Genomic DNA, 125,534 nt, shown 5'->3' with positions numbered 1-125,534 from the left:
ACTGAGGTTAGGGTAAGCTTTCCGGCCACATTTGAGGTGACGTATCCCGGCCCCCCCGTGGGCTAGATTCTTGATTCAAGTATCAGCAGATAGGGGGCTTCGAGCTGTAGGATTGACCAGAGTTTGGTAGATTTTTGTCCACTTTCAACAGAGTTATTTTCTTTCAAAGATTACTAAGGTTAGCTTAAGCATTCCGGCCGCCTTTGAGTCAACGTATCTCAGCCCCCGCTAGACTAGAAACTTGATTCAAGTGTCAGCGGATAGGGGGCATTGAGCTGTAGCATTGACCAGAGTTTGGTAGGTTTTGCACCACTTTCTACGGAGTTATTCCTTTTCAAATTTACTGAGGTTAGGGTAAGCTTTCCGGCCACATTTGAGGTGACGTATCTCGGCCCCCCCCGTGGGCTAGATTCTTGATTCTAGTGTCAGCAGATAGGGGGCATTGAGCTGTAGCATTGACCAGAGTTTGGTAGGTTTTGCACCACTTTCTGCGGAGTTATTCCTTTTCAAATTTACTGAGGGAGGGTAAGCTTTCCGGCCACATTTGAGGTGACGTATCTCGGCCCCCCCGTGGGCTAGATTCTTGATTCAAGTATCAGCAGATAGGGGCTTGAGCTGTAGGATCGACCAGAGTTTGGTAGATTTTTGTCCACTTTCAACAGAGTTATTTTCTTCCAAAGATTACTAAGGTTAGCTTAAGCATTCCGCCGCCTTTGAGTCAACGTATCTCAGCCCCCGCTAGACTAGAAACTTGATTCAAGTGTCAGCGGATAGGGGGCATTGAGCTGTAGCATTGACCAGAGTTTGGTAGGTTTTGCACCACTTTCTACGGAGTTATTCCTTTTCAAATTTACTGAGGTTAGGGTAAGCTTTTGGCCACATTTAAGGTGAAGTATCTCGGCCCCGTGGGCTAGATTCTTGATTCTAGTGTCAGCAGATAGGGGCATTGAGCTGTAGCATTGACCAGAGTTTGGTAGGTTTTGCACCACTTTCTGCGGTGTTATTCCTTTCAAATTTACTGAGGAGGGTAAGCTTTCCGGCCACATTTGAGGTGACGTATCTCAGCCCCCGGTGGGCTAGATACTTGATTCAGATAGATACTTGTATCAAGTATCTGGTAAAGATTACCAGAGTTTGGTAGATTTTTGTCAATTTTCAACAGAGTTATCAATTTTTAAAGATTATGGAGGAAGTTTATGTAGGTAAGTTTTTTTTGCCGCCTTTGAGGTGGCGTATCTTGGCCCCTTGGTGGGCTAGAGCATTGTCTCAAGTGTCAGCAGATAGGGGGCTTTGAGCTGTAGCATTGACCAGAGTTTGGTAGGTTTTGCACCACTTTCTACGGAGTTATTCCTTTTCAAATTTACTGAGGTTAGGGTAAGCTTTCCGGCCACATTTGAGGTGACGTATCCCGGCCCCCCCGTGGGCTAGATTCTTGATTCAAGTATCAGCAGATAGGGGGCTTCGAGCTGTAGGATCGACCAGAGTTTGGTAGATTTTTGTCCACTTTCAACAGAGTTATTTTCTTTCAAAGATTACTAAGGTTAGCTTAAGCATTCCGGCCGCCTTTGAGTCAACGTATCTCAGCCCCCGCTAGACTAGAAACTTGATTCAAGTGTCAGCGGATAGGGGGCATTGAGCTGTAGCATTGACCAGAGTTTGGTAGGTTTTGCACCACTTTCTACGGAGTTATTCCTTTTCAAATTTACTGAGGTTAGGGTAAGCTTTCCGGCCACATTTGAGGTGACGTATCTCGGCCCCCCCCGTGGGCTAGATTCTTGATTCTAGTGTCAGCAGATAGGGGGCATTGAGCTGTAGCATTGACCAGAGTTTGGTAGGTTTTGCACCACTTTCTGCGGAGTTATTCCTTTTCAAATTTACTGAGGGAGGGTAAGCTTTCCGGCCACATTTGAGGTGACGTATCTCGGCCCCCCCGTGGGCTAGATTCTTGATTCAAGTATCAGCAGATAGGGGGCTTCGAGCTGTAGGATCGACCAGAGTTTGGTAGATTTTTGTCCACTTTCAACAGAGTTATTTTCTTTCAAAGATTACTAAGGTTAGCTTAAGCATTCCGGCCGCCTTTGAGTCAACGTATCTCAGCCCCGCTAGACTAGAAACTTGATTCAAGTGTCAGCGGATAGGGGGCATTGAGCTGTAGCATTGACCAGAGTTTGGTAGGTTTTGCACCACTTTCTACGGAGTTATTCCATTTCAAATTAACTGAGGTTAGGTAAGCTTTCCGGCCACATTTGAGGTGACGTATCTCGGCCCCCGTGGGCTAGATTCATAATTCAAGTATCAGCAGATAGGGGCTTTGAGCTGTAGGATTGACCAGAGTTTGGTAGATTTTTGTCCACTTTCAACAGAGTTATTTTCTTTCAAAGATTACTAAGGTTAGCTTAAGCATTCCGGCCGCCTTTGAGTCAACGTATCTCAGCCCCCGCTAGACTAGAAACTTGATTCAAGTGTCAGCGGATAGGGGGCATTGAGCTGTAGCATTGACCAGAGTTTGGTAGGTTTTGCACCACTTTCTGCGGAGTTATTCCTTTTCAAATTTACTGAGGGAGGGTAAGCTTTCCGGCCACATTTGAGGTGACGTATCTCAGCCCCCGGTGGGCTAGATACTTGATTCAGATAGATACTTGTATCAAGTATCTGGTAAAGATTACCAGAGTTTGGTAGATTTTTGTCAATTTTCAACAGAGTTATCAATTTTTAAAGATTATGGAGGAAGTTTATGTAGGTAAGTTTTTTTGCCGCCTTTGAGGTGACGTATCTTGGCCCCTTGGTGGGCTAGAGCATTGTCTCAAGTGTCAGCAGATAGGGGGCTTTGAGCTGTAGGATTGACCAGCGTTTGGTAGATTTTTGTACACTTTCAACAGATTTATTTCCTTTCAAAGTTTACTAAGATTAGGTTAAGCATTCCGGCCGACTTTGAGGCGACGTATCTTGGCCCCCCCATGGGCTAGATACTTGATTCTAGTGTCAGCGGATAGGGGGGCTTCGAGCTGTTTGGTAGTTTGGTAGGTTTTGGTTTACTTTCAACATAGTTATACATTTTCAAAGTTTATGGAGGAAGTTTATGTAGGTACATCTTTTTGCCACTTTTCAGGCGACGTATCTCGGCCCCTCGTGGGCTAGATACTTGATTCAAGTGTCAGTGGACAGGGGGCTTCGAGCTGTAGGATCAACCCGAGTTTGGTAGGTTTTGTTCTACATTCAACAGAGTTATCAATTTTCAAAGTTTATGGAGGAAGTTTATGTAGGTACGTTTTTTGCCGCCTTTGAGGCGAAGTATCTCGGCCCCCCCCGTGGGCTAGATACTTGATTTAAGTGATAGGGGGCTTCGAGATGTAGGATCGACCAGAGTTTGGTAGGTTTCGCACCACTTACTACGGAGGTATTCCTTTTCAAATTTACTGAGGAAGGGTAAGTATTCAGGCTGCATTTGAGGCGACGTATTTTGGCCCACCGGTGGGCTAGATTCTTGATTCTAGTGTCAGCGGATAGGCGCCATCGAGCTGTAGCATCGACCAGAGTTTGGTAGATTTTTGTCCACTTTCCGTCTATTGATCATTGATCTGACTCACCCTAGCACGCCAACAATGCAGAAAACCTCAGAAGTCACTAACCTACTAGAAAAGTTATTTCAGACAATATTATAAGTTAACCAAGAATAATGTTTATTTTATTTTGCAAGAATAGTTCCCAAATTGGTATAGGCTATAAACATTAACACAACTGATCAGCAGTACATACACAAAACAAAACAAAATAAAACAAACATAAAACATCATTATACCTGGTCTTTAGAAAAGTACATAGTATGGTGTATGGGGACACACACCACACTACGGGACGATCTGGCTACAGAATCGCACCTTGTTGTGTTTTGACACTTTCCTTATATACTCAGACCAGACAAAGAAATCCCAAATTTAGTTGTAAAAACCTTTTGGTGTTTATGTTCCCGTGCTCCATGGTCACACCTGGCTAGAATACTTTCAGAGACCCAAAAGGAGGACACACCCCCTTTCCCACAGAACACAGTTCTACCAAGTTCTTAATCTTTTCCATAATATAAGTGATTACTGTGAAATTGAGACCAATCGCACTGAGACCTTTCAAATGAGACCAAACATGAAAGTGAAGAACAATAGGTTCACAAGACATATGACATATAATGCCTTATTCCTAATGAACTATAAGCCAAGTCTTTTTGGCAGAAGGAGGGGAAACAGGAAGAGTAGAGGTGAGGAGGGTGTCATAAAGCAACAGGGAGGGAATGTGTTGTTTAGTCTCTTTTTGAAGTCCTTTTGTTCCTTTAGATATCCCTTCTCAGATTAGTCTTATTGCATTACAGGTTTTGGATTCAGCTCCTTACATTATCACTGTTCAAAGTTTATAGAGGGAGTTTATAGAGGCAAGTTTTTCTGCCTCCTTTGAGGCAATGTATATCGTAATTATAGATCCAATCAAGCAGTCCAAGAAAAAAAAAACCAGGAATTACAAAAAATGAATAATTCCAGAGGGCAAGGCAAAATAACTCAAAAGCAGTGTACCAATACAAAACCTCCATGACATTAATAGAGACTAACACAGCTTCTATAGGCAGGAACCAAGTGATACAAATGGAAGCAGTTGTAATCAATTTTCTCACATGAGACAAAGCAATCTTGTCTGGGAAATGAAGTTCATAACATAATAAATGTAAATGAAGAAGAGTGCCTTTTAGTGGCTAAAAGGGGCACACTAGAGGGCACACCATGACAGATAAGCAGCTGTAAAGTATGCTATTTAAAAAATCCTTCTTGTTATGCAGACAGTGTTGTGGATTATTTTGAATGTTTTTATCAGCTCTCATTCTGCTCTCAGATTTGTTGTAATGAAAGAAACACCTTCAGGCCATACAAGATGTAATAGTTTGAGAAGATTTTCCTACTTCTAAACTATTCTTTTAAGCCAACTGATTTATGAATAGTTTTTTAATCACGCTTTTTTGCAAACCTCAAGTGTGGAAAAGCAATCTCTCATTGCATAATTTACTGCATGCTACATTGCAGAACTTTTGAGTAAACTAGCATTAAAATACATTTTAATATTCATAGTGAGATGTATAAAATAAATATATAAATATATAATAAATATTTACATGGTCAGAATGTACATTTGTCTAAATTTGTATATTTTAGTTTTAAATGGAATAATAGCTGATAATAATAATAATGATAGTTTTGTGTGTATAACATAGGTTTGAGATGTGATGAATGGGATGTAAGCAGTTTTGATGTTTGCATGTACAGTGCTGCATGAACATAAGTCACATGACAGAACAGCAGCAGGTGGCGGGATAGTCATCAGCTTTCACATTCAACTCATTTCCAAATACATAGTAAGCATAAGGCTTCTGTTTCCATGTGTAGCTCACTCTTGTTATGGTAATGAGCTCAATCGTCTGCCTCTGGAACCTGAGAAAATTGATTCAAAGAACAACATTCAGGATTCATCAGTATCAAGTGATAATGATGACAATGCAGCTGTCAATAAAATAGTTACCTGTAGTAATATGCGAGAGTCCTTGGTATATTTCACCTCATGGTCTTTTATTAAACGTTCAGAAGCTTGTGCAACAGAAACATCAGGGAAACCAATCAGTGGGTAAACCTGCAGTAAATATTCAACCATACTGCTCATATATCATCTTTAGCTTCTTAGTAAGTCTTTCTAACCTTCTTCTGCACTCATCTGTTCCTACCATAATCTGGGCATCTTTGAAGAGCTCCTTTCCTGAAACCTTCCTCAGCTTTTTTGGTCCAATCGAATCTTGCGCTACATAATCGTCCTTGTCAGTGCTCCTGAAATGGCCCAGATAGTAGCTCTTCAGAATGAGACAGTTGAGTTTGGTGGAGTGTACAGGGTTTTTATATAATATCAGTGAATATGATGGTAATACCAATTAACTTTGAGGTTGATAAAAAAAGAAGAGCTGTCCCCGTCCATCACAGATGACACACTTGTGAAAGCCGCTGCCGCTACATGAACTACATCTGAAAGTTACCAGACAAACGCTTAGGAAATATCAAAGCTGCCCTCTACTGGATGCATTTACAACTGTTTAAAGACTTCAGTTGTAAAACAGTAGTGAAGCACACCATGGCAGCTGGGCTGAATCTTGAGTCTGAATCAGATGTGATGAGATACAAAGTCAAATAAACAGAAAACACTTCTCTCTATTGAGAAGTCTTTGTTTGGCTGCACTCACAACAACCAGTCAAAAACAAAACAAAAATCAAAGATTCAAATAAATGAAAATAACTAGGATTAATAAAAAGGATTCATTCTCTTAGGAGTTATTTTAATACTTATTAATCATTGAAAAATCACAAATGGCTTTGAAAATGCCATTTTAGATCTTGACAGATTAGTTATATTAAGTGTTAAAAATCTATAAAGATAAATGGATGTGTTCCTTTCTCAAAAAACAGACTTACTTTTCATTTCCATTATAGTCACATTTTTTGCAGGGCGCCTTATCAGGACTTTGAGGAGAACCTTTACATCTAGAGCACACTTTCTGCATTAAGAAGGGCATAAAAGAGTAATTTCATATACAATAATGTAACCTCATTTAATCTTCTGGTCAAAACAAAATAAGATGTCACTTACACTTCCAGTCCCAGTACAGGAAGAACAGGAGTTGCACATTAGCTCTATACTCCTGACACCCAGAAAAACAAGCCTTGTGAATTATTTTTTCATGTCATTTTTTTCTACATTGTATAGAGCATAAGAAAAAAATGAAAAAATGATTAATTATTTTATTCTATGTCAAGGCATCTAGCTGCTGTGTGTCTTGCGCAGGTTCAGTGACGCAGGTAGTGATGATTCTCTCTGGCCAGGAAGTGTTTAGTGTACGTTACACGTTTTTGGCAATGGTATGATACGCTCTGAACCTCAGCCAAGGTGCTTCTAAAAAAAAGTACCAGGTACTATTTCCAGTGGAAAACCCCCCAAAAGTGAACCATGCCATATTCTTAGTTAAATATTGTTTCAAATTTTTAAATTTTTGTGGGAAATTAATCATCTAGATTAGTCGATTAGTCAATAATATGTATGCATGTTTACTTGTACATTCTGCTACACATGCTTAAAATGAATTATAATTTCAACAAGCTGTCAGCATCCCACTGCAATTGGTCTCCATGCCTCTAGAGGCCCCTGTGTTCCCCTCTGCCTTAGTTCTTCCTCGTGTGTCCTTGTTAGTGATATCTAGGTCACCTGTGCCTTGTTTTCCATAGGGTATTTAAGTTGTGATTTTTCTCCTTTGTTCTTCACTCTTTTTTTTTTTTTTTTTTTTTTTTTTTTTTGAGTCATTGCTATGAGTTCTTGTCTTGTATCACCTAGTCCTCTCAAGCTACCTCTAGTAAGGTGTGCGGGTGTTTTTCTTTGTGCAGCTAACTGGTTTTGTTTTCTCCCCTCGTGGAGTTTTTATTTTTCCGATTGTTTTTCTATTACTTCCTCTGTTAACTAAACCTGTCCGAGAAGAACTTTTTTTTTTGTGAAACAAGCTCAAAATAAAAATAAATTGCATCTCGCCCTGTAGGTATTAGAGGACTCCATGTTAGTTACGGCTCCCTCTCTGACCGGGGCAGAACTATAGCAGCACTTGCTGGAGACATACTTTTCAAAAGCTTGATGCGCTTGTCCCTCTGAGATGAAAGGAATGTTGTTGCTAAAAGAACAATATTGATATACTGCTTACATGGATGTTGAAGAATACATTATTTGGCCATGCAACAGGAGTCAGTTTGTGAAATCAACACGCTAATCATAATGACTGTACATTAATGTCCGTAAAAAAAGTAATTTAATTCAGCATGAATTTAACTCCACTGACACTATAGGAGAACTCAATTTGAACAACAGCGGCACTAAGATTGCAACATCAACAATGTTTTTGAACCCTTTTAAAAGACTTGCATTACAGCATTCTTCATGCCTTAAAAATGGATTGAATATAAGTCTACCTGTTTTCTAAAACAATCTGTATTGTATAAAGAGCTATATAAACGTGAATTGACAGAGAAAAAACACTGCCACTTTGGATAGCTGGAAACGTGTTCAGGCACAGGCATCGGCAAAGAGGACATTGGAGGAAGAAGAAACCCAACTGTTAGAAGAACGTTCACAAGACAACCTTGTTATAACTCCAGCAATGCGTCCAACATTCAAATACTAAAAACTAGAAGCTATAACACTGCAACCCTGAAAGATAGCACATCAGTTTCATACTCTAAATACTTTCTTGTATTTCTTTCCATTTCCATTTCCATGTGCTTGGATCCCTAGTAAAACCCTGCAATTCATAATTTTTTAAATAATAATATAGTTAATAATTTAATAAAACAATACTCTTAAAGAGACGTTGCATTGACATGGCCGTGAGTGAGAAGCAGGAGTCTTCCATTGCTGTTTTCTTGTTGTATCTGCTGGAGATAATGTCGACGCCAAAGGTCCTACAGTACACAATAGGTGTACTTGAAGCAGGGTTCGGTCAGCCAACACACCTAATATATTTTACACAGGACTGACTCACAAAAGGTTCACTTCAATGCTAGATTTTCACAAAGGTCGATTCTGAAAGATGCCAACGATTTGTGTGAAAATGTCATATTTTGTTTTCCAAATGGACTTTCTGAAAGAGCTTCTTGGCACTTTTTATCTGACGGTGGCGGTATGCTGGAGTGTGAACTCTTGAAGCTCCATCCTCTCCTAAAAAGGGTCCTGGAGCACCAACTCATTTCCATCACGAGTATAATTCAGCCCAACGACCCGTAATATAACTGCATATTTGGCAAGAATTCACGTTACACATATTTAGCTGACTTGATAGAATCAGAGAGAATGTGACCGCTATGATGACGTGAAAGGGAAGTGTTTCTAGATTGTATACCAGATATTAATAGATGAAAGCATATGGTTTAAACAAAACACAATCGATCTCTCAAAGTGCATTAAACAAATCTTACGTGCTATTTCAGTGAGCAAAAATCTGTGAGAAATACAGTGAGCCATGTCTAAAATAACTGATGAAAATTGTTATGTGTTGTTATGAGGTAAATTTTGCATTACATGTCCAACTCTATTACATGGGTGCTATGGGTTCCACTTCTGTAGTTCATAATATTTCAAATAAATATAAAACAACTTCAAGTGTTCAACGTACAATACAGTTCAATGCCAAATACACTAGTCAAGCTGTGAGCAGTAATAAAACCATTTGGTTTCAATGTCGGTCACCTAATGTTTTTCATGATTGGACTGTAGATGAATTACAGACGAAAACAAGATATTATGTAGGTGAGAATCAGCTTTTACGTGTTTAACATTAACATTGATCATCTCTGTTACATTCACAAGGAGAGCCAGGTCAGAGAGCCATTTCTTATCGGTATTAGTCGTTAGATGTTCTTGATGTAAAATGCATTGGTACGTTTCCTCCACATTCACTGACTTTCTAAAAAGTAGCAAGGCCAGATTTCCTCCCTACCATTGCCGGCGCTCTCTCAGTTGTAATACCAGCCATCTTTTCCCACTTTTTATTAAATTTTTTCTCTCAACAGCCAAAATGAGATCTTCTGCTTTAGTAGTATCGGAAAGGGTCTCAGTGCCAGCCAGCTCTTATGTCGCTTGAAAAGTTTCATTTACTCCACGCAATAATACCAACAGCTGTGTGGAATTATTGCGTTTGTTAAATTCTTGCAGTTAATTGTCGTCGTGGTTTGCAAAGCACGTGATGCTGCACCTTGAATTGCGCATATACAGGAAATTTTAATTTAAACATTACATTTTCAAGAGTTTATCTGTTTTGTAGTTCAACAAAAATGTTATACTTCTAACATTAGTATAAAATAGGTCACTTTTATTAGTGACGAAAGGAAAGATGGTCGTTTTATAAGGAAACTCACAGGGAGGTCTTTGTGACCACATAACCGCACACCACTGACATTTAAAAAAAAAAAAAAAAAAAAAAACATTTTCCATTAAAGTGTACCACATAAAAACAATCGCTGCCCAAATGTTTCTGAATGTTGAAGCTCTCACACGAGTGAATCGAATCTATAAGCAGCAATATAATCAAATTCATCCGTGAATTCAGCTAGAAACCACAAAACCCCAAATATAGAGTATTTGGGTACAATTACTCGCTATGAGGTCTGTCAATCTGGTAATAATTCTGTCCTTTTTATTGTTCTTTAAACTATCGAAATGTTTCATCAGTACACTGAAGTTATTTTGATGTGCTAAAATAACAGGAAGGGAAATGGGTGAAATATGTCTGCATAGGTCAGAGTGAGGCAAGAAGTGTTACTCACTATTAAGATTTGCAGTAAATACTAGGGGATCTAGGGGACATAGTTAGAAAAAATATGAGTCGAGATGTTCCTTCTTTTTTTTATTTTCCTCGCTCAGACTTGCTCTCCGATTGGTCCTGAATCACTTTTTAAGCTAAAAACTCCTATATATGTATATATAAAGGTTTAAGGTAATATAGGAGCTCTCTGAGAGGATTCTTAGAATCTTTAATAGGGGCCCAGGTCTCAGCTCACGCGCTCAAGTTTTTGAGTTAATCTGACTTGCATGCAGCAGATTAAATCTGGTGGAGAATTGTATGACCGAATTTCATTCACTTTCATTTTCCTGAGCATAACCGAAGCTCATTAGTTGACCATGAACTACTAATATTAAGTAAAGTTTTTGTGTGTTCTCTAAACTTCCAGTTTTTTTTATTCTTTCTTTTATTTCAGTGCATTGTTTTTGTTTATATAGGCCTTTAATTAATCTTCATCATTAGCAGTACACATAATGTGCACCCTCCCCCATACACACACTCACAGAGATTGTGCTTCCATGCTTTATGGGGACATTCCATAGACACACACACACACACCATTTGGAAGCTGGTTTAATGTATATGACCTACAAAAAACATTTATACATGAGGTGTTATTTGTAACTAGTAGTGGATTAGATTTATTAGTTTTAATTAGTAGTATATTTTGATTTTTTTTAAATGCTTATATTGCTCGCATTTTATAATCAATATATTATCAGGCACCTCCCAAAAAATTGGGATGATATGTATTTTTCCATCCAAAATATCCCAATCCAGTACACTCGCCCACAGCTTTCTTTCCGTCATCACCCCCCCCATCCCCACCCCCACCCCAAAAAAACTAATGCTAACAAAATACAAATAAAATTAAAAAATACAAAATAATTTGAAAAAGGTTTATTCACAGATTAATTTGACTAGTGAATCTATAAACAATAACAATACATGTTTTTAGATTAAAGATGGATTATACTACGTATTCTTCAGCAATTAGGTCTTCTGAAAAATGCATTAATCTGAGTAATAAGTTTAGTAATTCACAGTTGATAATGTTAGTCAGGTGGCATAAAATGTTACATATATGTATAAACAATGCCCTGTTCGGACAGGTGGCATTTTTATGGCATGACTCCAGGATGTGTCGGCAAAAGAGATTACATTTGTTCATCTTAACATAAAAAGCATTCATGTTACTGTACGTCAGGTCGGGTGTATTTGATGTTACATGACGGAACAGCAACAGGTGGCGGGATAGTCATCCGCGTTCACTTTGAACTCATTTCCATAGACATAATAACCATAAGGCTTTCCTTTCCACATGTAGTTCACTTTGGTTATGGGTATGAGCTCGATCGTCTGCCTCTGAAACAGATTTACAGAATGACAGATTCAAGATTCGGCGTGATGATTGTCTCTAGTTACAGACAGACTGGTAATGATATAGCAACAGCTGGGCATTACATAGTTTTAAAACGCACAAATTGTAATTATTCATGTAATAATTAATAAAAAATACAATATTAAAAAGCCTGAGGGCGTGCAAAGTCAGCAGTACCTGTTGTAATACGAGAGATGTTTGGGTGTATTTCATCTGATGGTCTCTCACTAAGCGCTCAGATGCTTGTGCAACAGAAACATCTGGAAAGCCCCTTACTGGATAGACCTACAGTATACATACAACCATCTGATGAAATTTCAAGTTTCTTTTTACCTCTTACCATAAGTACTGTCTGTTCTTACCATATATTGGGCATCTTTGAAGAGCTCCTTCCCTGAAACCTTCTCCAGATTTTGCATTCTCAGACCACTCGAGTCTTGCGCTATGAATTCATCCTTCTCAATGCTCCTAAAATAGTCCAGGATTAAGAGAGTATCGTAAATTCAAAAATGAATATAGACTTAATTTAATATTATTTCAAATGAACTATAAATGTCACTTTCTTGTGCAATGAATGATAATGTACGCATCTCCTTAACAAGCTGCAGGATTCAAACAGCGACTGAGGAGCTAATGTTGAGGCAATAGCCATGGGTTATGAATCTATATCATGTAGATCATACCATTTGATAATGAGGTTGATGAAGACGAGCAGCTGTCTCTTTCCATGGCAGGTGTCACACTGGCAGGAGCCGTGGCCACTACATGAACTACAGCTACAAGACAAATCAAAACTCAGAAAACACGCCCCCTGCAGGACTCCAACAGAATACAACAATACATCAAAACTCTAAATAATATTTAAATAAAATAAAAATAAAGGTAAGAAAAAATCTAAAATTAAAATCAAGTAAAATGGGTAATTTAGGATATTAAAAACAACATTTTAAAGAAATGTCTCATTATATTAGTGCTGTCAATCACAATTAATCATATCCAAAATATGTCTGTTTACATAATGTGTGTGAGTATTTATGTATATATAAATACACAAATACAGCAATAATATTATTATATATATATATATATATATATATATATATAATTATACACACACACACACGTATATGTATTTATATATACACATAATAAATACATTCACACACATACATTAGCTAAACAATACTTTAATTTTGAATGTGATTAACCGTTTGACAGCACTACATTATATACAACTACGAATGACTTACTTTTCACGTCCTCGCCCATTGCAGTGCATGCAGCGGTCATCAGATTGACGGTGACCAGAACCATTACACACCCAACAGACTTTCTACACATGGACAAAAACAGAGGACAAACAGTTTGTATATTAGGGTATTTAAGTCATATGATGAACTGAATGAAAACACATATGGCTTGTGTGCACATTTCCAATACAATTCAACTTGAATTCTTCTCCAGACAACACACAAAGAGATACTTTTGCTCAATACAACTGCCATGTTTTCCTCTGTGAAAAAAGTTTTGAGAAATGCCAAGTATGCAGCCCGATCGGACTGGGCAAAATTTACTTACGTTTCCAGATCCAGCACATGTGGTACAGGGGTTTCTTCCCAATCCCAGACACAAGTGACAGTTCTAGTGTACAAACAGAATATAACGCTCTAAAATATTATCCATACATCCATTATCCAACATAACCATTACTGCTATTTTTACTAGCAGGAGGAAGCCAAAAAGCATTTGTAATTTATTACGATTAAAATTAAACACTTTTCGTAGCAGCCTCAGTTCCAGACAGATTTCTTTGTCCCATTCATTTTTTCCTTTTTTAGATTTTTAAGAGTCATTGTGAAAGAGTTATAAGCCTTGACAACAAACCGATCAGCTACAAAGTAAAATCCACAACATAAATTCAAACTTCGATTTGATGCAAAACTATTTAGGTTATTCTTCAACATTCTGCATTAAAATATAATTTAAAAAATAAATGTTGAAACTAATTTAATAAACAATGCTTTAAGGAAAGTATAAAGCATCTGTCTTTTTTTGTGACTGATTGAAATTCATTACTATATTGAGAAAATGAGTGGAACTTTTGCCTCTAGAATTAATGCTCTTTATAATAGTGCTACAAACTAAAGAAAGTTAATAAGTTAATAAGTTATTGCGATCTTTTGTACGATTAAATATAATTAATGTGTTAGCTTCATGCAGAAACGCTAAAATAATAGCCACTTTTCCACCATCAAGCGAAACCGTTCTCAGGCTTTACTGTTTTACTCCATGCCAGTCTGCACCAGCAGATACAGATAAGGTTTTATTTTCCACTGTTGCTTTGGTAATGCTTGTTTACATACAGTGTGAGATGTAAACAGCAACAGTGTTACGGAGGATGATCAGATATTTCTATTTAATTCCATCAAATGGTGCACTTGATCCGCTACAGAGAGAAACTCGTAGCCAGACAACGATCGAGTGGCCAATTCTGAGTGGCGACGTCACTAGACACTTTTCAGGTTCGATTTTCAGGCTAAAAACGGTTTAGAATTGTGGTTTTCCAAACCCTGAGCAGAAATTGCTTCACTTTCTTAGAACCATTTGGCCCGATGCTGGAAAAGCTGGAAAAAAGGGACCAGCTCTTTCAGTTTTTTTGTGAATCATGTGGTTAAAGATCAAACCTTGACCGAAGAAGTATAGGGCACTTTAATGGTCTGCTTGTGCTCTTTAAAGAAGGCTGGCGGCTGAGCTGCAATCTGCCACGGACCAGGAGCGGGCTGAACACCAGCATCCACAGGCTGACCTGAAATTTTATAGTTTTACTGATTATCAGCCATAACAATAAACACTGCAAAATGTCCCTTCCTGGTATTTGGATCATCGTATAATATAGTGTAAACATTCTGGGTACCTGTGTAAGGCTCCTGACTCCATTCAGTAGATCTGGATTCTGTGAACGTCTCCAAACGATACTGAGGAGAATAAGTCACATCAAAAGAAACATTTAGTTCTATCGACCACAAATCATTGCATGTGATGCTTCTGGACACATCATCATTGATGTTGATCGGGGTCATCGGGTCTTTCAACAATCAGACACTCTCAGGCAACCCAGTCAGGGTTGAAAATGGGGACTATTGAAAACCCCATGGACCCTGTTTTAGTTTGAAAACTCCGGGGGGGTTTCACAATGTCTAGTCGCAGCGATGCTATGCCAACAGTTTCTAGAAACTTCAGCTGCCAGTCCTGTGCAGATGTTAGCATGCCAGAGGAGGTCCTGGCAGATGTTGTTATCTTCTCCCCAGCCCTAACAACTGCAATGGTTGCAGTGAACCCCGCAAGAGTTGGTATCTACTATGGCCTTCAGAACTTTGTCAACTTTGACATCAACGATAGCAGCCCTCAGGGCTCATGGACAGCTGCTGAGGATGTGATCCAGGGTCCTTCTCTTCAGGCGCAGAAGGCAAGCTGATGACTCTGCCTTCCCCCAGCAAAACAAATTGCACAGCCTAGAATAACTATTTTATTCTGTGGGGCTCGGTTTTCTAGAGCTTATTCAAGCTGCCACATCCTAACCACCCTGCTTCCTCAAGCAACGTTTTGAGCTCATCCTGAAGCTGTGAACTGGCTAAGAATACCACATTGGTCACTCCAGGCCTTATAATTCTGTATACATTATATGTCCAAAAAAACGAATTGCTGCTTTTCTACTCCACATATTGAAAGAAAATGATGGTCATAATGAGGATGATTTATTGTAGGCCTCACCCTGTAGGTATTAAAGGACTCCATATTGGTTATGACTCCCTCTTTGTCGGGGGCTGAACTATAACAGCACTTGCTGGAGACGTATGTTGCAAAAGATTCACGTGCTCGGTCCTCTGAGATGGATGGTATGCTGTTATCAAAGAGAAAAGATCAATACGTTAGTGACCTTTGAACATGTCTAACAGGATGTGTCGTGACACTATTTATTAGCAGAGTTTTACTAAGCTGACATACCCTAGCCAGGTCATAGTGCAGACTAATGAGCTAAAGTGGTGAATCAGCAGAATACTTTTTAGATAAAGCTTTCAAACCTTCTGATGCTAAAACTCCCAAAACATGATGATGATGATGATGATGATATGTTTGCCAAGTTAAACTAAAAAAATGTTTTGCATTATTATTTAAAAAAAAACGTTAAATTTATTTGCATAGTAAGTAATGTTATGTCGCAGTTTTTCAGTTAGATGTAAAAATACGCATTTTGGGGGGATTAAATTGATTGCTTCTAGAGCTGTGCAGTTCGGCCCCAAATTTTATTATTTGTCAGCATGACAATATTTCTAATACTGTCATACTGAAATTTACATATGCTAAATATTTGAATAAATGTTGTTTTTTTTATTACAATTACCAAATAAAAATATTAAAGAAAAAAAAACATTGTGACCTAAAAAAATTAACATTTGGGTTTGTTTTGATTAATCATGCTGCCCTAGTTTAAGAACCAACCCCCCCACCCCACCAAAGAGCATATCCAAACTGTGAGAAATGAAGATTGATGATTTGTATGATGATTTGCATATCATAGGCATGCGTTTAAGATTCAGTGCATGCATTGTGCGCTTCGCTCTTACTGCCAGTCTGGTGAGCTGGGGGCCTGTTCAGGCACAGGCATCGGCACAGATGGAGGTGGAGGTGGAAGATACCCACCTGTGAAATTAGAGACGTGTCAAAAACAAAAATTGGGATCCGTTAATGCATTTCTGTGCTCTGAACACTGAATTCCACTGGTGCATCAGATGCGTTTAAATCATTTAGTTTGCGCAAGATGCCGCTGTGCATTTTTTACACAAAACTTTTTATTTCTGCATCTACAAAATGATGAATAATGTTGAATAAAATGATGAATAAAGACTGTGGCTAAAACCTTAGTTTACTAAAGTGCCGTTCTCGGTTACAGTGACTCGATCACATATAGAATAAACGCATATTAACAAAAAACACTCACAAAACATTGAAAGCATGGGGAAAAATATGTTTTTAATAGACTTTCAAACTCAGACACTGAAGACAGATGTCTGTCTGACAGATAATGGCAACTTGTTTCATAGCTTAGGGCCATCAACAGCCTCTTTCAGCTATTTCAATCTAGCTCTGAGAATCAAAAGCAGATGCTTTGTCATTCTACGGCAGTTGTACAATTCTATGGTATTTTGTATGTGCAACTTGCACTAACATGCCACTAATTCAGAAACACTTAGAAGCAAGTACACCTCTGTGGTGACATTTCATAAATATAATCTTTCTGACACATTTGTAAGCACCACATGAGCCTCTCATTCTGAATGGTTCACTTTATCTTTTTTCACGTTTGACATAACTCGCATGCTTCTTACCGCCTCCGCCAGCTATGGTTCCTTCGTATCCGGGGACTGTATCGAACATGTTTGCGGGAGGAGCAGAAGGTCCATGGACACTTGTTGCAGGAGCGGCTGCCATGGCTGAATGAGATTCAGACTAACCGGTTAGGTAAGTTTTCCACTAGTTGGGCTCCAAGAAACATATAGTATCCGTTAAAAAAAAATCAGCTTCAACTAACACAAAGATGTCACTATGCATTCAAACATTTTTTTACATTTTATTATGCAGCTTCTAAAATATTGATTGCAATGATTGGTCAGTCACGGCACAGTTTCCTTAAAAATCCATACAGCCTATAAATACCCACTTATTATTAGCTCTCAGCTGCTTAGACAAGAAAATGTTATTCAACAAGCCTTAGTTAGGGACTTACTTTTTAGATCCTGAAGAACTGATTCTTGTTGTTGGTTAGACTCCTAAAGTCAGTGGTGAGCAGTGCCTACAGTTCTAATGCCTACAGCTTTAAGTCTAGTATATATGGTTTAGGAATGTTTATCCTACGGTATTGTCTGAGAGCTGCTGCTATTGGACGGCGCTGAATAGACGATGATTGGGCGTTTCTACAAAAAACTGGGTTAACTTGATCACAGTATTTTGAATTATAAAAACTATTACGTTTTTTTGGACACTTACCGCAGTACCTTTTGTATATTTCGGAGTACTGTTTGTTTTATAAATACCGTCTAGTATCGCTTTGTAGCCTACTTCAGACGACTTTTAATGTTATTTAATGACGTGCAAATTATGCACAAAACGATGCATCTATATTGTTTAGTATACAATTAATTTACCACGATTATATTTCTAACATATCGTTAAAACGCCATGAAGTGTTGTCCGGTAAAAAAAAAAAAAAACTCTAGAGGGGATACGTATGGCGCTTCTGTACTGAGCATGCGCACATCAATACATGCTGTACAACAATTCCCGGAGAGCTTATCTCCAAATCATACCTGTTTGGAAGTTTCTAGTGATCCTGAAGAGCTTGATTAGCTGGATCAAGTTGGAGCTAAACGCTACAGAGCTGCAGAAACCGATTTTGAGACAAATGCTGTACAACAATAACTACTATTTTATTATTATTATTATTATTAGTAGTAGTAGTAGTAGTTATTCCTGTAAGGGGCAGGTTTTGAAGTTAATAAAACACAATCTAAAATCATTGTTCATTTCCGCTCCGAGCTGTATCACTTCTGAGATTGCATACGTTTCAAAACAAAACCTTACCTGGTGCTGGTACACCATAAACCGGGTTCATGCTGCCATAGTTCGCTCCATAGCCGCTTCAGAGGAAGTTTAAAGAAGTCAGGTTGAGCATTTTCGAAAACACAATGTAAATATCGATTAAGTTTTTTTGTTTTTTAACTCCTACCTCACAGTCGGTCTCTCCATTTTGCAAACGCGGTCAAAAGTAAAAGTAAGTTCCCGAAAACGTTCGACAGCTTCCTATGCTGTAATCATCATGTGATTCCTGTTTCGCGATGTTATTTCCTTAATAAACGCGCAGGAGGTCAACAATAGGCCGTTGCACAGTCTAAACAGGCGTTCATTGTATATAAAAGGTAATATACCTCGTTGTAGTCGTAGGGCAAAGTACAGCTTCAGCATGTTTGTGTGGGTTTCATCCGGGACCGTGGCGCATATATATATATATATATATATATATATATATATATATATATATATATATATATATATATATATATATATATATGTATATGTATGTGTGTGTGTGTGTGTGTGTGTGTGTGTGTATGTGCAAAGTTAGCAAAACTCTCAATTCTTCAGCGAAATAACGCTTTTCTGGGGAATGCAAAAAAGCCCTTTTGGGCCTCCGTAGTTTCTGAAGCTGGTGAAAGAGAAACCGAGAGTGCAGTTCACTTTTGGCGAGGAGTCGCTACCGGGGCTAGTTGTCACACCTTTTTACATTAGTTCATCCGAAGCAAAACCAGTGAGATGCTGTATTTATTTATTTATATAGAAAGTTATGTCGGTATTCAGAAGCTCACATGTCTATCCTTAGACGTGAAGGTGAAAAATAGGACGTTTCTTTGGATTATTTCTCAGAATGACACAATGTAAATCTGTTTATCAACCTTTGCCTAGATTTAAACAAAAAATGTCAACTTTAAGTCATGAAATAACAATAAAAGCTAACAAATATAAAGGGGACGATTAGCAAGTCCCCGTATGGTAATGTTAGTTAATACAATAAGTAACAATGAGCAGTACATTTGTTATGTTATATACAGTATATGACATTTTTACTTGTGCGTTGAGCTAGAACAAAATTTGATCATACTGAATAGAGTTCGTATAGTATAGTTTTTAAAATAAAGCATAGGAATTAACCGAGATACAGTACTTAGCCCCCACCTCCCTTATAAAATGTTGTACGGTTGCCATACTAAAAGTACCTTGCTATTTAAACACCCAAATCAAAATATGGTTCTTTCAGTAGTTGTGGTACTTTATTGTTAGTGTGGTGTCTCTCCTGTGGTTCAGGCAGCCTGTATCTCAGTAGCAGGCCGCTTCAGTCCATCTGTCTCATCTGTGAGCAGCCAATGCACACACTTGCACTCCAACGGTGTTATTAGCCCTACCCACTATATTTAACTGGATGTATTATTAAGTCATACCCAGATTTTCATGACGTTACATTGAGGAGGGTGAAATGAGATCATCTGTGTTTCTCCAAAATCCTCCTATCTTTGAGTTAAGTTGCAGGATTTCCCACAGAGGATGAACCAAGAGCTCTTGCAGGATGCAGAGAGAGCGTTGAGGAGGAAGATAAGAGAGAAATAGACCCAAAGCAAGTCTAGGGCTGAAGATCTGTGGAGAGAGAGAAGGAAAGAGGAGCTATGTGGCACATTAGTTGTTCGCTAAACCCCAAAGTGCTCCCGGATGGGCTCCCTGCACGGACGACCATGAAGAAAGGACTGGCTGGAGGAGTCAAAGGGAAGAGGAAGATGTTCTCGTTTTCTTTACGATGCCGGTTTGGAGTGATCAGAGGACGGGTTAAAGGTAAGATATGAGAATGTGCGTAAGGTCTGAGTGTGGTGATGTTTGTACAGGTAAAGGGGGAATTGTGTGTGTAGGTGTGTGCACTTCATAACCAGGCTGCTGACGTTATTATATATATAAAAAAAACATATTTTATGTTTTTATTGCTTGTGTGGGTTTTAAAAAATGTAATGAAATATATGATGTCCTACATTAGCTGAAGCGACCTGCAATACAACATTCTGCCACTTGGGGGCTGTATTGTTTAAAATGACTTTTAATTATCTGCCGTCTTCTACAATAAACCCGCATTAGGTTGCAATCATCAGTTATTTAGAATTTTTGTAATCATTTCACACCGTATGGATATGAATTTATATAATTTAGCTTGAAAGCTTGCTATATTATTTTACGTCCTACGCGAAATTGCATTTTTTTTGAAGGATCACCGAACACTGGAGTGAAAATTGTATGGACTGTGATGCATGCATTGTTGAGGTTTGTTTCAGTTTTTTTTTTACACTATAGAGAAGAATATGCAGTACGCCCGTGTGTTGATGGGTGAGACAGGTGTTTGTCTCGGACACCATGCAGCTGTCAATACAAAAGTCTACTAGTGGTTGAGATGCTTCCACCAACCCCCAAAAATGAAATCTGAGAACAGATCCACATAAGCTTGCATTTGGTTTATCCCTATAAAGGCAAGGAAAATATATGGCTTATATTCCGTGCGTACTATTAAGCTCAGTTTTAACAACATATACATATCTGGTGCATCATTTTGTTTTCATTTTTGATACCCGTGATTTGACCACAGTGGTAATGAAACTATAACATCAGGATTTTTCCCACTAGATGCTTGGCTGGTATTTGATTATATTGTAACTATAATTTGCAAAGCAGAATTTTTATTCACCATTACTCCAGTCTTCAGTGTCACTATATATATATATAATATTTTTTATGGCTTTTTTCAGGGTTGCTTTTTTCAGGGTTCTTTAAATACATTTACCATGGTTTCATGTTGCGCAGGCTGTTTCACGCTAGATGCTCGGCTGCCAAATGAAGAGAAACGGGGCACGTGAGAGGGAGACAGACAGGGAGGAGGAAGTGTTTGTGCGTGAGGCACGTGGGGGCTAAGAGAGAAATGAGGGGTTTGGTTCTGTGTGTGTGTGTGTGTGTGTGTTTAATATTTGTGTCTATATTAGCTTGCCTGTAGGAAGATTCTCTCGGGCGCAGGGGTACAAGACTATGTGTGTGTGTGTGTGAGCCAACATGATTAATAGGCCAGTGCAGGAAGGAAGAGCACATGTGAACAGCGAGAAGCTGAAGAAGTGGCAGAAAGGAGGGAGGAGAGGAGAGAAGGAGCGAGCGTGCGTTCTGTCCGGGTCTGATCTCTGTGAAGCACTGGAGCGTTCGCATACATTCCCATACTGCAGCGCTGTCATCTCTGGATAAACTACCATCTGCTTCGGCTCACGCTGCAAACCCGGGACTGAATCCGTGCGAGCGGATCACATGTGTTTTACGGATGACTGACTGGAGACTAGTTGCATTCGTGGATCGGCAGGAGGAGGAGACCACATTATGCTGTGTGGAAAGAGCAAACTGGAGTGACACTGGAACGTCTCAGGAATAACCCGGCGGCAGCTATGCAACACTTTTTCAGTCGCTTATTCATGCATTACACTCTTACGGGCTCTCACGTGGACCTGCGGTAGAGATATATTTGATCTGCACATGTTTATGGAAAAGCTAGAATTCTATATGATTTGCCTGTATGGAGTGATCGTCGTCTGTGCAACAGGAGCAGCTCTACGTAAAAGTATCTGAGGTCGCTGGATGGATTCATCTGGTCTGCTTGTCTTCAGGACCATCATTTCATTGCTTTTCAAAGAGGATTCGTTCTCAAAGGAAGCCCGTCTGAAGTTCCACATGCGATGTGGCTTAATTGGATAGGTTTAGAGGGTCATTTCCAGGTGTGCGCTTTAACAAACGGTTTGGTCAATTTAGTCAGATCCTAAAATGATGTGTGGCAGAATGGAATCGTGATATTCCCATGATGCTGTGTGGTTTGAGGAGAGAGGGTCGTAACAACAGTGGTGAGTCATGTTGATCATTTCTCCACATTCGGTGCTTTCTTTTTCACTTCTTCTGTCATACACATTGGGGATGGAAAGATTTTTGTTTTTGTTTTTTTAAATCTGACAAAGGCTACATTTATTTGATCAAAAATACAGTAATAACAGTAATAGTAGTTTTTATTTTAATGTAAATGCGATTTATTCCTGGGATGTCAAAGCTGAATTTTCTGCATTATTATTTTAGTCTTCCTTCAGAAATCATCGTAATATGCTTGAATTACTGCTCAACAAAGTTCTTACTATTATCAGTGCTAAAAACAGGTTCCTGCTTCATATTTTTGTGGAAACTGATACCTTTTTTTTAGGATTCTTAGAATTTATTTGAAGTAGAAACCTTTTGTAACATCCTTATTGTCACCTTTGGTCAAAATAATGCATCTTTGGTGAAGTATCCGCAGTATCTATAGAATGTTTTCATATCTAGTATATCAAAATGATCGTTTTATAAACTTCTGCTGGTGGTATTTGGTATCAGATGCTATTTTTGATGGTACTATTTACCATGGATCTGAAAGATTATTATATTCACATACAATGGTGTTTAAATTATATTCCGAGACACTTATACTTTAAGTATTGATACCAAATACCATTATGTTTGGTAATTTTATGTTTGCGTACTGGTTCGAAATGCTTTTGTCTTGTACGGCTGAAGTTAATCGAATTCCTACAGTTAGGGTTCTGTTTCATATACAGCAAAAAAAATATATATTTCTGTTTGTCATACATTTTCTTTAAAACTAAGAATGTGTTGTACCTATTCGGACAGAGTAAAGAAGGCCCGCCCGTAACATTTGTCCTGGGCCGTGTGCTTTTCAGCTCCAGCCCTGTTAGTAAATGGAAAAGCCTGTAGAGAGCTGAGTGAGGAGTGACAACTGGGGCCACTGTGGCCTCTATAAATAAAAGCCCAGCTCTGAAAATAGACCCTGAGCTTCCATTTGCATTGTTAGAACATCATCCGTTTAACCTACATCAGGATTGGTGTCAACACAACCAGGGCCGTCGGAGTGCTTTGCTCCAAATTAGTTTCAGAGTTTTAATAGACTTAGAAAATGAGTTATCATGACCCATAATGACAGTTTGCTCTGCTGTGATTTCAGAGACGCTGGTCTGTGTGAGTGTGTGTTATGTAACACTTGCTTACTACTCATAGATGTGCGGTTTGTTGACTGTTAAAGCAGTGCAGTGATGTTTAACCTCTTAAACAAACAGTCTGAACGATGTTGGTTTGTTTGGCCTTTTGGCCTGAAGGCCAGCTGAACCGTCTTTATTGACTAAAAGGAGATTTATGGGAAGAACTACACAGGGATTTGTTGACTTTTTTTTGTTTAGTTGCACACAAATTTCCTCTACATCAAGTTCTTATTTTCAGTTTCGACACTGGTTAGTAATATTTATTTAAATAAAATGAATATTTTTATTTTGCATGGACAGTAAATGTGTATTTTTATTCAGCATCAGTGACAGTAAAGACGTATATAATGTTACTAAATATTTCTATTTTTAGTAAATGCTGTTCTTTTGAATTTTGGATTTATCAGAAAATACTGAAAATAGATGTATCGAGGTCTCCACAAAAATTCAAAGAAACACATCTGTTTTCAACACTGGTGCAACGCAAATGATTACTCAGCAGCAAATCAGCATGTCAGAAGTATTTCTTAAGGATCATGTGACACTGAAGATTGAAGTGATGATACTGAAAATCAGGTTTTCATTACAGGAATAAATTACGTATATTTGAATGTATAACAGTTTAAATTGTAATATTTTATAATACTGCTGTTGTATTGTGTTTTTAATGAATGCAGACGTTTTCTCAAAATATTGAGAAGTTTATAAACCTCAAACCTTTGAACGGATTGAATAATTAAAATTTCTAGGGTTAACAAACAATGAATTGAACAACTAAGGCTTGCAGGTTGTGTACGTTACTGGTTCAAGATCAGGATGGGTAACTGAAAGGATGTGAAGTTCAGAACCATCAAGTGATGTGCATTGCTCCACTGGGACTGTTTTAGTATCGTGAATTTGTGAATTTGTAACCTGTACTTCCATAAAGTGTCTTTCCAAATTAAACAGGATATTCAATAATAACATTGGAGAGAACTTAAATTTAGGCCTAATCTTTTTTAATTTTTTGAGAGGGAATACATTTCTGTTTTACTGTTTTAGTATAAAAGTAAGATTTATGTATTGCATGTTACATTTCCATCCATTTGGATTACACAGTTTTAACATAAACTAATAAACGTAATGCATATTTGTCAGTCATACATAAATGGAATGGGTATGATTATGCGCTCAAAAACATCATTGCATAATTTATAATTACCTATTTGCATATTTTTGGGGCTTTATTTAAATAATCGTATTTTAAAAATGCGTTCATTTAAATTCCTTAGAATCAGCATAAATTTGTTCGTTGTAATTAAGATTAAATATATTTGCGTCAAATAAATGTTCCTGGGTGAAATATGTGTAGGTGTAGCTGTTGCAATATTTAATCACTTAAAATATGGGAGATAGAAACCAGTTGGATTTATTAAGGATAAATATATTAATCTGGTTACTGTCTATTTAACATTTTAAATAGTGACATTACAGAAGTCTTACCTGATTCATAACTGTTTAATTTATGTATTACTTATCACATTAAATGCATTCATTTGTGTTGTGTTTTACTGTTGTATCATAAACAGTGTTTGCTGCATTCCATAAATACACTGGTTCCCTCAAATAAGTCTTTATGAAAGTAAAGATCTTTTTGTTTGGTTGAATTCAGTTATAAAATATTATCAAAAGCAATCAGACCAAGCCTGTAACTTGTAAAATTGTAACGTATTATCAATAATATATATTATATATTACATAATTTGTTTTCTCATGTTATATGTTTCAGAAGATGTCCCGTACACGAAGGGAAGCAAGGATGCTGCAAGTGACAGCAGCGGCCTCAACAAAAGGAGCAGCTTAGCTGGTAAGTGTTCATGTAATCCAACAGAAATCAAACCTGCAAAAAACACAATTTTTGACGCAAAAATGAACATTTACTCACCCTCAGGCAATCCCAAGATGCAGATTAATTTGCATCTTAATAGAAACGGGTTTGGAATCATGTTTAATTATTTTCGGATGTTTTGGAATCTATTCAGCCGATCTCTGGCTGAAGCACTTTTAGCATAGCTTAGCATAGATCACTGAATCTGATTAGACCAGTAGCATCGCGTTCAAAAAAGAGTTTTGATATTTTTCTTGTTTAAAACCTGACTCTTCTGTAGTTATGTCATGTACTAAAACCAGCGAAAAAATTAAATTGCGATTTTTCTGTTCCGATATGATTAGGAACTATGCTTCCATTCCGACCTCCTTGATTATTACGCCGGAATGGGAGTATAGTTCCTAATCATATCGGCCTAGAAAACTGCTATTTTTTTTTCTCCGATCTAAGTACAAAATATAACTACAGAAGAGTCAAGTTTTGAATAGATATTAAATAAAATATCGAAACTGTTTTATCGAAACGCAATGCTACCGGTCTAATTGGATTCAGTGATCTATGCTAAGCTATGCTAAAAGTGCTATCGTCAGACCCGGAGATCAGCTGAATGGATTCCAAAACAGTAAAACTCAACTTGAGAATGAGTAAAAACATAAAAAGTGGAGTGTTCCTTTAACGAACCTTTTATGCTCCACATGCCACTGCTAGACTACATTTGCTCTGTATAGAGTCTCTTTAGAAGTCGTTCTGCCAGTCGCAGCACACATACATGTCTAGTACCTTAAGGTAAAGAGACTGTTTGTCTGTGATAAAGCTGATATTTGATTTCTTCAGACTGCTGCTATGAACCCTCAGTCGCTTTTTCTGTTCTTTTCTTTTTATCCATTGGGCTTATGAAGAATCATGTCAGCTCATTTGTCTCTAGTGATCCACCACACTGACACTCACCATCAGATGCTGTAGAGATTAAACAGCAGTAATAAGCATATACTTTAGACTTCAGCTGCTACATCATAAAAGCGAATCACATCATTTTTTCTACGTTTGATCATACTGATAAAAATATACTAATTAATAGTGTCCTCATAACCGTCATAAGTGGAAAATAAACCATAATAAAATAACAAACAGAAGTGATATATTTAACAATTTTTTAAATGTTTGTTTTTGTACATCATCCTTGTATGTTTCCATAAAATACACTTATTACACACAGTATGCCATAAAACCAGACTGCAGTACTAACCATCTGTCCTTCAGGAAATGGTTAAATAAATCTGACTTCCATGTCGCAATGCATGGCTACACATGATCCCCGGAGAACGGCGGTGAGGTACCTGCTGTGAAGGTCTGTGTGCTGGTGCTTGTGTGGTTATTGTGTGTTTGTGCTTCCGCACAGACGAGCAGAGAGGTGTGACGACGGTGGAACTGATTAAAAAAGAGGGCACCAGTCTCGGACTCACAATCTCCGGAGGTTGTGACAAGGATGGCAAGCCAAGAGTGTCAAACCTGAGACCAGGAGGTCTCGCGATCCGGTGAGAAACGGATGAGACACACGCATGCTGATCAGTGACTCATCTCCCAGTAGTACATTTTATTGCTTGGTGCTCTTTTTACTTTTTTACTCTTTTTAGTTTTTTTAACTTCATGGCCCAGGATCATGTTATAATTCAACTGACATTTAAGTAATTTTTATAAAAATTCCATAGAATAAATTATGATGTGCATCTTAAGACAAAAAACAGTCAGTGACATGTTTTAAGCTGAGTCTGTTTAAGTTGAAACAGCTCAGATATACATTTTAGTCTAGGACTAGGTTTAAGACTGGTCTGTGGAACCATGTATTAAATTGAATGTATTAAAATAAATAAAAAACAAAAAAGCCACATGCTAATGGTTTCACATTAAATAAATTTGAGTATGAGTCATTTATGGTGAGTTTTATTTGTAATGAATGTCTAATGAATTCTAATGAATAAATTTTGACAACAGTAAATTTAAAGGATTTTTATGAAACTAAAATACATGTTTATATTGTGTGTGTGTGTATGTATATATATATATATATATATATATATATATATATATATATATATATATATATATATATATATATACCAGGTGGGGGTTTCAGAACAATATAACAATAACAAAAATTACAACTAAAATAAAAATAAAAATGAATGAAAAATATAAAACTAAAACGTAAAAAATATTCAGGAAAACTCCAATAGTATTTCATCAGTACTAAAATAACACTAGAGTAGTGTGTGCAAATTATTTTCCAGAAAATGCTCTAATAAAATGACAAATTTACAAAATTTTTACCAAAAGTGGAGAAATAAGACATTCATTCATTTAAAATATGAATAAGATCTATTATAGTATGTAAACACTTACTTTCCAGAAAATATGGTAATAAAAATTCTAGCAAAATGTAAAAAACCTAAAATAAAATAAAAAATTATAATAGTATTTCAGTGATGTTAAAATAGCCCTCTTTTAGCGTGTGCGGTGCACCATGTTTACTCACACAGCTCTTTAACCTCAGGATCTGGGCTGCTTGTGTGTATGTGTGTGTGTGTGTGTGTGTGTGAGAGAGAGACCTCAGGATGTGGGCTGCTCCATCACATCAGCCTCTAGTGTGACAGGCTGACGCAGGCCTAACGTGACCGCTCTCTCTCTGTCACACACACACACACACAAGGAAGATTTTAGTTGAATGGTTTTGCTGACCTGTAGGCAGCGCAGGATTGATGTGCATGTTACTGAAAGCAGAGTTGCAAATGTTTGTTTGCAGCCAGGTGATTTAAACTTGTGACCCTGCATTTAAGTTCACAGCTTTTTTTTGGTTGTCTGTTTTTTTTTCCCCCAGTTTCCGAAGCTCTAGTGCAGACGTGCTAGTGTGTAATTATTATGCGTGTTAATGCAGTTTAACTCCACTGCATAATTAGGCAGAATCACAAAATGATGTTTGGGTGGTTCGTTTTGCCTTCGGTTGTGTGCTCATGTATAAATTAACTATTTTGTGTGTCGTCATTGTGTCGGTTCCGAGCGTGTGCCGTTGTCTAAGTTAATGCGGTGCTTACAGGCAAAATCCTAGCGCCGGGTGACAGCGGCGGCTTAAATTAGCTTCTACAACAGCTCATGAGGAGTCAGCTCTGCTAACATCACACATATGTACACTCACGCGCCGCAACGTACCTGCCGCACAACACAAACACACACTTTTCTGCAGCAGACGCAGGATGTTGATGATCGTGCAGTCTTCATATCAGCGCTCCGTATTATATGGAAGTAATCTTGTTTTTAGGATTTGGGATTACCATACACTGCAGTTCAGTTTTGTGTGTTTTTGAAGATTTATTCATTTATTTGCTCAAAAATGCAGTACAAACTGTATAAATTTTCTATTTGAGTGTAATTTGAATTGTGATTTATTCCTTTTGCGCAAAGCTGAATTTTCAGCATTAGTATTCCAGTCACATGATCCTACAGAAATCCCTCTAATATGCTGATTTGTTGCGTAGAAAACATCTGTTAATATTATCAATGTTGAAAACAGTTTAACATTTATGTGGAAACCATGATAAATTCTGGTAACAAAATGATTTAACAGTTTCCTAACTACTTGCATATTACTAGAATATCAGCAATTTCCTAATTAAGCACATATTAATGCCCTATTCTACACCCCCAGTTCTACCCAGGACCTAAACTACCTTACTAACTGTTAATAAACAGCAAACTAGGAATTTATTGATGCAAAAGCTGTATTTAATAGTGAACAAGTGTTCCAAAGTGTTCCCTATTCCAAAGTGGTGCATATATTTTATAGGATTCTTAAAAAATTCAGTTCAAAAGAACAGCATTTATTTGAAATAGAATTAAAGGTAGGATGCATGCTGTAATTATGACCTGATTCATTTACTTTTAAAATGTAGATACTGGCTTGTATGAATGTATTTAAAATGTGTATATATATATATATATATATATATATATATATATATATATATATATATATATATATATATATATATATATATATATATACATTCCCTGAGAATTTAAGCAATTCTTGTGCCATGCTCTGCTGTTACTAAAAATGGGGATTTAGAAGGGAAAAATATGGTTTCGGAAACAAAAACACATTAATAAAACACATCTTTCTGTACAATTGTTGTCCAAACATATTAATCACAAACTTCAGAATCTACTATGCGTTTTACCAAAATTGATCATGGCATTATTCAATTCTCCGTGTTCTTCTGTGTGGCAGGAGCGACCAGCTCAATGTCGGGGACTATATAAAATCAGTGAACGGGATAAACCTGTCCAAACTCAGACATGATGAGATCATCAGCATGCTAAAGAACATCGGAGAGCGTGTGGTGCTGGAGGTGGAGTATGAGCTGCCTCCATTCGGTACGGACATAAAACACGTTTACATTCACTCCAGTCTCCTGTGGAAGGAGCGTTTGGTGTGGAAAGATTGTTGAAGGGATAGTTCACCCCAAAATGAAAATTCTGTCATTAATTACTCACCCTCTTGTTATTCAAAATCCTATTAATATTCCAGACTTTTTCAATTAAGAACTTTTTTCGAGAGCTCTCTGAGCCTTCATAGACAGCAATGTAATTAGAGATGAATTGTGCAATAAAGTTGTTATTTCTGTTTTCTTTGCGTACAGAAGGGTTTTCTCGTAGCTGTAAAATTACGATTGAAAGACTGATGTCACATGGACTATTGTGTTTATGCCATATGTCCTTGCATCTGAACCTTAATTCTGTTAATTATATTGCTTTAATGACAGAATTTTCATTTTAGAAGTGTTTTTAAAAGAAGTCTCTTATTCTTACCGATTATGCATTTATTTAATCAAAAATACCGTAAAAACAGTAATAACGTAAAATGTTATTACAATTCGAACAACCATTTTCTACCTGAAAATATGTTAAAATTGAATTAATTCCTGTGATCAAAACTGAATTTTTAGCATCATTACTTCAGTCTACGGTGTGACATGATTCTTCAGAAATTATTCTAATATGTTGACTTTCTAATAAAGAAGTATTTATTATTATAAATGTGGAAGACTGTTACAAATATTTTTTATTTTTGTTTATTATGTATTTTTTAAACCTTGCTAACCTCTCAAAAATCATTTAGTACAACAGTGTATCTTAAATAACTGACAATGCCGATCATGGTACAATAGTACCGCAACAGAATTTAAGATGTAAGTCTTTTCATCGGTCTGTATCTCATCCTCCTGTGACATTAACACAAGCTGTTCTCTGCGCTCTTAGCTCCCAGCAATCCCTGCAGCGTCATCTCTAAAACTATCGAAGTGTGCTTGGAAAAGGAAGGGAACAGCTTCGGCTTCGTTCTGAGAGGTACTGAACCACAGACACTCTAATAATAATAAAAATAATCACGAATATCACATGCGCTTTTAACTTGAAATGAGGTTATGACCATAAACTGAGGAAAATGCATCAGTAACTGAAATCAAACTAGCTGTATTTTTTTTATTATTATTATTTCACAAAGAATATCCCAAACCAGGCTTATGAGGCAACTGCACGGAATACTTATTTTAATCGAACAAAAAATTCAAAAGATTACTAAATAAATTACATATTTTATTTGTTTACGTGCATGTCAAAGGAAAACCTGTGAACATGTAACTGTGTTGCAAAATGAGAATATTGAAGAATTAACTTAAAAAGGATACTTAAAGAAAATATTTTTGTTTTAAAATGGTACAGTTTGGAAATCCTTTAAATACAATTTCAGCACTGTGCATATTTTACTTTTTTTATACAAAACTGAGGGAAAAGAGAAAATTTATTTTAAACCATTTGTGTTATGTTACTCTCAAGGTCAGAAGGTGTGTGTGCGTGCATGTGTGTTTGTGTTCAGCTGCATTTTATGGCTAAAGGCAATCGAGTTGGCATGTCAGGTGTGTGTTTCACATGCTTTCAGGGGGCTTTCATGAAGACTGGCATAAGGCTCGACCTCTAGTAGTGACCTACGTCAGGCCTGGCGGACCCGCAGACAGGTGAGACCACGATGACTCAAATCATTTGTGTGTGTGTGTGTGTGTGAGAGAGAGACACACACAAAGCCCTTTAGAGCATCTCTGTTTATTAATTAGCTGAATGTCTGAATCATCGTGAAGCTCTCTGTGCGTCACATCATCTGCATGCATTTGGTAGGTTATTTGAGTTTATATTGCCGTAATAGTGTTTTTTTTTTCCTGTGTATGAAATGTTATGTATTTAGTGTAGATTATGAGAGCATTCTGTATGTTGTGTGTGTGATCGTTGAACCCTGTAAGCTGGTTCTGGAGGCACACATGTTAACCGAAGCATAGGCTGATGACATTAAAATGAGTGAGAAGGGTAGAACGCAGCCTGAAGCACACACACACACACACACACACACACACACGAGAGCAGGCGAAACACATGCATATGAATGCTTCCTGTTTCAACTTGCTTTAATGTGAATTAGATCAGCAACTACACATCCACAATGCGTACTATTTATTTAAAACACCACTTATATTGGCATCGCCAGTTTTTAGCAAAATGACACATTTATATAATGTATAATAATTGTGTAGTTTTAAACGTTATCGGCACATAAGTTTGATAAAGCAATGTCTGTTAATGAGAAAATAAAAAATGTGACTAAATTGCTTGACGTTATAGAGAGTTATGTAATGGATAGTTCACCCAAAAAGGAAATCTGTAGCTTCCTCAGGCCATCCAAGATGTAGATGAGCTGTTTTCTTCTTGGGAAGAGATTTGGAGAAATCTATTACATCGCTTGCTCACCAGTGAATCATTTGCAGTGAATGGGTGCCGTCGGAAGGAGAGTCCTAACAAGTGATAAAAACATGACAATAATCCACAAGTAATCCACAACATTCCAGTCCATCAATTAATGTCCTTTGAAGTGAAAAAACCTGGTTTGTAATAATCAAGTCCGTGATTAAGGCATTTTAACTTTAAACTGTTGCCATCAACTAAAATATGAGTCTTCTATCCATTGCTTTCTCCAGTGAAAAGGTCAGCTTGTCGGAATCAGGAGAGAACTGAAATAGACTAACTAAAACTGGGTCTAAAGTCAATGGCGCAGTATTTTTTTTGTTGTTATTTAAAGAGTGCGTTATAGCGCGTAAGTTGGGCCACAACGCACATACACTCCGCTTATTACACACACCGAGAAGCACAGCAACTTAAAAATGCAAGATATTATTATTGTGTAGGCTAAATAAATATAAAAATGCCTGCATGTCATAGTGGATAATCATTGCTTGTATCAGAATTAGGTAGGCAGTATCAGAGTGATCTGTTTCCTCGTTCCTCTATTAATTCCTTCTCGTAAATAGTGAAAACACCACGACACAAGCGCAACAGGCTATTGAAGGGAATGATAAATGAGACTCTGATTGGTTCATTGCACATTATGCTCAAAACACACACATTACTCATTAAAAGAATAAGGACAATCCTTTTAGATCATGCTCGTGCACGGCAACTCTTTTTTCTGCCATTAAATTAGAAAAGTGGATTTAGACGTGCCCTAAGTGCACCTGCTCCTTGCGTTTTAGACCATATTCTAACAATGATATATTTGTTTGTTTCATGTAACGGTGATGTATTTGTTACAAATACACTTTACAAGAGGTTAATCGTTGTGATGTCTGTTTAAACTTTAATTCTGACGGCACCCATTCACTGCAGAGCATTCATAGATGAGCAAATGATTTGATGATAAATTGCTACAAATCTGTTCAGATGAAGAAACAAAATTCATCTTCAGGGTGAATGTTCTGTACCAGAATATGAAACCTACACGCGTTCATCTTTTTTCTGCTGTTTATAATTTGCTTCTTTTTTTTTCTCTCTTATTTTTAATAACAAAAAACTTGTTTAAAGATTCGGACGAGCTTTTTTGGTGTCATAAACACGGTACATGTGGTATTCTAATTATCACAACAAACCAATTTCCAAGAAATTCTGGATATTACAGAAAATAAGTCATTTTGATCTTTACAAAAAAATCATGAAATCCTGGTGGGGCTGTTTTATTTTAGCATTCGCGTCTGCGTTCACCTCTCATCTCAGTCGCTGTCTTTTTATGTTTCCGTACGTCTCTCCGTGTTTCTCCGTCTGTCAGAGAGGGAACCCTGCGAGCGGGCGACCGTGTGTTGAGCGTGAACGGTGTTGCTGTGAACAGACAGAAACATGCTGACGCTCTGACCCTGATCATGCAGAGCAGCCAGGAGGCTTTCTTCCTCATCGAGTACGACATCATGGTCATGGGTGAGCAGGCACACAGATGCGCACGTGCACGCAGACACACACACTCGAGTTTGCTTGTATGCACATATACTCTCCTGTGGCCTTAATTAGAGTACAAACATATTCCACTTCCCTCTAGATTCCCACAGGAAAGGCGAAGCACCAATGAGATCTCTCTCTTTTCCTCTGCATGACAATGAGATTAAAGCTTCCTGCATCTCAAAAAGACCCAATGTGTCTCTTGTAGGTTTTTTTTTTTTGTAAGAGATCTCAGCAGATGTCCCAAACCTGGCTGGATGTCAATATGAAGTCTTTTTTTAAAGGGCAAATGATTGGAGCTGACGCGAACGTTACATTTAAAGCATGAATTATAAGAGACCCTATCATTTTCTTTTATACTGTTCATAAGCTTTTGTTTGTTTGTTTTAAAAGAAATGAATCTTTATTCAAAGAGCTTCTATTTCAGATAATTAAATCAAAATTTAAGCGCATCAGTTCGCACAACAACGTTAAGCAGCACAAACTGTTTTTAACACTTATAATATGATAACCTCTCTCTGGTTCCTGTTTGGTTTCATGTCAGACTCGGTCCAGAAATCGTCTGGGCCGCTGCAGGTGGACATCGCCCGCTCCGCAGGTTCAGTGCTGGGACTCAGTCTCACTACCTCCCTCTACAGAAACAAACAGGTCATTACAGTCCAGAAAATCAAGCCAGCTAGTGTTGCAGACAGGTGAGCACTTGTCCTACACACAACAGAATCACATGCACTAATACATTCATGAATTTAATTTTAAATAATTATAGTTATACCTGATGCAATGCAGTAATTTTACAAAGAGCGATAGTTCGATTTATTAAACAAGCAGATTATTCTATCTTTTTTTTTTGACAGTTAGTTGATATTTTAACAATTGTTGGCAGCTTGTTGGTTTCAAAATATACTGACAGCTACATAAATCAATAATATTTATAATTGTAAATAAATGTTGTATAAATAAAATAGCTAACATTAAATTATATACATTTAAAATTTTACTGGATATTGCACATATGTTACTTTTAATTGTTCCTATTTAATAAATAAATATAATATGATATTATTTATGCGTCATACCTCCCGTCACTCCCTTGCTCTCTGGGGACGACAAAACTTTATTTTATTTTTGTTTACATCGCCTTGTGATTGTAAAGTACGCTCCACACAATTAGCGTTAGATTCACGTGCAATAAAAACTTGATTATTTCATTTAATTTGCATGAAATAAGTATTCTCACGTCATTTTTTAAAATGAAACATATTTAGAAATCCTCTTCTCTCTCTGTCCCTTTTCATTTATTGTGACTGTTTTCTCTCCGTTTCTTGACTTTCTCACCTTGTTACCACCGTTCTCTCTGTCACTCTCTTTCTGTCTTTCCCTCTTTTCCTCAGATGTGGTGCTTTGCATGTGGGAGATATTCTCCTGGCTATAGATGGCATGAGCACAGAGCATTGCTCTCTGATGGAGGCTCAGCAGCTCCTGTCCAGCTCCTCAGAGCTCACCAAACTAGAGATCCTGCCCTCTCAACACTGCTCACATGACACAGGTCTGCAGACACATACAGCTCAAGACAGACCCACAGTGACTTCTTTAGATAATCTAGACATGTCTAGTAGAATACATTCACCAGCAACTCTTCCTGTGTTTGTAATAGCATACTACCCTACTCTTAACATACTGTTTCTGTGCAGACTAGACATATTATGAAAATCAATACAATGCACACATTTTGCCAAAATGTGCCAAGACCACTTCCTGATTAAAAAGGTACCATAAAGTAGTTTTTTTTTTTTTTGCCATAGTATTTCACATACAGTACTTTTATTACACTATGTTCAAATATTATTTATTAATTGATTGATTTATTTACCTGGATACCACTTTTTGAATAAAAAAATGTAGCAGTTATTTGACATACTATTTCAGGCTATTTATATATTTATATTTGCTAAACTATATACATTTCTAAACCGTCATAGTGAGTTCACGTGGAGAAAAAAAAGTAGCATGCAGTTAGAAACGTTTCATTTTGTATGCTATTTTTTATACTGTAAAAGCAGTAAGCTATTTATTGCATACTGCACAGAAAGCAGCGAGCTAATGCATTTATCCAGGCAGATTTCACATCCACCGGCATTAGTACAAAAAGAGCATCAAAGCTATATTTTAATTTCATATGCTATTTGTGTTTGTGCTCCACATTTACTATATAAATTCAGTTCACAGCTGCTGCTTTACACTTGCGTCCTTACTGGATTATTTCCTATCTTCTTCTCTCCTCCTCTTCTCTCTTTCTGTCTCTCTTTGACCTTTATTCATGCCAGTGCTGGTTTGTAGTGGTTGTCGGCGTCCAGCTTTGGGCCACTTTCTTACAAGTATCATGAGTCATTCTTAATATGCAGAACACTGCAGGCAAGACTTCCCCTACCCTACAGAAATAAGTCCAAGCACACACACACACACACACCATGAGCTCAGAGCCTTCACTCTGGCTTTAGTACGTTACTAGAAAACCACATTCTGACTGTATCATTGGGTTTTCAAGAAATGTGATATGAACAGGCGCACAGCCGTTATAAAGTGATTTGAACACCTGCATCCTCTTTAGCTCAGCTCATCTGTCAGAGAATAATCTCATGTGTGGAGTCACACACACACACACACACACACACACACACACACTCACACAGATTATACACTGAATGTACAGAAAGAACCTCAACAAAGCTGTATTTATTTACCTAAAAATGCAGTAGAAACAGTGACATGTTTTTATAATTTAAAGTAATATATTCTAAAATTAGATTTGATGAATTTTCAGTGGCCATCATATTTTGGTCTTCAGTGTCACATGACCTTTCGCTGCTTTGCATGTTTAAATCAGCAGGTGGTGCTCAGGTATCGCCCTGGAAATGAATGTGCACTATTTTAGAAATACAAAATATTTGCTGGCCATCTGATCTAATAATGTGTCAGGAAACAGATTTCTTCTGGTTTATTCACAAAGGTTAATTTCATAACATGGGATGTATTTTCATCTTGGGGTGCTCTGTGGGCCACAGAACATTTTGACTCACATAGTACATCATCTGCATAATCCCAAGCAAACAAAAAATTCAGTATGTATGAGGCATACTGCATAAATAGTATGTGCGTCATGGTAATATGCTGTTACTCTGGCCTGTTGTTATAATTGTATTTAATAATATTATCATTTTATGTGCAATTTTTTGTTTTTGTTTACATGATATATGTGTATGTACTGTTTATATTTATTATGTATACATAAAGAAACACACATACAGCATATATTTTGAAAATATTTATATTTTTTAAAATATTTATATTGTATTAATATAATTTATATAATATTTAAATATATTTAATATAGAAATGTTACATATTTTTCTTAAATATACATGCGTGTGTGTGTGTGTGTTTATATATATACACAATAAATATACAGAGTATACACATATACACACATAAACAAAAACTTGCATTTTGGATGCGAATAATCGTTTGGCAGTATTAATTTAAAAATAAATATTTAAAATAGCTAAATTATTTTGAATAGTTTTTATTAATGTTTACAACAGAGTTGACACTTCTGTTTAATGCATTTTCAATTTTTTTAAATCCTCTATGTAATTAATTTTAACTGTGATCTATCAATTATTTTTTGAATCATCATACTTTGAAGAGTTAAGACATTTTTGCACAATAATTTGTTTAATTTAATTTTTTATTAATGTTCAGCTAAACATTAACATTACATTTAGTGTTTGCAGACCCTTTTTTCCAAAGCAGCCTACAAACGGGAACTGTTCAGATAAGTACTGGAAAGGCAAAGGAATGAATAAAAAGAAAGTTTAAGTTTGTTTTAAGCAGATTAGCTTTGGCTGCTTAAAAAGTTTTTCCAGTGCCTCTTAAAAACAAGACATTATTTTTCTGTTTCCCGTCTTTATTGTCATCTTAGTATATTTAGCATTGAAAAGAAATGAAAGAGTAATACAAAGAAAAGCGATGCAGAGGATCTCTTTGAAGTGCAGATTTGTCTCTGTCTAAACAGCTGGTCTGATGGGCGTGACTCTTCCTAACGAGCGTGACACCATGCATGCTTAATTAAGCATCGTTAGTGACACAGCTGCTTAGTGTCAGAAGGATCTGTTTCTGTCACAATCCAAAACAATGTCCTCTATCTGTTTCGCAGAGCGTTTGTTACTAATCGTGAGCGAAGAGAGAGTTTTAAGATGGTTTCTCATCTGCTGGCAGCCTTACTAGAGCTGGCCCGGAAATGTAAGAGAAGGCAAAGGGAATGGAGGGAATAAAAGAGCTGCGTGAAACGCATGCCTATGAGCGGCGTCTCCTGTGAATGTCAATGATCAGTGAAGCAGCGTGGATCAGTCCAGTCAGATCTTTCTACGGGCGTATATCAGCCCGAGTGCTGTAACATAAGAGATAACCCATTTACGGCCCGTTTTGTGTGTGTCTGTGTTTTCCCTGCAGTACGTGTCCAGAGGAGTACTCAGCGTCAGTGGGACTCTAGTGAGAACTACAGCTGCGCTCCTCCACCTTTCCAAAAAACACCCTCGGCCTGGAGTCACACCACCCCTACACCCTCACACCGATGTGAGTGTGTTCAGAATGGACTGCTCGTACAATCACAAACCAAATTTTTAACTGCAAACTATTTTTTAATTGTTTTAAATTAAATTGTACTGGGAAAGGATGACACTTTTTTTTTTTTTTTTTTTTTTTGTATGCTCACAAAGGCATGCTAATATACTAGTCATACTTTTATTTTGCATTAAATTTAATATGCATATACATTAATTTATTTTCATTTTATGTAGTGACTTTTTCCATTTAATTTCTTTCCTTAATTAATTTGTCATACTAATAATTTTCATTTTAATTTACTTATTTTTACAGTTACATTTTTCTGACTCATTTTTGTTTTTCCTTTTAATTTTCTTTATTCTGTTTCTATATTTTCCAAACAAAAATTAAGCAACATGTTTATTAGCATTCCACTTTATACAATCCATGATGTTTCAAAACCGTTTTACAGTCTTGTACAAAAGGATTAAACCTACGTATAGCTAAATAAACTATCATACTAACAATATGCTAGTATTCCATTCCAGTGTAATCACACGTCAAATGCACATGGTGATTTCAATCTCAAATCTCTCTCCTCCAGCTGTGACGTCTGGCATCTCTGCAAACACATCAGGCTTTCACAGTTACAACTGCGGCACCCAGTCGGCGTACCCCAACACCTATCCCAGCAGCACCCTGCCCTCCTACCCATCCAGCCCCCGCTGCACCGTCACCAAGAGGAGACAAAGGAGAAGAGACCACAAGAGCTCCTGTGAGCGCATTTACACGCATGTGCATTTGTCTCTCATCATGGCCTTGTGTCAGCAAAACAGACCATATGTAATGCGGTCAGGGAAAACTGAGCTGGGATGTTTTCAGGAAATTCCAAAAATAGGTCAAATGCCATTTCCATGCTCAATGTCAGTAAAACAATGTTAGAATGGACCGTTTCACTATTACGCTACATACTATTTATGCTATCTAAACAAACAAGAAGCGTTTAAACGTTCAGAGACTATGGCTGTGATAAACAAACGGAAAACTGTCCTCGTCAGAGCAACGTAAGTTGTAAACGTAAATGATGCAGCTCTCATTAAACCCGTCTCACTCCGTTCCTAAAAATCATAGCCATCAGCCAACTTCAGATAGCTATAACTTTTGTTACGGTCTAACTATTAGATGTAATAAAAACGGTTTAGGAAAGGGCTTGAATCCAGCTTTTCCCATTTTCCTTTTTTTTTTCTTTCTTAAATATAAATTTACCATGTGTCGATCGCATTGCATATGTTTTCTGTATTAACACTGCTATTGAAATATATATTACTTGGGGGGGAAATAATTGCAGAAAATTTCTTTAATTGCAGAATTTAAAAACAAAAATAGTAGTAGAATTTAAAAATAATAGTAAGTTGTAAAAAGAAAAATAATTTGAAATTAAAAATACTCAATGGTATCCAATACAAAAAAAAATCAGCAAACTAACCAATAGACTTACAGTATTAATACAGATATACAGTATTAACACCTAAATTATATATATATATACAGTATAGACCAAAAGTTTGGACACTTTCTCATTCAAAGAGTTTTCTTTATTTTCATGACTATGAAAATTGTAGATTCACACTGAAGGCATCAAAACTATAAATTAACACATGTGGAATTGTATACATAACAAAAAAGAGTGAAACAACTGAAAATATGTCTATATTCTAGGTTCTTCAAAGTAGCCACCTTTTGCTTTGATTACTGCTTTGCACACTCTTGGCTTTCTCTTGATGAGCTTCAAGAGGTAGTCACCTGAAATGGTCTTCCAACAGTCTTGAAGGAGTTCCCAGAGATGCTTAGCACTTGTTGGCCCTTTTGCCTTCACTCTGCGGTCCAGCTCACCCCAAACCATATCGATTGGGTTCAGGTCCGGTGACTGTGGAGGCCAGGTCATCTGGCGCAGCACCCCATCACTCTCCTTCTTGGTCAAATAGCCCTTACACAACCTGGACGTGTTTTTGGGGTCATTGTCCTGTTAAAAATTAAATGATGGTCTAACTAAACGCAAACCGGATGGAATAGCATGCTGCTGCAAGATGCTGAGGTAGCCATGCTGGTTCAGTATGCCTTCAATTTTGAATAAATCCCCATGTCACCAGCAAAGCACCCCCACACCATCACACCTCCTCCTCCATGCTTCACGGTGGGAACCAGGCATATAGAGTCCATCCGTTCAACTTTTCTGCGTCGCACAAAGACACAGAGGTTGGAACCAAAGATCTCAAATTTGGACATTAGATTTCCACTGGTCTAACGTCCATTCCTTGTGTTCTTTAGCCCAAACAAGTCTCTTCTGCTTGTTGCCTGTCCTTAGCAGTGGTTTCCTAGCAGATATTCTACCATGAAGGCATGATTCACACAGTCTCCTCTTAACAGTTGTTCTAGAGATGTGTCTGCTGCTAGAACTCTGTGTAGCATTGACCTGGTCTCTAATCTGAGCTGCTGTTAACCTGTGATTTCTGAGGCTGGTGACTCGGATGAACTTATCCTCCACAGTAGAGGTGACTCCTGGTCTTCCTTTCCTGGGGCGGTCTGCATGTGAGCCAGTTTCTTTGTAGCGCTTGATGGTTTTTGTGACTGCACTTGGGGACACTTTCAAAGTTTTCCCAATTTTTCTGACTGACTGACCTTCATTTCTTAAAGTAATGATGGCCACTCGTTTTTCTTTACTTAGAATTTGTATTATGGCAAGAAAAAAGCAGCTAACAGTGTATTCAGTGGGACTATCAGCTGGGTATCCACCTGACTTCTGCACAACACAACTGATGGTCCCAACCCCATTTATAAGGCAAGAAATCCCACTTATTAAACCTGACAGGACACAACTGTGAAGTGAAGACCATTTCAGGTGACTACCTCTTGAAGCTCATCAAGAGAAAGCCAAGAGTGTGCAAAGCAGTGATCAAAGCAAAAGGTGGCTACTTTGAAGAACCTAGAATATAGACATATTTTCAGTTGTTTCACTCTTTTTTATGTATACAATTCCACATGTGTTAATTTATAGTTTTGATGCCTTCAGTGTGAATCTACAATTTTCATAGTCATGAAAATAAAGAAAACTCTTTGAATGAGAAAGTGTCCAAACTTTTGGTCTATACTGTGTATATATATATATATATATATATATATATATATATATATATATATATAAACAAACCTGCACTGGGTACGTTTATAAAAATTACTTAAATGTCCTAATTGAAGTATGGCCTAATGCTGGTTTAGGCTAAGGCCTGTCTGTGAAACCGGGCCTAAGAGTTTTATGTTTCAGTTTGCATTGCTGCATGTCAATTTCTGTTTGTTTATTTAATCTCTCTAAGTGTCTCTGGCGTCGAGTACGGTGGGCGCCGGTGGTCAGGTGGTGCATATAGAGACCAGCGAGGTGGTTCTGAGAGGAGATCCTCTTACTGGGTTTGGCCTGCAGTTACAGGGAGGAGTGTTTGCTACTGAGCCGCTGTCAGCGCCTGCCTGTGTCCGCTTTATAGAGCCTGACACACCTGCTGAAAGGTGAGAGGGCGCCGCTGCTCCGAGCTGTCACGCCGCAGACGTGATGCATGCTGAAGTCATTGTCTTGTATGTTTAGAGCCTGTGGAGAGATGTATGAACGGGCGTACACACGCACACACACACACACGAGCCTTACAGCATGAGAGAAAGCTGAGATACTGATCTGACCCATTACAAAGATCGCTCCGTGACTGCTTTGCTTCAGGATTGTAGAGTTTACTGTCCTGTTACTATTATTCAGTCCCAGCTTTTCAAACCTGAAGCCTTTGTCAAAATACAAACCTGCAACCAGATATAAAGCCAAAGATATTTTAATCAGTTCCATGCATTGGATAGTTAGAGTTCAGAGAAATGCTGTTCTTTTGAATTTTGTTCATCAAGGAATTCTAGGAAAAGGATCGATAGCAGCACAATGTTTTTTTACACTGATAATTGTAGTCATAGTAAAGGCAACTGAAAATGCACTTTAAATATGAAATTACATTTTGAAATGTATTAAAATATAAACATTGCTGTAAACACAACTGTAATGTTTTTACTATATGTTCATCGAACAAATGCAGCCCTGAGCATAATTTTTTTTTATTTAATTTTTGGAATGATCTGTTCTATTTAACATACATTTTGTTTTCATAATTTTATGTATTCATTCAATATTTTAATTATTTGCCGTAATTGACAACTGTAACTCAAAATTACAAGTTTTTTTTCCTCACAATTACCTTTGTTTTCTATTCTGTGGCAGAAACACAAATTGATATAAAAATTAAAATAAAGGTTAGGTTTTTTTTTTTTTTTTTCAATTCTGCATCATGACTTACTTTCAGAAAATCTGAATTGTGAGAAGTTACAATTACCTTTTTTTTTTTATTCTTTCGTCAAGTGGTGTAAATAAGCTTTCATCAAAACTAACCTTTCAAACAGTACTGTACATTTGTTTAAATGATAATGTAACAAGTAAAAATCTATATTTTTTTACTTCTTTTGTCTTGTTCCAGATGTATTGTTACTGTATTGTTGTGTGTGAATGTGTCAGTGTTTATCTGAATGTGTTTCGTGTGTATTTGTGTTCCAGGTGTGGGGTGTTACAAGTTGGAGACCGAATTCTTTCTATTAATGGAATTCCCACCGAAGAAGGAACACTGGAGGAGGCCAATCAGCTGCTTCGAGATGCAGCGCTGGCCAATAAAATCACACTGGAGGTGGAGTTTGATGTAGCAGGTACAAAAACGTCATTTCAATCAAAGATCAGCGATTCGAGCAGATTTTAAATGTGATTAAACACATAATCACATGTCAGTCACAGATTTTTTTATGTATTTTTCCCCCGTGTGTTTTCCAGAATCAGTCATCCCCAGCAGCGGCACATTTCAGGTTAAATTGCCCAAGAGACGTGGAGTGGAGCTGGGCATCACGATCAGTGGTGAGTAATGACCAAAGGGGGGCGCTGTTGACCTAGAATTCAATTTAAAACGTCTACATTTAATTGAATGCATCCATGCATTTTACGCACTATATATATATATATATATATACACATACATACATATATATATATATATATATATATATATATATATATATATATATATATATATATATATATATATATATACACACATACATGCATATATATACACACATACATGCATATATATATACATATATATATGTGTAATGTAATATAAAAATTTCAGCGAGCAAGAAGCCAGGAAAACCCTTGATAATCTCTGAGATACAGAGAGGGAGCATTGCACACAGGTAAAGCATCAATACAACACATCAAACCAATTCGTTTGATTAATCTTCTTTAGCAATAAAAACTGATGAAACTGAATATGAAATGGACTTTTCTAATAGAATAGGAACCCTGGAGCCAGGTGATCGTCTGCTGGCTATTGATAATGTTCGGCTGGATAACTGCGGGATGGAAGAAGCCATGATGGTCCTCCAGCAGGCCGAGGGAATGGTCAAACTGAGGATTCAGAAAGATGAAGACAACCTGGGTGAGCGAGTTTTTGTGTGTGTAGTCTTTAAAAAATGCTGGTTCTCATTTGTACTGGGGTTCATTTTGTAGTCAAGTATTCAAAGACCTAAATGAGTAAAATCAAGTGCTAGAAAATGGAAGCTTTTTTTATTTTTAATTTGTTTAAACTAAATGTAACATAGATGGAAGAAGTTATGTTAAATTATTTTATTCACCTTAGTGTATTAAAAACTTTAATTATACTATAGATAGCGATAATATACATAAATCGTTTCAATCATTCAATAAAAACAAATGTATTCAAATGCACTTGCATATATAATTTCATTTAGTTTTTTGTTTTCTTATTGTTTTAATTCATTCTATGCTTTCCTTGAAGATATATTTTATCTGCAGTTTATATATTTGAAAAGCATTTATATCCTAAAAACAATACAGGTGGTAATTGTTATTTTTGATAAACTTTTTTTTTTTTGTAAATTCAAATGAATCTGAACAAAAACTACATAATATATTTAAATATAAAAAAGTTAAACTTAAAAGTTAGCTATAACTAAAACTGAATAAAATAAAATAAAGCAAAATTAAAAAAGAGAACTGAAAATATAAAATTTAAATCTAATAAATATACTCTTAATTTTAATTATAATTTTAAAATAATACATTATAAAATAACACTTTTAAATATGTTAAAGTCCTTTTGCATTGTTTATTTGACCTCATTTCAACTTGTGCATTGTTTATTGCAGATGAATTGGAGTCGTCTGGTTCAGTCATATTCACGGTAGAGCTCAAGAGACACGGAGGTCCTCTTGGAATCACAATTTCAGGCACTGAAGAGCCCTTCAATCCCATCCTGATCTCCAGCCTGACCCGCAACGGCCTCGCACACAGGTGCACACACACACTCAGCACCTCATGAACAATACGCACTCAAACCTGCATGTTTCATAATAACACGCGTCATCTGACATCTGACGGGGGTAGCTGCGGCCTGGAGCGACGGCCGTGTCAAAAGGTTGTCCAGAAAATTTCCCGTATCACAAAGGCAGACTGTGTTTTTAAACGCTATTGAACACTTTTGTCTGTTAAATAATAATTCAATATTCAACATGGGTTCGGCATAATTCTCAAAACCCACCTCTAAAAAAAGCAATAATGTTAAAAATATTACTTGAATGGCCGTGGGTTATTGACGTCATCACATCCACAGCCTGTTTGTGAAGGTCTAATTACTGCACACCCTTAATCAGAATAATGAATCACAAAGGAAATGCATGTATTATTTTCAAAGGAACACTTTTTTTTGGAAATAGGCTAATTTTCCAACTCCCCTAGAGTTAATAAGTTGATTTTTTTTACCACTTTGGAACCCATTCAGTCGATCTCTGGGTCTATAGCACTGTAAGCGTAGCTTAACGTAGATCATTGAATGAGTAGTTTAACATCCTTTTAAAAAGTTTAACTCGCTATTTTTGCCTTTTTATCTGAGGCAAGTCTTCTGTATTTTTTGTTGTGAAAGTGACCTTTAAAAAGAGAGAGAGCTTCATAAAGTGCTAAATGTCGTGACTTTAAATTTATAAAAGGCTTAAAATTTATCCTGAGCCTTCAAATAGGAGTGTGCACCAACATCTGTATTAGCCCGCTTCAAACAAGCAACCATTACTATCATATTTTTATACTTGCTTGCAAAAAGTGTTAAGCAGAGACGTATTAGCACCAGGCACACTGAAAGTCAACCACTAATTGTTTAGACATTTAAAAAATAATAATAAAACTGGTGTAATTTTTCTCACAAATTCAAATGGTAATTTTGAACATGAACTACTTGTATGTGAAAGACTTGTACACTTGACTGTATCTGCCATTAATATTGATTGCATTGCATTGCATTTCAATCAAGATTTTTTTTTCAAAACCTGAAACACTCATCAATATTGACATTTTTACACAAACCGTCCAGAGTGACTTCAACCATGATGGAAACAGAATGCAGTCTTCTGCACAAGCGTAAAAATACGATTCAAAATATAAAATGCACAAAAATATAATTCAAACTACAGTAAAACTGTGCGCAATGCATATTTTGTAAGAAATGGCTATATTTGTCAAAACTGGGTATTATAATTAGTACCAGTAGTAGTATTAACGCATTTATTTTATTCATATTTTTTAGCTTTCATATATTGAAAGGCTGTGGAGTATGCTTGCATTACGCATTCTATATGTTTATATATTTCTCTTTAGTTTCAGTAGAATATATTTCTTTTTTGTTATAGTTGTTTGTTTTTCTCTCTTTCTCATGTCTTCTGTAATTATTTTAAAATTTTTGGTCACATTTTCAAATAAAAAAAAAAGCAGCAGAACAACGATAAAATAGTAAAATAAACACATAAAGCAACCTTTTGACGTACATATCAAATTGACATTTAAACATAATATTGCCGTTGATGTTATCACCATACATTAACTCAACACGGATACCACAAATTAATTTATACTTGCGTTCATGAGGAAATGGCCAATGTCTGTGGCTTTGCAAATGACCTAAAAACATAGGTTGCACAAAACGCGCATCGGTATGCAATTGAGGTCATTGTTTTGTCTCATGAAAAAGACACAGCATGGGATACATTTAAAATCTTAATAAGCTATCGTAATGTTTATGTATTTACTCATTAACGCCGATAGGTTCTTCCAGGAATTACGTAAGGTTTCTGATTGGCTGACCATTTCTCCAGACTGCAGTTATCCCTGTTAGACCTCTTGAGCAGCAGGCTCACGTCTCATATCTGCTGGGCAGTGTGGAAAACTGTTAACCAGACTTTCACATGAGATTTTGTGTGTAAAGGACTGGTGCTCTTCATATCGGTGACCGTGTTTTGGCCATCAATAACATGAGTCTCAAAGGAAAACCTCTGAGCGAGGCCATCCATCTGCTGCAGACCGCTGGAGACACGGTTACACTGAAGATCAAGAAGCGATCCGAACGTAAGTGTCAGAATTTAGACCTGTGTTTTGGAGAGGTGCATGCAAACAGTTCCGACATACAATCCACTAGGAAAAGCATCTTGATGAATAATGCATCGGCGCTTGTCCTCCTGACCCACATCTGTCTTTTCCAGCACTTTTGGAGTCGGACAGGGGCAGCCCGTCCAGGACGGCTTCGTGCGTGAGCGACATGGAAGACGATCGCTCGGATTCTCTCAGGAGAGGAAAATACTCTGAACTTCATCGCCTGACCACACCGCCCAGTCTGGATTCAGCCATGGACTCGTGGGATAGTTCGGCCCTAGATGCTGGATATGGAAGTCAAGGTGAGGAAGATGATGACAAACGTAATTGAATGTTAACAAGGGAAGGAACATAAGGCCAGCGAGGGTTAATGGACTCATTTCGACATTAATCAAGTGGGCGAATAAGATGGCTGCGCCTGGATTGGGATTTGTCCAAAAAGTTTTCTCTTACTGAGGTCAACAAAGGAGCCTCTGAAAATTTTAAGAGACAGCCAGGGTTGCCAGGTCCCAAAAAAAATGTAAAACCGTATACTGAACTAAGCTGTTTTTTGATGATGATTTTAGGTACACTAAATTTAATATGTGCTTTTAATTATTCATTATGAATTTTAAAAATTGTATATAAAGAATAAAATGATAGATAGATATACTTTATATTTTTTGATGCTACATGTATTATGTGCTTAATTATTTATTTTGTATTTTATATCTCATATTTGGAATAAAATGCCGGATAAATAGATAATACTTTTAATTATTTTACTCATAATTCATGAGTAAATGATTCAATGTATTATTATTATTTTTATATTTTTTTATTATTAGAAACTATAATACTTCAATTTCTTTACAATCTTTTTTTACGTACAGGAAATTACAATTTTCTCTGGTATTTTTAATTTTACTGTTTGTTTTTCTTTCCACATTAATTGTAATTTTGTAAAAAAAAAAAAAAAATTTTAATTCTTTGCCGATGAATAAACCGTTTGCCAGCAACAGTAAATTATAGAAGTATCCGACAGCCATATATAATAATACATATAATAACTTTTCTATACACTAACTAGATGCTGTCAAGCTCCAAAATGACAAAAAAGATCCATAAATACAAAACACTGTGTTCTTATCTTCCATGTAAATCTAATCTCAGTGTTTAAACCTATATTTTCAGGTGTCTATATTCATAGGGCGTCTGATTTCACTCTTCATCCCAATGACTGGAGACAGACCAATCACAGGAGCCCCCTGATCTCCAGAAGACACGCCCACCATCCTGCAATGTATGATGGGAGGCTGGGCGAGGAGGACTGGACATACTCTGGGTGAGAGTTAGCTTAGGGACACAGCTTGTTGATTCTGTTGGTACAGTACTTGATCTTTTTTTATCTCAGAGATACTAGACAGGAACTAGAAGGTTAAAGAAGCATAACAGCTGATTTCGTTATGAGAAGGACACTTGTGCGTAAGAACATTTCAGCTTGTTTGCTTGCTATCACTCAATCATGTGGCTGTTATTCTTTCTCTGAGTCGGCCAGTTATTATTTTCCATGTATGTGCACTTTGAAAGGAAGCATGCAGGTGAATCTGCTCAGGTCATATTTCAAAGATACATGATTTGAAGACCTTATGGTGTTATTTCTTGTACTATACAATTAAGGCTGAAACAAAAAAAAATAAAAACTTGTTCTATGCAAAATATAATTTAGCAATTTGTTGTGAACTGTGACCTAAGCATGTTGTCATATTGACATAATTTTTGGTTATTTTATTGTCCTAACAAATTATGTACACTACCATTCAGTAGTTTGGGGTTGGTGAGATTTTCTAATGAAACTCTAGTGTATTTGAATATATTTTAAAATGTAATTTATTCTTTAGATGGTTACCAGTCTTCAGTGTCACATGATCCTTCAGAAATCGATCTAATGTGCTGATTTGCTGCTCAAGAAACGTTTCTTTTTATTACCAATTTTTAAAACAATTGTGCTTCACATTATTATTATTATTATTATTATTATTTTTTTTTAATTTCAGGATTCTGTGAAGCTCAAAAGCGCAGTGTTTAGTTGTAAGATTATAAATGATCGATTTCATTTGTGCTTGTATAATAATAATAATAATAATAATAATAATAAAATTACTGACCCCAAATTTTTGAATGCTAGTTTCTATTCATATGTATATAAATGTTTTTAGATTAATTAAACATTATATAACTAAAGTAACTAAAAGTGACTAAAGCAAGATCAAGTAGTAAAAAATGCAATTAAATGAGAATGTACTGTAATTTCACATGAATTTTTTTTTTTTTTTACAGTGGTAGAGTCATCCATATAAATTGTATGTAATTTTGTTGATTTCAGTGGAAAGTCAATGGCTTTTTTTTGTATGTTTTTGGTGTACACACTTTCTGTAGCAGTTTTGGTTTCTGTGGCTAAACACCTGTCAAAGATGCTCAGTCTAGCCCAGAAACCGTTAGCCAGTCTCTGTATGTTTTCCTACTCTTCTCTTTTCTATTTTTTCTCAGGTTTTCTGTCTCTCGTCTGCCTTACTAATCATCCGTGGGCCGCTTGCTGCCATCCGCCCTTGTCTGCTTTTTTTTTTTTAATCGCTCATTTTTATCATTTTGTTCTTTTATCGCTCAGAACTAGTTCATGGCCTCTTCAGACACATCTGTGTGTTTCTCTTTCTTTAAACCGCTGGCTAATAGCTGAGAAGGATCTTGTACAGTGACTTTCAATCATGCCATACAGTACAGTTATATAAAGAGAGAGAGAGAGAGAGAGCTCCGTTTCCAGTGGTACACCTGGCCTCACATTACCCAGGTTGCTTTGCGTTGACACAGATCTGTCAGTCCCGCACGCTGTCACAACCACAACAATACAGACGCTCAGGAGAACTATTGGTCACAAGCTCTTCAGGACCTAGAGACCTGCGGCCAATCAGAAATCCTGCGGGAACTTGAGGTAAATCAACAATTTTACACACATTCTGTGTCCTTTAAATCAAATGTTTTAACTTTATATTATGGTAGAAATGGCCAACCTAACCAAAATAATACAGAAGTAATTATATATATATATATATATATATATATATATATATATATATATATATATATATATATATATATATATATATATATATATATATTATTATTATTATTATTATTATTATTTTTTTTTTTTTTTTTATTATATATATATATATATATATATATATATATATATATATATATATATATATATATATTTTTTTTTTTACCAAAATCTCTGCCGTAAGGATGCTTTTAACCAAAGTCTTTTCCAAAATATGAGTGATCGATTGATCTGAATATGAGTCTTTACCAAGATTCTAAATATTTACAATAGAAGTCATTCGAACTAAAAAGTAATAAGTAATTACTTTTAAATTTACCAAGTGACTTGGTAAAATTTGGATTTTTACATACAAAGAAAAACTATGACAGAATTCATTATCGACCAAAATCTTTACCAGGAAAAACTATTTTTGGTTACACTTTATTTTGATAGTCCACATTAGACATTCTAATAACTATAAGTAACTACATGTCAACTAATTTTCATACATTTGCAACTACATGTGTACTATTTCTGAGTAGACCGTTCCAGTAGGTTTAGGGTTAGTACAATAATTTGATATATACTTGCAAAATTTCTTATAGTCAGTATGTTGTGAACCCATCAAAATAAAGTGTTAGAAGATATAAAGTCTACTGATGCTCTAATGAATGCTTGTTGACGTGTAGTTGCAAAGCTACTTACTGTTAGCAGAATGTCCAAGGTATACTATTAAAGTAAATTAACCAATTTTTAACCAAAGTAATCAACAAATTAGAGGATTTTTGAAGGATCATGTGACTTCAGCCACGTTTCCAAATTGCTTGAGTTGAAAATATGCTTAATGGAAGCACGTCAATTTCGCTAAAACTCCCATATATCGCAAAACAAAAGTTTTTACATTGCACAAAGTCATTTTTCAGTTTGAAATAGGAATACATCTTTCCAAATCAAATGTGCTGCGGATTGTACTGGACCGTTTTATTACTTTTCTAGGCTACTATAATGTCAGGCAGCACGCTGAGTTTGGGAGAAGACAGCGAGAAGCAGAACGAAAGCCGGACCAAAGCTCTCGCGCTGAGCCCAGAGAGGACCTCAGAGTACACCGCTGCACAGGAGGACATGAAGGACAGCAGCCCATCCATGCCTTTAGAGCTTCATAAAGTAACGTTCACTCTCCCAGCAATTGAAATCATGCTGAATGAGCGACAGACCTTCATCTTCATTCTCTCCCTCTGGATCAGATCTGTATACAGAAAGATGCTGACAGCCGGGATTTTGGGTTCAGCGTGTCTGACGGTCTGCTGGAAAAGGGTGTTTATGTGAACATGATCCGCCCGGATGGCCCCGCGGACCAAGCTGGGTTGCGCCCGTATGACCGTATTCTACAGGTGAAGCATTGCACCAGCTGACCTCGTGACCCTAAATAAAATTAAAAAAATATATATTTTCAAGCAGAAAAGTTATTGTTGCAATGTTGCTTTTTACTGTATTTTTGATCAAATAAATACAGCTTTGGGAAGAACGGGAGGATAAATAAAAAAAATAATAATTTAAACGGAAGCATGCATTAAGCTCCTAAACCGAGTTGTTTTTACCTGCTGTTTTTACAGGTCAACCATGCACGGACACGGGATTTTGACTGTTGTCTAGCTGTGCCGTTGATCACAGAGGCCGGAGAGCATCTGCAGCTGGTCATTAGCAGAAACCCTCTCGCTCAGGCGCGTGCTTGGCCACCTAAACACTGTCAGGACCCTGAACTGTACGTGGTTTCCGCACCGAATCCAAGAAGAGTTGACCTCTGATTCCCAAAAAATGAGCAATTTTCAGTTGTTTTGACACACATGATTCTCACAATGAACACCTAGCACTATGTATTTAAATTGAATTACTTATTGTTTTTTACTTTTATTTGTCACAAGTTAGGACTCACTATTTTTTTCCCTTGCTTTTTAAATGAACCCGCACCAAACTAGCCACATCTTCCAAGTTCATTTGACCCCTCACACAGGCACGTGAGTTTTGTTTGAACACTTCGTCACACGAAACATGCCAAGTTCATCTTTATATACACGCCACTATTGTTTCTGATATAAATACGACACTCGTTTGGTTTCCGCTGTCAGCAATAACGCTTTGATGTTGAGGCAGATCTGTAGGCTTTTACAAAACAAAGACAAACTTCAAGCCATCTTTTGTCGGTGAAAATCTTTGAGATCAAAACCATGACAGTTTGACAAAATCAATATTTTTGAAATATTCCGATGAAAATGTAATCTTTTATTTCTCTGTTCGAGATTGACGTCTTGATGTGAATGTTTCAGGTGCATGTGATGCGGTTCGGTAATGTCATTTGTCTACCATAAGGACTTTTATAAGGATTTTACGTCCTGATGCACACCAGGAATAAATTCAGATTTTAAGTCAAGTCCTTCAAAGGAGCTTGTTTTAAGTGTGACTTTTAAAGCAGGTCCTTTTCTGTATATGGTTCACCCTCGATCCTCTATTCTCTGTATAAACTTCTTTTCCTGGATGTTACGTATGTAGAATGCTACGAATAAGATGTACATTTTAATATTCTCGGGTTAGAAATTATTTCCTTTTTTTAAAGAAAATAAAGGATGAAAACTAGAGCGTCTGTGGTAAGAAATACAGGCTTAAACTGAAGACGGGTGCATGCTGGGATCTCTCACGCGTGCCTGTCAGGACGCCGTTCGGGGGTTTGATATTGCAGACAGCGTTGGCACGAGGTGGAGATGAGCTGTCCCACACCTCACCGCACTGTCAGATACTGGAAGCCAAAGCCGTTTGACACCGCTCCTATTTTAGTCCAAGGGCGGATTCTGATTCGAGGAAACGCGGAGCCTAATGCATGTGCTGGGAATTTAACATTAAATGTGTAGTGATAATCGGATTGTGGGCTGATGGAGGCATAAATGCTTGTGGGATAAAGGGTGGTGACTTTTGATGTTCGCTTCAAAACAAAGAAATATTAATTTTGCTATGTGGGTAGAGTTAACTAAGCTCAGAAAGAGTCTATTCTATGTAATGAATCTGTTGAACTTGAATCAGTGCTGGGATGGATGGGGCCACTTGAACGGGTTGGCTGCAGGTGAGTTGTATTTCCCAAATGATTATTGGCATGGGCGTAGGTTTGATTTTGTAGTGGATCTGAGACACAACAGGCGTTTAATAGTTTGATCAAAAGTATTGCTAGGAACAGTTTAGTAGACACTGGATATTTGCAGGGGCATTGCATCGTGAGTGATGTCTGACTTTGGAAATTATAGTTCTCTATGTACATATGAAGAGGGCGAGCAACGAGTTGATCCAAATTTCACAAAAAGCTCATGAACGTGAATTTAAAGCTTAGTTGATGCTTTCTTCATTGTGAGGAAGATTCATTTAGGCTACTTGTAATGGCAAGAGAAATTTTGATCGGGTATTCATTTTGTAAGTGGCCTTTCAGCTTTAAAGATTTTTCTCTTTCTTCTTTTTTTGGATTGTTTGATTATATGTCCGCTCCTCGCGTAGTGATCCGAATTCGATCGGCACGTTTCACGAGCTAATGAAATTATTATCCGGTCGAAATGAGTTTTGAAACTCCGAAAACGACATCAATTTTCACATAAACGGGAGTTATATAGATCGCCGGAGTTCAAATATTCAAAGGATTTGACTGATGAGGCGAGTTGATGCTTTTCAATGAGCTGAACTGGTTCGCAGATGATTCACTGAACGATTCATTCGTGCCGCGTTTGTTTCAGAACTCGCCGATTCAGTGATTCGGTCAATATGAACCGTTTATCTAATTACGAGATTTAGGTAGTTGCCGCTGTGTTTAGGTTATAAATATCTGTTTGTCTTTAAATCAGCTGTATTTGTAAGACCAAGCTTCACTGTCATAGTTTGTTTTGTCGAAGTCACTCGTTTCCACACACTTGAATTATCAAGTATTTCAACATATCAAAAGTTATTCTCGAGATGTTAAAAAGAAGCATTTTCATCGATGGCTCACCTTTAACCTCATCATCCCTGGTAGAGAACGTCAAAATGCAGGTATAGACATTTTTAAACAGATTTGACACAACACATACCAAGATTGGACATTTTTATTTAGTTTGAAAGATGCAATATGCATCTAGAATGGTCACAAAACTACTTTGGTTTTACAAGATTTTTTGTTCGTTTTTGTTTAATCAAGTTACCTTACAGTACAGCAAAAAATGTGAATGAAAAATTGTATCTTGAATTTCGTCTTTTTATCGTAATACAGTACTTTCCAGCTGAACTTAGAATAAAAAATGGACGAAGCCGGTTGTTTACAAATATTGCACACTGCAAGTTGCATTTAGGCTGACGACTAATCAACGTTTAAATATAAATTTCTGAATACATTCAGAAAAAAAATATAGGCAAATGACCAATCACATCAGGTACAGTATAAAATGGTTAAATACAAAAAGGCAAATTTTAGATAAATGAAAATACTACAAATGAGCAAACACTTGCTTAGTGAACGGTTAGCTCAAAATTGTCTGGAGTGGGTCCGGCTAAATCTAGAAGGGTTTGGGGTCATAGGTCAGTTCGGATGAGCTGATGTGTACAAAGACGCTGGGGTCAGAGGGGATGGTTTTTATGGAGGATGGGTGTTCAAAGATAAAGGACACAGGTATTAGGAGGGGCAGTTCTTTGCTGTTGGTGATTAGCTTGAATATTTGGAGGTTTTAAGGCTAAAAAGACAATTGCACAATCTCATTCTTAGGCCAGAGAGGGGAATGGCAGTGTCTCTGTGCAAGGACATAAAGCCCAGGTTTCTGAAAGCTGATGATCTGATGATTGTGAGCGAGTTTGGCTGTGCTGAATCATGTGACGTACGGCGTCTGAAATGCCTGGGAATCGAAAAGAAACAATTGTGCAGGTCAATGATTTAAAGCGGATTAGCGGCATTGATCATGCGACTCTTTGTACGGACGGTCCGTCGAAGCACAAAGTTGCTCATCGGGCTTTGTTCATGTCGGCTGATTCTTATGCTGATGGTGTAACTCGTAATGAAACGATCCAAAAAATGAATATATAGTATGTACAGCAGCCTTTCGGAAGGATATACGATACCAAACGAATTCAAATATGGTTGCTGAATTTATTTTCTTGGAAAAAAATATATACAAGCATTGTCAGACCTCGCTGTACATGAACAGCTAATAAAGTGCTGCCAAACGGCCCTGTGTGGTGTTTGATAATCATCAGCTCTCGGATCATCTTACAGTAAGTGACGCTTATAATAGTGCATCAAATGATACTTCTATTAGTGAACACAGCTGCCTACAGTGTTAGAGGAACTCGATGTGTGCGATGGCAGTGATCACTATGGTTCAAGGAGAGACGACAAGACGGAGCGTCAAGGTTTGCTTATGTCTTACGTGTTTGTGCATGTCGTGCACGGCGTCCGCTCAAAGCGGAGGTACATTCATTTTTCTTCAAGACAAAGAACATTTAAAAACCTCATCGAAACGAGAGTTACTGCCACAACCACTGACGGACGTCATAATGTAGCTTATGTCACATTTAGTTCGTTGCTGTTTTACAGTATGTCTTTTTCTAAAAATGAAGCTAAAACTCGCTCTCTCTGCTGATGAATTGAGTACTAACCAGGTGCGACACAATAAAAGTCCTCACAGGAAGTAAAATGCCATGCAAAGCGATACAATTTGAATCGGATCAATGATTTATGTATGTAAATCTATGCGGAGCAGGAGTTTGGACCGGTCAGATCCATTTTGAGCTAAGTGGTATTCAAGAGCATTATAAAAATTCGAATTATTGATGATATTATAAACCTATTTAAAAAATTTGTTTTAGAATTAGTGTGAACAGCATTCACAATATAAAACATAAATATATATATAAATATATATATATATATATATATATATATAATATATATATATATATATATATATATATATATATATATATATATATATATATATGGTATCTATAGAACATGAATTAAAATCTGATAAGAAAGTAGAAATTTCCTGATTTTAAGTATTTTTAAATAAATTTATTATTGCAGGGAAGTAGAAAATTCAGAATTCACTTAGGAATAATATTCCAAATAAAATGTAATTTCATTCAAATTCAATTCAAAAGAACATTTAAGATTATTCAAATAAAATAAGTGAGTGACAGGACCAAAATAGAAAGCGAAATGTCTCATTGTGGCTGTTCAGGATCAAAAATCTGATTGCTATGAAAGAAATCGTAATGCAGTGGGCAGTAAATCATGTGTCGTTCCTGGTTAGGACGTGGTTTAATGTGAAACAGTGCACTACAGATTAAACAAACCGCCCCAGACGGTTAAAGCTCACATCAGGTTATTACAATATCAGCATTAATGCTAATACCATTGATTACAATCAGAATACAAACCCTACATGGCAAAAAAGATATATCGATATAAGATCATTTCATAAAAACGCACTAGTGCAGAGCGAGAGAGGAATGGTGGGGAAGGGAGCGGGACAACAGGGAAAACGGGATCTCCCATAGGAGAGGACAGGAGCGGGAGAATATGGGAATCTCTCTTAGAGAGCCTCACATAGTAGTTTCTACGATGGTGTGGCTGTGTTTGGTGAAGACGTGGATGCCGTTGGGGTCCAGCGGGTGAAGCAGCTCGCTGTTCTTCAGACTGTACTCCTTAGGACGAGAGCTCGCGCCTCCTTTAACCGGCGCCGCGACGGCTTTGATCCGCTGAACACAAGGCATTATTTGATTTGAGACATAGATGACAGCTGATGACTGCTAATGCTATGGCCCAGAACCGGACAGCATTCGACAACGCTATGTTTATTTGTTCATTCGTTTGGAAAAGCAGTATCTGTTCACACTAGTTCGCACCGCGTAGTTCTAGAAACTAGTCAGCGGGGTAGTTCCTGGAGATCCAGTTTCTCCCTCGGGAAATGTTTTTGGTTGCGTTCGTACCAGCAGCGGGAACTCTGAAGCGACTGACGGCGGCGTTAACAAACATCGAATGAAAGAAGCCATGATCAGAGCTGTTTTTGTTGTGCGTCACTGGGTTTCGTGATAAGAGACGTACACTTGCGTCACTGATAGTTCCTAGAACTGTTTTAGACCCTACTCTGAACTAGAAGCTCAGTTAAACCGTTCCTAGTTCTTGAACACGGCAAAAAAATGTTCCACAATTAGTCTGGATGCTATGAAAAGGTTCCAGCGGTGCGAAAGGTCCTAATACTTAAATTAAAACTTAATTAAAACAAATACAGATTGTGAAACTGCGTCTAGTTTATTTTTATTTTTAAACTAAATTTTATATAACTATTAATATAAAATATTAAAATAAAAAATAAAGTCAATTAAAATAAAAATCATAAGTTATTATAACAGATAATTAACTACATAATGACAAATAATTTGAAGTGAAATAATTATCTATTTTTTATGATATATTTGTTATTATACCAAAGTCCTTAAAATATTATTTGATTTGATTCTTTTATATATTTGTTATACAGGTCAAGTAAAAGTTCACAATTATTTTTATAAAAAGTGAAATACAAAATAAATATTTAATAACATATAATGTAGTATGAATATTATATATTATATGCAAATATATAAGTTTAAGAAAAGATGAAAAAAAAATATAAATAAATTACACCCTTAAGCCTTATTATAATATACTTTAAATATAGAATTACTATTTTTCTATAAGTTAAATTTTTACATGACATTTTAGACATTTTATATATATATACTTTTTTTTCTTAACTTAAGAATCATCCTAATCCTCACCTCTATCAGGGAGCCGTCTGATTGGATGATTTTGATGACGACCATCATCGGGATGCAAATCATAGAAGCCAGTGCAAGAGCCCAACCCAATCCAATGGACCAATCAGGATACTCGTAAAGCTTGTTATAGGTGAGCGGCTTGTATTTCACCAATGAAAAGACAAAACAACCCTGAAGTGGAAAAATGAGAATATAATCAAAAAACCACTGCTGCTTGCCATATTTGTCAAGCATAACTTGCTCTTCTTCCCACACTTACCACACAAAGGACGGGAGTGATCAGCATCCAGCTCCATTTCATCCAGCCGTTGGGTCTGTAGCCGATCATGTCCTCTATAGCATCGTAGAAATTATCAGCCCCTGCAAACACACACATGCAGTCAAGATTTAAGTTGTGATCGTTATTATGGCGATTTCATGTGGATGAAAAATAAAGCCCAGAGAAATAAACTAAGAGGACTGATGTGATTATATAAGACTAAATAAGATTATATAAGATTAATCTCAGCAAACATTGTTAGACTGCTGATTGAGCAACATTAATGAGCATAATGCAAAGATCATAAGAGGCATGACTCTACAAATGAGCTCGGGATTTATGCTGCAAACGCAAGTGATGCACCATCTGTTTTTGAAAAGACACTCATATAATAATCGTGCATATAGTGTGTGTTTATGATTACATACTGTGATTTTACCTTAAAATGTATATTAATACACCAGCATTGAAAAAACACACACACACACACACACACACATATATATATATATATATATATATATATATATATATATATATATATATATATATATATATATATGACAAATTATTTGAAACTGAACTTTTTTGTAATATTATAAATGTCTTTATTGTTATTTCTGATAAATTTATAGCATCATTACTGAATGTAATTATAGTCATAATATGAATCATATATTTGGAAATTTATGAAACCCTGAAACCGGTCATCATTTCATTTTTACTCTTACTTATTGAAACCCCATCTAGTCAAGGACTAGTGTTTGTACATTAGGAATTAAAATGACCAAATAATGTATTTATGCAAACAAATGAATATTAATATACCAAATGAATTACAACATGATTAATTACGATTTTTTTTTATATACAAATTGTACAATATAATATAGACATTAACTTTTTTAAAATAAGTGAAAATGTAAGAAAAAGTTAAACAAAATTAAAATAAAAAATAAAATAAAAGCCTTAGTTATTATATATATATATATATATATATATATATATATATATATATATATATATATATATATATATATATATATATATATATATAATATGCTTTAAAACTAGAATGACTATCTTCTAGAAAATATCTATATTAATTAAAATATGATTAATAAAAAAATCCCCACATTTTATAGGCAAAGTAAAAAATTCGCTGTTAGCCTGATCATTAAAAAAAACAAGTGACATTTTAAGAAAAAATGCAAAATAAAATCAAAAGCTAATACTGAAAGGCCATTGAGTCAAGCACTAGTGTCTCTTACCGTAAACCCAGGCTACTGCAACACATTCAAAGAATGCAACCCAGAGAAGGCACACACCGCTGGCGGCGTAGTAGTCAAACAGCTGGAAGACGTACATGCCACCCTGAGACAGACAGACACACATTCAGCATTCATACACCGCAGATCAACACACTCCTCCGTCTCCGTCCGCTCGCTCTTACTTTAGTGACCATGGTGAGTCCCAGCAGGTAACTGATGACGCAGATTACAGCGATGAAGATTTCTCTCCGGTATCCCTTCCTTAGGAGGGATGGGTACAGGTCCACCAGAGAGGTGATCTGACCCTCCACTTCTACAAACTGATAGGACAAAACACACACGATGGAACAGATTCAAGAATTGCAAGTGTTATTACTATAGCGTTTATTAGTATTTTCTAGCGTTTTTACCATTTTCATTTAAGTTAAAGTGCTTTGGTAGTTTTTATTATTCAATTAACTTTTCATTAGTAGTTTTTGTTATTTTAGTACTACTGATTACAGTTACATATTTTTTTGATTTTCAGATTTTAGTGCAATTTTAGTGCATTGTGTAATTTTTTGTGCTGTTTGTATTTATATTTCTATTCAGCTTATCTATTTCAGTTAGTTTATATATTTTTACATTTTCATTTTAACTTGTATATTTTTTATGTGCTTTTAATTGTATTTTATAATTGTGTTTTATACAATTATACAATTTTATGTATTGTATAATTGTTTTTTTTTTATTTCTATTAGCATTATTTCATTTTTAGTCATTTATATTATTTTTTAAATTTTTTTTTACATTTTATATATTTTTTTCATTTCATTTCATTTCCGCGAATTGTTTTAGTGTTAGGTAGTAACACGGATAAGTGCTTGTGACACACCAGCAAGACACTGAATTGAAAAAGCTTATTAAAAAAATGCAGTTTTAATGACCTGTCACTGATCACTTGTTGTGTTTGTTATATACAATAAAACCTCATTTTAAAATCTATTCTATGTATTCCAAGAAAATACACATGAGCATGAAATAGAGAGCTTTTGTCATATTTTGCAATATATGTTGTGCATGGTTGAGGCCTGGTGTGAGGATACAGTTCACACCGACTGATTTACAGAACAATGGCATTTAACGTGATTTGGAAAACACCAATGACCATCGCTACAACATTTTTCGCTTTTACAGTTTTTGCATTTTGACGAAAATACTTCAGTACTCCATATAATTTTAGTCATTTCATCATGTTTAGATACTGTGACTTATTTTCTGTTTTAATGACTGTTCAAGGCACATTCACAATGGCTTTGATTGGAATAGACAATGCGGGATGGATTTTGTTCACTCGAGGAAGTGCTATTATGGATTATCGACTTATATTTTTAGCCAAAAGCAATGGTTTTAATTAAAAACATTTTTGCGATGGGTTTGTTTCTCACAAACATGCAGCTCTTGGCGTAACAAGCAATGAATCGATGGACTGGAGTGGTGTGATCTTTTTATCTGCTGTTTGGAGTGTCATCCTGACGGCACCCATTCACTGTAGAGGATTTCTCCAAATCTTTTCCAATGAAGAAACATTTTGGATGTACATTAGTCATCATCTGCTTTATTTAATCTTCAGAAAATGTTTGTGTGCATTATACTGTTGCTTTTGTAGCTGTTTGTAAGCATAGCTTAGACCGATGATTATTAATGATTAAACAAAAAAAAAACTTCTTTTAATGGGAAAAGCCTCCTGAAGTCATCTGAGGTAAAGCGTGCTAATGAACAAACAATGATGACGTCTGACCCTGAACTGTGGAAAATGAAAACATGCGTGCTTCAGCACAGTCTAGGGGATAATAAATCTTTTTTGACATCTTTTCTTTGCCTTCTGCTGAGTTAATGACATTCATAATAATGGCACCCTTATTTATGTCCCACACTGTTGTTGCTCTCGTTGTCTTTACTTGTGTGTGTGTGTGTCATGTAAGTGTAATTTCACACACACACATACACAAAACGAAATGTGATCCACCGCACGTTGGCTTTTCAGCAAGTCATATGAGACCGGAATACCTTCAGCGTCTCGTGATATGTGTTTGAGGGTGTGTTTGTGGGAGGCAGCCCAAAATATAGCGGCGTAATTCCTCACCGCTGGTGCACAGCCACAGAGAGATGATGTTTCACATCAGGACTCAACGCTATGCTACAAAATTATGATCTGCTGGCTTAACCATCTCAGTGTTTGCAGTCTTTCATTCCAACACCAGGACACTTATATGTCACACCACCCAGAGGACGTTTTTATTACTCGGAGACGTCCAATCACGCTTCAGCGCTATGTTCACCCATTAAACGACTTCTACCTTTTGTGCTCAGAGTGTACATTTTTGGGGTGAACTACGACGTTAATTTAAGTGCAGCTGGAAATGTAGGTGTGTGTTTGTGTGTGCCGATCTAACCTGACTGTCTAGGCCCAGCAGCAGAAGCATTATGAAGAAAAGTATGGCCCAGACCGTCGGCAGCGGCATCATTGTGACGGCCTTTGGATACGCGATGAAGGCCAGACCAGGACCTGACAAACACAGGAAGAAAGGCCTGTCACATGACAACATGACATAGCAGACTCTCACAGAAAGGACAAAAAACTTCTTATATATATATATATATATATATATATATATATATATATATATATATATATATAAATATATATATATACACACACACACATATATATATGTTATATATAAATAAAAAATATTTTATTTATATAACTATATATAGATTAATAAAAATGTGTATTTGTTTTATTTATATACAAATGTATTAGATTAATAAAAAATATATATATATATATATATATATATATATATATATATATATATATATATATATATATACATATATATATATCTATATATATATACACACACACATGTATACATATACACATACACTATACATATATATATTAGTGTTGTCAAACGATTAATCACGATTAATCCATTTTTGTTTGCATAATATATGAGTGTACAGTGTATTAATTATATGAATATACCTTTGTGCATGTAAATATTTTTAAATATATACTGTATGTGTGTATGTATATATATACATCGTTTGACAGCATTATTATATATATATATATATTTTTTTTGTTGTTGTTATACATATTTAATATTTTTAGATGTATTACACCTTTCTAAATTATATTTATACATGATATACACATGTTGTGTGATGTTTTTCTTCTGAGAGAATGAATCATTTTCTATAATTGAGGCGGTGCCCCAAATGCTGCTGAAAGAGCTTCATATAACATACAGCACATGATGTCTTCCTCTTATTTCAAGAATGCTGTGCGAACAGGTTTTTGACCTTTGACCCTGAGCATTACCTGACTCTGCCACATCGGCGATGGCCACGCCCTGCTCCTGTGCCATGAACCCCAGGACGGAGAAGATGGCAAAGCCTGACACGAAACTGGTACCGCTGTTCAGGCATCCCAGCAGCATGCAGTCCCTAAACACACACACACACACACACACACACAACGTTTGTAAAATAAACAGACAGCATACAGCTATAAACATGCATTTAAAACACACGAGGCCTGACCTGTAACAGTTATACTTGTACTTGTTGTAGCTTCCCAATGATGTCATCGCACCAAGACAAATAGCATATGAGAAAAAGATCTGAGTGCCTGCATCAATCCACACCTACACCGGTCCACAGAGACAGAGATTGCAGTTTGCTTCATCACATTTCTTTTAAAAGAAAACCAGCATTGCACTGAGATATTCTTCTGTGCGTTTCAGTACCTCAGGGTCTTTTAGGCGGGTCAGATCGGGGTAAAGGTAAAACTTGATGCCCTCGGCGGCACCAGGCAGAGTCACGCCACGAACCAGCAGCACAATCAGCATGAGGAAAGGAAACGTCGCTGTGAAATAGACCACCTACAGACAGACCGAGAAGAAGCCAGAGGCTCCGTGGATTACCATAATGAATATAAAATAATTATACACCTACGTAAGGCACAAATGAAGCCCGCAGAGAGCTACAAACTCTGAAAGGAAGGCTTGTGAAAGTGCACATTAATTGGGTCTTATTCACAAAACGAGCAGAATGGATTTCTTATTTTGCTCAAAAAATTATTCTTTAAATCGTTCGTAAAACGAATGATTTACACAGAAATCGGTTCTGCTCGTGTTTCATGAATGAGGCTCAGCGTTTGTCTGTGATTGTAATCCTACACATTTTCTAGATTGAAAAAAAAAACACCAATCTAGAGACAATTTCATGTGCATCACCATGTCATTTGAGTTATTTGTTTTTCACATGATGTGGTCGTATTCATAATTAGAAAACATTTTAAGGAACTGCAATGTTTTACTTAAGGATACATCTGTAATAGGTAAGGCTTTTGTTTAGGTAGCAGTAAAGATGTATAATGTTTCAAAAAATGAATATTTCAGATGCTGTTCAATACAATACAATAAGTATTTAACATATTTAAAGTTATATTTGAGTGATCCAAGTAAACAAGAATCAGACATTTTGGCTCTTTGCTACTTCTGTAATTAAACACATACTAAGATTTCAAATAAACCAAGGAATCGGGACTTATTGAAACTATGGGAGCCATCTTAATTTCTAAATAGTATGAATTATTTCTAATTTATTGAAATGCAAAGGTTATTGCTTGCATGTTGCTGGCAACACTAATATCTACTGGTCATCTTATGTGATTGGCTACAACTTTCACTCTTAAGGTGCCCCTATTATTGGTTATGATCCATATTTTGGTTTTGGGAGTCAAAACAACAGGTAGACACACACGCAAGGTCACAAAACACTTTTGTTTTCTTACGCATTTATTTTTACCTTATTTGTTCAACGACTCCCAAATGACTTTTTCCAAACCCCTCTGGTGATTTGTCGATTTCATTTAAAGCAGTGTTTGTGAGCTTTTAACTCTATAAAAGCGCCACCCAGTGGCAAAAAATGAATCTGCTTTTTCATTCAGACCAATGCGAAAAGAGTGGAGAGGCGATACGCTAACTCCAACGTGAAACAGCTTTTAAAAACGACTCGTTTCAATGATTTAGAGTCGACTCTTTCTTTTGAGAGACAATAACTTTATACACGGTGCGCTTTCAGATTCAAAACGTTGCAGGATGTTTTCATTCACTTAGAGATGTTACACACTGCATGGAAGCTCAATTTTCCAAACTGCATGATAGGGGCACTTTAAAATAATGACTTTTTCTCAAACTGTGGTAGAACAAACTGTAGCGGGCTGCTTTGTGACGTTGCTTTGGACTCACCTTGCCAGTGGATTTGACTCCTTTCCAGATGCAGAAGAAGCAGATGATCCAGACGGCCAGCAGGCACAGCGCCAGCTCCCACTTCAGACCTCCGACCTCGTCGATCCCCGAAGAGATGCTGAGGACGTTCCTCCTGCAGGCGACACCAGAATGATGAGAATGAGAGCAGAGCATCGGCCCCGTACGCACAGCCTCAGAACAACGCTCGATACTCACTCCCAGAATTCGGTGACCGGCGAGGTGAGGTTGGTGAGGCTGGTGACGTTAGCGGAGAGCCAGAGGGTTTTGTTCTTGCGGACGGTGTCCTCCACGCAGTTGGCCGTGTTCCAGCTGTGTCTGCAGCGGGCCCAGGGCAGCTCGTGCTGGAAACACTGCAGCAGGTAGTACAGACCCCAGGCCAGGATCACGATGTAGTAGATGTTCAGCAGAGAGACGATCACTATCGAAGCGTAGCCGATTCCTGATGCATATACAAAACACAAGTCAGTGAGAAAGCAAAACTCAGCCTGTTTGCTTTCATAATTCATCAGTGTTTACTCTAGACTTGTCAGAATTATACTTACATTACATCAAAATGTATATCTAGATTTTTTTGTATCTAAATAGATATATTTTTGTATCTATAATATATATATATATATACAAAAACTGAAATATTCTGAAAAATTAGTGTTTTGAATTTTAAAAAAGTGAAAAGTGCCTTTTTTAAAATAAATTACTCCCGTCTTCAGTGTCACATGATCCTTCAGAAATGATTCTAATATGTGACCCTGCACCTTTTTTATTTCTTTATCTGAAAGATGAATGAATAAGCTTTCCATTGATGTTAGAAGAGGACAATATTTGTCCATGAGCCAACCATTTGAAAATCTCAAATCTGAGGGTGCAAATAAATATTGAAAAAAATATTTCAAAAAATTCAAAAAAATATTCCTTCAAAGTTATCCTTAGCCTGACTGTAAAAAAAAAGGTTTTAAGTTGAAATAACTTGTTACCCCACTGCCTAATTTTTTTGTTGAGTCAACTTAAAATTTAAAGTTACTTAAATATTAATTTAAGTTACAACTAAAATATTTTAGTCGACTAAACAAAAAAAAATTAGGTTGAAACAACTATTTTGTTTTTACAGTGAATGCATATTACAAATCAAAAATAAAGTTTTCATATATTTTTGGAAGGAAATTTACAAAATATCTTCATGAAACATGATTATTACTTTGTCGTACAAGAAATGGATCATTTTGATTTATACAATGTTGTTGGCTAGTGGCTACAAATATACCTGTGCTACTCATTTGAACATTAGTTTGTATAAACGACATTATAGTCTAAATAGTGTATTTAAATATGTAAATATTAAATATATTTTAGGACTCAAATCAAACATAGATAAACAAGCTGGTAAAGTACACAAACTGAAAATGTATTTGCTTAATTTTTTTTGTATGTGTGTTAATAATATTGATTTATTTATATTACATTAGTTTAAAATTTCCTTTTAATTTAAGTGTTTAATTTCATGCCTGGGAGCTATTAATTAAGCATTACTGATATCATGTTTTCTCTTATAAATTGGAAATGATTGAAAACTTCAATGTCATCGTCTGTCAGGTAAAACATGAGCTCGCTGATCTAATTCAATCGATCTCTATTTTATTCCAGACGTTATTCTTGCTTCTTTAAATATTTACTCTATACCTTGGATTTAATGGATCAGCACTCAAATATTTAGTAGTATACTTGGTGCAACCATACCCTGTGAACAAAATCTTGTTGTTTCTTCAATCACAAATGCAGACGTGGTGTTATGTTTGCGAGGTTCGATGCCGCGCGACGTGTAAAACCATCGTAGTAATTCATGCTAATCGGTAATTATGTTCCCACCGGATGCAAAAAATACATTTTGTCGTTTTTGTGTCATAGTGCTGGGACATGGCATCACGTTATGGTAAGGGGTGTAACATTTTGGTCACATGGTTGAGGTGTTCGACCAATCGCAACGCACTGGGTAGCTGGCCAATCAGAGCACAGCTCGCTTTTTTAGAATGATAAGCTTTGTGCAAATCGACCGCGCGTCAGGGCTTAGAGAGGTAACAATAATGTACAGTATGTGGAAAATAATGTGTTTTTAACAACGTCATATGGCCCCTTTAATTGGGCTATTTATCTCGTCAGCAGACACTTGTTCTGTAGTGCAGTCCCAATGGACACAAACCAGAAATGGCTCATCAAACCATCACACTGCCAGCACTAAAGCTGCACGGAGATGAGAAGACAAGCACCGCTGCTTGTACTGCATGTAAAGTTAGCGATATGAACGATACCTCACATTATGAGGTCTGTTGATAAGATGTGCCACATCTAAGCAGAGCGGAGCACTTTATGAGACGGAGAGCCTCAGTTTTCTCCGAGGGCCCTGCTGTGTGTTAATGAGTCAAACGCAGCTGAAGCGGCTCTATTCTCAGAGCAATGAAGCTTCACCTGTTGGCTCTGACACAGCGCCTCAAATCATATTTTTAGTGTTAGTTTTCTAGGGCTAAGGGGAAGTCAAAGGGCCGAATGCCAGTTTTATGCTATAATTAATACAAAGTGCCACAAGCTCGCTCCGCGGTGCCAGGAGCCGCAGTGACAGCTGACATCAGAATCCCAAACGTGCAAGAGTACGACTTTACTGTAGATGCATGTGCTTGTTCGAAAGAGAACAGTCAGCTGCCACCGAGACTAATGATTGGGTCAAAGGGGACAATAGGCTTACGGTGGCATGAAATATCACTCATTTGCGCTGTATGTGCTAAATAAAACCCAGACACGTGAGCGGCGTGCCCGTGCAAGTGTGCATATAGAGGTCAGGCACTAAAGTAATAAAAATATCTCCTAAGACAGGGCTTTTCAAATTGGGGCCCAAGAGTCCACAAGGGATTGCTGTGGGTCCATTGAAATGTAAAAAAAAAAGTAATGTAAATAAATTAATAATAGGTAAACTTAAAGAATTAATTAATTCGATTTAAATAAATAATCATTTAAATAATAATAATAATAATAATAATAATCAAAACAACTAAGTCAAATAAAAACATTAAATTAAATGAAGGTGAATTTTTGAACTTGATAAAAAAAAATGTTAATTTATGGTAATCATTTTAACTAAATAAATACAATATTTAAACATGATTAAAATAAATGAAATTTGATTTAAATAAATAAAATACATTGGATAAAAATTAAATAAAAATAATAAAACTGTGTTAAAATAAAAAAATAAGACTGAACTAACTAATAAGATAAATATAAGATAAAATATATAATTTTATTTAAATAAAAAACATTTAAAATTAATTAAATGTAAATAAATTTCACAATTGATTTACAATTATTTATTGAAATAAATTAATACAATTTTATTTAACAGAATAAATAAATTAATTTGATTAAAATAAATGCATTTTAACATTATTGACTTAAATTGTTAAAAATAAATTAATAAACCAAATTTCATATATTTTATTGTAATTATTATGCTATTGTAATAAAAAATAAAAAGATGTGAAAAAAATATGATTGAACTAACTACATGTTAATACTATAATATTAATACTAAATAAATAAATATATATTTGATTTTAAAAAGAAATACAATTTTATATAAATAAAAACATTAAAAATAAATAATAATAATACAAATAAGACCAACTAATAAATAATATTATCTAAATAAATGCAATTCTAATTATTACATTAAAATTTAATCAAAATATATATTGTATATTTCATACAGTATTAATATCTTTGTATATGCAAATATATTTTAGAGTGTTGGTCTCTCGCATGAGGGTGATCATGTTTGGTAGTCTGCGGAATCTAAAACACTGAAAACCTTGCTGTCCTGCTATGTTTCTCATCGTTTCAATCATTTCCAACCAAGATTTTGGCTCCTGAGTTGAGAGGAGATCCTATCGCAAGCATCTCAGTCACCTCTCACTGCTGTTGCCATGGAGATCAGAATACATGTCCAAATGCGGAGTGGGGTGTTAGTCACAGCTCTCTGAAGCACAGAGCGGCTCAAAGCAAACAAATCATGGGGAATTAAACGCACATGTAGTGTGTGTGTGTGTGTGTTTATACGAGTGACCCGCGTCCCTCTTACACGCAGATAAGAACATGACGGTACGTTTCAAAAGAACACAGCGTCTTCTAGTGTTGCCTAGCAACCGCATCAGATGCTGAAAGCAGGTCAGAGTGAAGACGCTTTAACGAGCCACTTCAGCAGCCAATCAGACTCAAAGCGCATCTCAGTAACGGCGGTGCCGATTGGTCGACACCGCCATGGGGGATCGCGAGTAGCCAGCAGGGGGATGGGAGCATTATGAAATATGATTTATGCTGATTAAAATGTGCCTGAGCCCGATGAGTCATTAAAAATCATCAAAGTCAGACTGTCTCGTCCTGTCTCTCTCTCTTACTCTCGCCTCGATCCGTCCGTTTGTCTCACCGGTGAAAATGGGGCAGAGTTTGCCCCAGCAAGTGATTCCTCCCTCAGAGGTGAACTGGCCGAGCGCCACCTCCAGAAAGAAGACGGGCAAACCTCCGCCAAACAGAAATATGAAGTAGGGGATGAGAAATGCACCTGGAAACACCAGCACAAGATAAGGCAGACATTACACAAATTCAGCACAGAAAAGCACATTACAGAAACACAACAAAAATGATGTTTGCTTTAATGTATTACAATGGACATCTCTGAAATGTACTCCTACCACTCAAATTACGATCTATATTGTACTGCTCAAATAATACATATTTATTAAAGTGCTTAAAAATACATGCTTCTAATATTTTGCAAAAATAATGGTAATGTTATATATAATAATAATAATAATAATAATAATAATAATAATAATAATAATAATCTGCAAGCCTTGTTGTCATTGTTAACTATTTTTAAAAAAAATGCAGTTAATTGGGATAAAATCTAAATGTCAAATGAAAGGCTTAAACCTAAACATTAAAATGTTGCCTTGGCAGCTAACTAAAATAAAAATAAAAAAATTAAAAATAAAATGATAATAGCACATAGCAAAATTAATACAAAAATGATTAAATTAATTACATATAAATATTATTATAATTATTTGTATAATTGTCACGTCTTTGGACTCTTTGTTTTGTGTTTTCATGTTCCATGTGCTCTAATTTCAGCTAATTGTCTCATTGTCTTCAGCTGTGTCTTGTTAGTTAAGTCAATTCTGGTGTGTATTTAAGTTCCAGTTTGCTTCTGTTCTCGTCTTGAAATGCATGTGGGGGTTATTTTGTCCTGTCTGCCTACCAGCCTATAAAGATATTATTTATTTTGTTCATAGAAGATTAAAAGTGTTTAAGTTCACTTATTCGTTGAGTGCTCTCTCTCGCTAACCGCACCGTGACAATTTCATTTTATTAATTTAAATGGAAAAAACAGAGCTATTCTAATTTAAATTCTAAATATGAATAAATACTATAGTGTCTAAATAATAGTATTATATTTATAACATTTGAAGAATATTTTACAGTTGCCGTTGACTTCCATTGCATGTTTTTATTTTCATACTCTGGACGTCACTGGCTACTAGCAACTATTTGGTTACCAAATTTCTTTAAAATAACTTTAAAAAGAAACTCTTACAGGTTTGAAACAACCTGAGGGTTAGTAAATAAAGACAGACTTTGTATTTTTGGGTGAGCTATCCCTTTAATGTCAAAAGATTATGTTTGCGCGTGACATTAGCCGCTATTTACAGTACACAGAGGCTGAAAAGTGTTACCTCAAACATATTTTGTTGACATATGAAACATGTAAACACCCTCACCTCCGCCATTCTTGTAGCAGAGGTACGGAAAACGCCAAACGTTGCCTAAACCAACGAAACCTCCGGCCACAGAGAGCACGAAATCCAGCTTGCTGGCCCATTTCTCCCGCTGCGGCGCTTTGCCCTCCGCCTCGTCTTCAGGACGTGTGCCAGGACTCTTACCGGGAGACGGCTTCAACGTGTCCTTATGGAAATCTTTCAGACACTGCAACTTTTCCTTCTGTGCCATGCTGAGAAGCAGAGAGAAGATGGGATTACAAACGTCCGATCAACAGAAATCTATACTTTTATTTAGGAAATATGCATTAAATGAAAGTGACCGCAAAGATGTTTATAATCCTTCTACAAAGTATTTCTATTTAATAAATGCATTTTTTTTACTTCATATTCGTCAGAGGATCCTGACAAAATATGAAGTAAATTAAGCTTTTTAACATTAATAATAAATAGACATTTTTATTAGATATCAGAATGTTTTCTGAAGGATCGTGTGTAATGATGCTGAAAATTCATCACAGAATAAATGACATTTAGTGCTTTTAAATGACCACATAGTGCTGGGTAATGATTTATCACATCCAAAATAAAAGTTTTTTGTTTATATAAGAGTACAGAGTATAGTCACAGAAATTATTTGCACACACACACATATATATATATATATATATATATATATATATATATATATATATATATATATATATATTTTATTTATTTTTTTAAATATATAGATATTTTTAAATATATATATATATATATATATATATATATATATATATAGATATATATATATAGATAGATAGATAGATAGATAGATAGATAGATTTAATATATAAGCATAAAAATTGTTCTTAAATATATACATGCATATTTATTTATACATAATAAATATACACAACACAGACACATATATTATATAAACAAAAACATTTATATTGGATGCGATTAAACATGATTAACCGTTGCCCGACACTAATTTAAACATATATTAGCATAGAAAAATTATACTGTAGATTTAAATGTATTTCTCATCAACTAAACAGAGCCACGGCGACCTCTTTTAAAAACATTTTTTTTTAAATTACAGGCCCCAAACGTCTAAGCAGTGGTGTATCATAAATATCTATTTATATGTGTGACTGAACTGAAAAACCTTCATGAAGACCCCTCGAGGACAGAATAAATCTCATAACAGATAAATAAACAGAAAATCTGAGCTATGAAATCACATCCACTGAGACTGTGCAAAGCTTGTACTGTTACATAAGACAGATCTAGAAGAGCTCAAAAAAATCAGCAAATCTCAGTGCTGACTGCTCAAAGCTCATGCAAAACATTCCTAGGAATCGTCTGAATAACACGGAAACCTCAAGAACTAATGTGCACACAGCAAGGATACATGCAGAAAATGTTTAAATGCTTGTCATTTTACACAAGACTCCAGCTAAGAGTGAGACATGAGCTCTTGAATTGAGATTCGGGGCGAGCAGGAAGCCGAGAAGGCCTTTCTTCAGTCTGATATCCTGTTTGAAACTCACGCTGACAGCTCCAGCACTGACGCTGATAAAGCAGCTCACTCCATTAGACATGTCCTAGTTGGCCAGAGCCATTTTTTTTCTGCATGTTTCTGGCTTTTATACCACTTTAGTGTCTATAGTTTTATCGGCGTCACACGACTTATTAACCTCCTCTTTTCTATTCCTATCAGGATTTATCTAAGGACGAGCTTTCTGATGAAGCCTGGACAGATACAGCTAGTTGTATTGCTCTTGTTTTCCGTTTTAAAGAGTTAAAAATGCATAAATCTGAGCGTCTGCTATTTTCTTGGTCACTCTCATTTAAGCTTCGCGAACAAAATGCGACGATCGTGTTGTCCATCATGATTTAAGATGATCCCAAAAGCATATTAAGCTTTAAAGCATGAATTATTCCCCAACAGGAAATAACTTTCGCTAGCATTTTACATAATGTTCTTAAAGTGGCGTTTATGGAACATTCTTATTTTTGTATGCCCCGACAGGATTGAGAAAAACATAAGATTAACATTCGCTGAATATATTTATGATTTTATTTGTACTTAAACATTCTAAAAACATTACCTTTTAAATCATTTTCTAATTAAACCGCACGTTAATAATTTGCTTAGAATGTTAAAAACAAACAATGCTACATTTTAGGTGAAAATAACGTTAGGATGTTTAAATATGACGAATTTTAACTTGAACAGTATTAAAAACATTTTATAATCCCAAGAAGAAACCTGGGCATTTTCAGCACCAATGTTGCAATGCTTTTAGAACTTAAATTTGATCAAGTTTTTCAAAATTCTAAAACTTTGTTCTAATTATGAATAGAATTTTTTTTTTTACGTTTTCTCAGCAGCGGAAGTCGTCATAGTTGGGTAAAATCGAGAGCGGTGAATGGGAGATTAGCAAAAAAAATTTCAGTAATTTTCAGTAATTTTTTCACGACGTTCAATCAAATAAAATAAAAAAACGAAGAGACACTGCCGAGAGAACGATGTCAAATATACTGCCCCTCCGATAGATGCTGCTTTAGAAACACCCTCACTGTTTTATTTTGCAAATTGTGTGATATAACATAATAATGAAAAAAATGGATTGTGAAAGGATTTGGATCATGAGCTCTTTCCGACGAGCCGTTAAATCTCAAAAAGTCCACGTTATCTCATCTGGAGGACAAGCGATGTGTCGTTTTATTGTGAAATAAAACCGATAAGAACACCAAAAAGTGGCTTGTGACCGGTTCTAGACTCATACGAGTCGAATAAATGCCCTTGTGCCGGTGTAGCTTTGGCCATGAGCAAAGAAACACTGTAGGGTCACTGCTCGGCTTATCTCGATCGCCATCAGCCCCTTTAACCTCCCTTGACCCCAATAATGACCTTCTAAATAAGCCCGGATCTCTTATTAGCCTTGATAGCCAAACACTGATAGCCTACTATCAACAAAAGCTATGTAAATGCATGTTTAATCGACCAAAGGCGCAGAAAAGAGACAAGCCAAGACAATGTATCAGAAGGCCACAGAAACAGACAGCTGCAACTTAACCTTGTCTGGATATGCAACCGTGAAGGTTATAAATTATACTCTTATCGACTCTGAAGCGCGTACTGGATGTATTAAAATGCTCAAAGCTTGTGGAAAGAGGATAAAATATGGTCTAATGCTCCAATTATACGCAAAAGCTAACAAAGGAAAACTCATAAAGCAAATGGGATATTATAGAGTGAAATGACAACATTTAATCTAAAGCCATTATCTGTAATGGAAGGTCAGACGCGCTAATGTTAGTTCATCGCTGTCTTGTCATTCAAACAATGATGTTTAAATACAACAGTAGAAAATGATGCCAATTTAGGGCGAGGGATCAAAAAGACCCAGATTTAGAACAATGATGCTACTTACTGTGACATTTTACCACATATAAATGGTATATATAAATAAATAACAGGTAACGTTACCATAATAACTTTGTCAGGAATAAATCTTAAAAGAAATGTTCATGGAACGTTCTTATAACATTGTCAACATCTACTATAGGTTACTTTATCATGGGGTCGAGGAAATTTTCTGAAAAAAAATGTTTTAAACATCGATAGATGTTTAAGTGTAAGGTTGCATAACGTTTTCAAAACGACAGAACGTTTAAACGTTCTTAATAAATGGATAAATGAATGTTTTGAATAGCAGTTGATAAGCACTGATCGAATATTCTAACGTACGTTCTCATAACATTTTCAAAATGATAGAATGTGGAACGTAACGCATTCACAGGCGGAACGTTTAAAAGCATGCATAAATGATGTTAGTTATTTTTGTTGCATAGTTTTTACGGCCGGGCGCACGGCGCTGCCACGGTACTTTCCTCAGTGGTTTTGAGGAGAAAGTGCAAAGCGCTGTTTCTGCAAGGTCAACTCGTGTCATGCATTATAAAACTAAATCTGTCTGCTCTCAAAATTAAAAACCTGAAAAATATCCCGCTCGCTCGAGCGTCGCAGGTGCCCTAATTCTCTGGCGCGCGCTCCTGATTAAATTACTTCTTTTTTTTTTCCCTCCACGCGTGTTTAATTCGGAAAGCCCAGCTATCGGAATAAATTACAAAACCCCCAAACAAGTTTTTAGGATGTTCGGATGACAAACGCAGACCTCGCGCGAGCAACAATAAAAGACTGCGCGCGCGGACACGCCTCAAACTCTCACTCATTTTCGAGTCAATTACATCTCTAATGCATATCAATCAGCGAGGGTTTGGCATTTACCACAATAGACCAATAACGGACAAGACAATAAGTTAATTTCTTGGCTGTGCCCCAATAACCTACATTGTGTCTGCGCGGTGTTACATGAACCCGTTTGAGACAGATCCGTCTCCGGCGGTGTCGGTGTTTACATGCAGGAGCGGAGCAGAATAAATTCACATTAACCTACATTTTTATTAAGTTGTTGAGGCATGCGCTATGAGAACGATGCTCTGTGATGGTCCTGAGGGTGCTGTCACAAGCCTCTCGTTGGGTATATTACACCGGATCACTGTTAACCAGTACTTACAATTCATCTTTAATTACGGCGCTAAAATAAATGGAATGCATTTAATATTTAATGACGCTAAGCTTCCAAAAGCCCGCGAGCACATTTCTGCACAACAACCGAGGCGCGCAGCTTCCAGTGCAATACCAGAAACGTTACATTTTACGAACGCTGTTTTTGTGTTGCATTCTAATTAGAACTGAATGGCAGAACAGTTTAAAGTCTTTTTTTTCCGATTCAAAGGAGAGACCTTATATCGTTCTTTGACAATAAAAATAAATGAGTTAATAAAAAAATAATATAGACATAAAGAGATGCAAATTTAACCGTAACATATATTTTAATTAAAAAAATGACCGTATGTCCGACTTGGACAAAAAATTTTTTTTACAATTGACAAGAACTTAAAACGTTAATAAAATGTAGGCTCCGTAAAGATGCTCTTAAAGATACAGTTCATCCTCCACTGACCTGTAAGGTGTCACTCACCTGACAATGCAATTTATTGCTCAAGTCCGTCTCTTGTTCTTTTGTCTTCTTGTGGTGAGGCTACAAAGCGAGGGAAATAATCTTTACGCCCTCTCCCCCCGACTTCTGTCTTATATACGAGCGCATGTAATAACGGAGAGAGTGGAAAAACACCAGGCTCTCATGCAACAGGAGTGTTTCTTAAAGAGACAAGCACACGCTCGCTTCGCATCGCTCGGCGTTGCTCGCGTCGCGCCACTGGGCGGCAATTTTGTTGCTTGGTAATGAGTTTATATGAAATGACGCCAGCAGGGGGCACAGAAAGCATCCACCGTCGAGTCTCATTCATTCGAATATCACAATGTTTTTTATTTGTTTATTTATTTATTTTTGCTTACGCTTAATGTATATTTAAAACTGGCGTAGATTTCAGAGATTACTCCCCGACCTACTAAACCAATTTCTAAAAAGTGATTTCTCGAATATGCTAATTCAGTAAATCACAAACGGCTGTGATTAGTCTACGCGTTGCAGCGCTGAGAAAAGTAACAGTTATCACGGTCTGCTTCAGCGGCCGCCTGGAAACGATTTGCTTCTGAATAATGGTGCTGAAAATATTGTTATTATTCGTTTAATCAAAGAGCGTCGAGTTAAGCGTTAAAAAGAAGAAACAGGCCAATCATATGCAGGGATTTAGTCACCAAACCCCGCCTATTCAGGATCCCGCTCTCAGATTGATTGCCCTTCTCTCCGCTTGTTCTGTTTTTACGCCTCATTCGCGATTTTGATGTTGCGCATGCGCATTGTGCAACAAGACGGAGTCTACCGTGTGCGTCACTGTACCGAACAGCAAAGTGTCATTGGCACATGCCATTCCTTCATAAGCCCTCGATGACTGACAAACCATACATTTTTTCCAATGCATTTTTTAAGTTCCAGTCTGTGTGCCAAAGCCAAGAGGTTTACAGATAGAGTGCTAAAGTGAGGTCACATGAAGGGGTCAGTGGCCTTGTGAGGGGATAATCTACCTAGACTCAAAAACCTTCAGGATCAATTCGGAGAAAGTAAGAAGAAAAGAAAGAAAAAGGGGTGGGGCGGAGAGGGCGTATATGTCCAAAGTCTGATTGTATGGCAACAATGCTGAGCTAATCGCGTCTGCCAATCACCGCAAAGCCAAAGGATTGTTTTCCTTGGTGGTGTTTTTCCATAAAGCTGGTGAGCCACTGTGCCTTCACATGTCCTCATCTCGCCTTTTTCTTATCTGCTTTAATAAAGTCTTATGATTGCGTGATCACAATCCAAGGCCACGGATATCAAGTCTGTTATTGTGGCATTTGAAGCCATTGGAGTATTTGTGCTCTTATGAAGAGTTCGGTCACCCAAACTCATGACACACGCATGTGTGAGATTGTCTGCAGACAGATGGCCTGTCCATGTGTCCACACTGTGCTGATCACTCAAAGGCTGAGAGCTGCGGTCATTACGCTACGGGACGACAGCCTCTCGCTGCTTCGCTTCTAGTATTTTTCCCACATACATGCCGTGGATGTAGATGTACATGCCACACGCATGCGACAATATCCGATCTGTCAATGCACAAATATGTTAAATGCTTTGAGAAACAATTTATTGCGAGGATAGCATGCTCGTTGCATGGTCAAAATATGCTGTGATGCAATATTAACATAAAAAGTAGCATCTAAAATATTTATTGAACGGTCACTTTGTCTGTATTTTATATAGCTCATAATTTTACATTTCATGTAAATTATCTGTCAACCAACTTAAATTATGCATTGGCTGTTATATATATATATATATATATATATATATATATATATATATATATATATATATATATATTAATTTATTACTCTGTTATTTAAAAAGACAAATGGTCAGAATACACTGTGCGTATACAGCTCATAATTGCATATTTCATATTTAAATATTAATCATTAAATTGACAAGAAACATACATTTTCACTGTAGTATAAAATACTCGTTGAACAGCTGTCTGAATACACTTTAAAGTAATATTAATATATCAACTAATTTGAAATAACATACATTGTCTTTTTAAAAACTAACTTTAACTGTATCATCTATAGTACGTGAATGGTCAGAATACACTGTAATTATATTATAATGCTTCTTATATTTCATTTTTAAATTACATTTACTAACCAGCTTAAAATGGCTTTTTTTGATGTTTTATGTGAAATACCTGTCGAACAGTCAGAATACTTTATTACATTGTTGTTATAATATTTGTATATCATACAGCTCTGTTCGTTTAGATTTTAATAATACAATATTAACATATCAACCAATTAAATGGCCAGAATACACTGTGATTATGCATTCTACATCTACATATTATAATTATATCAAAATTGCATTTTTTAACGGTATTTACTTGTTTAATAGCCAAAATGCACTTTAATTATTTATTGCAAAATTGCAATATTTTATTAACATATCCGACCTAAAACGATTTACTGCATTGTCTTTTTTTCACTCTCTGAGTACGATAAGGTAACTTGTCATGACTAAATGATTCAAATGTTTCAAGCATGTTGTGAATCTATTGTTTGCTCTTTTGAAACCTGAAGGAGTCTAGAATTTTCACGTTTCAGTTTTGCATATGCTTTTACACTTCTCTTCTTCTTCACGCTCGTGCACTATGACTGACCAGCATCGAGACGGCGTTGCGCGCCATTAAGACAATGTTGAAGTCAACAAGAATTCTAATAGTTCCCATCAAGAGTATGTGAGTGTTTAGTGTGACGGTGAGCCCGGGGTTGCCAGGTTTCCTCGCCGGTCTCTGGAGCCGCCCGGTCGCCCAGGAGGAGATTAAAGAGCGGGGTAATGGAACGAGTTGTTTTTTTTTGTTTTTATCCATGCCAAAATAATAGCAGTAAATCAGCTCAGCTCCAGAGTGCTGAGTCCAGCTGTATTCGGCCTGTGCGATGCTGACATTTGCATGTGATGAGATCTCTCCGGCCGCATTTAATTGAATCCTAAGCGGCGGCACGCAAAGAGCTCATTGTTATTTGTTAATTATGGTGCTGTCATTAGATTCCCGGTGTCATGTGGCTGGATTTGCGGTAGTGGTTTCGATGGAGATTTTTGGGGACGTGTGAAGCAGGTGGACTATGGGAAGAGTCATGTGCCGCCTCAGTAAGCCTCTTTCGCCCTCTTTCGCCCTCACATGCACTCCGTTTGTGTCGCAGGGCAGCTGGGGAATACTGAAAGATTTCGTTCACACGCTGACACGCAAGCCAAAACGCTAAAACGCCGCCATGAGACGGTGTTATACACACAGACCGACACATGCTGCGCTCGGTTTAAACTGTTTGAGCAATGCAGGAGAGCTACGACACCTCAACCTCCCAACAATGCTTTGATCGCAGCGTGGAAAGCCATTCCCGACCAGGGGCTCCGGCCGCTGCTCGGAAAGAATGTGTGATTAAACCTATAAAACAGAAAACGAGCAGATCGGAATAAGCAGGCCGAGTTAATATCACGCTTTAGTCAGTTTCTTTTAAAGGCATGGAAGCTGTGAATGTGTGTCCGTGTGCTGCTTTGGCCCACATAGTTTATTAAATGACTCAATATGGCGACAAATTCAAAGGGGTCTTTTAGTTAGTTTCGGATGTAGGGGCCATACTGAAGACACGAAATGTGGGGAAATGTTTTCTACTGGAGGATGCTCAGTACTTCTGTAAGCTGCGGAGGACATACATGTGACATTTTGGGTATATTTGTTTAACATTTGATTAGCATTTAAGTGTCTGGGATATTTGCCTTCTTGTCAGACTGTGACTTGCCGTTCTTCTTTCGTTTTCGCCAAAAATATGGCTACAATGGTAATTCTGTGTAAAGGAAACGAACATACTTTAGCAGGGTTAAATAACTAAATTCTCTGACCCTAATTAGCTCCAAAATATTTTCAACTTAAATATATCTATATTATCTCTTTATTTATATATATATATATATATATATATGTATGTATAAATAAATATATATATATATATATATATATATATATATATATATATATATATATATATGTATATGTGTGTGTGTGTGTGTGTGTGTGTGTGTGTGTAAATATCTAATTTTTATATTCTTATATTTTACACATTTCTATCATATAATTATAACACATAATATATTTTCTAATTAAATATTAGTTTTATAAGAAATAATAAATTTAAATGTTAAATATTTCTAACAATATTCTAAAATATAATAATTTGTAAATATATAAATATATAAACACACACACACAAATTATTAGAAATGTTTAACATTTATTAAAACAATTTATAAAAACGATTATAAAATTATATTTTTATAGCATTAATATTTAAAACATTTAAAAGTTTTAATAATGTAGTTTTTATTAATTTTATGTGAGTGGCAATTTTTGTAAAACTACATACATGTTTTTTTTTTTAAATCTATATAGGATATCATTTCCAGCATCGTTACACCTTCTTACAGCGTCTTCAGTTGTACATGATCCTTCAGAAATCATTATAATATTGTCTATTTGATCAAATAAATGCAGCACAGACCTGTACCCCAAAACTCATTTATAAGCAGTGTAACGATCTTCACCAGCATCTGATGAATCGTGAGTAATAGCGCATATTACCTGGTCCTAACCATCTAAATATTCTTGTGGAGGTTTCTTATTCTTCTTGATGTGAGATGGCATCAGCAGGTCTGGTCTGAGGTCTGTGGGTGTAGGTTTGATCACCGCGGATCTAGTCAGTATGTTCACTGTAAAGATCCAGGGCTGCTTGGTTATTAGGGATTCATGGCGTGCCGGTGACTCAGGGATCACAAACACACACCGCTCTCGGGATAGATGTCAGAGAAACGCCATGCTGCTCTGACAGGCCTTCATCTCTCACTCGAGTCGGTCGTCATGGTAATTCTGCTTCCCGTTGCCTGGAGAAACATGAAAACACAGAGCGATGCTTTGACAAGTTACGAAACTCCAGCAAACCAGCATTTCAGATACGTTTTCAGAGGTTTATAAAGTATTAGAACCGGAGAGGGACATAATCGACCATTTAAGAAATGCATTTAGGAGAAAATCGCTGCTCGTTCCACATTTCAATCAATCCAATCCAAAAAAAAATTTAAGATCACGTTTGTTTGTATTTTGGAGGCTGTTGTATGGTGTTAGCTGATTTTTTATTTCATTTTTTAGCCTTTTATTTTTTTTTAAGTTATATATTTTTTAATCTAGTCAATTGGATCGAGTTTTTGTGACTGCAGTTGGATTGAGATTAACCGGATGGAAAAAAAAAAAAGTTTTAAAAATAAAAAGTTTTTGCAAACGATCTCTTCACGATAGGCTATCGTTTAAAAGAATGGAAATCCTGCCGCGCGCGATTGCTTTATATGAGCAAACTTTTTAGGACGTCCGTATTATGACACATTTACAGCAGATATGACGCTTTATAACGTAAATGTGTGATAAAAACGCGATAAACACGGAAAGGATCCGAGTAACGCTATAAGGCCGCGTCCTTCGGCAACATCGTGAAGTTTGAGTTGGACTGCTTTACAGCGCCTCCTGCAGGACGACCTTTTTAAAGCGGCTCGTAAATCAAAGATCAGGTCAGATATTAAAACCTCTGGCGCCACGCTGAAAACTTGGGATCTTATTTCAAACTTAGGAGTAAAGAAAAGCTGAGAATAAAAATAAATAAATTAACTAAAAGTAAATCAATCAATCATATGACATTACACTATTTCTAGATCAGAATATTATTTTGAAATGTAATCTGTCAAGAAAAAAAAACACCTATTAACGTACTTTTTATTAACATAGACTGTATATACTTTTTACTCGATTCGCTATAATAATAGGCTATATTTGTATAAAGTTAAAACTATTTCTAGGTCCGAATGTAAAAAATTTGGGTTGCCGTTGTCATTAAAGAACAAAAAGACGAAAAAAATATACTGTAAATTAATATACTGTAATATACTCTTTACTCAAAATGTATACTGTAAACATTTGGTTGACATTAAAGCAAAAAAGACACTAATATATAATTTTTTTTTAACATATATACTCAAATATCCTTATATAACATTTGTAATGATAATTTTAAGTGAAATTAAAAGAAAATTCTAGGTCAGTTTTGTAAACCACATTTTGTGTATTGGTCGTTAAAGCACGAGAAAAAATATGGAAATACAAATTGTATTTTTAACTTGTTGCTGTAAAAAAAACCGATGTATCCTGAATTTATTTTTAATTTTTCTACTCAAAATATTTGTAACTTTTCGGTCAAAATATGCTCACGGTCCAATTTGTAAAAACACATTCGTAAAAAGAAAAGACTAATACGGTAATAATACTAATTAATAATAATACTAATTCGTACTCGACATATTTTAACGCATCACTCAAAATGTGGCGATAACGTTTGTAATAATATGTATTAAATAAATTTTTTTTTTTTTACTTTTGTATTACAACGAGCAATCTCAGACTTCGAAAGTAAATCAAACAGACCCACAAGTAGTAAGTACATTAAATAATATTTATTTTTGCTCATGTATGTACATCCCATTCAGTCGGAGCGTCCCACGATGAATCATAGGAAAGAAAATCAGCTAGTAAACGGACGTCAAAGTCCACGCACAGGTCTCAGATGCGGGATGTTCAGAAACAAACATAAACAAGTGCCGCTGAGCAAATAAGCACGGGATATGCTTTAAGACCGACGTAAAATACAATAAATAAAAGGCTACCAAATAAAATCAAAGCGATGCAGAAAGAAAATATAGCTGGAGAAATATTAAGTGCTTTAGGACGTATCCTGACTGAGTGACTTTATGCAAATATTGCATGCGTATTACCAGAAGTCTGTGGATGCAAAGCTGGAAAACTTCTCTATCAGTGCCGGAAGATACATTTCTAAGTGAGCACGCGTCGCAAGGCATAAATAATCACCTGTTTGGTTAAACAAATGGCAAACTATCACACCAACGCCTTTCAGAATTCATCCTTGGATCAAAAAGGGATTAACCTAAAACGTTAACATCTCAAAAAGAGATTATTTTTCGATGCACTCCTTCTCTTAAATGCATTTCAATAAATCGTCCTCACCCTACATTTAATCGTTGGCTCAAATCGTAACAGCATAGTCCGCAACGTTTCGGGGTCTCCTATGAAGCTTGTTAAATATTCCGCTACATCGGTCGCGACGCACGTGGAAGAGCGAACGGCGTATGTGCAAACGTCAAGAACTTGTTCTGATATATAAGGCTCACTACCGGTGAAATAACCAGAACGTCAAGCTTTCGTCTCTCTTCTCGCTCATTAAAAAAACACAACGAAAACAACTGAAGACAGGAAGCTTGACCGCATCACAGCAGGCCACTGCAGCGCGACGCACAATGACTCTACATACGCTTGTTTTTGGTTAGAATTGACCATATACGTGGTGCTAGTTTGCTACGGGTTATTTGTGCGCGCGAAGCATCGGACGGATCCGGCGGCTCGTGCTTCTCAGCACTCCAGCCCGATGCTGGCCAGCAGGAGCTCCAGGGCGCTGAGCTTCTGGTTCGCCTCCTCGATGGCGCTGTACGTCTGAACGTTACTGGCGATGTGGAAACGGATCTCGTCTACCAGAGGGATGGAGTCGGTTTCCTGCCTGGCAGCCACGTTCCCAGCATCCTCTCTGATCATGTCAGCAAACTCCGGCCTTTCCACCAGCTGTAACAGACGTCACTTTATTAAATATAGTTTAATAGATATAGTTTGTCAATTCAAACCTCTGTAATCTGACATATTTTCCAGTGAAACTGAGCAGTCATGAAAAATAGTTCCTTTTTTATACATTTGCATTAAATACTTCTATTCACATAAAAAACTATTTTCATACATTACATTCTCATTTTAAATAATTTATATTTAAACATTGTTACTAAGTATTCATTTCTTTCCTTTTTGTGTATTTATTATATTTATTTATAATATAATTTATAAAAATATATCAAATGAAGTATTGCATATTTATTATTAAATTAAATATTATTTTATGTATTTATATCCAAAATATACATTTTGTAATAAAAATTACATGCAAATTTCTATTACAATTTTAATAATTTATCTTTTAAAATTTGTTTTTAAAAACTAATATTACCAAAATCGTATCTATATCCTATTAATATCACTAATATAAAATCTAATATTTTAATATTATATAAAATCTATATATTTTATATATATATAATAATATATATATATATATATATATATATATATATTTTTTTTTTTTTTTTTTATTATTTGAAACAATTATTGACAAATATTTGTTTACATAAAAAAATAGACATTTAGTTAAAAAAATATTTATATATTTACATATTAAATCGTTTACTTTTTTGAATTAAAACTTAAGATATGTTCATAATAACATTACAATTATTAGACGAGTACTCCACAATAACACCACAGGCATAAACTGTGAATGAAATCAAGTCAATTGTGATCATAAGCAGCATCAGTGTGAATGAACACATACCCTCTCTATGATCTTGGCCATGTACTCCGTGCACTGGTCCTCCAGGCGCGACAGCCGGAAGAGTTTGGCCGTCTTCCACATGTGCAGCACGTTCTCCTCATTCAGCAGCACAGCCAGAGTCCTGCCGCACAGACGCTTCAGACCCGGTAACAGGTACATGTCAGCCACGCACAGAACCTCATACACGTTCTCATGAGAGAGCTGAAAACAACCACCACCACCGCAAAGGTTTCATTAGCACATCGCTGACGAACACGATGAAAAGAGACTGCTCACCTCCTCTGAAACTATATTTTAAAAAGGACTGTCCTCATTAAATTATTTATTTATGTTTATAGGAAAAACTATTTTTAAATTATTGATTTATTTTCATATACATTAATATTACATAAATATACATTTATATTTTAATAAAATTAAACATCATTCTTATATTAAATATAAATTAAAGAGAGAGTGGAAACATTTTTGTCAACTTGGACAGTTTTCAGGAAAAAGTATATAAATACTTTATATAAAATATGCTCTTATAAAGTTGTGCTCTAATCATAAAAAATCTAAAAGATTTTTTTGTAAATCTATGTTAAAATAAAATGTAAATATTCATATTTAGTTTTTTTAATAAATTCACATTTCAAATGCAATTTATATAAATTTTTACTTTGTTTTAGTTTTGTTTTATATTTTTTTTTACTTTATATTTTTAATTTTCTTTTAAATTTCAGAAATATTTGTATTCCTACTGATTTTTATATTTAGTTATTCTATTTTATATTATTATCTATTATGTCATTTTTTATTTTATTGTATTTAATATATTAATTATTAAAATTGCATTCATTTATTTCCATTTAACTTAATTTCTATTTTGAGATTTTTAGTAATTTTGATACGTGCTTTTGTAATTTCATCATTTTTTTATATCCCAAATACTACTACTTTTGCATTTTTTGTATTGTACTCTACAGCTTCTGACCTGCTTTATTTCAATTACTGTAGTTGTAACAGTTTCCCTTTAGTTAACGATAACAATGATAGATATCAGTTTGTTGTATGCCGTGTTTTCTTGTCCTACAATCCTCCGCTGACAGGAAGTGTCTTGATTGTGGAGTTTTAGTGTTTACTGTACGTTAGCGTGTTTGTGTGTACCTGAGTGTTATCGCTGTAAATGTAATAAAGGATTCTTGTAAACAGATCGTGAGACACGTCATGAAGGGTGATGACAGGAATACTGGGATGAGTCTGCAGAGTTTCACCCTCGCTGAAATGATCCTCCAACAGCGCCTTAAAATAATCGCTACGGCCACAGAAAAACGCCTGCGCACATAAACGCAAACACCCTTAATCCTCACAAATACCCTTTTTAATCAACTCACAAATGTAATATTAAAGCACAAGCATCATACTAATAATTCATTCTGAGTAATTAAACATACAGCCAGGAGATAACAGACTGATATCTTTATTTGTGTGTGGGATGCCACTAATGTCGTCCTACTTACAACACTCAGGGATCATGATGATCAGTGCTAAACACTGACCTTATGACACAGGAAGTCATAGCCCTCCACCCGGAAGCAGATGTCAGGGTAACTGGGAAAACTATCAGTCAGATCGAACGGGAGCTGACCGTATCCAACCTAAAGGTCAAACAGCAACAGTGTTAATCAGTACAGTAATCCTGCCAACTATTATTACAATTTAAAATATCAGATTTCTATTTCAATATAGGTTTTTAAATGCAGTTCATTTCTGTGGTCAAAGCGTCATTATTCTAGTCTTCAGCATCACATGATCCTGCAGAAATCACTCTAATCTGATTCTGATTCGGAATCATCTGATTCTGACTCTGATTCATCTGAACCTGAATCATCTGATTCTGAATCTGAATCATCTTATTCTGAATCTGAATCATCTGATTCTGATTCATCTGATTCTAATTCTAATAGGCTGATTTGCTGCTTATGAAACATGCGCGATTATCATCAATGTTAAAAACAGTTTTGCTGCTTAATATGTCGGTGAAAATCAACGTTCGGTGTTAAATAGAAAGCCCAAAAGAACAGCAATTATTTGAAACATTTTGTAACATTATAAACGTCACTTTTAATCAGTTTAACGTGCCCTTGATGAATAAAAGTATTAATTTAAGTGCTGTCCCCAAATGTTTGAACCTTAGCGTATGGAGATGCACTGATGTCCTACTTCTTCATGTCGAAATCCACATAAATTAATACAATTTTTTTTAAGCTTAGTCCGGAAAGTCAACTCCTACAGGCGTGCAGTTTATGAGGAAAAAATATATATGCGCGCAAGCAGCCACGGACCCTTGACATGTGAATTCTGGGCCCTGGGTTGAAAGGTTAGAGTCGGACTGGGTCATGCTCTCACCCGCAGCTCAGCAGGAAGTGCGCTGTCGGCCAGCAGAGCCATTCCGTCCTGCAGCTGAAAGTCATGAGGGTCCAGAGTCAGCACCTTCACGCACGTCCCGGGCTTGTTAGACACTGCCAGACAGACAAGTCCACATTTGTTTTAACCAATCGGTTGGTTCAGAGGGTTCACTGAAGCAAAACAACTCAAAATCACTAATCGGTTTACCAAGAATCCAAAAATAACAGATTTTATTCAATCTTACGAAACAAACACTTTTTTTGGAGTGATTTAAATTCACGCTGCTTTTTATTTATTTGTTTCAAACATGGTTTAACGCGTTAGCACTGCTTAATGGATAAGGTTTCGTTAAATAATATTAAATAATATTTTGTACATACTAATCATCTTAGTTGCATTAACATCAGAAAAATATTACCTCCTATTAATAAATCACTTGAATTTAATTCACATTATTACATGAAAAATGCATTTCATTAATTAAATTGATAAAAAAGTAACTGTAATGACATTTGTTACAAAATATGTGTATTTCAAATAAATGCTCTTCTTTTTAATTTTTAATAAAAATAAATGTTTCCTGAGCAGCAAATCAGTATATTACAGTGATGTCATGTGACACTGAAGATGCTGAAAATCAATTAATAAATCATTATTTTGAATTGTAATAATATTTTCCAATATTTCTGTTTTTACTGTACTTTTGATCAAACAAATACAGCTTTGGTGAGCCGAAGAGGCTTCTCTTAAAAACAGTAATTTTTTTAATGCCTTGCTAATTATTTTTGCACATTAACACTACGGGTTTATCTTCACAGCACTGTTAAATGAACGAGACAGGCTCCTCACCGAACTCATAAACCTGTTTGCACTTCACTTCCAGCTCCTCGATCAGCTCGCTGATCTTACACTGTTTGGCCAAACGCTTGCAGTCCTCCACGTAATTCACATCTATATCCAAACGGCCTGGAAGAAGACGACACACGGTGAAGAACAACGCTGTCTGCCGTCAGAGCACTAACACCACCCAGAAACTCTGATGCTCACCAGTGTAGAAATACTGCATGATCGCGCCAAACGCAGCAGGGTTGACCTGGAAAGGGAAATTAAAACCGACTGACACATTAGGATCACGAGAGTCTGAAGCACGCTGAAGTAAAAGGTTATAAAAAGAGTAAAGTCTGTTCTTCTTAATTTAACGCAGCCCTGGGGAGAAGATAATTAAAGCGGCCCGAGAAGATCTGAACGGTAGCATTAACACCTTCTGTTTGTGATTGATCTGCTTATTGCATTGCTTATTTGTAATGTAATAAAAGCATCTGCCAAATTAATAAAAGTAAACGTAACAAGATTTCACGTCATTCAGAAAAAAAGTGGCGTTTCCCAATGATCATATTTTATGAAAGCATCACAAATAATATGCGATCTGGGTTCCTTTGACATGATGTCATTTATACGGAAGACTGTTTAAATCGAATCATTTAAAAACACAAAAAGCGGTAACTGAGACTTCTCCGAGCTTATCATTTTTTCATATCTCTGAGTTACGAAACTAATTCTGAGCTGCGTGACATAAACGTGCAATTCTGAGGAAAAAAAAAAAAACTGTGAGCTATAAACTCCCAACTGCAAGAAGAAAGATTTGTCAGATAAAAATAAAAAATAGTTTCTCATAAACTATGAGAATTGTAAGAAAAAGTTCAAAATGATTAATTAAATTTAAAACGGCAAGATATAAATGTGCAATTCTGAGAAAAAAAATGTCTGAATTTTGAGATAAGTCACAATTAGGGGAGTGAGATATTGACAAAAAAAATTATATCTTGATATTTTCTGATATTTTAGACGATATGTTATTGTGCTGGTGTCTTGAGGACTTCTGTGGAACCCAATAAGTTTTTACCTTTATAAAGCCATTTTTTTTCAATACCGATATTTGAAATTCTTTAAATAACAAAAGATACTCTGAATGTGAAATTAAAGGCGCCAGTAGGTGGCAGTAAGTCAGCGAGTGATTACAATTGAACCGAATCATTTAAACGGATGATTCGTTCAGCAACGAAACACCATCACGGTGCTCGGAGACGCAAAATAATGCTGTGGTTTGTGTTTGGAAATATTTTTTTGTTGTCGAAATAGCGCAAAAACAAGAAATATTTTGTATAAAAAGTCTCTTAATTAAATTCTTATTTATTGTAAAAATTCAATATCACATTTGTAAGATTGGTATTTTTTGTAGAAATCCGGCACTATTTGTGTGAAATCGATTAATTAGGCTACATGAAATGTGTATATATATATATATATATATATATATATATATATATATATATATGAAACATGTATACATTGTCTGCCCCCATGTCTTGAAATTGTGATCAATTCAAAAGCAGTTTTAATAGACTGAATCATGCACTGAAAGAATACACTCTAAATGAGCATGCACACTAGTCTAGATTTCAAATAATGCATGAGTGGACTCTCTTTAAGTGTTTTGAATGGTCGCATAATACTTAATAATGTCAAATTGCATATCGTTAAAAATTTAACAAGCAATATATATCGCACACCCTAGTCACAATAAATCTATTTTTACTTCTGTAGTGGAAAGCAAAAATGCCAAATTGTAAGATTTAAAAAAAAAATAATAATAAAAAAACATAATAAATCACAATTACATTTTACATTTACATTTACATACTTTTTACAAAAATAATCGTGTGACAGAAACTCAAAATAATAAGACAATTGTCTTCTATAAACTATAAATAATAAGCTATAAACTTAAAAAAATCAAGATAAAAATTATAAAATAAATTATCATATAAAAAGTCACAATTATTATTAGTATTATTATTTCTTTTAATTAGTAAAGTCAGAATTCCAAGATGTAAATTAAAAAGCTATAAACTCATCATTTTTGTGGAAAAAGTTAAATTAAAAAATAAAAGAATAATATTTTTACTTCTGTAGTAGAAACAAAAAGGTCAGAATTGCTGGATTAAAAAACAAACAAACAAAAAAAAAAAAATCACAAACCTTTTTAATTTTGTATTACATGCCAAGAAAAAAAACATAATTGTGAGATATAACCTCAAAATTGTAAGAAAAAAACTAAACTGTCAAATATAAACTCATAATTGTGAGGTGATAACTTGCAAGATAAAAGTCAGATGTGTTGTATTTCTCAATTCTAGGAATAAGGTCCAAAGACAGCAAAAATTTTGCTTTCCATTCCAGAAGCGGGTACAGACTGGAAAAGTGACAGTGAAACGGCGCCTACCAGTGGATGTTTGAGGGGGATGTCAGCCTTCCCCCTCCACTTGGTCTCCAGCATGTGAGCGAAGTACTCAGATCTGGCGCTCAAGATGCAGCGGTGCGCCTTAAACATCTCGCCGTGCACCATAAACGTCACGTCGCCGTAGTTTCCCTGCTCCAAAAGCCTGCGAGAGGGGAAAGCAGCGGTCAGTGAGTTTGCGACAGCGAGCGTGGCTCGTGTTTGCATGCGTCGGCGCTCCTCACGTCTGCAGGAACTGGTCGTAATAGTCCCTCTGCATGGCCTTGGCCGTGATGCGCTTGTACTCTTTAAGCAGGCGGCGGATGGGGTCGCTCAGCGCTCCGTACAGACAGCGCTCGCCGTCAAACGTGTTCGCCTCACACTTTGCTCCTGAAACGGCAAACGCACGCCTGTAATGCGCTTTCACAAATACTAGTAATACAGACTTCTTTTAAATCCCCAGTGAGACCCGTTACATACGATGGATAAACTATTGTACGCAACAGAACTTAACATAGCATGAAAAGTTAAAATGTAAGGTATCACGAAAAGTCTTGATTGAATAGAAATCATATTATAATATAAGAAAGATAATTACACAACATTGATCTACAATTCATTTCTGTCCAAAAAAGATAAACAAACGGTCATATTATATTAGGTGGCCTTTACTAACATGCACTCACACCCAAAAAATAAGCACAATGTACTTACTGTGTTCGTAATGTATTGCAAAGCACTTTTGTTGCTATTGAGGTATATACGGGTAAGGTTAGGGACAGTTAAGGTGGGTTAAGGTGTAAGGAATGGGTCGATGCTGTACAAAAATGTATCACAGATGTAATTACATATATTTAAAATATATGTAAGTACAATGTAAAAACATGTACGTACACAATAAGTACACAGTACCAAATTATTAATTTAAAAGTAAGTACATAGTGGTTAAGGTTAAATAACATGCTTTTGTGAATTATTTGTGGAAAATGAAGATTGTTTTTTTTCCTCAAATGTCTCCAGGTCTCAGACATAACTTACAAAATCGATTCAATGCATTTAACTACAATTAAATTCCTTGCATTAACTTATTATTGCATGGGAAATATAGATTTGGTCATGACTGCGAGCCAACGTTTAGTCCCAACGTTTGAAATAAAGTCGTTTTGACATGCTTAAATTTTGGTAAAAAAATAAAGAAAAAGAAAAAAATATCATATAATAAATAAATAAATATAGTGAAATAGACAGATTTCTAACGTTTTCTAAAGGTTGTGTTTCCTGACTAATTGTATTTAAAAGAACAACATTTTTTATTCACTTTTTTGGCATGTTTCGTGTTTATTTTGCACCATAATCGTGCAGCTGTACTGACTGTACAGCACAGATCACAAAGCCTCGGTCGGGTATGCATTATCGGTGCGCGATTTACCGTTGGCAAGCAAGTACTGCACCAGCTCTTCATGTCCGCAGAGACATGCATAATACCTGAAGACAAAGACGGAGAGAGATATCAGGCAGAGGCTTCATTACAACAGACACCGCAGACGACGAAAGGAAATAAGCCGTCTTACAGAGGTGTGCTGTCCCACTTATCTCTGATGTTCAGTTCTACGTCCCTCTGTTCAACCAGGTATCTGGAGAAGACAAACGGCAAAAGATAAAGCAGGAACCAGATGCATTACAACCGACATAATGCTGAAACATCACAGAAAACTAGGCAGACCAATACAGTGACGACATGTTATCTGTCAGGCTCACGTGCTTTCCTTCTAATTCTGAGGCCACGTGGGGTGACTATTTCACAACACGAAACTGAAAAACAACCCCGTTATCTCCACCAACCGAAGATGTTTAAAAAGCGTAATTCTATACAGTAATGTAATGGCACCTTCCTGACCGGATGCCACTACGTTGACTGGCATCTACATGATAAATAAGTTTAGATGTGCATACGCTATTGCATATTATTTGAAAGTATTTGCTCACTTCACATTTGCATATACAGCACACAGACCCTGCAGACTGGTATATGCAGCTACGCGTATTATGTGCATTTGTTTAAATATAAAGACTATATTAGTACGACATTTGCACATATTTGCTTCTTTATTAATAATCTGCTTCTATGCTCAGTAAAACACAATACAGGTCAGGTAAATGCGTTCAGATATGCAATATCCACTACTATATGGACTAGATGTGCGCATAAATAAAAAAAATACAGCATTTGTTTATTACATAAACTGCATAGGCTTTGTTTTAGTTACGCATATGCAATGTCTAGATCATTTAATACATATATAATGCATATGACACATATGCACATTTGCTCAGATACGCATAGCGACCACGCACTTTTCTTTACACACGCACTTTTATCCCAAGATTGTAAAGCTATGCGTAGCTGCTCAGTTAAGACTAAATCTACAGGCAATATAGGTCAGTGTACGCTTGCTTGAATATAAATCAGAGTCTATAAATTACTTAGGCTGTGCAAATTAATTACGTCGTGTATAGAGGCAGATTAGCTCTCTTGAGAATAAATGGAGCACGCACGTTTGGCCACATGCGAAACTTCAAACCACAACAACAACAAGAAGAAGCCGTCAGCCGCCTGACCTCACTCTGGCAATGTCGCCCTTTCTGCAGCTTGAAAACAGATCAACAGCGTCCATCTGCGCGGCGGTAAAGCTTCTCTGAAATGCATTGAAACGGCCTGCCTAACAGACAGGATCGGCTGCAGACGCACGGACAGCGACGGCTCTGAACAAAACTAACGCGGAGCCTGTTTCCAGGTGCAGTTCGCGACGTCTGCTGTTTCTTCTCGCACTGTGGAAGCGCTCGGCGAACGTAAACAGGAAGCAGATCTGTGCGCGCACGGTTGAGCTGTGCGTGCGTCTCAACGGCGCCCTCTGCAGGACGCGGCTGGAATATAAACAGAGCGACTCCAGCGTCCTCTTCTGAAATAGGCTGCTTATTTTTTTTAAACTACTTTTTTTTTTTTAGTAGTAGTAGTTCACTTCACACTAGTGTGCCAAGAAATGCACATTATAATATCTGTAAATTTAATCAGTTTGTACTGCAGTAAAACCACAGTGATTTGATTTTAGCCATCGCTTTCATCAAAAAAGGAAATTGAAGCAATATAAAGATATTTTTACATGATTTACAGATCCAATACCCTACTATATATTAATACTACAATATTATTCATATATTATATTATGTTATTAATAATATACTATTATATTATTGTTGTTATTCGTATATTACTATTATATATTATTACTATATGGTTAATTTTACTTAACTATTTTTTTAATTAGTTTTATCCCATTTTAATTTAGTTATAGCCTGCTCTATCCCAAATGCTAAAATGAAATTGTATTTGGGTATTTACAGTGTAGTGTTATATATAATTGTAATATACTAATATAGTTTTTGTTAATATTTTGCATTAAACTTAATAATAATTGCATTTTGTATATTTTTTATATCTAACTGTAGTTAAATATTTTTAATGTTTTAATTAAATTAAATTAAATATGTCTGTTTAGTTTTTTTCTAGGTTAAAACGTTATAAAATATTAAAAACAACCCAATAAAATGGTCCAACAGGCCATTTTAGTTGTAAATAGTTTTGTAAAAATGCATGGTTACAATTATTTATTATTATTATTATTATTATTATTATTATTATTATTATTAATAATAAAATATATTAAGAATTAAAGTATTTTTTAACAAATCTTTCTGTTGTTTTTTTTACTTTTCTATTATTTATTGTTAAATTATTGTGGCAAGAGCTAATTTCTAACTAAACTGACCATGAGGCTTGAATGGTGCAGACTACTAAAACATTATTTATCTTAAACTCTCAGCCAACAAATATAAATTAATAATTTCAAATGGTTGCTTTTGAACATAAAAAACAGCACATTTAGCTAATATTGCAGCTGTACTTTGCATTCATCACATATTTCAGGCAATCAAAAAGAGGACATATTCTCGTAATCAAAGGCAGATCTCTTGACGTATCCGTGGACGGTTTCATGTGCGTGAGCGTGCATGAATGTGGAGTATGTGCGCTCTGGACGGCGCTGGACTGAACAGGTTTTTTCAGAATGAGGAATTCTTGCATATTCTCATTTATACACAAAACACACCCACCTGTCAGTGTATAAGCCGCAGAGTTCTCAGGAAGCAGCACCTGTTCTTCCATCTCTCTCTCTCTCCGTCAGTCATGAGCTCCAACAACTTCAGCAGCCGTTCCGTGGGCTCTCAGCCCGGCGCCGGAGCTCAGATACCCCGGCAGGGGAACTCGTACTTCGGCTTCGGGAACGTGTCTCCGGCCGCGGTCCCCATCAAGCCTGTGTCCGTAAACACAAGCCTCCTGACCCCCGTCGATCTTCAGCTGGACCCTGACCTGCAGTCTGTGAGGATCCAGGAGAAAGAAGAGATCAAAACTCTCAACAACCGCTTTGCCTCCTTCATCGACAAGGTGATCTATCTATCTATCTATCTATCTATCTATCTATCTATCTATCTATCTATCTATCTATCTATCTATCTATCTATCTATCTATCTATCTATCTATCTATCTATCTATCTATCTATCAGCATGCTAGATCTGCTAATACATTTTCTTTTTTTCTTTTTTTATTTCAGCAGCCAGATCTTTTAATTTAATTTAATTTAATTTAATTTAATTTAATTTAATTTAATTTAATTTAATTTAATTTAATTTAATTTAATCATTCAGCATCAGAGTTTTATTTAATCTCTCAGCATCTGGATTTGTTAATCTGTGGGAGATAAATATTTGTATATATAAATATATATATATATATATATATATATATATATATATATATATATATATATATATATATATATATATATATGTGTGTGTGTGTGTGTGTGTGTGTGTGTGTATATATATATATATATATATATATATATATATATATATTTTTTTTTTTTTTTTTATCAGCCAGTTAATAACCTAAGAAAAAAGAGAGAGAAAAAATATGTGTGCTGATTTTTTTTAATTTTTATCTTAGAACCCAGATTTTTTTAAAGAAATAGTTCAATTTTATTTCCTTTTTTTAAATTATTGTTTTAATCTCTTAACCCATATAAGGAAAGAAAGGTTACACATACTCATTTGTTTCTACGTAATGGCAAAGAGATAAAAATGAGAGTGAACAGAACACGTTTTCTCAGAAAAACACCAAGAAAGACATTTCCACGTGTGCCTTCTATAGTATCAGTCTTAAACTGGTCTCAGATTGGCTGAAGCTATCAGAAATCAGAGACTTCAATATGAACAAATATTTCTCATTCCGTTCTCACAAGATCAAATGATCTGAGCTGCTGTCCACAGCCACTGGATGCTATCGTCTGTTTTGTGTATTTAATTACAGCTGATACTTAAATGAAACTGTAAGAGCGACAGCTGAGCATAAAAATGTTCTTCGTAACACGCCCAGGTCCGTAAATTAGAGCAAGATAACAAGCTTTTGGAGACTAAATGGAAGCTGCTACAGAAGGAGGAGGAACCAGAGTCTAAACTGGAGCCCATGCTGAAGTCTTACATCACTTCCCTTCGGGCTCAGCTGGAGCGGGTGAACAAAGACAAAGAGCACCTGGACGATGAGCTCAGGAATGTCCACGCACTGGTTGAGAAACAAAAACAAAGGTCCGTAATTACACGCTCTCTCTTCAGTCTTGAGCTTAACTCGAAAACAGACATTAGTGTTCAGTTTCGGGCTACCGGCAGGAGGCAAGGATCCAATATTAATTCCGATTTAAATGCAAAATCATGTAAACAACATCATTACAACCACAGTTTCAGCAAAAAATGCCACGTGTAGCTACTGTAGTAATAGTAGTAGTTCGCTTCACACTAGTGTGCCAAGAAATACACATTATAATATCTGTAAATTGAGTTTGTAGTGCAGTAAAACCACAGTGATTTGATTTTAGCCATCGCTATCATCAAAAAAGAAAAGGAAATTGAAGCAATGAAAAGATATATTTACACGATTTACAGATCCAATCCAACCCTACTATATCTTAATACTACAATGTTATTAATATATTATATTATTGTTGTTATTCATATATTACTATTATATTATTACTATATGATTAATTAAACATTTTACCCAGTGTTAAATCTGTCATTATTAATTTAATGTAATATTATTTTTCATTAATATAATTTTAATATAATTCAAATTATTTTATGTGCTTTTGCCTTTTTAAGTTTTGTGGCTTTTAGGATTTCTATAAAATTTTTAACATTTCTGGTTATTATTTGTAATATTTTTAGCACTTGAATGCATATATTAAATGCATTTTTATATATATTTAATTAACAACGAGGCATTTGTAAGACCAAATTTCTTTCTACAGGTATGAAGATGAGATTAACAACAGAAACAAAGCTGAAAATGACTTTGTTCTTCTGAAGAAGGTAAGACAAATCTAGCAGAAGAAGATGAATAGCATCAGATGGCAAATGATGATAATATTCCAAGCTAATAAGCGATCTGTACGTGTCCCAACAGGATGTGGATACTACATACTTGTATAAAAATTCCTTGGAAGATAAAATAGCGGCAGTCCTGGAAGACCTGAACTTTTTCAAGAGCTTCTACGAGCAGGTAATGAGAACTCAGAGACAGATGCACGGTCGAAACGCCCCGAACGTCCTGAGATTAGTCAGAGGACTTGACCTCACCTCTCTTTCTCTGCAGGAGATGCATGAGCTGCAGGCTGACGTGAAGGACACGTCCGTTGTGGTGCAGATGGACAACAGCAGGCAGCTGAACATGGAGAAGGTCCTCGCTGATGTGAAGCGCCAGCATGAGGAGATTTCAGCAAGCAGCCGAAAAGAAGCTGAGGCCTGGTATAAGAACAAGGTGAAGATCACACCTGACCTTTTGAGATAATGTTGAGATCTGTTCTGAAACACTAGAGGAGAAACATGAGATTATTATGGCCTTTCTCAAGAGAAAACTAGCTTTTGAAGCCTTAAGCAACCTACTTATTGTTCTCATGTTTTGAAAAACTAATGACTAAGACAGACAATATAATCTATATAGCATATATATATATATATATATATATATATATATATATATGTGTATGTGTGTGTGTGTGTGTGTGTGTGTGTGTGTGATTTATTAATCTATAGTAGGTAGCACAAATGAAATTTCTAATGGTTTAATGTAGGGATTTAAATTTTTTTAGATTTTCAAATATGATCACCAAAAACATATATATTTTAATGCAAAACATTAAAATTTAAAAAATATTTTACAATGTTATTTAACAGCTACTATCTATCTACAAAAGCAAATAATTTTAAATATTTTAAATAATTAATTCTACTAGTTTATTTTTATTTTATTTTATGATATCTGTTTTTTTCTAAACATTTCCACAAGTGCCATAGCTTACCTAAAACCATTTTGAACAATGCACTTATTCTGTATCTTATATACAAATATTACATACAAAATGTGTATAGTTTTGATATGACCTAGTTGATTAAAAATTCAGTACCTAAACTATATTGTATTATTATTATTTAATTATTTCAATTGTGTATGACATAGATTAACATTGTAATAATTGTGCTGTGTTTTTTTCCCCACAGTTTGACTTGATCTCATCACAGGCTGAGCAGTGTAACACTGAGCTGAAAGACAATAAAGGCGCAATAGCTGATTTAAACAGGCAGATAGCGCGACTGCTAAATGAGATAAATTCAGTTAAAGCACAGGTAAGACAATACTCTACACCTGTTCGTTAGAGCAACTATTGGTGTCTGCTGCTGAACACCCGGGCAAGTGTGATAAATGGTAAATGCTCTGATGAGTTTTGTACCATCTCGGATCTGCAGCTCAAGAGCACGGATGACAAAATCAAAGAGGCGGAGCGTTGCGGCGAGGAGGCGGTGCTTGACGCGAAAGAACAAATCAAATCGCTGGAGGAAGCTCTGCAGAAAGGCAAGCGTGAAATGACCAGACACATTCGAGACTACCAGGAGCTGATGAACGTCAAGCTGGCTCTGGATATTGAGATTGCCACGTACAAGAAACTACTGGAAGGAGAAGAGAACAGGTGAAACCGTAGGCCTTAAAATTAACCGAGATTTTGAATTAAAGCATTTCACTTGTATGACTTGTATTTTTTGTATTATAGTTTTTTTCATATTCATATTACTTTTATTTTAGTACATCGTTAATCTATTCTCTATTATTATAATATTTAATTTAAATATTTCATATTTTTATCGCAATATATAATGTTTTGTTGTATTTATATCGTTATATAAATTATAACTTAAGCTGAAATGGTGAAAAGTAGGTAAAAGTGAAAGGTAAGAAGATAATAACTCTGTGAATCTGATCTCTTCCCCATCAGGCTTGGAATATAGTCCATCCAGCCCACATCCAGCCTACTGCTAAAAGAAGATAATATACTGAGCAACTGACAAGAAGAAATAAATAATATTTACATTAAAAAAAGTTAGTTTTTTTTTCTTTCGCAACCTGCTCATGCATGAAAGGTTTCGGGGTTTTAGTCAGTGTTTTATTAAATGAATTCATTGTTTTTGTTGTATGGGGATCAAATTATCACTAGCATCTTCCTAAATGTTTTTTGCTGCTTACTAAATGCCCTTTACGCATTTAACCTTTTCTCAGACTTTCATCTGAAACTATTATGAGCAATTTTGAATGTAAATATATCATAAAATTTAATAAATGTAAAAAAAACTTAGGGGTTGTTTGTTTTGTTTAATGCTGTATCAATTCTAAAATGGGTAAGTGTGTATTATTTAAGACAGAAGTTTATGTGACACGATGTCATCTGAAGAATCTGAAGCATCTTGTCATCATCCGAGGACAGCTGTGATTAGAGACCAGACGGCTTTACCCAGGTCACGAATGAAAAGTAATACAGGGGTGAAGTGTGTCATTTTGCTTCAAAGAGAGAAACAGGCCCGGTAAGATTCCGAGGAAAGCGGCTAACGCTAAAACAACAAACCCCCATCAACACCTCACTCAAATACCTTTGCAAACGTACACAACGGTGAGGAAAGATTTTTGCCCCTCCTCCTAGCCAACAAAAAACACAGGGCAGAATATACAGCTAAACAACCAACTCCATACCCAGCACTACAAATAATTGAAACGTATTTTAAAATGCAAATGCAAAATATCGATAAGGACGTGTCATAGCATCCCTAAAAATACTTTCTCCCGTGAAAATCATAACAAATGATGTCTAACCTTCGAAACTAGGGCCTATAGTTTTCCCCTTTAATATAAAGAGGGCAGGGAACAGATTAATGCAGGTTTCACAAAAGGCTTAAGTAAATAATTAAAATGTGAGTCCAGCATTAAAGTAAGCTGATGTTTTTGTTACCCTTCTGAGAAAGAAGTCATTCACTTTGTTTAGCCATGCGTCAACACAGAAATTTGGTCAGCTTTTTTATTGTTTGGCTACTCGAAAGAGAATAAGCTATCAATACAAAACTTCATTAATTTGTTTCCAGCTATCTGAAATTCACATAAATAAACTTTTTCTTTATATAAAGTTGTGACGTCTTACGTAAAGGTGAATCAGGCTAAATCGCACATTAGCATTGTTTTGCTACACTACCCGTAGTTTAACCGTATTTGTAGTAGTTCTTTCTTTTTATTTGTTTGCTTTGCTTTTGTAACTGTAGTAATGGTTTGGTGTTGAATATTTGCCGTCCCCTCTCCGAAGTTCCGATATAAATCAAATGAAATTAATAAAAATTGGTAAAACATATTTTGAAATTGGTGATAATAAGAATCTGTTGATTTCCTGTGTAGAAAGCAGTATAGGCTACCTTGAGCGTAAAGTACGTTTATTTGGACCGAGGCTATTTAACAAATGAATTTAACATAAAAAAGTGAAAGACATGTTATTACATAAGTTGGCCCAAGATGGCGCTGTTCAACTTCTCTTCTCTTTGCTTCCGCGTTGGGATCAACCGTCTGTTTTGTCACGAAACTGTGTCGTTCCCCCGATAAACGGCACTATCGACCCGCTTGTCAGAAACGGACGGTTAACTGCGGCCATGTACAGCGAGATTTCATACGGTGAACAAACACTGCTTGAGCTTGAGAGCTTGATATCCAGCTTATTGTTGTTGCACGTGAAGTTGTGTTGTTGTGTGATTTTTTAGTATAAGGAAGGAATGGCACGAATTTACTGCGTTACATTTAAAAGCAATTCAACAGAAGTCTTCAGTGTTTCTCCTCAAAACGCTTTCAAAACTTTTAGTTGCTTGTAACTTTATATTGCGAGTGTGGCCTAATGTAGGTTTTTTAATGTTATGTCGAAAATGTATATGCATATATGTATGTATATGTGTATATATGTATATATAAACGTGTGTGTGTGTGTGTGTGTGTGTATGTATGTATATATAATGTGTGTGTGTATGTATGTATGTATATATAATGTGTGTGTGTGTGTATGTATGTATATATATAATGTGTGTGTGTGTGTATATATAATGTGTGTGTGTGTATGTATATATAATGTGTGTGTGTGTGTGTATGTATATATAATGTGTGTGTGTGTGTATGTATGTATATATGATGTGTGTGTGTGTGTATGTATGTATATATAATGTGTGTGTGTGTGTATGTATGTATGTATGTATATATATATATGTATGTATATATGATGTGTGTGTGTGTATGTATATATAATGTGTGTGTGTGTGTGTGTGTATGTATGTATATATAATGTGTGTGTGTGTGTATGTATATATGTGTGTGTGTATGTATGTATATATGTGTGTGTGTGTGTGTATGTATGTATATATAATGTGTGTGTGTGTGTGTGTGTATGTATGTATGTATATATAATGTGTGTGTGTGTGTGTGTATGTATGTATGTATGTATGTATGTATATATAATGTGTGTGTGTGTGTATGTATGTATGTATGTATGTATGTATGTATATATAATGTGTGTGTGTGTGTGTGTATGTATGTATATATAATGTGTGTGTGTATGTATGTATATATAATGTGTGTGTGTGTGTATGTATGAATGAGTGGATGGACGGATGGATAAAGAAATCACCAAAAGATAGATGAAAGAAAGAAAGACAAGATTTAACTGAACTGAACTGAACTGATTTTTCACAGATGTGCAGCAAGTGCATAAGGAGGCTTTGAGAAACACTGTCCTGAGCTCAACTCTGCCCAGTTCTCTGTTGGGAGGTCAGCCCGTGTCAGAGGTGATCCAGAGAGGCCACTACACGCCGCTGTCAGCGAGTGCGTACAAGGTCATCAGTGGATTTGTTAAGAGAGGAGACCGGGAAGCTTTAGAGGATGTCATATCTCAGGAGTTTTCCCCAGGATCTGAAGGCCGTAGACTGGTTCTTTATGGTGATGCCGGAATGGGCAAGACTACAGCTGTGGAGAAGATCATGTGGGATTGGACGTCAGGCACGCGTCTGCAACATTACACGCTCCTCATGCGAATTCCTGTTCGGGAGCTGGCGGCTCTTGGAGGGAAAGCAGAGAGTTTGCGAAGCATGCTGGGCCGCATGCACACTCACATCTCCACAGAGACTCTCGCTGGAGCTCTGCAGAGGCCTCAGTCTCTTCTTCTTGCGCTTGACGGACTGGAGCAACTGCAGCACCTTCCGTGCACTCCATCGTCCTCACCCAGCCTCGTATGCGACGTACAACAAGAAGCCACCGGCTCCGTCTTGCTGTACAGTCTGCTTCACGGATCTCTCCTCGCTGAAGCTTCAATGCTGATCACGTCGCGAAAGCCGTTCGAGCCCTTGAGTTGTTTTGAGGTGGTCGGGTTCTCCCAGACCCAAAGGAGAACGTTCTTTCGGTGCTTCTTCGGCGACGAAGGCCAAGCAGAGAGACTTTATCGCCAGTGTGAGCAGTCGTTGGGAGTATACGAGCAGTGTTTTCATCCGGCCTTCTGCTGGACGCTTTGCAACGTGTTACAAACTCAGTCAGAGAGTAAAAACGCCCCTCCTGAGACTCTTACTCACCTGCTCGGCGTTATCACGCACATGCTCCTGCAGAAACAGAAGATGCATGCAGAGCAAAGCAGAGTACTTGTGTCCTGTTTGGGACAACTAACCAGTCTGGTTTGCTCCAACAGCGACGTCACATCCTGCGGCCTGCGTTCTTTTCTGCACCACCCCGTGCTTTCTGCTTTCTTGCGCATCAACGGTGATGCCACTTCCCCTGATTCCACATTCTCCTTCCTGTCTCCAGTGATGCACGAGTTCCTATCAGCCGCCTCCTTTTATCTCGACCAATCCGTGCAGGAGATCTCGGACAAGCGCTCGGGTCTGTACCACACATTTCTAGCAGGACTGTCGGACTCCGTCCAGCGTAAACCGATAGAAGACTCCGTGGGAAAGTTCAATGAAAGCCGAATATCTGCGTTCTCTCAGTGGATGGTGGGAAATGTTTCTAGGGTGTTGCCAGGTATTGATGCAACAACGCACTTTGGTGTTTTTCGGCTTCTGCATCATGCGCGTAACTCATCTCTGGTCAAAGAAAGCATTCTTAAGGCCCAGTGGAGGCTTGTGTCGTACAGCTCCATGCAGGAGGCCGACTGCGCTGCGCTGTCTTATGTAGTGAGTTGCGTCGGAGAGATGGAGCACATGAACCTGTACGGAGCAGAACTAACAGACGAACAGGTCAGGAGACTAATACCAGCGTTACGGCTGTCGAAAAGCATTGGGTGAGTCCCAATATGTTTTTTTGTTTTTTGTTAGTATTTTTAATGACCTCGCAAATAACTTACAAGGGAGTTGTAGGGGTGCGAGATATACATCGCCTGCGATAATATTGTAATTTTAGTTTTAAGGATATGCGATTTGAGTATTTCGCGAAACAAAAAAACGCACGTTACGTGAAGTCTAGACCAGTGTGTGTGCTCATTTAAAGTGTGATCTTTCACTGCATGATTCAGTCTTTTAAAATGCTTTTATATTTCATAATTCATAATTCAATCATTATTCAAGATATGGGGACAAAAAATGCATATAATTTCATATAGTTAACAACACAAAGAGTACCATTTATTTCTTCAAAAATGACCATGATTACAAAAGTAATACAATTATTATTATTATTATTATTATTATTATTATTTTTACAACAGTTCAAAAAACTAGTTATTTTAGTTTCTTACATTTTAGACACCATATGGCCTGTTTTTGCTCTTTAATTTCAAAATTATTCTAATATGCTGCTCAACTATGGAGCATATTTGTTGGTCATAAATAAATTAAATCGGTAAGAAACAGGCAAGATTTCTGCACTTAGAATGCATTTTCCATATATATATATATATATATATATATATATATATATATATATATTATTATTATTATTATTTTTTTTTTTTTTTTTTTTTAAGAACATGGTTAAAATATGGCAAGCTGTGGGACAAGTAGTATTTAATGAGTTTAAATATATGAGACTAAAAGAAGTAGGATTTATGAATGCAAAATTATCCCAAGTTTTATTTTTGTCAAAAAAAAAAAAAATAAAAATAATAAATTGATTTTTTGTCTGTACAATTAAAGTCAGTGGGCTTCTGTGTGTGATTTCTCCTATCAGTCTGTCACAGAGTCGTCTCGGTTTGCCTGCCATCACCCACCTGTTCACAGCACTGGCTGAGGGACGGACTGTAACGCTGGATCTTTCACACGCCAAGTTGGAAAAAGACTGGGTCAAAACCGTCTGCCACGGACTCACACTCTCCACTCTGGAGTCTCTCAAGTAAAACAGTGTTTTGTTTTTTTTTATGTATGTGCCGTTATCAGATATACATGGAAACCCACTAACGCCACAAAAAAAAAATTGGGGGGAAAAAAAATGGCTGTTGCTACCCAATTCATATGCTTGAGAAATAATTGACATGCATGGAGAAAAACAAAAAAAAAAAAAAAAAAAAAAAAAATATATATATATATATATATATATATATATATATATATATATATATATTTTATATGCACGGAATTGGAATTGGTTTTGTAAAATATATATATTTTTCCGTGCACATGAATTATTTCTCATGCATGTGAATTAACGGGATTACATATGCGTGCATCGCGTTTTTTATGTGAATTATTTCATTCCTCCATAGGAGTTCTGACTATATCACTCACAATTGTGTGATCTAAAGGCACAAATCGAGATTTTTTTTTCTCAGCATTGCAATTTTCATATCACACATTCCTTACTTTTTTTATTTATATCGTGCAATTCTGAGAAATAAAAGTCCGAATTGTGAGATTAAAAAATGTGCAATTATCTGTCGAGAGAACAGGCTTCCATAAATAGGACTACGTTGTATATTGGGAATCAAACCGTGTTTAAACCTGCGTCTTTAATGTGGAGGGCTACTGCTGTGTCATGGCTCCATACGTAATCTACTTTTTTAGGTACACTGTGTTAAAACATTCTTAGGATAGATCTCGGCTGGCTGGGATTTCTAAATTCCCTAAAATGTCCGAATTTTGTCTTTATCGTCCTGTTGACAAGCTCTCAGCCTATTTGCATCGCTTTGCTTGTTTCTGCTGCCTCGTTCACCCTAATCTCTCTTGGTGCCGACTCTTAATCGAACATCACGGTCTTGTTCAGTTTGTGTGGATGCTCATTGGCTGCAGCTGACTGCGAGGCCCTGGCTCAGATGCTCTCCGGAGGCTCACGACTGCATGTGCTCAATCTGCGTGGGACTTATATAGAGGATCAAGGCCTTATTCTTTTCATCAGTGCACTGGAGAACTGCAGACTACTGGAAATCGAGTACATTCGCTCTATTCAATCTACGGTCTGTATTTTGGTAATATAGCAGTGAAATCCATAGGAGGTGTTAACAGTTATTTGCGTATGCGTTCCGCAGTCTGTCCTTGTGTTCACTGACGACAGCATCCATCCCTGCGCTGTCTTCGGCTCTGAACAGCGGTTTTTCAGAGCTGAGGAAGCTAAATCTGAGACAGAACAAAGTGACGGACGATTGGATGGAGCTGATGTCGAAATTTATAAAGAAAGGCCGTCTCAACACATTGAAGTAAAACACACGACAAGTCTAAAAAAAATACATGGATAATAGATGCCAAAGAGTTACTATAGAGTTTAATATACATTAAAATAGAATTTATTTCTGTGATGCAAAGCTGAATTTCCATCAGTCATTATTTCGGTCTAAAGTGTCACATGATCCTTCAGAAATCATTCTAACATGCCGATTTATTTTCTGAGAACTGTTGCGCTGCTTAATATTTTTTTGGAACCTGTGATATTTTTTTTAGGATTCATGAATGTTAAAAAGTAGTCCTTTCTAACAATGTACACTACCATTCAAAAGTTTGGGGTCAGTACATTTTTTATTTGAAAGAAATTAAAACCTTTATTCAGGTAGATAAGACGTAACGGCAAAGATTTATATTGCTAGATTATTTTTTTTATTTTTAATAAATGCTGTTCTCTTCAATTTGTTATTTATCAAAGAATCTTGAAAAAAAAATCCTGCCGTTTCCCAAAAAATATTTGCCATCACAATTTGATCATTCTAATAATATTAGAAAAGGATCATGTGACACTTTAGACTACTAGTATTTTTGATCAAATAAATGCGGCCTTGATGAACATAAGAAACCTCTTTTATATCAATATAAATATTAATACGAGTTCCTAACTTTTCACTGGTAGTGTATATGGTTGCAGAATTGATTAAAGATTAATACATTGTTTTGAACTACGGATTAGAGATGGACTGACGTGTTTTGTTTATCACAGTATGTCTAGCTGTGAGTTGACCGGGTCCTGCTGCTCTTCTCTGGCAGCTGCCCTCCAATCAGAAACCTGCCGTCTGACTGAGCTGGATCTGTCCGTAAATGACCTCGGCCAATCAGGAGCGATGCAGATATGCGATGCACTCATGGCTCCTACGTGCACACTGGAAATACTGAAGTATGTATGCAAATGTGCTGTTTTTAACTACGTGGGTGATTATTGATTTGTTCTTGTGGGATGTGCATAGAGTTGAGACACATTAGGTTATGATATTAATGGTTAATATTATTTTCCTTAGTTTAATCAGTATAAAATACACAAAAAGTCAGGGATGACTGATGATATTGAAAGAAATCAATATTTACTCCACAAGGATGCATTATTTTTTCGAACGTGGCAGTAAAGAATGTTGCAAAATATTTCTATTTCAACCAAATGCCTTATTTTCTGTGCATATACACATATTATGGACATATATTTATGGGAAATGTTTCTTGATCGGGAAATCTAAATACTAGTATGATTTCTGAAGGACTATATGGCACTAAAGGCTGGAGTAATGATGCTGAAAACTCAGATAATATTAATAAATAGATAAATTATTAAAAATAATATTATAAGATTAATATCGCAATGCTGTTTCACTTCATATTTGTTAAACATAATACTTCTTACAAAAGCATGAAAAAAAATATTGATGGCCGCCATTTTTTTTGCAGAGAAAATGTTAATGCATTTTAATAAAAGGTTATGGAAAACACTTTAAAGTAAGATGCGGTGATGAATCATACCCAGTAGGACCGGCGACAATTACGTTTATGAATGAAATCAATTTCATTGCCACGTTGACGGTCCTGGGGGCTAGATTATGTGAAATCTAAGCAGTGAGTTTGTTCGGGCTTAGAATGAGCAGATGCGAGCTGACCGAGGAGGTGTTTCGAGCGCTGGGGAGTGTTTTGACGTCTGGCGTGTCAAAGCTCGTCAGTCTCTCGGTAGCAGTGAACGATGTGGGCGACGCCGGAGCCAAACACATTTTGGAGGCGCTGAGGCACAAACACTGCAAACTGCAGCACCTGAAGTGAGTAAAATCCTCAGCAGAAGCTAACGTTAAACCCCGCCCGATGATTGAAATGTGCCCGTCTCGTCTCGTTTCTTCAGTTTGGAGATGGTGTCGCTCACAGACGCTTGCGTTGAGGTGTTATGTCAGTCCGTTGCTGCTTGTAACACTTTATCGACTCTGATCCTAAAGAACAACGTAATGACGGACTCCTCCGTACCAAGATTGGTTAAATTAATGCAGGGACGCCCGCTAATGACCGAGCTGAAGTAAGTTCAGTCCATAAACCTTCATGCCCATGCAGCAAAAAATATATATTTTTTAAATGCATTAATAAGCGTATTTTTAAATGCAGTTTTTATGTAGTTCTAAAATGTACAAAATGGTCGAATATACATTAATAATACAAATATATATTTCAATAAACATATAAATATAGTATTATATTTTAAAAAATATATTTTTAGTTTTACTTTTAATAAAAAAAAATAATATATATATATATATATATATATATATATATATATATATATATATATATATATATATATATATATATATATATATATATATTTTTTTTTTTTTTTTTTTGATTTTTGCTTTTAATTTTTTTAACAAATCTGACCATTTGGACTAAAGCCACAAATATTTGACATTATAAAAATATTATATTATATTATTATATGTTGCATATCTTATTTTCAACATATATTTAGGCCAAAAAACTAAAACATTGACATATGTTTGTGTCACATCGCAATATGCTGGATGTCATATATGAATGTCGTGTGATAACTTTTTTTTCTCTTTTTTTTTTCTAGTCTGAAGTATAATGACTTCAGTGAAGATGTTATTGAGTTGATGGACACGTGCCCAAATATCATTTATTAAAGAAATGCATCTCAGGTTGGATCGACTGCGTATAAAATATGTTGTTTTTAAAAACAAATGCATGCTTCAAGTATAAAAATGTTTTTATTAATGCATATTTTGACGTTTTATTCCTTAGACCAAAACACAAAGTGACTCCCTCCCGTGGTCTTTTTACAGTTTTATACAGTGGCCCCAACAATAATCAACGTGTTTGCATATGCAACCAAATATTAACATGATGAAGTAACATTTATATAGGAAGCACCTATTTTAAAAACAAATCACAGGAAAATGAGTTACTTAATCACTTTTTACTTATATAGTGCTTTTAATAAAACAGATTGTGTCTAAGCACTGAAGAGTATAAAATAGAAGAATACAATGATAGGGATGTTATTACGACTAGATTGATTTGTTATTAAATGCAGAGACGGTCTCTGTAACCAGAGACATATTTAATCTATTTTTATTGCGTCTTTAAGTGTTGTAATACTTTTCGGGACCACTGTAAATCATTGAGACCGTTACGTCTGGTTCTTACGCACACTGTACAGCCTTCAAAATGCTGTTTATTTCAAAAAAGGATTGTCTGAAAGAACTGAACAGCTAGAGCTCGCATATAAGTCATTTATTTCACTTTACGCATTGAGGACATTCATTTCAGTGTGACTTTGAGAACCGTTTCACTCTGAATGGACGGCAACCGCTTCAGTGGCACTTAAAGAGGAGCGCTAAGTCTGACATTTGAGGCTTTTCTGCAGAATAAAGTGGCTGAAAGTACACAGCTGCGGGACGGATTCATTAAAAATGAGCAGCAGCTATGACAAAACCTGAGAGAGAGAGCGTCCTCGTCTGACTTTGGTCACTTAATGTAACACACACCGCTGAACAGACCAGCTCAGAACACTATACACGCTTCTGTCTGACGAAGGTCAAGCTGGTGTTTAAGAGGTTTTTCTAACAGAAGCGGCGCCTTTCCGTTCAGCAGGGCTCACAGACACACAAACACTCATATTGCAGCTTTGTTCTCCTTTCACTGATGCTCTGGGTGATTCTGGAGGCAGTGGATGAACTCGGTAACAGGCCGGCCCTCGTAACAGATCCCGTACACGGCGTTGAAAAGAGGAAATCTGTGGGTAGATACGTGTCAGGTTGTTTAAAGTGCAGTATGGTTGGTCTCGGGCGCGAGAGTTTGCTTCTTACCTGTCCAGTACACCTTTGTTTTGAAGTATGGTGTGAACTTCAGCCGCCGTGGCTGGACCCTGTAGCTTCTGACCATTCAACATTTCCTTCTCAAGCTCTTCAAGAGACTGAAACGCAGAGAATCAAACCCGTTTTTTCAGTACTTTATTTGATTTATTGTGATTTTGTATCTCATTGTGCATGTTGTTTGAGTTGTTTTGCATTATCCTCACTAAACTACAGCGCAAATGTGCCCTGTTTGTCCTGCTAATAAACACACTAAACCAAAAATGGAATATAAACACATGAAGATAAAATGTTTAGCGTCCATGAATTTTTTTTGCTGGTGTCATATATTTAATAGTTGCTTACTAGGTGATACGCATTGCACCTGTTATTGAATTTTTTTTGGACCAGGCTAATTTGACTATGATTCTGTATACATTAATCTCAACTCTGAATCATTTTATTGCATTTAATTATATTAAACGTGCTTATATTATATTTATCCGTTCTACAGATTTTCCCACAAAGTTTAAAAAGGTAAAAATCGGAAATTAGAAGAATGTTTTTATGCATGTTATGAAATATTTGTGATCATTTCAATTAAAGTTTTAGTAATTTCTTTGCACTTTTTTTACTTTGTTTTGTTTAACTTTGTTATTTTAGTACATCAGGTTTATTACATTAAATGCTGCCTTGGCAACTAAAATATAGATTTCATTTAATTTCACATTTAATTCATTTTTAGTGGTTTCACTTTTAGTTTCAGTGTTAACTATAGTTTTTCCAAACTGTGATGTGCCAAATTTAAATATATATTAGTATGAATAATATTTGACAAATACATTCGGATCGATTTTCACTTGCATTCTGACACATAGCTATTTGCATGTGCATATATGTACTATATAAGACTTTAAATAGCTTGATTCGTATATGTCGTATATAGCCTCCTTCAATGAAATGAAGCTCAATTTTTTAACTTCTGGGTGAATTTTCTTTGTATTGGCGTCTCACCTTGCCAGTCTTGGCGAAAGCCTCTGCAACTTTCCGGTTGCGTCCCCCGTAGCATGTAGTAATGAGATCAGCGACGCCACAGCTCTCCAAGAAAGTTGCAGGAGAGACGGATCCGGAGGTGCAGAACAACCGGGCAAAGCTGATCATCTCCATGAGGCCCAGTCTGATCACCGCGGCCTTCGTATTATCACCGAATCCCAACCCGTCACAGAAACCCGCTCCTACGGCCACTATGTTCTGTGGGAAAACACAGAGGGTCCAAACGTCTGACCACAACGGACGTGATGTTTGGAAACGGCTATACTTTATGGCTCTTGTGTTCTTTCATTGCCCTCTGAAGCTTGTTTGGTTGAAGTCAGCCGACATTAGGGTCCGTAAACGATGACGGAGTTCATTAATGAATGAACAATCTGTTCATGTGACTCCGCGACCAAACAGCAGAGTACAGAAAACCAAGCGTGACACCAAAGTCAAGGGTTTGGTTTCCAGGGTATGCATAAACTGATATAAGTATCTACGCTGAACGCAATACAAGTTCCTTTCGAAATCAAAATGTCTGCCATATGCATAAATATTTACCAAAGTTTCCCTAAAAGGCAAAATATCAATCTAGAAAATAATAGAATATAGATGTAATTAATATTTAGTGTTGGCCTTAACAACTGTAATAGTAATTATTGTTATATAATATTAAAAACAATGCAAAAATAATTATTTGAAAAGACGTTAGAAGAAATAAATTTAAATATAAACCTATTTTAAGCTTTTCATAAGTTGAAATACTTATAAAACTATATAATAAAAAATTTGAAGTTAAATTGTTCAACTAAAAGTAAAGAAAATCTATAAATATTAATTGAATATATTTAAACAAAGCACACAACTGACAGATTAACTTGCTAGTGACAGCATTACTTAAATGATATAGAAATAATTCTTATTTATATTTGGTACAGCTTTTAATTTGATTCGTTTTTTATATTTCGGTTTAGATTTATTTTGATTTTAATTTTATATATTTATGTAATTTCATAACATTGCATAGAAACTTTATTTATTTTAGTTTTAGTTAATAATATCAACGCCGCTGATTTAATGGTCAAAGAATTTGGAGCATTGGGTTTGACTGTTTTGTGTTTACATCGTGCTTCAAACAAAAACCTGCTGTAGAGAAAGAGAATCTTTCACGCTTGCCAAATGAACACAGACCAGTTTGATTACTGCTGTTGATAAAACAACTGCAACTGCATGCAATGTCGAGCTAAAAATACATTTAACCGAATATCCCCCATCTGAATTGTTTACATATCCACTGCTTATTTTGCGAGGGGGGAAAATGAAGAATGAGCAAAACCTTCAGAGCGCCACAAATCTCGACGACGTCTGCTTCCTGTACGACGGTGACCCGGAAGTGATGCGTCTGCATGAGCTCCTTGAGCAAGGCCCCTTGAGCTTGATCCCCGCAGCCTTAAAAGCGTAAGAAACAAGTAAATACAATCCCAAAACAGACTCATTTTGACATATTCACGCGAGCCTCACCAATGGTGGTTTCACAGAACTTCTCATCCGCCACTTCATTGGCGATATTCGCCCCCATCAAGACGCTCATCTCGATGCCCAGCTTCTCACGAATAACCTCCGAGATCAGCTTCAGCCCGTCCGGGCCTTCGTCCACCCCCTAAACCGACCACATGCAGAGTCATCGTTTGCTACCTAACGTGACGGTCTTGTGATCTCAGGAGGCAACTTTCCTCTTTTCTTTTACGAAAGACTGATGAGTAAGAGAGAAAACTCAAGAGACTACGGGACCTTGATGAGCGACATTCCCAGCGCGTCCGCTTTGATTCGGCCCTTCATGGTGTCACAGACGCGGCCGATGAACTGATGTGGAATCACGAAGAGCAGTATATCAGCGTTCTTGGCGGCGTCGAGCAGATCTGGCACCGCCACCTGTGAGCGAGAGAACGAGAGGGAATAGAGAGAAGAGTCTGTTTGATAGCGAATGATGAAACCTGGAGAAACAGGCGTGCGCTCGATATATTCACTGTATGACCGGTTACACCTACAGCGCGGTGTTCTGTTTTGTGTGACTGACGTGTTGGCTGAGATTGGGTCCGCACCGAGCCAAAACCACCTTGTCCGCAAACAAATCCTTTTGGTTACTGTATCCTCTGCCAATGGTTTTCTAGGCCTCTAGCCCAGTCCTCTAGTGAACCTAGTTAGGCTGAAGCCTTTGGCTGACTCTCAGCCGTTTGGACTTCGGGTTATAATGATAGAGAAACCACATGCTGCTTCGTCAGCTACTTATTAGCTGCTTGAGTGCAAATGGATGGTTTCCTTCGTGAAGCAAAGCAGCAAGTGCCTCTCAGGGATTTTGGGGGGGAATCTAGCAGCTCAGCACTCTTCTGCCGACTTCTGTATTGTGTGCTACTTCCTCAATAGCAGAGAAACTATTTGCTGTTATGACAGTTTCCCAGGCAAAACATGAAATGTCTGTTGGCTGTGTGTGTGTGTAAGTGTGTGTATATGTGTGTGTGTGTGTGTGTTTATGTGTATATGTGTTAATTTTATTATATATTTCATTATATTATTTTATGTAGTCTAACGATGCAAGTAAAATAATAATGAATATAATATTTTATATTAATATAGAATTAATATATATATATATATATTCATACAATATTTTATTTCTTAAATATTACTATATATAACCTGAATATTATATATTTTATATATTATGCATTATATTAATGTAATATATAAATCTGTATAAATAATAATATATATTATGAATAATTAATATAAACATTATTTAGCATGAAATGTATTAAAAATTGCATTATTTTATTTTATAGAAATATATATATATATATATATATATATATATTTAAAAAAAAAAAATATATATATATATATATATATATATATATATATATATATATATATAAAAATAATTTTATTTTTATACATTTCATGCTAAATAATGTTCCTATATTTGCTTAATAAATATATCATTAGAACAGTTATTCATCATTATTATTATTTACAGATTTTTATTAACACAATGTATAATATATAAAATATAGATTATATATAATAATATAGAATTTTATTATAAAAGTAAGTAGAGATTTATAGTTTTTTTTAGAATAGAATGTTTTATTTTATTTAATTAGACATTATTATTGAATGTACACATATTTATTTATATATAATATATGATCAAGTGTAAGATGTAGGTTTCTTACAACATTCTCCGGAAGCTTGTGTCCAGGCAAATACTTGACGTTCTCGTGGTCTGTGTTTATGATCTCCGTGAGTTTACGTCCGTTCACCGTCTCCTCAAACACCCACATATTAACCGTGGAGTCAAACTTTGAATTATTCCTTGCATTTGTGCCAACTATTTTAGCAATAGCAGAACCCCTGTGGACATGAGCGAAAGAGAGAAACTTAATTATGTGAAAGGTTGCATGAGATATCTCAATACTGTGAGCGAACACTGCTGAGGTCAGATCTAACCGAGGACTTTACTCTCGAGGTGCGTTTGCATTCCTAAAGACAGGGATGATACTGATCAAAGCCTGCTTTGTGAGATCAGACGGTCTACTCTAGTAAAAGAGGGGGTTAACTAGTCTCAGTTTTGGTTGAAGTCAGTTTGATACCAAACAAAGATCACCGTGGTGCAACATACCCTGAAATCTCTATTTTAGCAAGTATTGTTTGGGGAAATGAATTATTTTGGGCTGTGTGTAAACGCCGAATTTTGATTGAACTAAAAACATTGCCTCTGTATATGCATTCAGAGTTTTTGTAAATAATGGATGCATAAACATAAACTTATTGTTACATAAACAGCTACTTTTGGAATTTTAGTGTGACCACAAATAGGTGGCTTTAAAGGGACAGTAGCCCATTTCGAGGAGTCGAGCTCATGCAAGTCTCAAAATGATATTTACCTTAATAAATGTCTTTCAGTGTGAAATCCTGAAAGTTTAAGGAAGAGTCCTGTATTGCAATGTATTTTCTGCAGCTGTATGCTACATTTTAAAGATCAGAAATGTACATGAACCACAGATGTGACTGACTGGAACATGTGCCCTACTCGTTTTGCATTGCAGCAATGTTACAAATGGCTCAAGTAAACAGTGATAAATAGTATTCAGGTCGGTCCAAAAGCACATTCACAGCTGTTAAACAGAACCCCTGAAGTGGAATTTCATATTGTACTCATATTGTCTAACAAAAATGGCATCGTCTATGTCAGTATCATCTCTATAAATACGTCTGTTGTTATGCCCTTTCAAATGTCACAACCTTAAAACTCGTTAATAGCGTGCGATTCGTCGAAGGGCTTGTTTGACGTTTAAACGAACAGTCTTGCGCTGATATGTGATCCCTAAAGCCCGAACTGTCGTTTCGTAAATATAAAAAAATATTACCAGTTCCCAGAGCCGACGATGCAAACTCTTTTTGGACTTGACATTGCGCTGAGGATCGTATCCTTCGTCTCTGTGATCTGTCAATCAAACCTCCGCGTGAGCGCACGCTTCAGTGTTTTGTCCGCGAAGCCACGCCCCCACGCGCTATTGGACACTCAGGTGAAGAAAACGCAGTTGACTCCGCCCACTGTCAACTGGTGGGCGTGATTACGGATTCTCAAAAGCATGTGATTAACTTTTTAGATAAAAAAGCAAACAGTAACATAATTCTGCAGCAAGGTTCACTATTAGAAATCCATATATTAATATTACAATATATATATATATATATATATATATATATATATATATATATATATATATATATATATATATATATTACCATATATTATTATATTATAGTAGATAAATTGTCAGTAATACAGTATGTACTTGACCAGTTTTCATAAACATGTTTTACACACCAACACCAAGCAGCCAAGCTGTAACTTGACACTCAGCAGAAACAACACAGTGTTTTAGTACAATGCTGGATTTGTCCGCTAACTTAAGAACTGACGGTAAAGCTTAAAATCTATTTTTAGCACGAGCAATCAATAAGTTATAAAGTGAGATGGCAAGGATAAAGTAGACATGCAAACCTGTCACGAACGGGGAAATGTGAGACATTGTAACGGTCCTGCATGTAATGCAAAGCATAGTTTCTTCTTTTATTAACTTCTGATTGAAACGTGAGACATTTTTGTGAGATCCGGCCACCCAAGTAAAAGATCAACTGATTCATCGGCTTAATTTAACAAAGGAACTGAGTGGCTTAAGATGGCAAAATGAACAATAGAATACACTGTTGAGAAATAAATGAAATACCAGAGCAGTTCTCAGGGGTGAAAGGTCAAAGTTGTATGTGGCTCAGAGGAGGAATTCCTCAATTCAAAAGGATTATTTTTGGGTTATTTATTCAGTATTAATTCATATTTTTAATTGTTTTGAGATAATTCAAAATATCAATTAACTTGTATTTTATGTTTTATTTTTCATTTAAATTTTAGAAATTTTGTTGAAGTTTCAAATAAATTTTTTTATTTAGCTTTAAATGTTTTAAATTTTAGTTATTTTAAAACAGCTGCCAAATCATTTTTTTTTTAATTCTCAAATTTTATATTTTATTTTATCGCAGAAAATGATTTTTAGTAGATTCGGTTATTAATAGCAACACAGCTTGGCCCAAAATTAGTTGAAGACAGACAGAAATATTCAAGGCAGCCTGGTAAGCAAGACAGAATTTTATGCATGTTTATTCATTTTTAAAAAATCATATTTTATTACAGCCACATGATAAACATCAAAATAATACAGAAATGTTTCAGTTGAAAAAGTTTGATTTACATATTAATACCGTTGATATTTGACAATCCTGCTTTTGTAGGAAATACTGAAAATTGATTTGTGTGGTTTTCTGAAAAGAAACCAGACCGGAATCCGCTGTATATGAGGAATGTTGTGTCTAATATGTAAATCTGACATGAAAAAATATTCATAAACTACCGTAGTCCACAACGAATCTATCTGCTGGCGTTTGACGCATCTTTCTAATGCATCACAGGCTTAAAAATACTTCATTTCCCGTTTAAAAATATCTGTCACCCTGTTGCTCCAACTTTTCCTCATCCATTCCAGAAATGACCACATGTAATATATACATGCACAAAGACGCACTTACAAACAGACAAACACATCCATGCACTTGCAGTCAAGCTTGCGCGCGCGCACACACACACCCCCCCACACACACACACACACACCGATGGCACACAACGTTAACAGGCGCATATACGGACATGCACACGCATCCCAGCTCCCGAAACAAACATGACACTGCAGACAGAAGCCTTGGAGAGCTCACATGCACCCCTGGGAATATCTAGGGTTAGTCTCTCTCTGATCTGACGTGGGCCGGTGATATCATGCTCACATCATGTAGCCCCCACAGGCCTTCAAGAAACAGTTCACCCAAAAATGAAAATTAGCTGAAAATGTAGTCACCCTCGGGTCATCCAACATGTAGATGAGTGTGTTTTTCATGGGAACAGATTTGGAGAAATAGCATTGCATCGCTTGCTCGCCAATGAATCCTATGCAGCGAATGGGTGCCGTCAGAGTCCAAATAGATCATAAAAATCTATCTTCATGATGGATTAGTTTTATACAAACACGCAGCTTTGGACTGGAGTGGTTTGGATTACCGTGATGTTTTTATCTGCTGTTAGGACTCTCGTTCTGACGGCACCCATTCACTGCAGAGCATCCACTGGTGAGCAGGTGCGATGCTAAATATTTCCAAATCTGTTCTGATGAAGAAACAAACTCATCTACATCTCGGATGGCCTTAGGGAGAGTGAATTTTAATTAAAATTTTTTTTTTTGGGTCATGTATTCCTTTTAGACTGTTGTTCCCTTGTGCAACGAATCGCCTGCCACGATGCATTTACAGCCATATTATAACCATTAAGATGCACAGAATTAATAAAATATGACACATACAGTAACCCCTCAAGCTAGCGGACGCAATTCTGTCGCAAAAAGGCCAGGCACACAGAGATCGAACCATTTCGTTAGTATTAAACGTTTTTGACATTCCCGCCCTATAGAGACAAAATCGAAAGCAGCTTTTTCAGAAAACCACAAAACATTGTTTTGGAAAAATCCTAGAAAATCGCACAGGCATAATAGAGAGAGAGAGAGAGAGAGAGAGAGAGAAAGAGAGAGTACAACCACAAGATGCCAGAATAATCCGTAGAAAACACAACCGTGCTGGTGTTGTGACGCCATCTGCTAAAATGTAGAACGTAACCGGACTATGACTGGCAGGCAAACAGCTGGATTTCAGCGGGAATGTTAATGGAATTTACTGACGTGACATTTGACATCATCCAGGCCGAGTACGGTGCTGTGATCAGCGTTGTTGTTGTTGTGGTGTTTCTTGTCGGAGCAGCGGCACAACCTGTATTTCATAACCTTGACCGACAAAAAGAAGGCAGAGAGATGTTGTCACGCTTTCTTCGAAGGCTCAGTTCGGTTCTAAATGACAGTCGCATTTATTTAAAATGCATTTATTTCATGCTAAGCGTACTACAGGTGCATTTACATATTTAAACGCTTCATAAAAATACCCTGCAGTTATACTTAACCGAAGTCTGTTAAATAATTAAAGTCTGCTAAATTGGAACAACTCGTTTTGTGCTTAACGCACTTTAGTCGAACAGAAGTAGGGCTGAAGACTAACTAAAGATAGATCGAAGCAGACAGATGTTAATCAAAGATCATGCAATCCTCACCAATAGTGACATTAAAACCCATTTCAGGCTTAATATTAAAAAAATGTGCATTGTGCACCAGTAGTACTCCAAATAGGGTTTAATTCTGAATAATAAGTAAGATACACTTCAGTAAATATGTGTATATTTTTTAGCTATACTTATTATGGAATAAATCTATTTTTATAAATAGAAAGAAGACTGTTCATGCTCACAAAAGCTGCATTTATTTGATCTAAAATACAGTAAAAAGACTAATATTATTTCAGTTTTAATATATCTTAAAGTGTAATTCATTTCTGTGAGCAAAGCTGAATTTTCAGCATCATTAGGGAGTCTCCAGGATCAAGTTATCCTTCAGAAATCATTCGGATACGCAGATTTTTAGCATTCTTTGATCAATAGAAATACATTATAAAGGTCTTCACTGTCACCTTCGGGTCTATTTAACGCATGATTGCTAATTAAAAGTATTAATTACTTTAAAAAACAACACTCAAACATTTGAATAGTATCGTATTTAAGCTTGGGATGTTGTAATGTGTAATGTAGCAAGAGATTTTTAGTGGATATCGACTTTCTGCTGGAAAATCATTGGGTTTGAAATGTCATGAGGGTAACAGAATGTTTAACTGTATTTTACAACTGTAAAAATGTCTCCACGTGAATCCCAGCAGAATTGTTTTCTGACAGAACAGCCATAGACACACGCCACATATCTTACCTCATAAAGGTAGTCAAAAAGCTCCAAAATCGTAAGAATACTGGCTCCAATGAACAGCCCCATCTGTCCTCCGATATCACCTACAAACACACAAACACACACGCTGAGCTGAAAGGGTGTAGAGACATGCATGTTTCTTTAAGAAAAACTACGCTAGCACAATTGAAAAAATTTTGGGGTTGTACAAAAGATAGTTTTTGGAAGAAATGCATACTTGAATTGTGCATTAAACTGACCAAAAGTAACACTAAAGACATTTATAATGTATCCAAAAAATATACATAAATTTCCAAATCCGCATCTTAGATTGATTTCTGAAGAATCGTGTCACGGTGAAGACTGGAGATTAACGATACCGAAAATTCAGCTTTGCATCACAGGAATAAATGACACTTTGCATTCTCATAAATGTTATTTTAAATGATTACAATAATATTTAACATACTGTAGGCTATTTTTTACTTACCCAACAGACCAGCCACCTCGTAGGCTTTCCTCTGCTCAATGGTTTCATAGTTCAGAGCCTCAAAGAACACGTCCAGCACTAAAACGTTCTCCCTGACAGCACACACACAACACGCTTTAGCATGGTTTGGACCGTCGGGTATGGCGGATTATACATAAAAACACCAAAATGACACATTATCTAATACTTTTGCCTTTTTGAAAGTACACAACACACTAGTTACTGGTATTTAAACAGTTAAGCAGTTATTAGTGGAGTGGGTGCTGCAAACTAAATGTTAAATGCTGGAGAGCGTTGTTTCTCAGATTTACGTGGGTTGCCAGATTACAGACAACTGCTGACAACTGACAAGTTTTAAAACGATGAGTTCGTTTATCTGCGTTTTATTATTTTTTATTAAGATGGATGCCGAGGCTTTTAGGTTGGGATGAAGCCGTGATCTCTGACACAGTTCTGTGGCTTCATATGTTCTTTTTTTTTTAACAACTGGCAACCCGGTGTGTCCAAAAACTGGGCGAAATCAAAAACATCCATTCCAGCAAAGAACACACTTTTGAAAAACTGAGAAACACGGAGAAACATTTATGCGAACTACTTATGTTTCTGAGTAAGTGTAAACGTGGCATTTTGTGCTTTAGTACGGTAAAGAAATAACATGCAGCACCTTTAAGAAGTGCTCAAAACGGTCACTGTAACGAAAAACAGGTACTACCGCGTGTCTTTGAGGTTTTTAAGCACTTGTAGCTTACAAACACTCACGTTATGTATTTCTCAGATTTGCTGTACTTCTTTGCCAGGTATTTGACCGACGCTTTGCTGGGGATCTTGACGAAAGACAGCTCTTTACTGTAGCGCGTGATGTTGCACGGAGTGTCGCATGAGCAGTAGTCGCTGTCTCTTTCCACCAGGAAATCTGTGCAGTGAGATGAATTATAGCACTGCAAAACTTAAAATCACTCCTCCTCTGAAAGATAGACACTTTACGGCACTGATTTGTGATAAAAGTTAACTTACCTAGCGCTGGATGCGCACATTCTTTATACAGCACGGGAGTGCAGTACTGTGCATCGCCTGCAGGGACAGCAGATATATATGTGTTGCTCCAAATCTCGTGCTGCATTTATTTTGTGTTAATTGTTTTGATTTGATTATAGGATTTGATTATATGAAAACATCGTAAAAAAAACTATCTAAACATGCACGCACACACAAAAACGTAGAGTTTAAAATTCCTGCCTTTTCTCAAAAGGTGACTATTAAAACTAAAATAAAGCTGCAATACAAAAGTACAAATAAATTAAAATAAATTAATGAAAAACGTAAACTAAGTTAACTAATTTTAATTTGAACTATTAAAACCATAAAAAAAGCTCAGTCTGATATAAAATGTATACTATAAATAATATATATATGTATGTTTATATATATATATATATATATATATATATATATACATATATGTGTACATATATATATATATATATATATATATATATATATATATATATATATATATATATATATATACACACATACTGTATATGTATATATGTGTATATATATATATATATATATATATATATATATATATATATATATATATATGGTAAGGCTTTACAGTGTGGGTTCACTACTTAAATATATATACTGTGACACACGTGGACTCTGTGTTGTTGTTTTTGTCTTGTCCCATGTGCTCTGTGAGCCCTACCTCCCGTTCCTGTTAATTATATCATTGTCTTCAGCTGTTTCTTGTTAATTTACTCAATTACTTTGTGTATTTATTCCCTGTGTGTTTCAGCTCCGTTTGGCCGATCTCGTCTGTGTTTTAATGTGGTTTAGTTTATCTGCCTGTTTGCCTACCTGCCCAAGGTATTATTCCTTTATGTGGGCGTGATTAAAATCGTTAACTTTATATTCTCGCCGAGTGCTCCTTCTCTCTAAACCACACCGTGACTATAACAAAAAATTAAATTAAAATGAATGAAAAACGTAAACTAACTGAAACCAATTTTAATTTGAACTATTGAAACGATGAAAGCTTTATTTTTATTTCAGGTGTAGTTAAATCTGATATAAAATGAATACTATAAATTATATATATATATAAGTTTACAGTATGGGTTCACTAGTTAAATTTGTACTAGTAAAATTTTCTAAAATCATTATCATTAAAATATAAAGATAAACTGAAAATATTCATAAGTACTATGATTCCAAATACTACTTGACACTAATTTATGAATGCACATATAAAATCAAATAAGTTTGGCTTTGCCTTACAGTTTTCTTGAGCATCATAACGAATATTCAATGGCCAGAGTCCTTACTGCAGATATAAATTGCCTCGAGGTAAAAACCCACACTAATTTATGTTAATTTAGCTTTTTGTAATCAACTAAATTGTGTTTCAGTGCCAGTGGCAGTTTAACAGGAGCAGGTTTAATTTGGTTTCACTGGCTTGATTAACTTGACCTCAACTCTGCTTTTTAGAGACAGATACTTGAAGCACTTATACAAGTACACATAAAAATACCTGCTAGTATATAAATGTAACTATAGCACAATTACTGTAAACATGCTATCAATAAAGACTTTGTATTAAGGCAAGTATGTGTGGTTTCGGTCCTATTATATAAATGCTTCAAAATGACTAAAAATGATCAAAAACATATGCCTAAAGACAGCTTTATTTTAGTATTATTTTTATATACTAATATTGTATTTAGTAATGTTAAATTAGCTTTTATTTTTAATAGTCATTGTCATATTATGTGCTCTTAATTGTTATTAGTTATATAACTGTTAATATTTATATATAGATTTAAATTATTTCTAATTCATTTTCAATTTTTCTAACTTCCTAACAGCATTATTTCAATATCACAAACCATAATTACCAATCGATTTAGTTAACAGTGACAACACTGATCATTTTATATTTCCTATTTTCCTTTTTTAAGTTTGGTTTAAGTTTTTATCATTTGTTATGTACTTTCATCATTTTTATGAAGCTTTAATATATTTACAGCTTCTGTTTTATTTTAACTTATTTCCAAAAACATTTTTAAGTGTTATTCAAGTTTTAGTATTTCATATATTATTTACATTTTATTTCAATTACCAAAATTTAAAAAATTAATTCTCCCTTTTTAAAGTTTTAATCGCATCGAAAAGCGTTTATGCTCAATAATAATGAGCAAAAGTGGCAAATAAAGTGTTGGGGAGGGTTAGGGTAGGAGTAGAAAATGAACATTTACTGTTTTGTAATGTACTTCAATGCTGAGGTGCAGATAATTGCCACTTGCCATAAGTAGTATAGCAGAAAATGCTATTTGCGCATAATAATGCTGCTATTTTCAAAATGTAAATGAAATCCACTGCTTTTGGCGCTTGGTGTAAATACGTCTATGCTAAGAAAATATTCTATTTTCACTTAATGCTCATCGCTAAAAAATGCTGCAATTTTCACCTAGTGCGAATGGCATCCATCGTAGTTTGCACTGTAAATACCGTCCACGCTAAGAAAATAAGCTATTATCACTTAAAGACGATCAAATGAATGACTAAATTTATTCTTTGTCACTAGGTGCAGCTTTTGGAGCATTAAAAGCTCTCATTAAAAGAGGGGTTCTGAAAAACGGTTCGGGAGTCGTTAAACAAACAAGATCAAAATATAAAAAGTACAAAGTATAACGAACACGTTTTTTGAGCTTGCATGCATGTCGGCCTGTCGTTTGGGACTCCCGAAAACCGAAACATGAACTTTCCACAAACCGTAACGGGGGTCACTTTAATCACACAGCGCAAACGATAAAAGCCGATGGCTCCTTAACGTTACAGTTCGTGCAGTATTGGAGTGAAATGCTTTTGATATCGTGCTGCGAGCGAATGTGAAGCCTCACCGGGCATGTGCACCATACGGCAGTTGCAGTTTTCCACCAGGTAGCGCGTCTCGCAGTCTGTTCGACAGGCGCTGATGCTGTATGCTTTGAAGTAATCCGAGCTCGGCGGGGCGGACTTGCAGCTGCCCCACGGAGCGGGGAGATACACCAGCTAGAAAATAAACAGTATAATCGTGTAAAAACAACAGAAAAAAAAAAACAATGGATTTAAAGCGCGTATTATTAACATGACACCCACTCGCTGCTCTTGGCAAGAAACGAACGTCTGGAATCCCGGTGCGACTCCGAAGCCCAGCTGATCTATAAAGGGAGGCTCGTCCTGACTGTGAATCTGAACTTTGATTCCCGCCTCAAACGACGAGTCGTCTGCGAGAGGAAAATGAGAGAGAGAGAGAGAGAGAGATAGAGAGAGGACGGATATAGGAGTGGTTCTCCTCTGTTTGTTCCTCGCGCGGTCTCACCTGTCTCTCCCCACACGGGTAGATATTCGTCCTGCTGAATGTCCAGCATGATCTCCAGGCCGTTTCCCATCCCTCCCTTCACACTGACCAGCGGCGCTCCGGTGTTACCAGAGTTGAAGGTGTAACACTTCCCGTAACGCGTGAACACCTGAAAACACACAGAAGAAAACGATTATGTCTCTAATTCTGTTGTCTAGCTCTACTGGGCCGATGATTTGGAAACAGCTGTTCATTTAGCACCATTTCTTACACATAAGCCTGCTTAATTTAGGGGGAATATTCATGTTTATGTCCAAATAAATACATTAATATTCTACCTCACCACATTGTCTATTAAAGACGGTAACTGAAACGTATATACAAAAATAAATTTGATATATTTGGTATTTTCATACTGATGTTTACACTACTATTCAAAAGTCTTTTCTGCTCACCATGGCTGTATTTATTTGACCAAAATACAGTAAATTGTAATTGCAATATCCCATTCGATTTCAATTAGCCATTTTCTATTTGAATATATTTCGACATAGAATTTATTTCTGAGACGCAAAGCTGAATTTTCAGGAGCCACCGCTTCATGCAGATCCTCCGGAAATGATTTATTCGTGCTTATTATCAATGCTGAAATGAAAAAAAGCTGTGTTGCTTCATTTTTCAACATTTATTTAAAATAGAAATCCTTTGCAACATTACAAGCGTCTTACTTTCCCTTTTGTCCATGGCAAAATTTATATACTGCAGCTTATTTGGTCAAGATAACTTTTAATAATAATTTTTGTAATGCGGGGATCATAAAACAAACAATTTACGATTTCTACTCTCTGCTTTTGCTTCCAGACTCTGATGTTATATTACATATTTTATTACCTGAAACCGTAAAAATATGTGTTTGCGTACAAATATTAAAATGTATGAAGATTTCCACGGTATTTAATCTTCCAGCTTCACGGGAGAAATAATGAGCACTATCTTAAAATGACAGTTGCTTTTTATTGGCTTCATTTTTAGTTTTCCCCCGCTGTCAGAAAAGATGTGCGGCCACACCGAAACAATCTGAGCGAAATAAAGAGATATCACAGGAGTTGTAACGATTCTGTACGCTGCCGGTAAAACACCCTATTCTTGAAAACTGACATGAGACATAAACAATGAGAGAGAGAGCTGGAGAGGAATAAAAAAGGAAAAGTTTATTGTAGACCCGCTGAGAGTTATTAAAGGGAGCCGGTTCCTATGGAAACAAGAGACCCGAGTGTGAAAAACACACAAGCGCTTGCAAGAGCACACACCGGACTCGCTGCGTTCTCTTTGATTCGTTAATTAAACATTTAAAGTGTTTCAAGACGTTTCCCTTCGAGCACGACTCCGTCTGTCTGACTGTGTTGAAGACGTAGCGGGAGATCCTGAGAGGTTTCGAATCTCTGCTCTGTTTCCTGTGACCCGTCAGACCTGCGTCAAAGTGACCTTCCCCGCTGTCCACACCAGCATCCATTAGTGCTCCTGTGTGCCACAAAAACATGCCCGCGTGACGTCCGCCGAGACTCAGTGACCCCGTAGAACCGCTCGAATTGACATTAACAGAGCAGGATAGGTTGTGTTAGTTATGCATTTTGCATTGACTAACACTGAGAAAAAGAAAAGAGAAACCGAAGGACATAACAACAAAAGACCGTCCGAGTAAGATTAGTTTTTTTTAAAGAAATGAATACTTTTATCAGCATTAAATCGATCAAAACGGACATTGAAGACTGTTACGATGTTGCGAAATAGTTCTATTTCAAATAAACAATGTTCTTTTGAACTTTTTAAAGGAAAGAATCCAAAAAAATAAATGCATCACTATTTCCATAATGTTTTCAGCAGCGTTAATAATATTTGACATATTAGAATGATTCTGAAGGATCATGAGATAATTGAAGACTGGAGCAATGAGGCTGAAAACACAGTTTTGCATCATAGAAATGAATTACAATTTTAAAAAAAGTTCAAAAAAAAAAAAAAAAACAGTTATTTTATTTCAGAATACTGCTATTTTTACTGTATTTTTTAAACAAATAAATGTAGCCTTGGCATGAAAAAATCAGATTTTTATAAGCACTGGTTTTCTAAGATTTTTCTCCTTGCAAAAAGACCCAAATCTCAAAAAATGTCTCAAACTGTACCCGGATTTGCCAAAATACTCATTTAAGCAATCAATCAAATATTTCTCATCAAATTCGTCCAAAACGAAATGATTCCAAGACAAAACAACGATTTTATAGCTTTATACTCCTACAGTGTGTCACAAAAGGTTCTATTTGTATCTATTTTTATTTTTCTAAGAAACAGAGGAACCGTCTCGGACAGTACAACGTCTCTGAGCAATACACATCCTCCGGTGATGTCTTGAAATGCGTTTATAACTCAACATCCTAAATATAACGCATCCGTGGCACAAGACAGCAAGATGTGTGATAACAATTCAAACACATCCATTTAGCGCATGTTGGAAATAAATCTAAAAAGCAGAAAAGTAGAAACGGTAGTTTAACTCGATATCACTC

General features: G+C 36.0%; 8 protein-coding genes and 1 pseudogene across 16 annotated transcripts in view; 3 read left to right on the top strand and 6 right to left on the bottom strand.

Annotated features, from left to right (window-relative positions):
• Window positions 1–5,271: 5,271 nt before the first annotated feature.
• LOC122350664 lies at window positions 5,272–6,702 on the bottom strand (annotated as a pseudogene).
• Window positions 6,703–11,275: 4,573 nt separating this feature from the next.
• On the bottom strand, window positions 11,276–18,845 carry LOC122350989 (protein SSUH2 homolog). Of its 3 annotated transcripts, XM_043247795.1 has the most exons (14): window positions 18,755–18,845; window positions 18,556–18,674; window positions 18,411–18,466; window positions 17,159–17,263; window positions 16,397–16,472; window positions 15,543–15,672; window positions 14,686–14,746; window positions 14,456–14,577; window positions 13,350–13,412; window positions 13,022–13,104; window positions 12,455–12,547; window positions 12,134–12,239; window positions 11,949–12,056; window positions 11,276–11,755 (listed from the first exon to the last, which is right to left on the bottom strand). In XM_043247795.1, exons 2-14 carry the CDS (start codon window positions 18,573–18,575, stop codon window positions 11,615–11,617), a joined length of 1,164 nt encoding a protein of 387 aa, XP_043103730.1. In that variant the 5' UTR covers window positions 18,576–18,674; window positions 18,755–18,845; the 3' UTR covers window positions 11,276–11,614. The 3 variants fall into 3 exon arrangements, with proteins under 3 accessions (XP_043103730.1, XP_043103729.1, XP_043103731.1); XM_043247794.1 differs by lacking the exon at window positions 18,755–18,845 and having other exon boundaries at window positions 18,556–18,744; XM_043247796.1 differs by lacking the exons at window positions 18,411–18,466; window positions 18,556–18,674; window positions 18,755–18,845 and adding an exon at window positions 17,557–18,395.
• A 103-nt stretch (window positions 18,846–18,948) lies between these two features.
• grip2a (glutamate receptor interacting protein 2a) lies at window positions 18,949–52,569 on the top strand. Of its 6 annotated transcripts, none has more exons than XM_043246372.1 (24): window positions 18,953–20,207; window positions 25,236–25,310; window positions 26,731–26,866; window positions 29,614–29,759; window positions 30,645–30,731; window positions 31,324–31,399; window positions 33,529–33,674; window positions 34,237–34,384; window positions 35,084–35,238; window positions 38,202–38,324; window positions 38,899–39,069; window positions 41,666–41,852; window positions 42,928–43,073; window positions 43,195–43,275; window positions 43,550–43,613; window positions 43,713–43,858; window positions 44,589–44,733; window positions 46,691–46,830; window positions 46,965–47,156; window positions 48,028–48,178; window positions 49,702–49,822; window positions 50,933–51,100; window positions 51,181–51,327; window positions 51,550–52,569. In XM_043246372.1, exons 1-24 carry the CDS (start codon window positions 20,045–20,047, stop codon window positions 51,739–51,741), a joined length of 3,306 nt encoding a protein of 1,101 aa, XP_043102307.1. In that variant the 5' UTR covers window positions 18,953–20,044; the 3' UTR covers window positions 51,742–52,569. The 6 variants fall into 6 exon arrangements, with proteins under 6 accessions (XP_043102311.1, XP_043102310.1, XP_043102309.1 ...); XM_043246371.1 differs by having other exon boundaries at window positions 18,954–20,207; window positions 25,233–25,310; XM_043246373.1 differs by lacking the exon at window positions 18,953–20,207 and adding an exon at window positions 21,333–22,288 and having other exon boundaries at window positions 25,233–25,310.
• A 1,465-nt stretch (window positions 52,570–54,034) lies between these two features.
• On the bottom strand, window positions 54,035–75,638 carry slc6a6a (solute carrier family 6 member 6a). Its single transcript, XM_043246378.1, has 14 exons — window positions 75,473–75,638; window positions 70,434–70,663; window positions 69,080–69,214; window positions 64,807–65,050; window positions 64,591–64,723; window positions 63,085–63,219; window positions 62,879–62,982; window positions 62,658–62,782; window positions 61,720–61,832; window positions 59,467–59,604; window positions 59,285–59,387; window positions 58,014–58,114; window positions 57,755–57,925; window positions 54,035–56,692 (listed from the first exon to the last, which is right to left on the bottom strand). Exons 2-14 carry the CDS (start codon window positions 70,660–70,662, stop codon window positions 56,537–56,539), a joined length of 1,887 nt encoding a protein of 628 aa, XP_043102313.1. The 5' UTR covers window position 70,663; window positions 75,473–75,638; the 3' UTR covers window positions 54,035–56,536.
• A 6,380-nt stretch (window positions 75,639–82,018) lies between these two features.
• abtb1 (ankyrin repeat and BTB (POZ) domain containing 1) lies at window positions 82,019–92,553 on the bottom strand. Its single transcript, XM_043247098.1, has 12 exons — window positions 92,312–92,553; window positions 91,264–91,326; window positions 91,122–91,177; window positions 89,938–90,082; window positions 89,699–89,858; window positions 87,463–87,508; window positions 87,265–87,381; window positions 86,416–86,528; window positions 85,566–85,664; window positions 85,174–85,341; window positions 84,025–84,225; window positions 82,019–83,210 (listed from the first exon to the last, which is right to left on the bottom strand). The coding sequence occupies exons 1-12, from the start codon at window positions 92,365–92,367 to the stop codon at window positions 83,004–83,006; spliced, it is 1,431 nt and encodes a 476-aa protein (XP_043103033.1). The 5' UTR covers window positions 92,368–92,553; the 3' UTR covers window positions 82,019–83,003.
• Window positions 92,554–93,865: 1,312 nt separating this feature from the next.
• Window positions 93,866–98,489, top strand: si:dkey-222n6.2 (intermediate filament protein ON3). Its single transcript, XM_043247099.1, has 8 exons — window positions 93,866–94,193; window positions 95,186–95,394; window positions 96,114–96,174; window positions 96,269–96,364; window positions 96,458–96,622; window positions 97,363–97,488; window positions 97,609–97,829; window positions 98,133–98,489. Exons 1-8 carry the CDS (start codon window positions 93,936–93,938, stop codon window positions 98,143–98,145), a joined length of 1,149 nt encoding a protein of 382 aa, XP_043103034.1. The 5' UTR covers window positions 93,866–93,935; the 3' UTR covers window positions 98,146–98,489.
• Window positions 98,490–99,699: 1,210 nt separating this feature from the next.
• si:ch73-233m11.2 (NACHT, LRR and PYD domains-containing protein 3) lies at window positions 99,700–107,506 on the top strand. 2 transcript variants are annotated; one of them, XM_043247087.1, is made up of 9 exons: window positions 99,700–99,841; window positions 100,904–102,476; window positions 103,361–103,522; window positions 104,390–104,554; window positions 104,652–104,819; window positions 105,548–105,721; window positions 106,449–106,622; window positions 106,703–106,870; window positions 107,423–107,506. In XM_043247087.1, the coding sequence occupies exons 1-9, from the start codon at window positions 99,820–99,822 to the stop codon at window positions 107,490–107,492; spliced, it is 2,676 nt and encodes an 891-aa protein (XP_043103022.1). In that variant the 5' UTR covers window positions 99,700–99,819; the 3' UTR covers window positions 107,493–107,506. The 2 variants fall into 2 exon arrangements, with proteins under 2 accessions (XP_043103022.1, XP_043103023.1); XM_043247088.1 differs by lacking the exons at window positions 104,390–104,554; window positions 104,652–104,819.
• A 581-nt stretch (window positions 107,507–108,087) lies between these two features.
• gpd1a (glycerol-3-phosphate dehydrogenase 1a) lies at window positions 108,088–114,258 on the bottom strand. Its single transcript, XM_043247097.1, has 8 exons — window positions 114,122–114,258; window positions 112,928–113,105; window positions 111,486–111,626; window positions 111,216–111,354; window positions 111,031–111,143; window positions 109,677–109,913; window positions 108,678–108,784; window positions 108,088–108,604 (listed from the first exon to the last, which is right to left on the bottom strand). Exons 1-8 carry the CDS (start codon window positions 114,163–114,165, stop codon window positions 108,508–108,510), a joined length of 1,056 nt encoding a protein of 351 aa, XP_043103032.1. The 5' UTR covers window positions 114,166–114,258; the 3' UTR covers window positions 108,088–108,507.
• A 1,140-nt stretch (window positions 114,259–115,398) lies between these two features.
• Window positions 115,399–125,534, bottom strand: part of asic1a (acid-sensing (proton-gated) ion channel 1a) — a 22,192-nt gene continuing 12,056 nt past the window's right edge. Inside the window, exons 4-11 of the mRNA XM_043247091.1 lie at window positions 122,992–123,139; window positions 122,769–122,896; window positions 122,531–122,681; window positions 119,640–119,696; window positions 119,385–119,538; window positions 118,626–118,717; window positions 118,160–118,239; window positions 115,399–117,136 (exon numbers count right to left, since the gene is read on the bottom strand). Coding sequence (XP_043103026.1) covers window positions 117,017–117,136; window positions 118,160–118,239; window positions 118,626–118,717; window positions 119,385–119,538; window positions 119,640–119,696; window positions 122,531–122,681; window positions 122,769–122,896; window positions 122,992–123,139 — 930 coding nt within the window. The 3' untranslated portion in view covers window positions 115,399–117,016. The remainder of the gene's footprint in view (window positions 117,137–118,159; window positions 118,240–118,625; window positions 118,718–119,384; window positions 119,539–119,639; window positions 119,697–122,530; window positions 122,682–122,768; window positions 122,897–122,991; window positions 123,140–125,534) is intronic.

The sequence above is a fragment of the Puntigrus tetrazona genome, chromosome 8 (genome assembly GCF_018831695.1).
Source record: "Puntigrus tetrazona isolate hp1 chromosome 8, ASM1883169v1, whole genome shotgun sequence".
In the NCBI taxonomy this organism is placed as follows: domain Eukaryota; kingdom Metazoa; phylum Chordata; class Actinopteri; order Cypriniformes; family Cyprinidae; genus Puntigrus; species Puntigrus tetrazona.
Note: the sequence above shows the minus strand (reverse complement) of the source record. Positions and strands in the feature narration are given on the sequence as shown.

Excerpts from the sequence above, each read along its gene's own strand:
- LOC122350989 (XM_043247795.1), bottom strand. The coding sequence starts at position 18,575 with ATGGAGAGACCGACTGTGAG. Across the intron at positions 16,473-17,158 it reads AACCATAGCTGGCGGAGGCG|GTGGGTATCTTCCACCTCCA; the intron begins GTAAGAAGCATG and ends CTAATTTCACAG. Across the intron at positions 12,240-12,454 it reads ATCAACCTCATTATCAAATG|GAGCATTGAGAAGGATGAAT; the intron begins GTATGATCTACA and ends GGACTATTTTAG.
- grip2a (XM_043246371.1), top strand. The coding sequence starts at position 20,045 with ATGTGGCACATTAGTTGTTCGCTAAACCCCAAAGTGCTCCCGGATGGG. Across the intron at positions 31,400-33,528 it reads CCTGGCGGACCCGCAGACAG|AGAGGGAACCCTGCGAGCGG; the intron begins GTGAGACCACGA and ends TCCGTCTGTCAG. Across the intron at positions 51,101-51,180 it reads TGCCTTTAGAGCTTCATAAA|ATCTGTATACAGAAAGATGC; the intron begins GTAACGTTCACT and ends CCTCTGGATCAG.
- slc6a6a (XM_043246378.1), bottom strand. The coding sequence starts at position 70,662 with ATGGCACAGAAGGAAAAGTTGCAGTGTCTGAAAGATTTCCATAAGGAC. Across the intron at positions 63,220-64,590 it reads GAGTCAAATCCACTGGCAAG|GTGGTCTATTTCACAGCGAC; the intron begins GTGAGTCCAAAG and ends GTCTGTCTGTAG. Across the intron at positions 57,926-58,013 it reads TCACTCCCGTCCTTTGTGTG|GGTTGTTTTGTCTTTTCATT; the intron begins GTAAGTGTGGGA and ends TTTCCACTTCAG.
- abtb1 (XM_043247098.1), bottom strand. The coding sequence starts at position 92,367 with ATGGACGCTGTTGATCTGTTTTCAAGCTGCAGAAAGGGCGACATTGCC. Across the intron at positions 87,509-89,698 it reads TCCCCCTCAAACATCCACTG|GTCAACCCTGCTGCGTTTGG; the intron begins GTAGGCGCCGTT and ends TTCCCTTTCCAG. Across the intron at positions 85,665-86,415 it reads CACTTCCTGCTGAGCTGCGG|GTTGGATACGGTCAGCTCCC; the intron begins GTGAGAGCATGA and ends TTTGACCTTTAG.
- si:dkey-222n6.2 (XM_043247099.1), top strand. The coding sequence starts at position 93,936 with ATGAGCTCCAACAACTTCAGCAGCCGTTCCGTGGGCTCTCAGCCCGGC. Across the intron at positions 96,623-97,362 it reads AGGCCTGGTATAAGAACAAG|TTTGACTTGATCTCATCACA; the intron begins GTGAAGATCACA and ends TTTTCCCCACAG. Across the intron at positions 97,489-97,608 it reads TAAATTCAGTTAAAGCACAG|CTCAAGAGCACGGATGACAA; the intron begins GTAAGACAATAC and ends TCGGATCTGCAG.
- si:ch73-233m11.2 (XM_043247087.1), top strand. The coding sequence starts at position 99,820 with ATGTACAGCGAGATTTCATACG. Across the intron at positions 104,555-104,651 it reads TGCAGACTACTGGAAATCGA|TCTGTCCTTGTGTTCACTGA; the intron begins GTACATTCGCTC and ends TGCGTTCCGCAG. Across the intron at positions 106,871-107,422 it reads CCGCTAATGACCGAGCTGAA|TCTGAAGTATAATGACTTCA; the intron begins GTAAGTTCAGTC and ends TTTTTTTTCTAG.
- gpd1a (XM_043247097.1), bottom strand. The coding sequence starts at position 114,165 with ATGTCAAGTCCAAAAAGAGTTTGCATCGTCGGCTCTGGGAACTG. Across the intron at positions 111,355-111,485 it reads TGGGAATGTCGCTCATCAAG|GGGGTGGACGAAGGCCCGGA; the intron begins GTCCCGTAGTCT and ends TGGTCGGTTTAG. Across the intron at positions 109,914-111,030 it reads AGATTTGTGGCGCTCTGAAG|AACATAGTGGCCGTAGGAGC; the intron begins GTTTTGCTCATT and ends GTTTTCCCACAG.